The 144179-nt window shown below is 42.8% G+C and overlaps 3 protein-coding genes and 2 pseudogenes across 7 annotated transcripts; 1 reads left to right on the top strand and 4 right to left on the bottom strand.

The window, feature by feature from the left end:
* Nucleotides 1-19966: 19966 nt before the first annotated feature.
* Nucleotides 19967-35783, bottom strand: TXNDC15 (thioredoxin domain containing 15). 2 transcript variants are annotated; one of them, XM_066272504.1, is made up of 5 exons: nucleotides 35586-35783; nucleotides 26983-27467; nucleotides 24674-24837; nucleotides 22527-22657; nucleotides 19967-20376 (listed from the first exon to the last, which is right to left on the bottom strand). In XM_066272504.1, exons 1-5 carry the CDS (start codon nucleotides 35650-35652, stop codon nucleotides 20180-20182), a joined length of 1044 nt encoding a protein of 347 aa, XP_066128601.1. In that variant the 5' UTR covers nucleotides 35653-35783; the 3' UTR covers nucleotides 19967-20179. The 2 variants fall into 2 exon arrangements, with proteins under 2 accessions (XP_066128601.1, XP_066128602.1); XM_066272505.1 differs by having other exon boundaries at nucleotides 26983-27461.
* On the top strand, nucleotides 29158-29308 carry LOC136337110 (small nucleolar RNA SNORA5; annotated as a pseudogene).
* A 14522-nt stretch (nucleotides 35784-50305) lies between the features above and the next one.
* Nucleotides 50306-64709, bottom strand: C4H5orf24 (chromosome 4 C5orf24 homolog). 2 transcript variants are annotated; one of them, XM_066272503.1, is made up of 3 exons: nucleotides 64314-64709; nucleotides 54384-54813; nucleotides 50306-52710 (listed from the first exon to the last, which is right to left on the bottom strand). In XM_066272503.1, the coding sequence occupies exons 2-3, from the start codon at nucleotides 54808-54810 to the stop codon at nucleotides 52670-52672; spliced, it is 468 nt and encodes a 155-aa protein (XP_066128600.1). In that variant the 5' UTR covers nucleotides 54811-54813; nucleotides 64314-64709; the 3' UTR covers nucleotides 50306-52669. The 2 variants fall into 2 exon arrangements, with proteins under 2 accessions (XP_066128600.1, XP_066128599.1); XM_066272502.1 differs by having other exon boundaries at nucleotides 50306-54813; nucleotides 64314-64706.
* An 8957-nt stretch (nucleotides 64710-73666) lies between these two features.
* DDX46 (DEAD-box helicase 46) lies at nucleotides 73667-143319 on the bottom strand. 3 transcript variants are annotated; one of them, XM_066272499.1, is made up of 23 exons: nucleotides 143133-143319; nucleotides 142224-142412; nucleotides 136335-136478; nucleotides 124903-124999; nucleotides 123646-123811; nucleotides 118921-119072; nucleotides 117516-117626; nucleotides 115769-115934; nucleotides 114445-114565; nucleotides 113215-113390; nucleotides 112175-112296; nucleotides 107955-108033; nucleotides 104657-104739; nucleotides 101332-101496; nucleotides 100650-100812; nucleotides 95911-96104; nucleotides 93050-93187; nucleotides 92587-92736; nucleotides 87676-87852; nucleotides 86173-86391; nucleotides 85590-85734; nucleotides 76866-76939; nucleotides 73667-75644 (listed from the first exon to the last, which is right to left on the bottom strand). In XM_066272499.1, the coding sequence occupies exons 1-23, from the start codon at nucleotides 143147-143149 to the stop codon at nucleotides 75597-75599; spliced, it is 3096 nt and encodes a 1031-aa protein (XP_066128596.1). In that variant the 5' UTR covers nucleotides 143150-143319; the 3' UTR covers nucleotides 73667-75596. The 3 variants fall into 3 exon arrangements, with proteins under 3 accessions (XP_066128596.1, XP_066128595.1, XP_066128594.1); XM_066272498.1 differs by having other exon boundaries at nucleotides 73669-75644; nucleotides 87679-87852; nucleotides 117516-117629; XM_066272497.1 differs by having other exon boundaries at nucleotides 74482-75644; nucleotides 117516-117629.
* Nucleotides 136594-136713, bottom strand: LOC136337104 (small nucleolar RNA SNORA36 family; annotated as a pseudogene).
* Nucleotides 143320-144179: the final 860 nt, after the last annotated feature.

The raw sequence follows: 144179 nt of genomic DNA, 5'->3' as shown, positions 1-144179 counted from the left end.
CCCACTGATTCAGTCAGATCTCCTCCTCCTCTGGCTAAACAGGCCTGCCCTATAATAGCAAGTTTTAGAACCCATTGGTTGTCATCTGGGATGTGGGGGATTGTTACATTTGGACTAGCCTCAGGAGAACCAGTTCTTTGGCTTCCCACAGCCATCTGTCTCCTGGCAGAGTTCCCCACATACATAGCAAGAGGTGACATTTAGGGAATGGGCTATTCCCTCAGCCATCCTGAGAAACAAGTTCTTAGTTGTTGGTAGGAGTGGTGGTAGGGGTCTAATTGCTTCTTTATAAAAAGACATATATAATATTTGGAAGGCTCACACTGGGTGGTTCTGATTCTGGCCTTGGATGATGAGCTGAGTATAGGGGTCTAAGCCAGCTCCATTAATGCCCAAGGTTAATACCTCATTTTTTCTCCAGTGGGGGACTAGAGGATTGATTATAACTAGCTCTAAGGGATTGCACCTATGCCTAGTGCAATTTGACAGAGCTTTTTCTTTTCTTGGGTATATTTCCTTTTTTTGGAACTATTTATTTCCCAGGTTGCCCATAAGACACAGGACCAATATACACAGCTGGTTTTATAAGTGAAACTTTGTGAGCATATATACTTTTCTCCCACCCTGTAGCTTCTCTCCCAGCTGAGAGATCCACAGGCCTCTCCCTCATCCCATAGCACCTGGCTTATTGCACATGCATCAAACTTCAGTGTAACTTGTCTGTTTCCTTTAACTTTGGTCTGGGCTATTGTTGGTCCTTTCTATTCATTTCCCCTATCCTCCCGTTGCTATTTTTACTTCAAATATTGTTGTAGTAGGAGGATCTGTGGGATCATAACAGATATAGGGCTTGTTATTCCCTGGATCACACACTGAATATTGAGTCTGATTATAGATACAGGTCCCTTTCTGAGTTTCCCAGCGCTTATAGAAGCTATAGAAAAGTGAGGTGGTGGGGACCTTTTGGCCTTCCTTAGTGATATGAATACACAGTTCACAGTCCTCTACCCTAGTTCACGCCCCCACACCCAGTCTAATTATGAGGAGCCCCACAGCAAGGTTCCTCAGGCTTTGGAAAAACCTGGACCAGCCAGTTCCCGGTTTGTGGCTAGAACAGGGCATGTTGTCCTTCTCAGGGTCAACTTATAAGGGTTGGTGGGGTCAGTCTCCGCTGTCCACGAGGTGTCTCCATGGGGGCTGTAGGCTTCAACCAGCCGTGGTGAATTCAGGTGGGTATGCCTTCTGCCTTGGCAACAGTGGAAGTGGTCAGGATCATGGTGTGTGGATCCATCCACGTGGGAGTCGGTCCTTGGGTAATGTACTTCTTTACCCAGACTGAGTCCCCAAGCTGGAAGGGATGTACTGGATCTCCTGGCAGTGCTGGAAGTGCCTCTTAGACAGTCTTTTGGACAGCCTGCTGGACCCTGTAAGTACTTAAGGAAGGAGTGGTCGCTTAACTCAGCTTTTATTTCTTCTCTGAGTAAGGGCAGGGGTCTCCCAAACATTATACAAAGGGAGTAAATCCTTCCCTGTAGGGGGTGCACCTCGCCCTAAGGAGGGCTAAGGGGAGTAAGGTGGGCCAGTTTTCACCAGTTTCAAAGACAAATTTGGTTAAAGTTTCTTTTAATGTCCGATTCATTCACTCTACCTGCCCTGAACTTTGGGGCCTGTAGGCACAATGTAATTTCCACTTAATATTTAAGGCTTTGGTTAAGTCCTGGGATATCTTGGCAACGAATGCCAGCCCATTGTCAGAACCCATGGTAGTGGGGAGGCCATATTGTGGAATTATTTTGTGGAATCATTTTCTAAGTACTGTGGTAGCAGTCTCTGACCTAGTGGGGAAGGCTTCTACCCATCTGGAGAAAGTATCTACACAGACTAGGAGATACCTGTACCCTGTGTAGGGTGGCTTTATTCCAGTGAAATTTATTTCTCAGTGTTCTCCTGGCATGGCTTCCTTTTCTCTGATTCCTAAGGGTGCTCTCTTACTTTCCTTCACATTCACTCATGCGCAGGCCTGACAACGTCCTACAGTGCTACTTAGTATCTTGTCCAGGTGCCATATGAGATACCTGGATTGGAGCAATTTAGTCATTTTGGATGTTCTAAGGTGGGACGCTTGATGTATTTGGAAAGCTATTGTCCACCCCAATGTCTCTGGAATTAAGGTTCTTTCATTTGCTAGGACCCATCAGCCATCGGCATTTTTGGTAGCCTTTTCCTTTTCCACTAAGGTGGTTTCTTCCTGGGAGAAGTAAGGGGTGTTGGACAACTCAGACAGAGGCAAAGTCACTAAAACTTGGAGAGGCCCCACTGGTTTTATGGCTACTGCCCGGGCTTTCCTCTGAACTCTTGCTTTAGCTTTTCTGTTTGGAGCAATGAACAATCTCCATTTTGGTGCCCTTTACAGTGAATGATTGCTATGGCTGAGGGCAGTTGGATGGTTTTTAGTAATGCTAAGATTTCTTCTTTATTTTTTATGTCCTTCCTAGCCGAGGTAAGTAGCCCTCTCTCTTTATAAATGGCACTATGTACGTGTGCCGTGGCAAAAGCATACCTATTGTCTGTATAAATAGAAACTGCTTTTTCCTTTCCCCATCTGAAGGCCTGGATAAGGGTTATTAGTTCTGCCTTTTGTGATGAAGTTCCCCGTCTTAGTGCCTGTGACTAAATGACCCAATCCAGGGTCACTACTGCAGCCCTTGTATACCTGATGCCGTCCTGTATGTAGCTACTCCCGTCTGTGTACAGTACCTCATCGGGATCAGTCAGTTCAGAGTCCTTTAAGTCGGGTTGGGCAGTCTGTATGATGTTGATTACCTCCATGCAATCATGTAACAGGGTGGTTGGGTTGTCATCTGGGACTAGGCTCGCAGAGTTCATGGCAGCTGTTTTTTGGAACCTTATCCTGGGTTGGTCTAGGAGTAAAGCTTGGAACTGGGTTACTTGGATGTTTGACATGTATCTCTCTGGAATTCCCCTTAGGAGCTCTTCCACTGCATGTGGTGCTGTTAGGGTTAGCTCTTGACCTAATGTGAGCTTGTCAGCCTCCTTAACCAGGATCACAGTAGCTTCTATGGCTCTCAGGCAGGCAGGCCATCGGGCAGCTATGGGGTCTAGTTGTTTGGACAGGTATGCAACCAGATGTTTCCAAGGTCCTAAGGGCTGAGTTAAAACCCCTTTTGCATTTAATATATTGGAAACCTTGGAGCTAAATGACAGAGAATTTAAAATAGAAATCCTAAAAATACAAGAAAACACAGAAAGGCAATTTAGGGAGCTCAGAAAACAACTCAATGAACACAAAGAATATATTACCAAGGAAACTGAAACTATAAAAACAAATCAAACAGAGATAAAAACTCAATTCATGAACTGAAAAATGAGGTAACAAGCTTAGCTAATAGAACAGGCCAGATAGAAGAGACGATTAGTGAAATAGAAGACAAGCAACTTGAGGCACAACAGAGAGAAGAAGAAAGAGACTCAAAAATTAAAAAAAATGAGAAAGCCCTACAGGAATTGTCTGACTCCATCAAAAAGAATAACATAAGAATAATAGGTATATCAGAGGGAGAAGAGAGAGAAAATGGAATGAAGAATATATTCAAACAAATAATAGATGAGAACTTCCCAAGCCTGTGGAAAGAACTAAAGCCTCAAATTCAAGAAGCAAACAGAACACCGAGTTTCTTAACCACAACAAAACTACTCCAAGGCACATCATAATGAAGATGGCACAAACCAACGACAAAGAAAAAATTCTCAAGGCAGCCAGGGAAAAGAAGAATACAATATATAAAGGAAGGCCTATTAAATTATCATCAGATTTTTCAGCAGAAACTCTACAAGCTAGAAGAGAGTGGACCCCAATATTTAAAGCCCTGAAAGAGAGGAACTTTCAGCCAAGAATACTATACCCATCAAAGCTATCCTTCAAATACGAAGGAGAAATAAAAGCATTCACAAATACAGAAAAGATGAGGGAATTTATCACCAGAAAACCCCCACTCCAGGAAACACTAAAGGAGGTTTTCCAACCAGATTCAAAGAACAAAACAAAACAAAACCACAAGTAAAAGCTCCACCAAAAACACAATAAAACCAAATTTAAACTGTGACAACAAAAGCAAAAAAAAAAGGGGAGAGGACGGAGATTAACAGTAGCAAAGGACGATGAAGTGCAGAAACACTTATAAGATAGGGTACTACAATGAATATGGTAGGTACCCTTTTCATTACTTAATGGTAACCACACTTGAAAAAACCACCACAGAAGCACATGACTTAAAAAGGTAACAACAGCCTGACCAGGCGGTGGCGCAGTGGATAGAGCGTCGGACTGGGATGCGGAAGGACCCAGGTTCGAGACCCTGAGGTCGCCAGCTTGAGTGCGGGCTCATCTGGTTTGAGCAAAGCTCGCCAGCTTGGACCCAAGGTTGCTGGTTCAAGCAAGGGGTTACTCGGTCTGCTAAAGGCCTGCAGTCAAGGCACATATGAGAAAGCAATCAATGAACAACCAAGGTGTCGCAACAAAAAACTAATGATTGATGCTTCTCATCTCTCTCCATTCCTGTCTGTCTATCCCCCTCTCTGACTCTCTCTCTCTCTCTCTGTAAAAAAGGTAACAACAGAGGAAAGAAGTATGAAATATAAACAAATGATAGAAAAACAAAAGAGAAGAATCAAACAAGATACAAAACTAACAGAAAGTAATTTATAAAATGGCAATAGGGAACCCACAAGTGTCAATAATTACACTAAATATAAATGAATTAAACTCACCAATAAAAAGACACAGAGTAGCAGAATGGATTAAAAAAGAAAATCCAACTGTATGCTGCCTACAAGAAACACATCTAAGCAACAAGGATAAAACAAATTCAAAGTAAAAGGCTGGAAAACAATACTCCAAGCAAATAACATCCAAAAAAAAGCAGGTGTAGCAATACTCATATCTAATAATGCTGACTACAAGACAGAAAAAGTACTCAGATACAAAAATGGTCATTTCATAATGATTAAGGGGACACTGAATCAAGAAGACATAACAATCCTTAATATAGATGCACCAAACCAAGGAGTACCAAAATATATAAGACAGCTACTTATTGACCTTAAAACAAAAACTGACAAAAATACAATCATACTTGGAGACCTCAATACACTGCTGACGGCTCTAGCTCGGTCATCCAAACAGAGAATCAATTAAGATATATTGGCCTTAAACGAAACACTAGAGCACCTGGATATGATAGACATTTACAGGACACTTCATCCCAAAGCGACAGAGTATACATTTTCCTCTAGTGTACATGGAACATTCTCAAGAATTGACCATATGTTGGGCCACAAAAATAACATCAGCAAATTCAGAAAAATTGAAATTCTACCAAGCATACTTTCTGATCATTAAGCCTTGAAACTAGAATTCAACTGCAAAAAAGAGGGAAAAAACCCCACACAAATGTGGAAACTAAACAACATATTTTTAAAAAATGAATGGGTCAAAGAAGAAATAAGCTCAGAGATCAAAAGATATATACAGACAAATGAAAATGACAATACGACATATCAGAATCTCTGGGATGCAGCAAAAGCAGTAATAAGAGGGAAGTTCATATTACTTCAGGCCTATATGAACAAACAAGAGAGAGCCCAAGTGAACCACTTAACTTCACACCTTAAGGAACTAGAAAAAGAAGAACAAAGACAACCCAAAACCAGCCGAAGAAAGGAGATAATAAAAATCAGAGCAGAAATAAATGAAATAGAGAACAGAAAAACTATAGAAAAAATTAATAAAACAAGAAGCTGGTTCTTTGAAAAGATCAACAAAATTGACAAACACTTGGCGAGACTCACCAAGGAAAAAAGAGAAAGGACTCAAATAAACAAAATCCAAAATGAAAGAGGAGAAATCACCACAGACATCATAGATATACAAAGAATTATTGTAGAATACTACGAAAAACTATATGCCAACAAATTCAACAATCTAGAAGAAAGGGATAAATTCCTAGAACAATACAACCGTCCTAGACTGAGTCATGAAGAAGTAGAAAGCCTAAACAGACCAATTAGCAGGATAGAAAAAACTATTAAAAACCTCCCCAAGCCTGACCAGGTGGTGGTGCAGTGGATAGAGCATCGAACTGGGATGCAGAAGGACCCAGGTTCGAGACCCCGAGGTCGCCAGCTTGAGTGCGGGCTCATCTGGCTTGAGCAAAAATAAATAAATAAAGCTCACCAGCTTGGACCCAAGGTCGCTGGCTCCAGCAAGGGGTTACTCGGTCTGCTGAAGGCCCGCAGTCAAGGCACATATGAGAAAGCAATCAATGAACAACTAAGAAGTCACAACGCGCAACGAAAAACTGATGATTGATACTTCTCATCTCTCTCCATTCCTGTCTGTCTGTCCCTGTCTATCTCTGCCTCTGTAAAAAAAAAAAAAAAAAAAAAAAAAACCTCCCCAAAAATAAAAGTCCAGGCCCAGACGGTTATACTAGTGAATTCTATCAAACATTCAAAGAAGACTTGGTTCCTATTCTACTCAAAGTCTTCCAAAAAATTGAAGAAGAAGCAATACTGCCAAACACATTTTATGAGGCCAACATAACCCTCATACAGAAACCTGGCAAGGACGGCACAAAAAAAGAAAACTACAGACCAATATCTCTAATGAATACAGATGCTAAAATACTAAACAACATACTGGCAAATCGAATACAACAACATATTAAAAAAATAATACATCATGATCAAGTGGGATTCATCCCAGAATCTCAAGGATGGTTCAACATACGTAAAACAGTTAACATAATACACCATATTAACAAAACAAAGAACAAAAACCATATGATCTTATCAATAGATGCAGAAAAGGCATTCGATAAAATACAACACAACTTTATGTTTAAGACATTCAACAAAATGGGTATAGAAGGAAAATATCTCAACATGATAAAGGTCATATATGATAAACCATCAGCCAACATCATATTAAATGGCATAAAACTGAGGACTTTCCACCTTAAATCAGGAACAAGACAGGGTTGTCCACTCTCTCCACTCTTATTTAACATGGTGCTAGAAGTTCTGGCAAGAGCAATCAGACAAGAGAAAGAAATAAAAGGCATCCATATCGGAAAAGAAGAAGTAAAGGTATCACTTTTTGCAGATGATATGATCCCATACATCGAAAACCCCAAAGACTCCACAGAAAGATTACTAGAAACAATAAACCAATACAGTAAGGTCGCAGGATACAAAATTAACATACAAAAGTCCATAGCCTTTCTATATGCCAACAATGAAATATTAGAAAACGAACTCGCCTGACCCGTGGTGGCACAGTGGATAAAGCGTCGACCTGGAACGCTGAGGTTGCCGGTTCAAAACCCTGGGCTTGCCCAGTCAAGGCACATATGGGAATTGAAGCTTCCTGCTCCTCCCCCTTCTCTCTCTCTCTCTCTTCTCTAAAATGAATAAATAAATTAAAATAATTTAAAAAAAAAAGAAAACAAACTCAAAAATTAATCCCCTTCATGATTGCAAAAAAAAAAAAAAAAAAATACCTAGGAATAAACATAACAAAGAAAGTAAAGGACCTATATAATGAAAACTACAAAGCATTGTTAAGGGAAATCTAAAAAGATACAATGAGATGGGAAAATATTCCTTGTTCTTGGATAGGAAGAATAAATATAATCAAAATAGCCATATTACCCAAAGCAATTTATAAATTTAATGCAATTCCCATAAAAATTCCTATTAAATTCTTTAAAGAAATGGAACAAAAAATCATCAGATTTATATGGAACTATAAAAACCTCAAATAGCCAAAGCAATCCTAAGGAAAAAGAATGAAGCTGGGGGCATTACAATACCTGACTTCAAACTATATTATAGGGCCACGACAATCAAAACAGCATGGTATTGGCAGAAAAATAGACACTCAGACCAATGGAACAGAATAGAAAGTCCAGAAATAAAACCACATATATATGGTCAAATAATTTTTGATAAAGGGCCAACAACACACAATGGAGAAAAGAAAGCCTCTTCAACAAATGGTGCTGGGAAAACTGGAAAGCCACATGCAAAAGAATGAAACTCGACTACAACTTGTCCCCTTGTACTAAAATTAATTCAAAATGGATCAAAGACCTAAATATAAGACCTGAAACAATAAAGTACATAGAAGAAGACATAGGTACTAAACTCATGGACCTGGTTTTTAAAGGGCACTTTATGAATTTGACTCCAAAGGCAAGAGAAGTGAAGGCAAAGATAAATGAATGGGACTACATCAGACTAAAAAGTTTTTGCTCAGCAAGAGAAACTGACAACAAAATAAACAGACAGCCAACTAAATGGGAAATGATATTTTCAAACAACAGCTCAGATAAGGGCCTAATATCCAAAATTTACAAAGAACTCATAAAACTCAACAACAAACAAACAAACAATCCAATTAAAAAATGGGAAGAGGACATGAACAGACACTTCTCCCAGGAAGAAATACTAATGGCCAACAGATATATGAAAAGACGCTCATCTTCATTTGTTATTAGAGAAATGCAAATCAAAACTACAATGAGATACCACCTCACACCTGTTAGATTAGCTATTATCAACAAGACAGGTAATAGCAAATGCTGGAGAGGCTGTGGAGAAAAAGGAATCCTCATCCACTGTTGGTGGGACTGTAAAGTAGTACAACCATTATGGAGGAAAGTATGGTGGTTCCTCAAAAAACTGAAAATAGAACTACCTTATGACCCAGCAATCCCTCTACTGGGTATATACCCCCAAAACTCAGAAATATTGATACGTAAAGACATGTAGCCTCATGTTCATTGCAGCATTGTTCACAGTGCCCAAGACATGGAAACAACCAAAAAGACCTTCAATAGAAGACTGGAAAAAGAAGATGTGGCACATACACACTATGGAATACTACTCAGCCATAAGAAATGATGACATCGGATCATTTACAACAAAATGGTGGGATCTTGATAACATTATACGGAGTGAAATAAGTAAATCAGAAAAAACCAAGAACTACATGATTCCATACATTGGTGTTACATAAAAATGAGACTAAGAGACATGGACAAGAGTGTGGTGGTTACCGGGGGTGGGGGGGAGGGGGGCGTGGGAGGGAAGGAGGGAGAGGGGAAGGGGGAAGGGGGAAGGGGAGGGACACAAAGAAAACTAGATAGAGGGTGATGGAGGACAATCCGACTTTGGGTGATGGGTATGCAACATAATTGAATGATAAGATAACCTGGACATGTTTTCTTTGAATATATGTACCCTGATTTATTGATGTCACACCATTAACATTAATAAAAATTTATTTATTGAAAAAAACCCAAAAAACCCTTTTGCGATTCCCCGAGCCTCATGAATGAATAGCTGGAGGGGTTTAGAGACATCAGGTAGGGTAAGAGTGGGGGCTGATGCTAGAGCCCTCTTAAGGTCCTCAAAGGCTTTTTGCTCCATCTCAGTCCAGTTTAGGGGTTGCAACCCGCCCGTGCAGGCATAGAGAGGCTTTGCTAGTTCGGCAAAACCCAGAATCCATAGTCTGAATATCCCACAACCCCAAGGAATTCCCTTACTTGCTGTTTAATTGTTGGAGTGGGGACCCGGAGTATGGCCTCAATGCATTCATAGGACAGAGTTCTTTGTCCTTCTTTGACCCTGTACCTAAATAAGTAACCTCTGGAGTGCAGAGTTGAGCCTTTTTAGCTAACACTCAGTACCCTAATACTTGTAGTGAGGCTAGGAGATCTCGAGTGGCCTCGAGACAGCGCTCCTCCATAGATGCCGCCAGCTGTAGGTCGTCTACGTACTGGAGTAGGGTACAGTCTTGATGTTCCTGCCAGAAGGCTATCAGGTCTGCACTTAGGACTTCATCAAAGATAGTAGGAGAGTTTTTGAAGCCCTGAGGCAGTCTAGTCCATGTTAGTTGGCCAGAGACTTCCCTTGTTGGGTTATCCACTCAAAGGCAAAAACGGGCTCGCTTTTAGCAGCTAGCAGGATACTGAAAAGGCATTTTTAAGGTCTAAGACTGTATAGACCCAATGCTTGGGATGCAGGAGGCTGAGCAATGTGTACGGGTTAGGGACTGTAGGGTGTATGGTCTCTAACTGTTTGTTAACTTCCCGAAGGTCCTGAACCAGCCGGTAGTCTTTTGTTCCGGGCTTTAGGACCAGTAATAAGGGAGTGTTCCATGGGGATTGTCAGGGCACCAAGATTCCCACTTCCCAGAGACTCTGTATGTGGACAGCTATTCTCTCTTAGCTTCCCGACTCATTGGGTATTGTCTTACCGCCACTGAAGTTGCAGTGGATAGTAACTATATGACTACAGGCGCTGGTGGGCTGCTAGTCCTGGAGGGTTGGTTTCAGCCCATACTCCTGGAAAACTCTCCTGAAGCTGCCAGAGAAGAGGTGAGCTGTGAGTCTCCCAGCTTAGCTGATTCTTCTAAGAGCTATTCCTTGGAGAGAGGGCAGGTTAGGAGTAGCTGTAACCCAGCGTCTGGAGTTTCCTTATTGGCTCCTATAGTTAAGGTAGTATTTTCTTCCTTAAAGGAGATTGTGGCCTGGAGTTTTTGTAACAAGTCCCGCCCTATCAGGGGGTAGGGGCATTCTGACATGACCAAGAATGAATGGGTGACCATTTCTTTCCCTAGATTGACTGTCTGCTGGGTGGTCCATGGATAGTATGCAGTTTTTTGGGGGTTTTTTTTGCATTTTTCTGAAGCTGGAAACAGGGAGAGACAGTCAGACAGACTCCCGCATGCGCCTGACCGGGATCCACCTGGCACGCCCACCATGGGGGGACGCTCTGCCCACCAGGGGGCGATGCTCTGCCCATCCTGGGCGTCGCCATGCCGCGAACAGAGCCACTCTAGCACCTGAGGCAGAGGCCACAGAGCCATCCCCAGTGCCCGGGCCATCTTTGCTCCAATGAAGCCTTGGCTGCGGGAGGGGAAGAGAGAGACAGAGAGGAAGGCGCAGCAGAGGGGTGGAGAAGCAAATGGGCGCTTCTCCTGTGTGCCCTGGCCGGGAATCGAACCTGGGTCCTCCGCACGCTAGGCCGATGCTCTACCGCTGAGCCAACCGGCCAGGGCTAGTATGCAGTTTTTCCAGTGGCCCCTTGTATTGGAGTTTTGTGAGTGGTGATGGGTCCGAGAGGCTTAGTTAAGATGGAGTGTGGCCTGACCAGGTGGTGGCGCAGTGGATAGAGTGTCAGACTGGGATGCGGAGCAAGGACCCAGGTTCAAGACCCCGAGGTTGCCAGCTTGAGCATGGGCTCATCTGGTTTGAGCAAAGCTCACCAGTTTGGACCCAAGGTCACTGGCTTGAGCAAGGGGTTACTCGGTCTGCTTGTAGCCCCATGGTCAAGGCACATATGAGAAAGCAATCAATGAACTAAGGTGTCACAACGAAAAACTAATGATTGATGCTTCTCATCTCCGTTCCTGTTTGTCCCTATCTACTCCTCACTCTCTCTGTCTCTGTAAAAAAAAAAAAAGACAGAATGTGTTGCTCCAGTGTCTGTTAGAAAATCCACAGTTTCTCCCCCTATTACTACTGTTACCATAGGCTCCCAGGGGTTCAGTGAAAAGGAGCCTTGCCCTGGCCGGTTGGCTCAATGGTAGAGCATCGGCCTGGCATGCAGAAGTCCCGAGTTCGATTCCTGGCCAGGGCACACAGGAGAAGCGCCCATCTGCTTCTCCACCCCTCCCCCTCTCCTTCCTCTCTGTCTCTCTCTTCCCTTCCCGCAGCCAAGGCTCCATTGGAGCAAAGATGGCCCAGGCATTGGGATGGCGCCTTGGCCTCTGCCCCAGGCGCTAGAGTGGCTCTGGTAGCAACAGAGCAACACCCCGGAGGGGCAGAGCATCGCCCCCTGGTGGGCAGAGCGTTGCCCCCTGGTGGGCGTGCCGGGTGGACCCCCGTCGGGCGCATGCGGGAGTCTGTCTGACTGTCTCTCCCCGTTTCCAGCTTCAGAAAAATACAAAAGAAAACATAATAAGAAAAGGAGCCTTGGCCCCTTGTAATTTTGGATATTTACTTTTCCAATGCCCTTCCTCCTTACAGAATGCACAGATTCTCCCCTGGCTGAGTCCCCATCCTTCCTCTTGAGTTTCTTTTTTCCCTTCTTTCTTTATTTTGCTCCCCTGGGGGCCCTTTTTCCTTGAAAGAGTTTACAACTTGGAGTGCTGCTACTACTACTTTAGTTATCCTTTTGTCCTGTTTTCCCTCAATTGTGTCTCTATTATTAAAAACTTTTAGAGCTATTGCAGTTAACTGGGACTTGTTTATGCCTTTGAACCCTTCTAGTCTTTGGAGATTCTTTTTAATACCTGAGGCTGACTGCATCCCGAAAGCCAAATTAATAATTGTTTTCAGTGGCATCTGGGTCTATGGGGGTACACGCCTGGTATGCTTCACAAAGGCATTCAAAAAATGCTGCAGGGGATTCCTGTGGATCTTGAATAATTTCAGAAACTTTCGAAAGGTTTGTGGGCTTTCAGGCTGCAGCTTTTAGCCCTATAAGAGATACCCATGAAGAGCATCCAACGAGGCTTTCCCCTCCTGGGAGTTGTGACTCCACTGTGGTCTAAAGGAGGGGAAAGCTACCTCGATGCAGTCCCTATTTTCCTCCAGTGATCCCCTTCCTGGCCCCAGGACTGCCTTTTTACCTTCCTGCCTAATTCTGTCCTATCTTCCAAAGTGAAGAGGGTATTTAAAAGTTGCTGGCAGTCCTCCCAGGTAGGTCGGTGAGTTTGTAGGACAGTTTCTATGAGCCCTATTAGAGCCTGAGGCTTCTCCGAGAACGGAAGATTTTGGCCTTTCCAATTATACAGATCACTGGTGGAGAATGGGACATACACAAGGAAGGGCCATTCCTCAGGGTCGGGATCAGTTCCTGAAGGGGGTGCTTCTCTGAGTGGCAAGATAGGATCCCTTCTCTGCCCATACTCAGATCCACTCCAGGTGTGGGGGGGCATGTATAGTGGAAGTTATAGCCTCCTCTTGTAGCTGCTGTGTGGGCTCAGGGGCTCTAACTTGGGGGTTATAGGGGGTGGCAGCTCAGTTTCCTCAGGAGGCTCTGAGAGGAGAGGAGGTCTGGGGCTTTCCTTGTATTCCCTTTTTGTTTTAGACTTAAGTCTGGTCAGACTAGGAAGACGTCGCACTCTCTCTGTATTGAGCATGCTTTCAGCCACTGTGGTGGACACATTGTTAAATTTAGCCATTGATCAATGTAGGGGAACTGGTCAGGGTAGCCTGGATCCCCAGTCGTGATATTCCAGACTGCCCTGACTACTTGGGGATAAAAAGTCCTGGCCCGTGGCCATCCAACCCTAAATGTGGGCCATTCTGATTCACAGAGAGTGCAAAATCTTCTTTTTGACCATTTAATTCCTCGGTTGTCTCCTTAGGCTTCTTTAAAGAGCTTTAGGAGACAGCCTAAGGGGTCTTTTGTGTACTTGGCCCTCCTCCCCTATTTAATGTCTTGTGCACCAATCTGCAAAATTGAAACTATCCAGGAGAATGCAAGAATCAGCACAACAGTAAAAGGCAAGAAAGAGAAGACAGATAAGAACTAGCACCCAGAATAAAGGATGTTTAACTATAGAAGTGTCAATCATCACACAAGAGCAGAGGCAGGGGCCAACAGAAAAGGACAATTTCTTCTGAAGAAAAGTCAGAGTGCCCTGAAGCCAGAGGTCTTGGATCCAAGAAAAGAGATCTAGTGGGTCTGAGGAAGGAGGCCCATACCAAGAAATGTCACAATAAATTTCTCAGACAAACAGAATCTATAGTACAATTTACCATTTACATTCACTCTTGACTTTTAGGCACAGTTCAATAGACAAGGGAAGGGGCTGCCCTGTCAGGAGCCTCTCAGGTGCTCACCTGACCGGGTAAACTCAGGTGCAGGCACCAGAGATCCCTATTCACACATCAGTCACTCAGGGGTTTTCAGACAGAAGCAATAAGAGCAAAGAACAAGATCTCAACATGGACAGACAGCACAAGGGAGTCCCAGGAAGCCTGAGGCAGGACTTAATTCTCTGTCAATGTCTTGGCCCTGGAGAGCCCATTGCGTGAGTATGATCGTGTCCGATCCTCTGCCACAATAGTTTCAAATTGACTAGTCCAAAACAGAAAGTCAGAAGTAAAGTGAGCAAAAGCTTTACTTTACTCGCCTCCGGAGGTCAGAATCTGTACTCCTTGATTTTTGCCGAATCTTGGGGCTGGGGGACTCTGCCGAGAAGTTGTCTGAGACCCACAGGATAACTGGAGCCCTGGAACGTCTCAGGGGGCGCCTCTCCTAGAGATCCAGCGGGGTCAGGCAACCTCCTGGAGAGGCCACCCGGTCCGGTGTCTCAACCCGGTGACATAGAACACCGGTATCTCACTGGGGCCTCCAGATGTTATAAAGTAATCCTGCGAGTTACATAGAAACACCAAGATAGGTTATAGAAGAAATTTTTTTTGTGTGTGTATTTTTCTGAAACTGGAAACGGGGAGAGACAGTCAGACAGACTCCCGCATGCGCCCGACCGGGATCCACCCAGCACGCCCACCAGGGGCGACGCTCTGCCCACCAGGGGGCGATGCTCTGCCCCTCCAGGGCGTCGCTCTGCCGTGACCAGAGCCACTCTAGCGCCTGGGGCAGAGGCCACAGAGCCATCCCTAGTGCCCGGGCCATCTTTGCTCCAATGGAGCCTTAGCTGCGGGAGGGGAAGAGAGAGACAGAGAGGAAGGAGGGGGGGGTGGAGAAGCAAATGGGCGCTTCTCCTATGTGCCCTGGCTGGGAATCGAACCCAGGTCCCCCACACACCAGGCCGACGCTCTACCGCTGAGCCAACCGGCCAGGGCTAGAAGAAATTTTAGAAGGAGCTTTATTAATAAGCTGGCGACATGCACGGGGCATAATCCCAAATCATGCAGTCTGGTTCACAGTTCTGAGGCTGCCTTTATAGGAAAAATCACATACTAGTTGGGGAAAAGGGAGGGGGAGCATGGTACAAAAGTCATTTACTAACAAGCTGATTCTGTTTTTGCTGTCTTGTTACAATGTTTATTTATAGGATCGATCAAAAGGAAAAAAACAGCCTGACCAGGTGGTGGCGCAGTGGATAGAGCACCGGACTGGGATGCGGAAGGACCCAGGTTCGAGACCCCGAGGTCGCCAGCTTGAGCGCGGGCTCATCTGGCTTGAGCAAAGAGCTCACCAGCTTAGACCCAAGGTCGCTGGCTCCAGCAGGGGGTTACTTCTGCTGAAGGCCCGCGGTCAAGGCACATGTGAGAAATCAATGAACAACTAAGAAGTTGCAACGCGCAATGAGAAACTGATAATTGATGCTTCTCATTTCTCTCCATTCCTGTCTGTCTGTCCCTGTCTATCTCTGCCTCTGTAAAAAAGAAAAAAAAAAAAAGGAAAAAAAATTCCTACACACTAAGACCATAAGACAACACAGTAGTGATGAATGTTTTACATACCTGACAAAGACATTCCCAAACCCTCTAGGATTTACAACCTATTCCTGTCGCCACAATAGCGGGAAATGTTTAGTTTAGGATAAGGAGAGAAGCTAAATGAAGTTACTTTTGCTAAGAGTGTTGGGGTTAGCTTATTAGAAAGTTGAAAGCTAGTCCCCGCTTGCTTAGTTTACAAGTTTTGTACATACAAAGAATTTCAAAATGATTTAGAGAGCATATAAAAAGTTACAGAATACAGATTTTTCATACAAGGAAGGGGGTGGGGGCTCATGATCCCTTTGTCTAGATGTATACATCACTCATCACTCTTATGACTCCAGGATGGGAGGGTGATTCAGGATTAGGGTAGGAATTTTTAAATTAAGGTATGTAAACATTGTTTCCTAAAGGCTTTTTTTTTTTTTTTTTTTTTTAATACAGAAACAGAGAGTCAGAGAGAGGGATAGACAGGGACGGACAGACAGGAATGGAGAGATGAGAAGTATCAATCATTAGTTTTTTGTTGCACATTGCAACACCTTAATTGTTCATTGATTGCCTTCTCATATGTGCCTTGACTGCGCCTTCAGCAGACTGAGTAACCCTTGCTCGAGCCAGTGACCTTGGGCTCAAGCTGGTGAGCTTTTGCTCAAACCAGATGAGCCCTCGCTCAAGCTGGCGACCTCAGGGTCTCAAACCTGGGTCTTCCACATCCCAGTCCAACACTCTATCCACTGCGTCACTGCCCGGTCAGGCCCTAAAGGCTTTTAAGAAAAGAAAAGAAAGAGGAAGGGGCTTTTAGATAGGTTTGATCTTCCTTGCTCTGTCTAGCAAATAGTCAGTCCTTCCAGAGAACTATAGGAACTAGTTAAGCTATGACTAGTTGACTTTTGCCCCTGTAAGCTCTTCTTCTTTTTCTTTTTTTTTTTTTTTTTGTCTTCCTCAAAAAGGAGGGGTAAAGGGGCCTGACTCTTCCTTTAAAATATTAATTTAACAATTTTACAATTCCTTGGCATCTTATCACAGGGGCATTGGGCCTGGAACACTTCCTCACAAATAAAGAGCCCACAGTCTGTGCCAGGCTTATCACTGTGTATAGGAATATCCTTCCCTGGCATGTGTGTCAGTGGTCTGGGGCATGCTCCCAGCTTTCAGTATTTCAGACTCTGAGGGGAAGGAGTCCTGTTGGAGCACAAGAGGGTAGGCAGTTGGCTGCTGGGGACTCAGTTAGCCATGAGGGACTGACACATACTATTGGAACTTGTCTTGCTCTGTGTCTTTCTATATAAAAACTGTGCTCCATCCAGTCCTTTCCCTGAACACCAGTGCTCCCCGCATGACTCTCTACTCTTGAATCTCCCCTCAAAGGAACAGCCTAGTTCCACATGTAGCTTGTTGGTCATCCTGGGAGTCTTCCACAGCCCCAAACTAGATAGAGTAAGGACTCATAAAAGGCAGCATGACAATCCTTGTATCTTTAACGGAGTAACTCCCACTCTGAGAATCTGCCCCAAAGAAATGAGACTACATACAACCATAAATTCAGCAAAAGAAGACAGGTTAGGTAACCACTGCTTAATCTACTCAGAGGCCTATTATATAGCCATGGTTAAGATAACTTTTAGCAACAGTGAAATGCCATTTTTAAAGGAAAAATAAAAACCACAAAGTGTTCAATTATAGCTACATTATGACTACAGCTATGGGAAACAACAGAAAGACTAAAGGGAAACATACTATAATCACTGAGGCTGTGGCCTAGAGGTGGGGCATCACATATACCCATAGGTCTGAAGCTCAGTCCCAACACTAGAAGCTGCATGACCAAGAGCAATTTTTTTTTTTTTTTTGTATTTTTCTGAAGCTGGAAACGGGGAGAGACAGTCAGACAGACTCCCGCATGCGCCCCACCGGGATCCACCCGGCACACCCACCAGGGGGCCACGCTCTGCCCACCAGGGGGCAATGCTCTGCCCCTCCGGGGCCTCGCTCTGCCGCGACCAGGGCCACTCTAGCGCCTGGGGCAGAGGCCAAGGAGCCATCCCCAGCGCCCGGGCCATCTTTGCTCCAATGGAGCCTTGGCTGCGGGAGGGGAAGAGCGAGACAGAGAGGAAGGAGGGGAATGGGTGGAGAAGCAAATGGGCGCTTCTCCTATGTGCCCTGGCTGGGAATCGAACCCGGGTCCCCTGCACGCCAGGCCGACGCTCTACCGCTGAGCCAACTGTCCAGGGCCACCAAGAGCAATTTATCTGGGGCCTCGTTTTCTCTTCTGTAAAATGAGGATACTAAATAGTAATGCCACTCTTAGAGGGCTATTGTACAGATAAATGAAACTATATGTAAAACACTTAAAACAGTGCTTGGCGCGCGCACACAGTAACATTCAAGTGTTGGTTTTTATAAGAGTTGGAATTACTAGAGGTTATTTTTCCCCTATATTTTAAGTACAGATACATATGAAAGTTCAAACTCCAGCTTCATCAACTTACTATGTGTATGTCCTGGGCAAGTTGTTTAACCTTTTTGTGCTCATTTGTAAAGTAGATCTAATAAAAGTACTGTTCTGAGCCACCGTCCCCTCGGGCTGGTGACTACCCCAGCCATAGCTATCCACAACATCATACACTTAAATTCCCATTGAATATCACCCTGACAAAACTCATTGAAGGTTCTACTTCCATAAATTTTAAGGTGCCTTATGAAATGAACTACTTTCTAAAACAGAAACAATCAGTATAAAAGTAACTTATCATCATGTAATTTGCTGTCATTTGAATTTAGGAACACTTTTAGAAACAGCTTTTCAAAAAGTCTGTATAAATTATGCCTGTTTTCTACATGTGTCCTAAAACTAGACTGGAATCAAGTTGTGGGCAAGAAGAGTGTTTTATATTTCTTTTGGCTCTCACTATACCACAGTGCTTTTTTTTTTCATTATTATTTTAGCGAGAGAGAGATGGAGGAGAGTGAGAAGCATCAACTCCTAGCTGCTTCACTTTAGTTCATTGATTGCTTCTTGTACGTGCAAAGGGGCTCAAGCCAGAAACGTTGGGCTTCAAGCCAGTGACCTTTGGGCTCAAGCCAGCGACCTTGGGATCATGTCAGTGATCCTGCACTCAAGCCAGCAACTTCAGATTTCAAACCGGGGACCTCAGCGTTCAGGGTCTATACTCTATCCACTACACCATTACCAGTCAGGTACTAACATTTTAAGGTTCGAAAAATGCATGCTGATAACTATGACTAAAATTAGTTATGCTTTGGCACAACTGATAAGCTTCATTTATGATAACACTTCTTTCTAACATTTGCCTTACCCAGAAAAAAACTTTTTTTTTTTTTTTTCTGAAGTGAGAAGTAGGGGGCAGCAGACAGACAGACTCCTGCATGCACTGGACCAGGATCCACCCAGCATGCCCACCAGGGGGTGATGCTCTGCCCCTCTAGGGCACTGCTCTGTCGCCATGGAGTCATCCTCAGCGCCCAGGACTACTTTGCTCCAATGGAGCCTTGGCTCTGGGAGGGGAAGAGAGAGATAGAAAGGAGAGGGGGAAGGGTGGAGAAGCAGATGGGCGCTTCTCCTGTGTGCCCTGGCCAGGAATCGAACCCGGGACTTCCACACACCGGACTAACGCTCCACCCCTGAGCCAACTGGCCAGGGCTCAGAAAAAACTTCTTAAACCACTTCATGTTCTTTCAGTGAAATTTGAGGTCACAGCCTGACCAGGCAGTGGCATAATGAATGGATAGAGTGTCAAACTGGGACGCAGAGGATCCAGGTTCAAAACCCCAGGTCACCGGCTTGAGCATGGGCTTATCTGGTTTGAACAAGGCTCACCAGCTTGAGCCCAAGGTCGCTAGCTTGAGCAAGGGGTCCCTCCCTCTACTGTAGCCCTGCAGTCAAGGCATATATGAGAAAGTAATCAATGAACAACTAAGGTGACACAATGAAGAATTGATGCTTCTCATCTCTCTCCCTTCCTGTCTGTCTGTCCCTGCCTGTCCCTGTCTCTGTCACACACACACACACACACAAAAATTAAAGGTCACAAACAACAGGGTATTTGACTTATTTTCCCATCATTTGCTACTTGAAAGGTCACATTTATCAATTCTGGTTTATTCTTCCCATAACAATGCTTTACTGCTTAAAGTCTGAGAAACTACAAATAAACAAAAAAGTAACCTTCTTAGATATAAGGAAACAAGAGTTTTCTAGAACTAATCTGAAAGTCCTATTTCTGCCTTCTACCTAGTAAGCAGATTGTTATTGTCCTCATTATTCCACCAGAACACATCCCACTTCAAACTGGATTACTCCCTTAATCTACTGGATTCTGTTCAAGTAGTAAAAATAAGAATGGTGGATTCTATTGAATATTTTTGCATTTGCTTACTGCAATAAAAGTTAAAACACCAGTGTATGTTTTTTACACATTAAACCGTTCAACAAATACATGATTCTTCTTTTAATTTTATTTTTTTCATGAGTTTCTCCTTTTTTTTCGTTCAATCCCTCCACCCCTCCCTCACTCAGTACTCCCCCAAACGCATGATTCTTTGAAGCTGTAAGTCAACTCTTCACTGGAGAAAAGGTATGAAGCTGCAGTATTAATTTCTGAAATGAAGCATTGAGATTCCTCCTTCCAGCTTCCTTCAGTCCATCCCTACTCCACATGTTCCTGCTCTTGTCCTGGAATTAGCCACCGAATGTTCTCAGTTCGAATGGTAGCATACATAATAAAACTAATTAAAAAGAATAAGGAAAATACAAGCAACCAGTCCACATTTTTTATCAAAGTGCTGGGAAGAGGGCCAATTTGGTCGGCTTGAGTTACTACCACATTTTTCTTTGCTTCTATACCTGCAAGAGAAATCAATTGTTTCAGATCACATAGAAAACACAGCCTCAACCTGGAAACACTGAGGTTGCCGGTTCAAAACCCTGGGCTTGCCTGGTCAAGGCACATATGGGAGTTGATGCTTCCTGCTCCTCCCCTCTTCTCTCTCTCTCTCTCTCTAGTGAATAAAATCTTAAAAAAAAAAAGAAAGAAAGAAAACACAGCCACTACGTATCTTTTGGAAGTATTTTACAAGGTATGTAAAATGACATGCAGTCTTAAACGCCACTGCTGACATATCTGGGATGGGTTTCACTTGCCCAGGTGTACCCTGCACTTGCCTTTCTCCTCACCATATCAAGGGCACAGGACTACCTGCAGCTGCTCCAAGCTAAAACACTAGCATTTCTGTGAGCTCATCAGGGTATTGTGAGTTGTCTTTTGTTTTCTTTTTTAAGTTTTTAAAAATACTTATTGATTTTGAAAAAGAGAGAGAGTAATGGTGAGAGAGAAAAACATTGATTTGTTTTTCCACTTAATGCATTCATTAGTTGATTCTTGTATGTTCCCTCACCAGGGATTGAACCCTCAACCTGGTATATCGGGATGACACTCTTACCCAACTGAGCTACTTGACAGGAGTCTTCTGTTCTCTTTCGAGACCAAAGTTCAACAGGTAACTAGTAAAGCTACTCTCAGGAGTCTACAGGAAGTTTTCACAGGTTACGTAATAATAAATTCAAAATGCTTTTAAATAAATTTACTAAAAGAACTGTTAGCACAAATAACAATTGGGATCAGTGATTACAAATTTCATTTGTATCCTAGGTTTTCTTAGAGCATTGTGAAAAATAGAAACCTCTCCATATCAATCTGAATTACAAGACCCAAAATCACTAACCGCCTGGTAACAAGCCTTCTTCTCCTGTGAGGTCACACTTGGTTTTTTGTTCTTTAGTGTTAGAAATAAATACATGCGGCCCTGGCCAGTTGGTTCAGTCCGGTGTGGATGTTCCAGGATTTGATTCCCACTCAGGGCACACAGGAGAAGCGACCATCTGCTTCTCCACACTCCCCCCTTTCTTCTCCTCCCACAGCCAAGGCTCCACTGGAGCGAGTTGGCCCATGCGCTGAGGATGGCACCATAGCCTCACCCCAGGCACTAAAATGGCTCTGCTTGCAACAGAGGAATGCCCCAGATGGGCAGAGCATCACCCCCTTGTGGGCATGCCAGGTGGATCCCTGTTGGGCACGTGTGGGAGTCTGTCTCTCTACCTCCCCGCTTCTCACTTAAAAAAAAATACAAAAAGAAAAAGAAGTACATGCAACTTAATGTACATGGAAAGTATGTTATAATTTGTATTTATTATAATTTGTATTCTACTTCAGGAAGAAGGTGTGCTCATTATTGAGGTGTTAAAGCTTTTGAAGAATAGACTTTGCCAATGAAGGAAATTTCTTCAATATACAGTGCTCAAACTTTGTAAAAAAGAAGGCCGTCTGCTTTGGCAAATATTAAGGAATTAAAATAGCATCTACAAGTGAATTTGATAAATGGAACACTATACAGCAACAAAAAACAACCAGCACATGCAACAGTGTAGATGAATCCCACAGATACAATGGTGAGTGAAATAAGCCAGACACAAACAATCCATACTTCTTCCCCATTAATATAAAGTTCAGAAATAGGTTACACTAGTCCATGCTGTTAGGAGTCAAACTGGTGGGGCGGGGCAGGGCAGGGCAGGGCAGGAGCAGCGGTGCTGAGAGAGGCTGGTAGTGTTCTCCATCTGTTTCTGAACACTGGTTACCCAAGGTGTCACTTTGTGAAAATGCATCACTTATGCATATTTTTGTGTAAATATTACATTCAAATGAAAAAAATTATTTAAAAAGGTATCTACAGGTGTATGGTATGTGAATTCTATCTCAATAAAGCTGTCCTTTAAAAAAAAAGGTATTTTTAATCTATTAAAATTAGCCTGTTCATGTTATGCTTGCTACCGATTGGGAGACATTTAACAGGCGAATAACAGTTCATGAGAAGAGAAGTTTTACATCTCCAAGCAATCTTGAATCCTTCACGTAAGGATGACAGCAGATGGGAACCCACAGAAGGCACAAAACCCCAGCAACAAAATCTCTTCTACAGCGCATTATTTCTACATACCTGTCTGGTTGAAAATGAAGATTTTCAGGGTTTCCAGTGTTCGGTCTGTATGATTAAACCTAGCCATTGGTTTAGCTCCTTGAAATAACAAGATGTTCGGAACAGCTACAGTGCCAAATCTGGTAGAAAGGCTACAAGGAAAAGTAAAAAAACCTGAATTAGCGTGGGCTTTCTCACACAATTAGCATATGAGAATGGATGGCAACAAATAAAACGGTCTATTCTGGGTGGAAGTTTCTGATATTCAAACTCTATAGACTTGCAGTTGCTTCTGACCTTCTTCTTTATGGGTCCTGGCTGGAGGCATTTTGGTTCTGCTGAGATGTGTTCTATTACAATATGAACGACACATGACCCGGTTATTCCACTTTATAAGTTCCTAACTGCTATATCAGAACTTTCTAACCCATGGACAAAGCACACTGTCGTTTTACATTTCAAACTCTCCAGAATGCCCACATCCATCCCTCATAAAAAATTCAACTTATGCTAAACATTTTTTTTGGTAGGTTGGAACAAAGAAATTGATGATCTAACAAACACACCTGGAAGTTCACAATTAGGGCAGGATGACTGAGAAGTAATATGAACCAGAGCGATTTTGTTTCACCTTTACATAATGCAGAGTGGTGGTATGAGCTCCAAGTCAACACACCCTGGGTTCAAGCCTCAGGTCTGCCACTGAACCAAGTAGTCTGTGGAATCGGCAGATTACTTAACATCTTTTTTTTTTTTCAAGAGAGAGAGAGAGAGGCAGACAGACAGGAAGGGAGAGAGATGAGAAGTATCAGCTCATATTTGGGACCTCAGCATCTCAGGTCAACGCTCTATCTACTGCGCAACCACTGATCAGGCTAAATTACTTAAGCTCTGTAAGCCTCAATTTCCCCCATCAATTTTTTCTCTTAGGCCAGTCCTTCCTGAAGCCCCTGTGAGAATGACTGATTTGTTGGGAAATTTCTTTCTTCATAAACAGTCTCAAGTGAACACTTGCAGTTACCTTACCCACACCAAAATTCACTGGAGCACAAATTAATCAAGTGTTATTCAACTTCAGTTTTATCACCAACTTGACCATCATGCAGACTTCCCAAATTCACTCACACAACACTGTGTGGCCTGCTAAGGGGCGTCTGATTTAGAGAATGAGGGGCACATACAGTTTATAATCCAGGCACAGCTGTAGCACTTAGTGAACAAAGTTCACAGTAACATCTTATTGCACATTTAAAAAAGATAAAAGCCCACACAATATAAAAGAAATATAAAACAAGGGTAAATGTCATTTTAAAGAGCTAAGTTAATTCATTAATTTGTTGAATGTCCACTTAAGAATACTATGCAAAAATAAATGTAAGAAAGAGGGAAAGGCCTGACCAAGGCGGTGGTGCAGTGGATGGAGCATCAGACTGGGATGCGGAGGACCCAGGTTCGAGACCCCAAGGTCGCCAGCTTGAGCACGGACTCATCTGGTTTGAGCAAGGCTCACCAGCTTGGACCCAAGGTCGCTGGCTCCAGCAAGGGGTTACTCAGTTTGCTGAAGGCCCATGGTCAAGGCACATATGAGAAAGCAATCAATGAACAACTAAGAAACTGCACGAAGAATTGATGTTTCTCATCTCTCTCCCTTCCTGTCTGTCTGTCCCTGTCTGTCCCTCTCTCTGACTCTCCCTGTCTCTGCCACCAAAAAAAAAAAAAAGAAGGAACGGAAGAGTAAAAAACAAAGAAAGAAATTCGAAGTAGACACAGAACAGGGATCCAAGAGTTAGGCTGTCAGGCCTAAACTGCAGGTGAAAGTCACAAGGGAAGATCCTACTTGTGATCTGATTTTGCTAATTCTTTCTGGCCAGGATCCGAGAAAGTCCTCTGGCCCCTCCCCTGCCATGAGGCTGCCATCTTTAAATTCCACCACAGAGAAGAGTCCTCCTTCCTCAAAAGGGGCCTCCAGAAAAGGAGCCGTCAGCTTCGTCAGTCAGCTGACACTCTTCATGACCCTCCTCATTCGCACCTGCCTTTCCCTTCCTTCAAGCCCTAAAGCTCACACTACCTCCACTGCTTTCCACTTAACTAGTTACTGCCTCCAAATGACTGTCACCATCATCCCAAAGGATGAGAAGAAAACCCAAAACCCAATCAACGGAAAATACCTGCTATGCTGAGATGCATCCAGGGCCAAGAAATTAAGAGCTGGAAACGCCCGGGGCAGAGAATTAAAATGAGGGGCCAAACTGGCAGAAAATCGGCACCAAGGTGTGTAAAACAGGACTAGTGTGCAGTCACTCCCATTGGGGTTTAGAAAATCCATAAGGTCCTGCAGTAAAAGGAACAAGTGTTAAAGTCAGCGGTACGTTTTTCTGGACGGACACCGAATAGGAAACACTGCTGACTCCAGGGAAAGGAGGTGGGGCAGGGGTGGGAGGTAGACTGTAGTGTATCCCCTTAAACCCTTTTGGATGTTGAACCATAGGCATCCCTCAGTCAGCAGAAAAGTTACTATCAAATAACAAGTTATAAACTTTCCTCTAAGCTGTCTTAATATTACTATAAAGCAATTTTAATAGTTTTCATAATTTATTCATTCAAATACTAGGTATTCACAGGGTATAGGCCACTTCACAACCTTTGATTGTGTGTCTCTCACAACCTAATGGCATTATTAGAGAACTGTGACCTGAGGTCCAAACTATCATCTTAGTTGACCCAAGTCTGTACTAAGCAGATCAATATATTTTTCCAAAGGTTAGTCAAGTCAAAAGTGCATCATTCCTGCCACCACCCTAGCTCAGCCTACTTAAACTGCTCTCTCCTGGTCACGTGTATGACACTCATAAGACAAGTCCCACAGAGTTAAGGCATAGTTTTTACCAGACACTGAGGAGACAGTGTGAGGCGAGCACTGACCCTGTACTTTGAGGGGCTCAGCATACCATACGTGCCCTCATTTAGAAGCAGCAGCCTTGGCCAGTTGGCTCAGTGGTAGAGCGTCAGTTAAGCACGTGGATGTCCTGGGTTCAAAACCTAGTCAAGGCACACAGGAGAAGCAACCATCTGCTCCTCTACTCCTCCCTCTCCCCCTTCTCTCTCTCTCTCCCCCTCCCACAGCCATGGCTCAGTTAGTTCCAGCCTATCAGCCCCAGGCACAGAGGATGGCTCCGAGAAGCCTCCACCTCAGGCGCTAAAAATAGCTCAGTTGCAATCATGGCCCTAGATGGGCAGAGCATCAGCCCCAGATGGGGGTTGCAAGTGGATCCTGGTCAGGGCACATGCGAGAGTCTGTTTATCTCCTCTTCTTTCACTTGGAAAACAGAAAAAAAAGCAATTGCAGCTTTCAGAGCTCTGACTTCTCTGAATTCATGCTGCTATCTGACAACTATCCTACAGAAAGCTATCAGTCTGTATCCTACTATCCTCTTTGGAATCACTGCTTATCCAACTAGAAACATGGCTGGGTTTGGGACAATTGTCTCAGTAGTCATTCAAGAGTAAACACTCTTATGAAGAAAAAATTTTTCTTCAATATATCATACTTCCCAGGGGTATTACTAATCAAACAATGCTAAATTACAATTTTAGTAATTCAGATTTTTTAGAATTTATTGATTGATTTTAGAAAGAGAAAAGGGAAGGAAAAGACAGAAACATCGATCTGTTCCTGTATGTGCCCTGACCCCGGATCAAACTGGCAACCTTTGAATAGCGGGATGATGCTCTAACCAACCAAGCTATCCGGCCAGGGCAGATTATTTTTATAATTCAGATTTTTTAAGTGGCTTCTGTTATGATTCTGATGCCCACTAGAATTTTTACCTTGAGGCTTGGGGATGAGGCTCTCCCAAGAATGACTAGGACGAAGTTTCCCAAAAAGCACGGCCCTGGCCGGTTGGCTCAATGGTAGAGCGTTGGCCTGGCGTGCAAGGGGTCCTGGGTTCGATTCCCAGCCAGGGCACACAGGAGAAGCGCCCATCTGCTTCTCCACCCCTCCCCCTCTCCTTCCTCTCTGTCTCTCTCTTCCCCTCCCGCAGCCAAGGCTCCATTGGAGCAAAGATGGCCCGGGCACTGGGGATGGCTCCTCGGCCTCTGCCCCAGGCGCTGAAGTGGCTCTGGTCGCAACAGAGCTACGCCCCAGAGGGGCAGAGCATCGCCCCCTGGTGGGCAGAGCGTGGCCCCCTGGTGGGCGTGCCGGGTGGATCCCGGTGGGGCGCATGCGGGAGTCTGACTGTCTCTCCCCGTTTCCAGCTTCAGAAAAATACAATAAACAAACAAACAAACAAAAAGCACAATGGAACTAGTTATATCTCCTTTCCTACAAACATCACAGAGAGCCAAGTCCATTCTCATTCATGCAGCCACTATATTACTTACAATACGATCAAGATTACCACCCTCCATTTCAAAGTTGATAGAATCTTGAATCATAAAATCAATGTGCTGAAAAGCAAAAATCATTTTTTCTTACCTGTGACATATTTAAAATTTTCAGGGTGAAATTTTCTATTCCAGTGACGTTTCTTTCCTCGCAGCTGACCTTGGGAGACTTCTGGCTGTCAGTGTGATTGGAGTCCTCAGTGGGGGCCGGGTCAGCTTCCACCACTTCTGGCTCCATGTACTCCTCCTCTTCCCTATCCGGGAGGCTGACTCCAGCACCCTCCAGGGAAAAGAGGCTCTTCCGGAGGTCACACCGTGAGTCCTCATTCCCTCCAGCCTCGCAGGTGCCACCGCTGGGCTCTGAGTTCAGTTTGTCCTCGGCTTCCCCAGGAATCACAGATACCATCACCATGTGGTCGCCTTCGGTGTCCAGCCCCAGCACTGCATCGGCCTCTGCTGCTGACCCTGTGCCCATTGGGCCATGTGAAGGCTTCTCTTCACCCACGTGCATGGACCCCGCCTGGAGCCGAGGTGCAGACTGCTCCCCTGACCATAAGTGACCACTTCCCTCTGCAACTACAACATGCCAGCATGTTCACAGTCATACCTGACTTCCAAATAAATGACCCCCAAAGAATTATTACAGTTCTCCTTAAGTATGACATTTTTCCCTAAGGGAAAAAAGGCTGTCTTTCCCATTAAACTATCAGAGGGCTCTCCACCATTCTCCAGGTCACGGAGAAAGCTCAAGGAGGTAGTTGATTAATGAATGCCAAATAAATAAGTAAACAAATATGATACATAGCTTCAAGCAAAATCCACTGCTTGCCATGTGAATTATAAACAAAAAAATTCCAGTGCGGACATTCCATTGATAAAATATAATACAAACATTTTAACAGTTTCAGTCATTTGACGAAAATATCTAAGGAAGTAATGATGGCTTTATGGAAGAATCTACTATGGCAAAGCATCGTTGCACATGTAACAGTTCTGTGAGATGGGCAGGACAAAGGTTATCACCCCCACTTAACAGATGACCAACAGAGGCAGCAGACAGCTTCGGCATAATGCCCATTGGCACACTGAGCAGGCAATGAAGCCTGGCCTAGGAGCACCTGCAGTGCAGGAGCAACAGCAGGGAGAAAAGGAGAGCCTCTAGCTTGGGCTTCGGCAAAATGCTGCTAAGGGCAGAGTCCTGGGAAGTCTTGAATGTCCACTTAGCAATCTCCACTCACCTCTGTAACAAATCCTCCTGCTCTCCAGCTCTCATTAACCCAACAACAGCTGCCAGACTCTGTGCCAAGCAATGACTAGGGGAAACAAATGAGCCCAACTGCACTCACGCAAGCTCACCATGTGGCTAGGGAGCCACCAGCTGGGTAATGAACTCTGCCAACACCACCAGCATGTCATCAGATTATGAATGACCAACTAGCTTCAGAGCTGGGGGGGCCTGGGAGCAGGATTCCTAAGGTACACACATTCATATACGGTCGTGGTCTTAGAGAACATTCCCATAGAGATCGGTGGCCTCATTTGGCAATTCAAAAACATTCTGCTTCTGGCTAAGATGGAGTAACAGGGACCAGATTTACCCTCCCTCTTAAAGCAACCCAAAGACAGTCAAATACATGAAACAACTGTTTCAGAAGACTAGTTATCAGGCAATGAAGAACAGAGATGTCTGAGAAACAGGAAATGTGAGGAGAGCCCGGCAATAGATCTAGCTTACTGCCTGAGGAGTTCTTTCTCACTGTGGCCCGGGGCAGGGGAACAGTCAGAGCCCAGTGGACTCAGAGAGTTGAGGAAATGGAGCTGAGGGTCGGAGACCAAGGCAGCTAGAGTTAGCAGAAGAGAATACCGGAGATGGGAGAGCAGCAGAGCACAGACTCCAGAGATCTGCAGAGGGGCCCTTCCGGCACATGCATGTGACTAAACTACCCAAAGCCAGGGAAAGAACCACCCAAAAGTATCAGAGGCAACAGTACCCAACACTTGCACAGCTGGGAATTGTACCTGCACTCACCAGCTAGACTGGAAAACCTCATATTTCATGGCACACTGGGCAGAGTACACAAAAGGGACTTGCCCCAGTAATGGGGCACAATTAACCCTGGAGAAAGTACATACAGCTTTGCTCCCATCTAGCAAACCTTTTAAAAGCAAGGATCAAATTCTTTTCAGCAATTTAATTTTCAGAGGCTGACCTTAACTGTACCTCAGAACAAACTTCAGGAACATTTATAGGAATACTAAAATATCCAGCACTCAAGGTAAAATTCATGTCTGGCATCAGAGACCTCCAGGAGCAAAAAGAAGGAAAATATCCAGATGGCTGCTACAGCAAGCTCCACCGCTCATGGGCTCTGGGTTCCTGCCCTGGGACCTGGGGATAAGTTTAGCTGTGGACATGGAGAAAAAAAAAAGAAGGAAAATATGACCCATAATGAGAATAATGAACCAATTGAAACTGATCTAGAGCTTGCACAAGTGTCAGAATTATTAGACAAGGATATTAAAACAGTAATTGTTAAATGTATGACATGAGTTCAAAAAGTAAAAAAAAAAGTAGATATAAAGACATACAAAAATTTTTTGAAAAGATTTTATTTATTGATTCTAGAGAGAGGAGACACAGAGGGGAAGGAGTAGAAAACATCAACTCATAGTTGCTTCTCATATGTGCCTTGACTGGGCAAGCCTGGGGTTTTGAACTAGCAACCTCAACATTCCACATCGACACTTTATCCACTGCACTACTGAAGATCAGGCGATAAAATAATTTTTAGCTTGGCTGGTGGTGGTGCACTGAGGTCCCAGGTTCAAAACTCCAAGGTCACCAGCTTGAGTGTGGGCTCATTTGGCTTGAGCACAGGTTCACCAGCTTGAATGTAGATTTGCCGGCTTGAGTGTGAGATCACAGACATGATTCCCCATGGTTTCTGGCTTGAGCCCAAAGGTCACTGGCTTGAGCAAGGGGTCATTGGCTCGGCTGGAGCCCCCTAGTCAAGGAATATATGAGAAGCAATCAGTGAACAACTAAGGTGCCGCAACTATGAGTTGATGCTCTCCCTTCCCACCTGTCGTTCTCTCTCTTTCTGTCTCTCAAAATAAATAAATAAATCAGGGCACAAATTAGAATCTGGTTCTCTTTGATTCACCCGCGTGCAAAAAATGAATAGATGTCCCCCACAGAAAATCAAAAGGGAGTCTAAGTGATGCAGAAAGCTGGTATTTTAAGTTCAGGAGTGTAGTTTTTCCCTCCGATGAAGATATTGAAGTAGATAGTAGATTAGGAAAAAAAATTCATACTGCCTCAGGTACCACTGTTTTCATTTAGTTATTGAGGAGAAAGAAACCACTGAATTTGTTCCACATTAAGCTACATATGAATTACCATTAGAGAGCCACTGAATCATCCCATGGTAATGCATCTTCTAAAAGACATTGCTTCTTTACCTAAACAAGCTGATTGTAGCTTGACCTATATATAAAGTGAAAATTATTGCAATTATTGCATTACTGGCAGCAAGGAAGATGTCTGGAGAACAAAGGTGGGGGCACCACGCTGCCTCTGCCCGAAGCCCTAGCCTCACTCAGCTCCTTCACACTGTCCATTGTTTTTTCAGAAGGTTCTCTACCAGCAGCAGGTTTTTCCACACTGGCTTCTGTGGCAGGGGAGCCAAATGTGGGAGGACCGAAAACAGCCAGGATTTGGAGGGGCAGCAACCCATACTTTCCCCAGGAAATACTCAGTGTGTGCACCTAACAAGTGGAGAAAATACTATTGAAATGCAGAAATTCACAGGGCTACCATGCAGACTTTTTTTTTTTTTAAGATTTTATTTGTTGGCTTTTAGGGAAAGGAGAGGAGAGATAGACCAAGAGGGGGGCGAAGCTGGAAGCATCAACTCATAGTATTTGCTTCCTGTATGTGCCTTGACCAGGCAAGTCTGGGGTTTTGAACTGGTGACCTCAGTGTTCCAGGTTGATGCTTTATCCACTGCACCACCAAAGGCTACCTTGCAGATTAAATGAGAAAAGATGTGTATGGTCCCTGGCATATAGTAGGACTCCATAAATGGCTGCAGTGATGCTAGTAGTGATGATGATGATAATATGACCAATGTTTATAATTCAAAGAGATGGACAGCACCATCACTAAGTTCTATTAAGTCCTCTGCTAAATACATTCTGGACCAATCCACTTCTCCCATCCCCACCACACCCCTCAACCCAGGCCACAGCCACCTCTCACCTGGACAATTGCGATAGTCCCCTAACTGGTCTCTGTGGTTGGCCCTCTATCTGCCCTCTCCAGGCCCTGCTCCCCACAGCAACCCAAGTGGAACTGACAGTTAAAAATAAATCTAAGCCTGACCTGTGGCAGTGCAGTGGATAAAGTGTCAACCTGGAACACTGAGGTTGCTGGTTCAAAACCCTGGGTTTGCCTGGTCAAGGCACATATGGGAGTTGATGCTTCCTGCTCCTCCCTCCTCCTCTCTCTCTCTCTCTCTCTCTCTCGCTCTCGCTCTCGCTCTCCTCTCTCAAAAATGAATAAATAAATTAAAAAAATATATAAATCTAATGTTACAACCCTCCCTAAAATCCACTCAAAGGCTTCCCCCTGACCTGTGAATGAGTCTGTACTCTGTAGCATAAACACCAGGCCCCTCGTGATGTGGCTTCTGTCCACACTCCCAACTGGTGCCACCAGGCATTTCTGGTCCCTGATCATTCATGCTCTCCTCCACCTTCCTTGGAGCTGTCCTGGCTGTTTTTCTGTGGGGAAAGCCCTCTGCCCACTCTTCTTGTGGTTAATCCAACATATCCCTCAGATCTCACCCTAAACTTCACCAGTATGAGTTGAACTTCACCCTCTCTGACCCTCAGACCTGAAGGACTTCCCATTAATGGCCCTGGAACACCCTCGAAGTATTTTCCACTCTTGTAATTTACTTGTTTGTAGTCATTTAATGCCTGTCTTCCCCATCAGACAGGAGGACAGGCCTGTTTCTCTGTCTGGCTCTGTACCCTCAGTGTCCAACACAGTGTATGGCATATGACGTATGTATGCTCCGTAACAGTCTGCTGATTGTCTGGTGAGGATGGACATGGGTGTGCCGAAGCCAGGAGTTACTGCCAGTCCCTTGACAGCGGCACAGCACTGCCACCTCTGGTTGCTAATCTGTCAGTGGTGTCCTCCGAGGAAAAAAGCTTTGGAATTGGTTGGGGAGCTGTGTGAAAAATGTTGGGGGATTGGGAACTACAAATTGATAGTCAAAAAATGGTCCTGGAAATGTAAAGCACAGCATAGGAATATAGTCAATAATATTGTCAGAACTATGGACAGTGCCAGGTGAGCACGTGATATATCAGGGAACCACTTTGTAAAGTAACCACTAGGCTGTACACCTGAAACTAATATAAAATAATTGAATGTAAACTGTAATTGAAAAGTAAATTAGCCCTGGTAGGTGGCTCAGTGGATAAAGCATTGTCCCGGCATGCCGAGGTCACAGGTTTGATCCCTATCAGGGCATGTACGAGAAGCAATCAATGAGTGCACAACTAAATGGAACCACATAAAACAATGAATTGATACCTCTCTCTCTCCCCCTTCTTCTCTCTCTCTTTTTTTCTCTCTCAAATCAATGGAAAAATTTTCTAAAATAAATAATAAAATAAAATGTAAAATTCTTGTATTTTTCAGTCACCTTGAAAAGAAACCAGCTGGTAAAGGTCCCTGGGTCCTCACCCCAGTCATGGCCTGGCCATGATGACTCACCCTCTGGCTGTTGTTATCCTCAGGTCTACATGAATATGACCTGACTGCTAAGTAGACTCCCTGAACGAAACAATAAATCAACCACCTGAATCAGCCAAGAAACAGAAAGTACATTCAACCAGGGCAATTCCAGGAGAGCTTAATAAAGGGACCAGCAACCTGTAGGCTGGATGTGGAAAAAACAAAAACAATGGTAAAGAACTCCAGTGCCAGGCTTGACCAGGAGGTGGCGCAGTGGATAGAGTGTCGGTCTGGGACGCCGAGGACCCAGGTTCGAGGCACCAAGGTCGCCAGCTTGAGCGCAGGCTCATCTGGTTTGAGCAAAGCTCACCAGCTTCAGTCCAGGATTGTTGGCTTGAGCAAGGGGTCACTCAGTCTGCTGAAGCCCTCCCCTCCCTGCCCCCCCCACCCCCGCCAAGGCACATATGAGAAAGCAATCAGTGAATAACTAAGGTGCCGCAACGAAGAATTGATGCTTCTCATCTCTCTCCCTTCCTGTCTATCTGTCCCTCTCTCTGTCTCTGTCACAAAAAACAAACAAACAAAACAACAACAACAACGAAACTCCAGCGCCAGAAATAGAGGTTGGCAATCCAGTTACCACTCATAGGTCTTAAGAAGCCAGAGGCAGAGACCTGACCAGGTGGTGGTGCAGTGGATAGAGCGTTGGTCTGGGATGCGGTGGACCCAGGTTTGAGACCCAAGGTCACCAGCTTGAGTGCGGGCTCATCTGGCTTGAGCAAGGCTCACCTCAAGGAAGGGGTTACTTGGTCCGCTGAAGGCCCACGGTCAAGGCACATATGAGAGAGCAATCAATGAACAACTAATGTGTTGCAATGAAAAACTGATGATTGATGCTTCTCATCTCTCTCCATTCTTGTCTGTCCCTATCTGTCTCTCTAAAAAAAAATTTTTTTTTAAATTAAAAAAAAAAAGCCAGAGGCAGAAACAATCCCAGAACCTTGAAACAATGAGGACAGCCCTGCCTGGGTAGGACTAGTGAACCTTCCCATGGTAATGCTGTGTAACTCAGTTGGCTGGAACACTGTCACAATAGGCCAAAGTTGTGTGTTTGATCCCCAGTTAGGGCACATACAGGACCTAATGAATGCGTAAATCAGTGGAACAACAAATTGATGTTTCTCTCCCCTTTCCTCTCTAAAATCAATAAATAGAAAAAACTTTTAAATTATCTAATCCTTCAAAAAACAAAACAGCCTGACCAGGCGGTGGCGCAGAGGATAGAGCGTTGGACTGGGAAGCCAAGGACCCAGGTTCGAGACCCCAAGGTTGCCAGCTTGAGCACGGGCTCATCTGGCTCGAGCAAAAAGCTCACCAGCTTGGACCCAAGGTCACTGGCTGGAGCAAGGAGTTACTCAGTCTGCTGAAGGCCCGCGGTCATGGCACATATGAGAAAGCAATCAATGAAGAACTAAGGTGTCCCAACGAAAAACTGATAACTGATGCTTCTCATCTCTCTCTGTTCCTGTTTGTCTGTCCCTATCTATCCCTCTATCTGATTCTCTCTCTCTCTGTCCCTGAAAACAAAACAAAACAGTGAGGACAGACTTCCAGAAGCTGTGACTTTCAGTGGAAGGAAACAGCCAACCTGTGATAACCCCTGAAGAAGGGCGCTAAGAGAATCAATACCCGACCTCTCCCTTTCTTCATTCTGACCCAAAGGAAGCCAGAAGGCAGGAGAGACTGTTGTGTTATTCCACACAGGGCAGCCACTAAGGGTACAGAGCTTGATGCACAAGGCAGAAGATACCCAGCACACGCTTCCCTCTCTCTGAGGCTGGGAGTTAAGTGTAGTGACAGAAGGTAGATTAAAAATTAGAAATTTGACTGTGAAATCAGGCAGACCTGGGCTTGATTCTTGGTTCAACTGGCTATTTGATAGCAAATGTCTTACTGATGCTGAGTCTCACCTTACTTGTCTATAAAAAGGTAACAATAACAACATCTACTTCATAGCATTTAAAGATTAAATAAGATGTTTGTAGAGCACTAAGCACAGCACCAGGCACATCATGAGTGCTTTCATTAACTGTAATTACTGTACCGAACTATCCCTCAGTCTTCTCCCTGCTCAGTAACCCCGCTGCCCTGCCTCGACCAGGACAGCCAGGGAAAGAAAAGACCTGTTCTGAATGACAAGCAAGACCAAAGGGTGTGCACTGTACCAGGGCTGCGAGGAATGGGGTGGAGGAGCAATGGGAGGAAGGCTCCGCTCCTAGACCCAGCCAGGCCTCCAGGGCGGCTACCCTCTCCACCCGAGAGGCCCTGCAAGCACGCCCTCGCCCTGGCAAGCCACGGGTTACCCTGTGGGGGTCCCTTGTGTTTCTGATATCTGTCCTTCGCACAGGCACCAGAGCAAGAGCGGTCTTCTTAAGAAAGTGGTCGAGCAGGGTACAAAGTAAAGCGTGGCCTCTGTCATTTCCCAAAAGTGCCAACTCGGGCAGAGTACCTGGCCAGCCCGAGCCCAGCGTCCCCACCTGTTAACTGGAGATACAACGAAACCTGGCTCCCCGGGTCGGTGGGAGGGCTGAGAAAAGGAAGGAAAGCGCTACGCACAGTTCCTGGCTCCCGATAAGGGCAGCACAAATGCCGGCTACTCGTTATAACTGTCATTAACAAGAGCCTCGGGAAGCGCTACTGCACGGTCATTCCCTGCTGACAGTAGCCAGCCGAGGGGGCCTGCCTGAACGCGGCCCAGCCACAGCCCGTCCCCCGCTCCACCGCGGAGCCAGCGCGGGAAGAGCCGGCGACGGGCGAGGCGAGACGCGCGTTGCGGGCCTCCGCGCAGGTCAGACCGTCGCCCAGGCGGACCCCCACTTGGCCCCGGCATTTCGCACACCGCCGCCTGCCACCCCCCAGCCACCGTCCCAGCCGGTACTCACCCTCCTGGCCGCGGGCGGGAGGCCCCAGCACCCACAGCAGGACCTGCCACCAACCGAGGAGCCTCATTGCGCGGGGCGGCGGCCGGGACCACTACCCTGGCCGAAGAGCAACCGGCACACGGCGACGCGAGTCGAGCTCTCAACCGGAGGAAGCCCAGGGCCAGCCCAGAGCGAGAGCGCAGGCGCGGGCCCATACCGCCATCTTGGAAGCTGGCAACCGCTGCGTGCGCCATCTTGGTGCCGGGCGGCTTGTCTGAGGGTGGATCAGGGCCCTTGAGAAGTCAAGCACAGGACACTTCCGGTCATCTCGAACTTTCTGATCCCCAAATCCTGGGTGGCGGGGGCGGGGTTCCGGCAGAGATCCATGGCCCTCTTTCTTCACGGGCCGGTGAGGCGGGCCTGGCTGCCAGCTGCACACACTGCACCCACCAGTGTTTTATTCTTAGGCCAGGATGGCCCAAAGGCCTCCTTGCAGTGTCCCTTCCAGATGAAAGTCTTCGAAACTCCTGCCCTACCGTGCTACCCTAGCTTAGGTTGCAGGATTAAAGACAGGATACCCAGTAAATTTGAATTTCACAGAAATAACGATTAGGTTTTTACTGTAAGAGACATACCAAAATTCAGATGTAACTGAGTGTCCTGTAATTTATTTGCTGCATCTGGCAGTCTTAATGTACCTGCCTGCTCAGGGCGGAAGGTTTTAGTTGGTTGTTTTGTCCACGTGAGAAACGTCCAAATCTCTAGAGAATTTTTATGAGTTTATTTGAGCCAACTTGGCAACAATTGCCTGGCAGCAAAATCTCAACCATTTAAGAAAATGCTCTGGGAAATAGCAGTTTTGCAGCTTATTTTATACATAAAGATAAAAGGAGAAGTGAAGAGGGTTACATGTAATTCATTGGTGGTAGAGTAGGGAGGCAGGAGAAAGCAAAGCCTGGGAATCTGAGAGTGGATAGAGTAAAATGAATAGACACATTTTTTTTTTCCATTTTTTTACAGAGTCAGAGAGAGGGATAGACAGGGACAGACAGGAACGGAGAGATGAGAAGCATCAATCATTAGTTTTTCGTTGCGCATTGCGACACCTTAGTTGTTCATTGATTGCTTTCTTATATGTGCCTTGACCGTGGGCCTTCAGCAGACCGAGTAACCCCTTGCTGAAGCCAGCAACCTTGGGTCTAAGCTAGTGAACTTTTGCTCAAACCAGATGAGCCCGCACTCAAGCTGGCGACCTCGAAGTCTCGAACCTGGGTCCTTGGCATCCCAGTCTGACACTCTATCCTCTGCGCCACCACCTGGTCAGGCTAGACACATATGATATTTTTAGTTAACAATTAACGTTTACAGCAGTGGTCCCCAAACCCCAGGCCGCGGACCGATACCGCTCTGTGGGCCATTTGGTATCGGTCCACAGAGAAGGAATAAATAACTTACATTATTTCCGTTTTATTTATATTTAAGTCTGAATGATGTTTTATTTTTTAAAAATGACCAGATTCCCTCTGTTACATCTTTCTAAGACTCATTCTTCACGCTTGTCTTGTAAATTCAACAATTATATTTAAAAATACCAGTTTTTAGGCCGGTCGCATAATTTTATTTTGTGCATTTATCCATCCCACCCTAAAGGCCGGTCTGTGAAAATATTTTCTGACATTAAACCGGTCCGTGGCCCAAAAAAGGTTAGGGACCACTGGGTTACAGCACAGATAGCATATGGAAAACACGGTAACAGGAGGGGTTCTGCGGTCTCCCAGCTGCCATGCTGGCCTTCCCTGAGCTTGTCAGGTTTAGTATTTGGCCCCTTCTTTATCCAGTTTTAACTAACCTTCAGGGCAGTCTCTCCTCCCAAAAACACCCCTCAAGACTGGGTCCTGGAGCATGTGAAGCCATGGGGAGCATAAAGCTAGGAAAGAGCCTAGAATGAAGCAAGCTTGGATGGGGAGGGGAGGTGGGCAACTGAAAAACAGGGCTGTGCATTCCAGAGCAAAATCACAGAGGAGGGAATCTAAGAGAATGTTCTCTGAGGGGATAAAAAGGATGACCCTCCTTGTCAGCAGAGGGGAGGGTCTCCTAAAAACACAAAACAAGTTTTGAGCAGCCACTAGGGCTAAATCAATGTGGAGAGTGCAGCTTTCAAACTTAAGCAGCTAAAAAAATAGAAATAGATTTCAAAGATCTTTACATCAAGGCTTTGGTAAATATGGCAATGTTAAGAGGAACCTGGGCTTTTTGGCCATGTAGTGAATGCTGGCTCCAACAATTATAAGAGTAGATGGTCACTCAGGTATGTAACTTTTTTCTTTTCTTTGTGTGTGTGTGTGTGTGTGTGTGTGTGTGTGTGTGTTTCTTAAGTTGGAAACGCAGAGGCAGTCAGACAGACTCCCACATGCGCCCGATCAGGATCCACCCGGCATGCCCACCAGAGGGCGTCGCTCTGTTGCAACCAGAGCCATTCTAGCGCCTGAGGCAGAGGCCACAGAGCCATCCTCAGCACCTGGGCAAACTTTGCTCCAATGGAGCCTCGGCTGCAGGAGGGAAAGAGAGAGACAGAGAGGAAGGAGAGGGGGAGGAGTGGAGAAGCAGATGGGCACTTCTCCTGTGTGCCCTGGCCGGGAATCGAACCCAGGACTCCCGCATGCCAGGCCAATGCTCTACCACTGAGCCAACCGGCCAGGGCCGTAATTTTTTTCAAAGTTCAGTTTATTCATCTGTAAAATGGGGATGAAATTATCGAGTTATGTGGATTAGTGAGATGTAAAGTAATCAGCACTTCAAAGTGGTACTTATTATTTGGGTGATATGATTCTAGTGGAGTAACCATAATACCCATTGTGCCCATCAAAGATTGTTAGACCAGAGAGATTCATTAACTTGAACCTATGAAAGATTTTTTTTTTTAATTTCGGCAAGAAAGGAAGGGAGAGACAGGAACAATGAACTGCTCCTGCATGTGCCCTGACTGGGGATCGAACCTGCAACCTCTGCACTTCAGGATGATGCTCCAACCAACTGAGCCATTTGGCCAGAGCATCATGGATGAGTCTTATAGGCTGTCATGGTTTTGCTATAATAAATTCTCAAGTGGGTCCAGGAGTATCTGAGACAATGGACAAGATGGGCGAAAGAGCCCCACAGTTCTAGAGTTGATGACAACAGTCATCATTTGGCTAATTACCTCCCTCATCCCCAACAGTGTAATAACAAACTTTTCGTTCTTTAACTTATTCTTTCCCTGTACCCTCCATTCCCAATTTGAAGGTGCATGAAAAGCCAATAGAACAGAGGATTAAGGGGATTTAGGATTAATGAAAAGGAGGCTGGTTTGACTCATCTGGACACTCCAACATGGATGCCCTATAGTTACTACTTTTTCCTTTTTTTTTTTTTTTTTTTACAGAGAGAGAGAAAGTCAGAGTGAGGGATAGACAGGGACAGACAGACAGGAACAGAGAGATGAGAAGCATCAATCATTAGTTTTTCGTTGCGCATTGCGACACCTTAGTCGTTCATTGATTGCTTTCTCATATGTGCCTTGACCGTGGGCCTTCAGCAGACCGAGTAACCCCTTGCTTGAGCCAGCGACTTTGGGTCCAAGCTGGTGAATTTTTGCTCAAACCAGATGAGCCCATACTCAAGCTGGCGACCTCAGGGTCTCGAACCTGGGTCTTCTGCATCCCAGTCCAACGTTCTATCCACTGCGCCACCGCCTGGTCAGGCTACTTTTTCCTTTTTTTTTTTTTTTTTTTAATTTTTTATTTATTCATTTTAGAGAGGAAAGGGAAAGACAGAGAGAGAGAGAGGAGAGAGACAGAGAGAGAGAGAAGGGGGGAGGAGCTGGAAGCATCAACTCCCATATGTGCCTTGACCAGGCAAGCCCAGGGTTTCGAACCGGCAACCTCAGCATTTCCAGGTCGACGCTTTATCCACTGCGCCACCACAGGTCAGGCTACTTTTTCCTTTTTATCATGTCCTTTCCCTCCCTGTGTTTGTGCTTTGGAAGTTTGATTGAAGAGATACACTTATAGATGTTGGAATTGTTTAATGACTACTCAGTAAATGCAGGCAACAGGATAGAATGCACATTTGACTGTCTCACCACCACGTAGCACATGCACTTATTTTTGGTGAGAAAATTGCCTACAAGCTTATCTTGAAACTGATTTTATTTTCATGGGGTATTTTGTTTGTTTTTTGTTTTTGTTTTGTTTTAGGAGGCAGATTAGAGTTGACTTCATCCTTTCCCTTTGGCTGAAATGAATTCTGTGCACCAATATCATAGGACCTGGGATGTTCATACAAGAGACTGGAATTGTTAGTACAGCTACACAACTGCACTCCTGGTGTTTACTTTATCCCTCTTGATAGGTTTGCCTAGGTCATTTTAATGTGATGAGTCACAAGGACCTCTTCTCTTTTTTCTTCCTTCCTCTCTCAACAGATAGGCAAAGTGTATTTTGTAAAGATTGCCACAGTACTATGCCCCATCCCACATGCTGTTCTACAGGCAATTTTGCCACTGACCCATCATTAGGTGGGATCTAATCTCCCTCCTCTTTAAGCTGGAGGAGGCTATTATTCCCACATAACCAACAGAATATAGAAGTGTATGAAGTGATCCTGTATGTCTTCTGAGGCTACATGGCTTGATCCTTTTCTGCTGGAAGATTTGTACTGGAGCCCAGAGTCACAAAGTAGTTGAGCTGTCCAGAGGCTGCCATGATCTGAGGAAATTCAAACTAGCTTGCATAGATAAGCCCTGATACTACATGTAGAGAGATGCCCACCATCACCAGATGATCCCAGCCTTACTCTGGCCCAGCTTCAGCTACTACTGGGCAACTACTGCCTGAGGCCATAGCCAGAAATACCCAGCTTAAGCTCTTCCCAAATTCCTGGCCCACAAAAACAGAAATTAAAAATCTGTTGTTGGCCCTGGCCAGTGGCTCAGTAGATAGAGCATCAGCCTTGTGTAGGGACATCCTGAGTTCAATTCCTGGTCAGAGCACAGAGGAAAGCGACTACTTCTCCCCCATCCCTTCTCTTTCTCTTCTCCCGCAACCAGGGGCTCAACTGGTTTAAGTGTGGTCCCAGGCACTGAGGACAGCTACATTGGAGCACATCTGCTTCAGGTGCTAAAAATGGCCGAGCATTGGCCCCAGATGGGGTTGCTGGGTGGATCCTGGGTCAGGCCACATGAGGGATTCTGCCTATCTCCCCTTCTCTCACCTAAAAAAAAAAAAAATCTGTTGTTAAATCACTATGACATTTTCTAAAAATTATTTAGTGAGAGGACGGGGAGGCACAGACAGACTCCCACATATACCCCAACCGGGATCCACCTGGCAAGCCCATCTGGAGACCTTGCTCCATTGTAACCGGAACCATTTTTTGTTAGCACAGGAGGTGGAGGCCATGAAGCCATCCTCAGTGCCTGAGGCCAACTTGCTCCATTCCTGTCATGGCTGCAGGAGAGGAGGAGAAGAGAGAGAGAGAAACAAGAGGGAGAGGGGTGAAGAAACAGATGGACACTTCTCCTGTGTGCCCTGACTAGGAATCGAACCCAGGACATCCACATGCAAGGCCGACGCTCTACCACTGAGCCAACCAGCCAGAGCCTCGCTAATAGGTAACTTCATTTTATTCTTTTATTTGACTGCAATACTTTTTTTTATGATGGAAACAGAGAGAGGGACAGATAGAGACAGACAGACAAGAAGGGAGAGAGATAAGCATCAATTCTTCATTGCAGCACCTTAGTTATTGATTGCTTTCTCTTTTTTTTTTTTTTTTTTTTTTTGTATTTTTCTGAAGTTGGAAACGGGGAGGCAGTCAGACCGACTCCCACATGCGCCCGGCTGGGATCCACCCGGCATGCCCACCAGGGGGCGATACTCTGCCCATCTGGGGCGTCACTCTGCTGCAACCAGAGCCATTCTAGCACTTGAGGCAGAGGCCATAGAGCCATCCTCAGTGCCCGGGCCAACTTTGCTCCAATGGAGCCTTGGCTGCAGGAGGGGAAGAGGGAGACAGAGAGAAAGGAGAGGGGGAGGGGTGGAGAAGCAGATGGGCGCTTCTCTTGTGTGCCCTGGCCGGGAATCGAACCTGGGACTCCTGCACGCCAGGCTGATGCTCTACCACTGAGCCAACTGGCCAGGGCCTGGTTGCTTTCTCTTATGTGCCTTGACCAGGGGGCTACAGCAGAGCGAGTGACCCCTTGCTCAAGCCAGTGACTTTGGGCTTAAGCCAGTGATCATAGGGTCATGTCCATGATCCTACACTCAAGCCAGCAACCCTGCGCTCAAGCCGGTAAGCCCACACTCAAGCCTGTGACCTCAAGGTTTTGAACCTGGGTCCTCTGCATCCCAGTCCAACGCTCTATCTGCTGTGCCACTGCCTGGTCAGGCTGTATGCAATATCTTTAATCTGAAGAGAATATTTCAATTAATTGAATAAATCAGTACTTTGGACATCTTTTCCTACAGTTTTATTCCAAGGTCCTTTCCCATTCTTATCATTTTAATGTTGTATTTTGATGGACTTAAGTTGACCCAATGCACTCATTATTATTTCACCTATACTGGGTATTCTTTATAGTTATAACAAAAGGAGAGACTGACCTAAGCTCCTTCAATAATTTAGTATCCTCCCAAGACATTTAAGAGAACTGTGTCCTAAAACACAGGTAGATCACAAAGCAATGTATAGTATTTAAGAAAACTGATACCTGCCTGGGCCATAGCTCAGTTAGTGTCCACTGATATGCCAAGGAGGTGGGTTTGATTCCCAGTCAGAGCACATGCGGGAATAAACCACTGAGTGCATGGATGGGTGGAACAAGTCTATGTTTCTCTCTCTCAAGTCAGTGAATAAAATAAAGTACTACCTGCCTGAAACTAATACAAAACAATATTGAAAGTAAACTGTAACTGAAAAAATAATAAATAGTAACTCCAATTTAAAAAAAATAATATTGGTCTGACCAGATGGTGGCAGAGTTAATAAAGCAAAAGCTGGGACACTGAGGACCCAGGTTCGAAACTCCGAGGTCACCAGCTTGAGTGTAGGCTCATCTGGCTTGAGCATGGTCTCACCAGCTTGAGTGCAGGGTTGCCTCCTTGAGTGTGGGATCATAGACATGACCCCATGGTCACTGGCTTGAGCTCAAAGGTCGCTGGCTTGAGCAAGGGGTCACTGGCTCAGCTGGAGCCCCCCTCCCACCAGGTCAAGGCACGTATGAGAATCAATGAACAACTAAGGTGCTGCAACTATGACTTGATGCTTCTCATCTTGCCCTTCTTCTCTTTCTCTCTCAAAACAAACAAAAACCCTTTCCAAGCCATTACCTAATCAGTCAACTACCTATTTATCTAATGTGTTCTTCCTTCCCTTTTCAATTCATTGAATCTGATTTTTTTTTTTTGAGAAGCACTTGAGCTTACAATAGGGTTTGAGAAGGTGTTTAGGAAATGCAAAATCCTAAAGTAAAAAATAAATCCCTTAATTATTATTCAATTTACTGTTTGACACTGTATCCAAAGTAGCACTTGGAGATACTGATTCATTAATCCCACCTTCAAAATATTAAAACTGGTATTAAAATGGCAAACAAAAAGAAAAGGCAATAGGCCATATATCTTTTGTTCCAAAAACAGTACATGAAATTCTTAAGGAGAAAGATAAAATCATTTAAGTATTGGAAGTACTCTTACAGCCAAGCTTTCCAATTAAGAATACCTGTATCAATTCATGGCCCTCTTCTTACCCCACTTCATCTCCACTCCAGATAACCTTCAGGTAATTTGAAGGTTAAAGGAATATCTCATGATACTGCCTTGGTGTTCTGCTGATACCAATACCCAAATGCCCAGATCAATAAGCAAACTTCACAAATTAAAAAATTCAGCATGGCCTGACCTGTTGTGGCACAGTGGATAAAGCGTCAACCTGGAAATGCTGAGGTCGCTGGTTCGAAACCCTGGGCTTGCCTGGTCAAGGCACATATGGGAGTTGATGCTCCCAGCTCCTCTCCCCCCTTCTCTCTCTCTCTGTCTCTCCTCTCTCTCTTTCTCTCCCTCTCCTCTCTAAAACGAAAAAAAACAACAACAAAAAAAAACAAAAGAGCCTGACCTGTGGTGGCGCAGTGGGATAAAGCGTCGATCTGGAACACTGAGGTTGCCAGTTCAAAACCCTGGGCTCCTGGTCAAGGCACATATGGGAAGTTGATGCTTCCTGTTCCTCCTTCTCTCTCTCTCCCTCTCTCTCCTCTCTGAAAATTGAATAAAGTCTCTTTTTTTCCTTTTTTTTTTTTTTGTATTTTTCTGAAGCTGGAAACGGGGAGACAGTCAGACAGACTATCGCATGCGCCCAACCGGGATCCACCCAGCACGCCCACCAGGGGCTACGCTCTGCCCACCAGGGGGCTATGCTCTGCCCCTCCGGGGCGTTGCTCTGCCGCGACCAGAGCCACTCTAGCGCCTGGGCCATCTTTGCTCCAATGGAGCCTTGGCTGCGGGAGGGGAAGAGAGAGACAGAGAGGAAGGAGGGGGCGGGGTGGAGAAGCAAATGGGCGCTTCTCCTATGTGCCCTGGCCGGGAATCGAACCCGGGTCCCCCGCACGCCAGGCCGACGCTCTACCGCTGAGCCAACCGGCCAGGGCAATAAATAAAGTCTTTTAAAAAAAAAATTCAGCATGTTTTTGCCTGACCTGTGGTGGCACAGTGGATAAAGCATTGACCTGGAATGCTGAGGACTTTGGTTAGAAATCTTGGGACTTGCCCAGTCTAGGCACAAAAAAGAAGCAACTACTACAAGTTGATGCTTCCTGCTCCCCTTGTCTTTCTTTCTCCTTCCTCTCTCTAAAATCAATAAACAAAATATTTCTTTTTAAGTGAGAGGAGGGAAGATAGTGAGACAAACTCCTGCATGCACCCTTACCAGGATCCACCCAACAACCGCCATCTGGGGCCAATACTTGAATCAACCGAACTATCCTCAGCACCTGGGGTTGATGCACTGGAACCAATCAAGCCACTGGTTTCCAGAGAGAAAGAAGGGGGAAGAGGAAGGGGGAAGAGGAGCAAATGGTCGCTTCTCCTGTGTGCCCTGACTGGGGATCGAACCCAGGACATCGGTGCACTGGGCCAACACTATCCACTGAGCAAACCAGCCAGGGCCAATAAATAAAATCTTAAAAAATATATTCAGCATGTTTTCATTTTATTAAGATACTCTGTAAAAAAAGATACTTTGGGTTTTTCTTGTTTTTGTTTTACAGAGACAGAGTCAGAGAGAGGGATAGATAGGGACAGACAGAAAGGAACAGAGAGATGAGAAGCATCAATCATCAGTTTTTGATTGCGACATCTTAGTTGTTCATTGATCGCCTTCTCATATGTGCCTTGACTGTGGGCCTTCAGCAGACAGAGTAACCCCTTGCTCAAGCCAGTGACCTTGAGTCCAAGCTGGTGAGCTTTGCTCAAACCAGATGAGCCGGTGCTCAAGCTGGCAACCTCCGGGTCTCAAACCTGGGTCCTCAACATCCCAGTCAGACGCTCTATTCACTGCGCTACCACCCAGTCAGGCAAAAGATACTTTGTTAAAAGACCTTTTTAAACTAATTTTTTTTTTATTAATTCATTTTATTTTATTTATTTTTAGAGAGGAGAGAGAGAGAGGGAGAGAGAGAAGGGGGGAGGAGCTGGAAGCATCAACTCCCACATGTGCCTTGACCAGGCAAGCCCAGGGTTTCGAACCGGCAACCTCAGCATTTCCAGGTCGACGTTTTATCCACTGCGCCACCACAGGCCAGGCAAAAGACCTTTTTGAATGTATAACAAAAACTAAAATGATCATACTTACATATAAGTGCTGGGTTAAGTATTTTGATTTTGTATGTCCCATAAAATTCTTACAATATCTTTGGCATAAATATGCTGCACATTTTAAAAATAAATAAAATAGTAATTTGCCTAAGGTCCCACATTAAATGGCAAAACTTGAATTTGAACCCAAATCCAACCCGTCAGTATGCCAAATTACCCAAATGTGTTATTCTTATTTAATGCTCATTACAAACCCATTTCTGAAACTTAGAAAAATTAGGCAACAATTTGAAAAAGGTATAAGCTAGTGAGTAGCTGTGCAGGGACTCAAATCTAGGTCTACCTCTAAATCCAGTGTATTTTGCTATAAACATAGAAAAGTAACATATTATAAATATCAGATTAAGATGATTAACCAAAGAAGCCACTAAAATAGGCAGTGAGTATCCTGGAACAACACTTAACCAGTACTTGATCCGAAATCAAGGTTCAAACATTTGACAAAGGCTAGACCAATAACTAGCTTCATATGAGCAATTGCAACAAAATTATTACTTTATCAAATGCCATGAAAAGAACCTTTATCCAAATGCTTGTTCTCATTAGAAAGCTGCTGAGGGGTGCTGTGCAGGGGTTGAAGGGAGAGAGAAAAAAGCTTAGAGGATGCTTTATCAGAACAGGAGACTGGATGTGGTTAAGATGTCCGTGTGCAGGGAAGGACTATAATATGAAAACAAAAGAGTTATGCTTAGAGATATTTCACACTATTCTAATATCTGCTCAAAGGGATACCCTAGACACAGTTTACTAGCAACAGATCTCAGACTGGATATAGCACTTCCAACGAGTGCCTTTTTGTTTTGCTTTCTTTCCTTATCTCACCTTTCTTTAAGTATCCTTTGTCTACAAAAAAAAATTAATGTGTCCTTGTAAGGATTCTTTCAGTTTCTATAATTTGTCAAATAGTGATTTTAGAAAATGGAGGACATTCTTCTAAACCCCATACACCCTAATTCAAGACAGAGCACACTGCTTCCCTAAACAGCCTTGCTAAGTCAGACCTTTTTGTGAGTCTGAGACATCTTGTCATACCACTTTGTCATACTAGGTTATGTCTAAATGATTAAGGAGACAAACTGGCTCCTACCAGCCAAAGATGGAACAATTTGAGTACAAAAAATGAATAATTTCACTAGCCAGAGATTCATTACATATTAGAATCCATTAGTTTATACTGATACAAAAAATTTAATTCATCACTTTTGGAAGATGCTGGAGAACCAATTCATTATTCAAAAAACTAGTAGGTAAAAGGAAAGAATGAGGCATTTATGAGCCTGACAAGGATTATTTTAGGGTAATTAAATACTTGACGAGGGAAAGGTTTTTAGTATAGAAATATTTGACCTAATTAATAAACAGTAGCACTTAAAATTGCCATTTGCAGCCCCTACTGAAATAAGCGAGGCCAAAATCATCAAAGGCTATGATGATGGTTAATTTTATGAGTAAACTTGAATGGGCTAAGGGGATGCTCAGATAGCTGGTAAAACATGATTTCTGGATGTGTCTGACAGGTGTCTCAAAATTCAACACCTGTTCATAATTTAAAAACAAAACAAAACTCAAAAGACTAGGATCACCTGTTAAAGGGCATCTACCATAAACAGGTACCTAACATCTCACTTAATAAAAGCCTGTTTCAGGAAAAAGGCAATGATGTCTATTGATAGTTCTAGCCAATGCAATAAGCAATAAAGAGAAATGAAAGGTATATAGTACGGAAAGAAAGAATAACTTCTTTTTTTGACAGATAGCATGATTTTGTATCTAGAGAATTTTATGGCAACTATTCAAAGTACTAGAACAAGTGATTTTTTTTATTTTTTATTTTTTCATTTTTCTGAAGCTGGAAACCAGGAGGCAGTAAGACTCCTGCATGTGCCCGACCGGGATCCACCCGGCACGCCCACCAGGGGGCGATGCTCTGCCCATCTGGGGCGTTGCTCTGTCACGACCAGAGCCACTCTAGCGCCTGGGGCAGAGGCCAAGGAGCCATCCCCAGCGCCCAGGCCATCTTTCGCTCCAATGGAGCCTCAGCTGCGGGAGGGGAAGAGAGAGAGAGGAAGGAGAGGGAGAGGGGTGGAGAAGCAGATGGGCGCTTCTCCTATGTGCCCTGGCCAGGAATCGAACCCGGGACTCCCACACGCCCGGTTGACACTCTACCACTGAGCCAACCAGCCAGGGCTTTGTAGAACAAGTGATTTTAACAAGGTTGCCAGATATAAGATCGACAAAAATGGATTGTATTTCTATATACTTGCAACAAACTACACCAAAGTGAAATAAAACAATTCCAATCACAGCATCATCAAAAAAAAAACCACTTAGGAATAATTTCAACAAAAGAAGTGCAAGTTCTGTACACTGAAACCTATTAAAACATTGTTGAGCCTGACCTGTGGTGGCGCAGTGGATAACGCATCGACCTGGAAATGCTGAGGTCGCCGGTTCAAAACCCTGGGCTTGCCTGGTCAAGGCACATATGGGAGTTGATGCTTCCAGCTCCTCCCGCCTTCTCTCTCTCTCTCTCCCTCTCTCTCTCCTCTTTAAAAATGAATAAAGAAAAAAAGAAAAAAAAAAAAAAAAAACATTGTTGACTGAAATCAAGCAAGACTGGCCTGACCTGTGGTGGCACAGTGGATAAAGCATTGACCTGGAATGCTGACTGTGCCAGTTCAAAACCCTGGTCTTGTCTGGTCAAGGCACATATGGGAGTTGATGCTTCCTGCTCCTTCCCCTTCTTTCTCTCTCTCTCTCTCTCTCTCCTCTCTAAAATCAGTAAATAAAATCTAAAATAAATAAGTAAAAGTATAATGGTATCATGCTTACATTTTTTAGTCTTTAGTTTTAAATATATGTATTGAAATATTTTAAGATGACACAATTTGGAAATTTTTGCTTCAAAATAATTGAAGAGGAAGAAGGTAGAGATACAGACCAAAAAAAAAATAAAAATTAAGCCTGACTAGGTGGAGGTACAGTGGATAGACTGGGACGCAGAGGACCCAGGTTCAAAACCCCAAAGTTGCTGGCTTGAGCGCAGGCTCATCTGATTTGAGCACAGCTCACCAGCTTAAACCCAAGGTCGCTGGCTTGATCAAGGTGTCACTTTGTTGTAGACCCCCTGGTCAAGGCACATACAAGAAAGCAATCAATGAACAACTAAGATGCCGCAACAAAAAACTGATGCTTCATATCGCTTTCCCTTCCTGTCCCTTTTACAAAAAAAAAAAAAAAATTGAAGTTTTAATTACTAAACCCTGATGATGGTCACATGGAGGGTCATTACACTATGTATTTACTAAGCTTTGTATGTTTGAAGTTTCCAAAATAAATAGGATTTTTAGTTTTTTGGGGGGTAGGGTACCTTTTTGACAACCCAATTGTTACTCAAAAACATGATTAGTTTCAGTCATCAGCCATCCTGCACATGGCATACTGAGGACGCACAACACTATGGAATTTTTCTTTTTTCTTTTAAGTGAGAGGAGGGGAGATAGTGAGACAAACTTTCCATATGCACCCTGACCAGGATCCACCTGGCAACCCTCATCTAGGGCTGATGCTCCAATCAACCAAGCTATACTCACTGCCTGGGACTGACACTCAGACCAACTGAGCCACTGGCTGCAAGAGGGGAAGAGAGAAAGGGAAGAGGGAAGGGGTGGAGAAGCAGATGGTTAGTTCTCCTGTGTGCCCTGATTAGGGATCAAACCTGGGAAGTCTGCACACCTGGCCAACATTCTATCCACCAAGCAAACCAGACATGGCCATGTTTTTTTATGTGACAGAGGAAGCACAACAGCCATATAAGTAGCTCCCAACATGATTTAAAAGACAGTATTATCACAATTTATGAGTGATCTCTGACCTGATACTTCTGAGCTTATAGAAAATAAGCACAGTAACTAGTTTTCCTTGTGAAATTTATCTAAAACTAGCCTAAAGGTTAGGAGTAGGCAAATGGACTGTAGTTTCACTTGTTCTGTGCTAAAATTAGCTAGCTAATCTGAAAGATAGAGCATGTTAAAATGCCCATTTGGAATGAATAAAAATTGGCATTACATTGTCTAAGTTCTACATATTAATTTTTATTTATTTTTTACAGAGACAGAGTGAGTCAGAGAGGGATAGACAGGGACAGACAGACAGGAACGGAGATGAGAAGCATCAATCATTAGTTTTTCATTGTGCGTTGCAATACCTTAGTTGCTCATTGATTGCTCTCTCATGTGCCTTGACTGCGGGCCCTCAGCAGACCGAGTAACCCCTCGCTGGAGCCAGCGACCTTGGGTTCAAGCTGGTGGGCTTTTCCTCAAACCAGATGAGCCCGCACTCAAGCTGGCGACCTCGGGGTCTCGAACCCAGGTCCTTTGCATCCCAGTCCGATGCCACGGCCTGGTCAGGCTAAGTTCTACATATTAAGGCATTTGTTTCCCAGTATGAGCTCTCTGAAGATTAAAACTGTCTTATTCAGTATATGAGCTGCCACACTCTAGAGTAGGACTATCGCCCCTGAGACAAAGGAATTCCAAAAAGCTGAGAAGCGGCCCCAAGGAGGGGCTCCGGACATATCAGGACTTTTGCCTCAGTATCCCCTCAGGCTCTCCTAAACACTATATAACTCGCCCCTAGTCTGTAACCTAGTCTGTAACCAGCGCTCTTCTCCCTGGGAGAAGTGCCCCCCAGGGTTCCTTTCTTCCTTTCAATAAAGCCTGTTACTCTGGTCTTTCGGACTCCCATGGATTCCAGTAACTGTTTTGAGAAAAACATGAGAGTAGAGTAGAAAATTTCAGAAAGCACAATCCAAGAAAAATACAAGATCCTCGGTCATAAAAAGGATGTATCATTTATTATTCTCCTACTTAAATAAAGTAGGAAACAGTTGATTTTAAAGTAATGACTTTATTAATAAATATACATCCATATGATGATGTAGATACAAATCATGAACACTACTCCATTCCCATATACATAATTGCACATGAGTAGCTCAAGTTCATGGACATAAAAACATACACAGTATCTATTCAGACTTTTTACAGCAGAGGACAGCTTGCTTATATCAGTTAATTGGTAATTATTTTCTCCGTAATTATCTGTGCGAAAAGGAAACTGTGAAACTTAAATCAAAGTGGTCTGATTACTATAAATCACACACTTGATTTACTATAGCAATAAATTTTCCAAAACTTAAATATATTTTATGTGAGAGCACAGATTTATCTGCTTGGGGGTAAAGGGGGAAAAGCAAAGGAAAGATTTAGATACATCCTAGAGTTTAATAGGATATAGTTAAGCTATAATAAAAACAGAAACCTAATAGCATCAAAATATTTTATGTCCAAGGAAAAAATGTTTTCAACAACTGCTGTGAATCTTCTATTTTACTATAAAGGGATCATAAAATTTTACTGCACATAGAGACAATGACTGACAGAATAGCAGTTATTGTCAATATCCCCTGAATTATTCTTTTAAAGCTTCTTAGAATATAAAAGAGAAGGGTTTTTTTCTTTTTTAATTAACTCATACACTGGTTTTTCTTACACTGGATGGACTGCCTTTAACCTAATACATGGATTCAAATAACTTTTTTCCTCCTTAACTCAAACTCTGTTACTTCATGAAATATACATGTAGATTCACACTAACAATTTGGAATGAATATTCCTTTTAATACTTTAACAGATATTTCTTTTAAAAAGTAAATAAAAACTATAATTTTTAGTCTAATTGAAAGATTTTTTAAATGTCCCCAAATATATATTTAAAATTAAGCAGATATTTTTCTTCCAACATAATATGCCCGTATTTTTTTAATATCCAGTGCAAAACTCCAAAGATAGTATCAAAATCATCCCATACTAAAGATTAGTTATGCAAGGTTATATCTGTCAAAAGATGAAAATCTTATCTGCATTGATTAATATGATAATAATAATAAATAAGGCATGTTAAAATAGTTTTTAAAAGAGAAAGTAAAGCAAACTTACTTGAACAGATCATTTTCTGACCAAGAGTTTTAATATAGAATAGTGAAACCTATTTTGTGAAGAAGAGAATTACATAATATAAAATTAGCAATTTGCCTTTAAAGGAACAATCATACCGTGGGAAGAAAAGTCCAGTTTTCCCCAATTGATTATGTTAAAGTGTAGGCATTTAACATGCTATTTCAGTGTTTATCATGACAAGAGACAGTGTTACAAAAGATGCACAATGTAGTCTTTAAGTTATAGAGAAGTAAAAATATTTTATATTTTAAGACTTTGTGTTATCACTTAGATGTGTCTTTCTCTTCAGCATGGCACCAAGAAACTGTTCAGAAGGAGAAAAGGAAGTAGAATCAGGAGATGCTCATCAGCACACAGATCTAATGCTCCATGTAACTTCTCAAAGGAACAGAAAATTCAGCTTTCTAAACAATGTTATCCATTCACAACTGTAGCCATTTGCCCCCCATTCCCCATTTTTTTCCTGTGACATAGCTCCTGGTATTAATAAACACTGTTATGAAGATACTTCCTTTAGTTGATTTTACCATTTCATTAACATGTATAAAAAATTCAGTATACAATAATATACCTGCTTCACCTTCTGACACACATCACAGCACCACTGAGTAGATATGCTGGAGGATGGGGGAAAGGGGAGGGAAATGAATGTAGGAGAGCAGGGAGCAAGGATGATAATGTGTAATAAAACCAGGAATCAAACTGAAAGGGTAACGTCAAGTGGACATACTAAAAAATACAACATGCAACCAAATCCTTGACAGTGGTATGTATTATTTTACAGTAGAACATGTAATTAAAAAACTGTTTTTAGAAACTCTAAAGAGGATTTCTAAGCAACCAAGTGCTAAACATCATCTTGAGAAATAAATGAGATATATAACATCATACAAGTGGATAAACAAATGAATAAAGATGTGTTTGTGTGTGTCAGAAGTTATACTGTTCTGAGTAAATTATTAAAATCTTGTATTTTAAGCTTCTGCATGAATAGACTCTTGTTGCAATTTAGCTGCCACAATGTTGCAACTGATTATGTAGTCAACCAAGATTGTTGCTATGGTTTGTGCAAAGCTAAAATTGTTGAGGTCACTGTCTCAGATGCCAGTGCACACACAGTCCCCACTTACAATGCAACACCTCTTACTGTAAAGAGCAGCAAAAAGTCCAGCTCATTGTGTCAGGCATCACTGGAACACCTGAAGGCTTGCTGCTTTTTTCCTGATAAAAAAGGTACGAAACATGACATCCATTTGCAATCAGAGTTTGCATTAAGTGAGAGCAAGCCCAAACAACACAATATGCGCCTTTTAAAACTTTTAATTACTTTAAAAGTTTTTGTATCCTGCAAATCTACATTATAATCTCAAAGGTATTTAAAATCACAAATACATACATTATAACTTTAAAGTTCAGTGGAATTTTTTTTCAAATCCAAAGTTTATAATAGTTTATTTAGAACAAACTCAGAATAAAATGTATATTAACAAAGAATATTACTTTCAGAAAAGGGGCAAGAGAGATTTCCTTCTGTCCCTACTATACATAACTACCCAATACTTTTTTCCTTTTCCATCTACCTTGCTTCTAAAGCAAACACTGTTGGAAAAAATTGTCTTTTGGGTGAAGTGATCTCACTGGACCCACAAGTAGATTTTTAATTAAACGAACCAACATATTTTTTACATGTTGCATGCATAGATGGATTCCTATGTATTTAGTTTGTGTTTTTATATCAGTGTTACAGTCTACCACTCAGTCTGTGTCCTTTGGTAGATATAAACCTGAAACCACAGTAAGTGCTAATGCAGCGAGAGGCTTCTCAGAAAAAAAAACTAAAAACCATTCTGAATAAATGAACAATAATAATAAATGTTTTAAGCATAACAATTTAAAACTACGTATATGAAAGGCAAAATGTAGTGAATATAGCTCCATGCAAACCCTATGAATGTTTTTCTATTATATCACATAGGCTATTCTCACAATGCATTATTTTTCACCAAGAATGTAATATGTTTTTATTAAATAGTTTAATTTTTTTGTAACGATGAATTGTTTGTAGTGTTTGGTATATATGCTCTTAGGCAATTAAAAAGATACCACCTATCACTGCTGAAAAGCAAACACTAAATAATTCCTTTATAAAAAATGGTTAAATCAATTAATTCCATTTAGATTAATAAATAAAAAGCTGCCTTAAACCTAAAACATTAAAAATAAAATTCTAATACCTGAAGTCTATGTAAATGCCAAAAAATACAAATATCTCTGTCCTGTCTCATGAAAATAAATGTTACAAAAACTCACAGCAATACTTCAAATAATCCTGAATTAGTTTGCTTTGTTCTATCAGTTAAAAATACCTAGATATTATCTTTATTATATTGTAGGCTTACTTAACGAACTAATAGGTTAATGGTTTCAGTTTAGCACTAAAGCAACTATTCATAATGGCCCAAAAGTAATAATGAAATGAGACAGAACCATAACTCTAAAGGAAAGCAAAAATGATTTAGGTAGGTGTTACACATGAACTAATGTACAAATTTAATGCCACTGCTCATGCCCTGTACATCTCCCAACATCTGGTCGTTTCTGAGCAAAAGCAGGAGGAAAAAAACAAAAACAAAAAACAAGAAAATAAATGTGGAAAGCCCAGGCCATAAAATCATGTATGTCAAAATAAAACCAAGAAGCTTTGGGATTATTCACAATCTTCCTTGTACACCTGGCCCTCCTTTCCTGCCTTGTTCACTCATTGGGTGGCTTGACTTCGCTGCTGGCTTCCTCTACCCCGTGAACCGCTCTACCATGCATCATAGGGTAAGGAAAAGCAGCAGTGCCGCAGCCATAACCAAGATCGGCAAGACGGGATAGAGCTTTAATGCTACCTGGAGGTCTCCCTGGGCTGACTTTGTATCCCGCAGCTTTGGTTGTACCCAAAGGTCTGCCTGGACTTGTCTTAAATCCAGCCGCTTTGGTGGTTCCCAAGGGTCTGCCTGTGCTGGTTCGGTATCCTGCTGATTTGGTGGTTCCAGAAGGCCGGCCACGCTTACCAGATCGATTGAGATTTTTCTTTTTCTTTAGTTCATCTTTTATCTCTATGCTTCTGCCACTGGTAGTCTGCAAGTGCGTTTCATTTAATGGGTCTTGCCTCTGACAAACCATTGGTTTGTGGCTGACTGTGTGGCTATATTTGCTTTGCTGGGAGGAATATATGTCAAACTGATCAGCAGCTCTCATGGCATCTTCATTGAGGCAGGAAGGCTTACCAGGCCCACAGAAAGCTGGATTACTGCTGGCAACAGGATGCATCATTTTCTACCAAAATTAAAAGACAAACATGCATAAATATACATATACAAATATCTATCTGTATGACAGCATTCAGTGGGAAAATAGTCTGTCTTCCAACAGCTATGTAGGCTACCTAAAATTAGGCTAACCGGCAGGACTCCAGACTTCTTATAAAAAAAACACATCCACAGATTTGAAGATAGTTGTTTTTCTCAATTTAATCACACAAACTCAACTATAAGGTCTACCGGGAAGTTCTGTCCGTTTCTATCACAAGTTTCAATACGTAAGTACGTTTATTTGGTGCATGTGTGCCTCTCTATTTTTATCACTTAATGTATACATACTGACGTAGCAAATTAACTAAAACAAAGTTGATTCACGTTAGTCTTTTTTTTTTTAATATTTTATTTATTCATTATAGAGAGGGGAGAGAGAGAGAGAGAGAGAGAAAGAGAGAAGGGGGGAGGAGCAGAAAGCATCAACTCCCATATGTGCCTTGACCAGGCAAGCCCAGGGTTTTGAACCGGCAACCTCAGCGTTTCCAGGTTGACACTTTATCCACTGTGCCACCACAGGTCAGGCACGAGTCATGTTAGTCTTATGTGTGAAGCGATAGTGTACCCATGGCTACTGATAAAGTTCATTTACGCCACTGTAATTTTTACGAATTTCAACAAGGAAAAAATGCTACAGAAGCATGTCTGTTGCATCCACCATATTCCCCGGACTAAGCACCCTCCGACTATCACTTGTTTTTGTCCTTACAAAATTTTTTGAAGGGCAAAAAATTCAAAAATGAAGAAGATATCAAACAAGCACTGGTTCAATTTTTCACATCAAAAGATAAAACATTTTTCAAAAATGGGATATACAAATTGCCCTTGCGCTGGCAAGAAATCATTAATAATCATGGCAATTATATTATTTAATAAAGTTTACTGACGGTAAGAAAAATTTGTATTTTGTTTTATTCCCAAAACGGACAGAACTTTCCGGTAGACCTTATATAATACTGATTTAGTAGCTATAATATTCTCTGCTTAGGAATTGAAAAAGTGTACAGGTAGAAAATAAATCTGTCATATTCCATATAAATATATTTGACATTCCTGTATAATCTATATTATCTTTTCTTCCAGATCACTAAACCCTAAAAGGATAACAGTAAAGACAAGAACCCTTATTAACTTATTTTATTTCCAGTTTACCTAACATTCTTAAAATGTCTTCCTTTGGCCTTTTATATTCTGAAGGGCCATAGTTTATACAAAGTGGATACTTACTCATCATTATCATAATTATTTATACAGAATCTTGAGTGTATGTTATACTTTACAAAAGATGGAATGAATGTGTCAAAGACACAATCTCTTGGCCATACATGTTGACTCCCTTCAAACTATTCAAGCAAGAGGCAGTACCAATCTAATGAGTAAACAAAGGTTTCCATAGCTAAAATGAGTAAACATTTATACAAATAATTGAGACATATTACAAAAATATAACCACCATTAAAATATTTTCGATTTTGAAGGTATGGTTATCAAAACAAAAAGTTGAATGTACAACACTGCTTTCTCCATTTTTTTATTTATTGAAACTAGAGAGAGGAAATGAGGGAGGACAGAGAGAGGAGGAGAGAGAGAAACACTGATTGGTTGTTCCACTTATTTATGCTTTCACTGGTTGATTCTTACATGTGCCCTGACTGGGATGGAACCTGCAACTTTGATGTACTGTGACAATGCTCTAACCAACTGAGCTAACCCGCCAGGGTCCATTCCTTTCTCCCTTGATCATAAATATGTGTGAATCTTCTTCCCTTTTAAGAGTCCTGTAACTTATGAACAAACAGTCTAAAGTCTTGTTTTGTCTGTGAAGACATTCCTGTAATTTTTTTTCTCTTAATAAAGGCTGTATATAACCATCACTATAATAAGCCAGTCCTAAACAGCCATATTGTTTAGACACACAGAAAATGAGTTTATAAAAAAGGTAAGTGTATGGGTTTCAATTCAGATTCAGAAATCTCAAATGTATATGAAGGCTTACCCTTGTTAGTTCCCTACACCCTCAGTACATGCAAAACCTCACAAAAACAGTTACTCTCAGAGGCTAAGAACACATAATGAATGTGAGTCAAAACCACTATAAATTTATTTGTTTATAAAAGTTAAAGGAAGTGGGAGTCAAGTCATAAAATTGAATTCTGTTAAATTACTAAATATTTGGGCCCTGGCCGGTTGGCTCAGCGGTAGAGCGTCGGCCTGGCGTGCGGGGGACCCGGGTTCGATTCCCGGCCAGGGCACATAGGAGAAGCGCCCATTTGCTTCTCACCCCCCCCCTCCTTCCTCTGTCTCTCTCTTCCCCTCCCGCAGCCAAGGCTCCATTGGAGCAAAGATGGCTCGGGCGCTGGGGATGGCTCCTTGGCTTCTGCCCCAGGCGCTAGAGTGGCTCTGGTCGCGGCAGAGCGACGCCCCGGAGGGGCAGAGCATCGCCTCCTGGTGGGCAGAGCATCGCCCCTGGTAGGCGTGCTGGGTGGATCTCGGTGGGGCGCATGCGGGAGTCTGTCTGACTGTCTCTCCCCGTTTCCAGCTTCAGAAAAAAAAAAAAAATTACTAAATATTTGCTGAGAATCAACAGATGCAGAGCTGTTGGCCAGCTGGCTTAAAGCTCAACTATGAAGGAAAAAACACTGACAATGAGAGGCTACTTGTTTATGGCAGATGCCTTCTAGACTTGAGAACATAAAACAAGACTGAATGAAACACAAATATTAAAAAGATAATTCTTCACTTATTACCCAAGGATACAATGAGAACTAGGTTATTATCACTAGCTCAAATTCTAATTTCAGATGAGAAATAAGGAGACAGCATCAAAATGTGTTCAATATTGACAGATTTTGAGCATTTTCTATGTGTCAGGTAATAAACTTGACACTGCACATTGTCTGATTTAATCTCACTACAATTCTATGAGGAACATACTATTATTAACTGTTTTACAGAAACTGAGGCAGCCTTTAGCAACTTGCCAAGGTCACATACTAGGAAATGATAAAGCTAAATATGAATTTATATAACTTGCCTACAGAACCAACAAAATTAATATAATATAATATAATATAATATAAAATAAATCAATATAATATAAATCAATATAATATAAATACACCAGGGGCCTGACTTGAGGTTGCCGGTTTGAAGCCCTGGGCTTGCCTGGTCAAGGCACATAAGGGAGTTGATGTTTCCTGCTCCTCCTTCCCTTCTCTGTCTCCCCCTCTCTAAAATGAATAAAGTCTTAAAAAAAAAACTGTACCAGGGTTTTTCAATAGTAGCACTACTGAACACTATTATTTGGGTCAGATGATTCTTTGCTGTGGAGGGTTGTCCTGTTCCTTTTTTTTTTTTTTTTTTGTATTTTTCTGAAGCTGGAAACGGGGAGAGACAGTCAGACAGACTCCCGCATGCGCCCGACCGGGATCTACCCGGCATGCCCACCAAGGGCGATGCTCTGCCCACCAGGGGGCGTGGCTCTGCCGAGACCAGAGCCACTCTAGCGCCTGGGGCAGAGGCCAAGGAGCCATACCCAGCATCCGGGCCATCTTTGCTCCAATGGAGCCTCGGCTGCGGGAGGGGAAGAGAGAGACAGAGAGGAAGGAGGGGGGGGAGGGGTGGAGAAGCAGATGGGCGCTTCTCCTATGTGCCCTGGCCGGGAATCGAACCTGGGTCCCCCACACGCCAGGCCGACGCTCTACCGCTGAGCCAACCGGCCTGGGCCTGTCCTGTGCATTTTAAGATGCTTACCAGCATCCACCGCTTCTCTATTCATACACTATAAACGTTGGTAGCTACATCTTCCTCTTTAACTTCTCAATTTCTGACAACCAAAAATTTCCCAAGACACTGCCAAATATTCTCTGGGGAGCAAAATCCACCCCCTAAATGAGAATCACCCAGCTACACTAAAATGAATACACAGGACTCGATTTTAAATATTCTTGCTTAAGTTTTTATTTACTTCTTTAGCCCTCACCTCTTCAACCCTTCACAAAACCTTTCTGTTGATAACATCTATGAAGTGAAATAGATTTGTTTTCCAAATTGAAGAAAAGCCAATATTGGGACTAGTGAAGGGACCAACCACATTCCTCTCCCCTTCAAGTTAGGAACACATTGAAAAATACACACAGGCATTACGAGGAATCAAATCACTAGTCTGTTTCCAATATAGTTGGACTAGAGACCAACTGTGAACACAAAGAGAAACATACTCAGACTTTTGAGCAGAAGATGGTGAGAGAAAAAGTGGCTCCTTTTTCAATTTTATTATTCAGAAATAACCCTTCTGGAAAGTTCCACGGAAGAGATAAAAGAAAAAAAAAAAAGAGAGATGGACAGATCCAAATTCTCTTTTCTTCCTTTCCTTTTCTTTTCTTTCTTTCCTTTTTTTAAGTAACAGGAGAAGAAATAGTGAGACAGACTCCTGCATGCAACCTGACTGGGATCCACCCAGCAACCCCCATTTGGGGCCAATGCTCAAATCAACTGAGCTATCCTCTGCGCCCAGAGCAGCCACTTGAACCACTGGCTGCAGGAGGGGAAGAAAAAGGAAGGGGGAGAGAGAAGGGAGAAAAGCAGGTGGTCACTTCTCCTGTGTGCCCTGACTGGGAATTGAACCTGAGACGTCCAAACACTGGGTGGACGCTCTATTCACTGAGCCAGCTGGCCAGGGCCAAAATTCTCTTCCACAGGAAGCACAGCCAGTAAAGTGAGAGAATTTTTTTCCTACAATGCTTCACTGCTTTATAGGTTCATGTCTTTTAAGTTCTTTTCACTAACTTACCAACACCTTCCCTCTGGACCTTACTTCCCTTAACTTCATTTTCTCTTAATACAGCAGAACATTTACTATCTATTAGCACTCAGGATATATAGAATCTCAGCTTACATAAAGTTAGGCTTTTAGACCCTGGCCAGATAGCTCAGTTGGTTAAATCATCATCAAGAAGCACAGAAGTTAGGCTTTTATTTTACTATATTTTGAAAATTTTTGTATGAGTCTATTTGAGCCAAACATACTGTATTTGCTGGGAAGCAAGATCTCAAATGCTCCGACATTACATTAGGCTTTTAGAGGCAAGATGCTCTAAAAATACCAATCAGTGTTGGAAAAAATAATACACCATTAAATAAGTAGTCCTTAAGTAAAACACATTAACAAAAAACACCCTTCTCGCCTGACCAGGTGGTGGCGCAGTGGATGGAGCGTCGAACTGGGATGCTGAGGACCCAGGTTCAAGACCCTGAGGTCGCCAGTTTGAGCGCAGGCTCATCTGGTTTGAGAAAAAAAAAAAAAGCCCACCAGCTTGAACCCAAGGTCGCTGGCTCCAGCAAGGGGTTACTCGGTCTGCTGAAGGCCCACGGTCAAGGCACATATGAGAAAGCAATCAATGAACAACTAAGGTGTTGCAACGTGCAATGGAAAATTAATGATTGATGCTTCTCATCTCTCCATTCCTCTCTGTCTATCCCTCTCTCTGACTCACTCCTGTCTCTGTAAAAAATAAAAAAATAAAAATTAAAAAAAAAAATCCCACCCTTCTCCAATCTTTTAATTCTTTCCAACAATTTATGCATTTGATTTGTATTATGTTAATTTAACTTTTGACAAAACTCACATTTATTGAGGCCAACTCCATGCAAAACACCATTCTAAGCACTAAAACACAATGTAGACAGAAGAAAAGCTATTTACTCCAATGCAAAGACAATGACACACTGACTAAAGGGCAGTCTTCTATCTTCTATATTTTTCTTCTCTGCTACTGCCAAGAAATCAGTGCAGTATTCTTCTCACTCCACAACTGAGTACCAGGCTGGGCAAAAAATTTATTATGACAGTTACCCATGTAAATAGTTAACTTAAAAAGGAAACAGCTAAAATCAATCCATTCCTACTTTCAGATTTCAACCTGTTAAGATAGAAATCAGAACCATTAGATTCTTGTGTACATAAACTATTTATATATATTTGTCCCAGTAGAGCCCAAGCTCTACATGGATCAGGTGTCCCTGATTCAACTTCCCCGTGCACTGGCACACTCCTGATTATCAGCAGGGCGGGCAGACTCTTTGAGACTACTCTTGAGGTGGCTACGAGGATGCTACTGGTAAGTGTTGACACTAACTGTCATCGGAGTAAAAACACAACCGACACACAAATTAGTTGCAAGAATTACACAGACAGTTCATTACTCACAAATCCTTTTGGTGTGCCTGGGTACAGCTTAAGGGGGGGCGGGTTGGCATGCCCCTCTCGGCTGTCTTTAGTCAGAGCTCAGAGCATGTGGAGACAGTTCACATTCACATTGGAGTCTGGGTGACTACCACAGCAGGGGGCCTCTCAGCTTTAGTACCTTTTCTGGCCAACACCTTCTAACAGGTGTCAATCTAAGGATTATCACCTCAAACCACCTTTTTGGTAGTTCCTGGCAGGGAACCCCTTTTATGTTAATATACTGAAATGATTACATCAAACCTCTTTTTAAGATGTTTTTATTACGATACCTTACAACGTTATGACACCAAGCCACTTCTTAACTATGTATAACTTCACATACACACTAACTGGGCCCTGCTCAAAAGTCAGAGTCTATTTATCACATTACAGAGTTATGACACCAAGCCACTTCTTATCTATGTACAACTTCACACACATATTAACTGGGCCCTGCTTGAAAGAGTCTGTTTATCACATCTGCACCCACTATATTAATTCCTATCCAGACGGCATAATTTTATTTAATTTCCTTAATTTTTTTTTTTTTTTTTTTGTATTTTTCTGAAGCTGGAAACGGGGAGAGACAGACAGACAGACTCCTGCATGTGCCCGACGGGGATCCACCCAGCATGCCCACCAGGGGCGATGCTCTGCCCCTCCGAGGCGTTGCTCTTTTGCGACCAGAGCCACTCCAGCACCTGGGGCAGAGGCCAAGGAGCCATCCCCAGTGCCCGGGCCATCTTTGCTCCAATGGAGCTTCGGTGCGGGAGAGGAAGAGAGAGACAGAGAGGAAGGAGAGGGGGAGGGGTGGAGAAGCAGATGGGCGCTTCTCCTGTGTGCCCTTGCCGGAAATCGAACCCAGGACTTCTGCATGCCAGGCCGACGCTCTACCACTGAGCCAGCTGGCCAGGGCTAATTTCCTTAATTATTTTTAATATTATCTTTTAATTACTTTTATATATCTTCTATATTTTTGTTTATATTCTATATATTTAATTACTATAACATTATATTACAACATTATTTATAGACAGTATTTGTATATATAGCACTAATCCCACACTTAATAATCCTTCACTACTGCCACTTCAGGGCTTGCCACTTAACTGTCCTTTCTTTTTCTTTTCTTTTTTAAACTACGGTGGTTTTATTTTTTTAATTTTATTTTTTTAAGACTATTTATTTATTCATTTTAGAGAGGAGAGAGAGAGAGAGAGAGAGAGTAGGGAGGAGCAGGAAGCATCAACTTCCATATGTACCTTGACCAGGCAAGCCCAGGGTTTTGAACCAGTGACCTCAGCATTCTAGGTCCACGCTTTATCCACTGCGCCACCACAGGTCAGGCTAACTGTCCTTTCTTGAAACACTTTTATCAAACTATAGTACAGAGATCATTTAAAGTATGCAGAGCACATTTAAGTCAGAATAAACACTGTGTTTCTAGAAAGTTTGTACTTAAATAAAGCCCAGCCTTACAGAACAGACTGTGAAGATTACTAAAGGTTATCTTTTAAAATGGTTTGGAATGTAAGGGAGCCAACTAAGAGCTTCTACATATTTTTAACTGCGACTGAATTAGGACTTTTATTTTTAGATTTTATTTATTCATTTTAGAGAGAGGAGACAGAGAGAGAAGGGAGGGAGGAGCAGAAAGCATCAACTCCCATAGGTGCCTTGATCAGGGAAGCCCGGGGTTTTGAACTGGCGACCTCAGTGTTCCAGGTCTATGCTTTTACCCACTGTGCCACCACAGGTCAGGCTGAATTAGGACTTTCAAAGCATGCACTAAAACTTGCCAACTTTGAAGCTGTTTTCCTGTATGTTTAACCCCAGTCTTCTGGTGAGCTGTTCTTTTTATTTTTAAATTTTTTTTTTAGTATTTATTCATTTTAGAGAGGTGGTGGGGAGGGCTGAGAGAGAGAGAGAGAAATGGGGAGGAGCAGGAAGCATCAACTCCCATATGTGCCTTGACCGGGCAAGCCCAGGGTTTCAAACCAGCGATCTCAGCGTTCCAGGTCAATGCTTTAACCACTGCGCCACCTCAGGTCAGGCCGGTGAGTTGATCTTTATGAAATAATTCTCCTTCCTTCTCTTGAACCTGGAGGTCACTACTGTCAAAATAAAAGAACTATATTTTTAGTAACTTTCAAATCATTCATGAAGCGACCCTGGCTGGGCAGTTCAGTTGGTTAGCGTCCTCCCCATACCCCAAGGTTGTGGGTTTAATCCTGGGTTAGGACAGATAAGAAGAATCAACCAATGAAGTGCATAAATAAGTGAAACAAATTGATGTTTTCTCCCCCCCCCTCTAAATAAATAAGTAAAAAAAATAAATCAAAACACTCATGAAGCTTTCTAGACACGGAAAAAGTCTTCCTTTAAAGAACTCCAATTTCTGCCCTCTTGGAAGGACCCAGCATCACTTATGTCTCAGAGGTTTATTTCATTATTTCAGGCCATTTGGCTTCAAACAATTACATAGAATCATATACAATTTAATAGTTCTAAATGAAAGTCCACTTGTGGCTCACCCACCTCAATCACCCAGAAAATCTATTCAGCACAGACCAAACAAATAGCAGCAGCTACGCATCCTGCCCACCGCGGAAAGTTTTGACACTAGGACGGAACACGCAGAACGGCCTCCTTTGTCTTCTTTCTGCTGCTTAATTGCGCCCCGCGGCCAGAATCCTGAGTTTACACGAGGCGTTTAGAAATGTAGTACTTGTTGTGCCCGAGAGCGATTACTGTGTTTAGCAATAACAACTATGCGGCCCGCACACGCCCACACGAGAATGGGCTGCGTGCCCGCGGCAGCCACAGCCTTCGCCGGTCCGGTCCGGTCCGGCTCGGTCCGGCTCTCGGAGTTCTGCAGGCTCCAGAAGTCCGCAGGCCACAGCATCCACACGGCCCGCTCGACGCCAGCAGGCTTTCATTGAACCGGACGAGGGCGGGCTGCCGATTCCGACCTCTCAAAGAAAAGAAAGCACGACCCCTCCCGCCGCCGCGAGGAATTCCCCCCCAATAATGGCTCCAAGCCGAGGGAAGAGCCGGCTACGTCCGGGGCCCCTCCTCTCGCTCCGGGCTAGGCCGGAGCTCCCCTCAGGCGCGGGTCCGAGAGCTCTTCTCACCAGCTGGCAGGCCCCCGTTCTCGCTGCCTCCCGCCCTCTTCACGAGCGCCCACCACCCCGACTCCACTGCCAGCCGGGCTGACAACTCCCCGCGCGTCCACCTACCTTAGCCGCTAGTAGTCCGGCCCCTCAGCGCACGCAGGGGCTGCCCATCGGCTGGGAACCTCACGCTGGCGACGCTCTCTTCCCAGCCCGCCGCCTCTGCACGCACGAAGAGCTCAAGACACAGAAGCACGCAGCTGCGGCGGCGGCGACGAGGTGGAGGGTGGCTCCCGACTCCAGCTGCAGCCACCGCTCAGGATCCTGCCCGGGACGCAGGAAGAAGAGGCCGATACAGCCCGGTACTGCGAGGGGGCGAGAGTGGGACGTGCACGAACTCGCGAGGGCCTCGCACGCGCACGCACATCGCGAGATCCAATCTCCCGCCGACGACCAGCACGCAAGCTCCGCGTAGGTAACGGGGAAACCAGGATGCGCTTGCGCATTGTGGGGACCAGCAGGAGGCGGAGCTCGAAGTCATGCTTCTCAGGGTCTATTGTAGCTCTTTTGCTGCAGCTGGGAAGGGACCCGCCAAGAGGGAAACAACTTCATTATGTGGATTTTCACCCCAATTCTGTGATGCTGGAACTACTACTGACCCCACTTCTGAGGTTACAAGATTAATAAATGTCAGGATTTGAACCTAGCAGTCTTGTTCCAGGAACTGTGCTTTTAAACGCTACTGGCACAAAGGTTTATTGTCCTCTTGTGCTGGTGCTACTCCAAGCATTATTATAACTCTGCCTCAGCCTTTTATTTGCTTATGGATGGGTCGAGTGAGACCCTCCACCTCCAAACAGAATGGAAGTATTTAAATAATAGGTGCTGTTTGACCCCTTGGGACTAGGATTGTGATAATGAAAAGGCTCATTTTGTGAGACACCCTATTAATTTAGTTTTTACATCCATGTGAGATTTCTGGCTTATCAGAAAGCAGAGGGGTTAGTTTCACCAGTTCTTCAATGAATTCGAAGATGACAGAAAGGTCAGTATCCAGAATTAGGAAAGCTGCTGACAGGGAGACACTTTACTAGGAAGTGCTAAGAGAGGGGTAGGCACCAGTCCTTTTTGCCTAAGTTGTCAAGTATGTTTGAGGAACATACTTGTGGTGAACATACAATATGAAGATGTATTATAGAACTGTACACCTGAAACCTATATAATTTTACTAACCAATGTCACCCCAATAAACAATAAAAAAGAACCCCTGGCCGGTTGGCTCAGTAGATAGTGTCAGCCCCGCCTATGGACATCCCAGGTTCAATTCCAATCAGGGCACATAGACGACCATCCGCTTCTCTTCCCTTTCTCTCCCTCTTCCTCTCCAGCAGCCAGTGGCTCTATTGGCTCACATGTGCCCAGGCACTGATGATAGCTCAGTTGGTTTCATTTGTCTCAGTGGCAGCCTCAGATGCTAAAAATAGCTTGGTTTATCCAGCCCCAGCCCCATGGGAAGTGGATCCCAGTCAGGGCGCACACAGGAATCTATCTCCTCTACTCTCTTAAAGGGGCGGGGGGGGGGGGGAGTGTTAGAGGAGATAATTGTGAGCACGGTATTTGGCCAAGGGTGAACACACAAGCCAAGAGGAAAACCAAATTCAGTACATAAAACAGGAAAGCCCATTCATTTTCTAGCAGGCAGGGTTTCATAACTTGATTCTATTATAAAATGTCATTCTAACTACTATAAAATACTAGATTAGTCATACTAGTATTATTTATACATAAAAGGAAAATGCCAATATGTAAAACAGCTAAAATGTGTACATATATTTGAGGGCATATTAAGTATCCTTCCAAAAACGTTCTTTAAAACGTTTTTGCTAAGAATGGCTTCCTTATTTTTGAAATGGAATTTGAGAATGTAATGTAGTCTCATTATCATGACTATTCCAGATCCATAACTAAACTTTTATCTGAAATGGCATTTGTACATAAAATCACTTAACAAAAACTTTTGTACTAACAAAGTCAAATTATTTGCAAACCCCATGGAAAAGTAGCTAGAATAACAGGAAGTCAAAAGTTTGAATGCCTTTTTGCCATCTGCCTCCCATGGTACCTTGGGCAAATCACTGCTCTTTCAAAGTTTTTATGTATATGAACTGAAGACAATGCCCTCCTTGTAAAGCTGTGAAATTAAATGAGCTAATAGGTGAAGATAGATGTGAATTTAAGTCCTAGGTCTACCATTTACTAGCTATAATTGACAAGCAACAAGTCAATTCAACAGGTATTTATTTATTGAATGCGAGGTACTAGGAGGCAGGACAGACATGGTCCCTTACCTTAGGAAGTTTACATTTGGTGAAGTAGACAAAAACTCAGATAATCAGAAGTCTTACTGGGTTTTCTGATAATTATCTCAGATTGGTCTTAATAAGGTGCTATAGTACACACAATATAGATGAAACATAAGACTAGCTCTGAAAGTAGAGGTTTTTTCACGAGCATAGCCATTTATCATCACTTCAGTTGCAACAAAAGCACACTTTTTAATGTCACACTATTTGACTTACCTCCCATTTCTTCTTTTAAACTGTATATATACCCTTGTAATACAATGTGGACTCAATCCAACATTCTTCATTATTTCTCCAACAACTTCAGCTTGGCCCAGGGTAGGCCAGATCATATAGACAAATCAACAGTAAGATTTTTTATAAATGGTCATTGTATGTATATGTGCAAAAGGCAGGCCATAAAAAGAATTTGTCTAGAGCTGAGAGCCGGCTGCCTCTAAAGGCTTTTCAAATAAGGCAACAAGTGTTCTTAAATACTTTTATTTGAGGTCCTGGCCGGTTGGCTCAATGGTAGAGCATCAGCCAGGCCCAGTCAGGGTACACAAGAGAAGCACCTATCTGCTTCTCCACCCTTCCCCCTCTCCTTTCTCTCTCTCTCTTCCCCTCCTGCAGCCATGGCTCTATTAGAGCAAGTTGGCCCTGGGCACTGAGGATGGCCCCATGGCCTCTGCCTCGTACACTAAAATTACTCTGGTTGCAACAGAGCAGGGGCCCCATATGGGCAGAGCATCGCCCCCTAGTGAGCTTGCCAGGTGGATCCCGGTCAGGTTGCATGAGGGAATCTGTATCTGCCTACCCTCCTCTCACTACAAAAAAATTTAAAAACACAAAAAAAACTTTCATTTGAACTGAAAGATATACATAGAAAAAAAAATGAATCTCACTTTCTGGATTTTAGTTTATCGGTAGCCACTGATTGTTGTTGCTATGTATAAAGCTTACAACAATGTTGAAAGGTATAGGTAGCAATAATGAAAGACAACATAAGAAAATCCACTCCCAGCCTGACCAGGCAGTGGCACAGTGGATAAAACATCAACCTGGGACACTGAGGACCCAAGTTCAAAACCCTGAGGTCGCCGACTTGAGCATGGGCTCACCAGCTTGAGCCTAGGATCATAGGCATGACCCATGGGTCACTGGCTCAGCTGGAGCCCCACCCCCTCTGGTCAAGGCACATATGAGAAAGCAATCAATGAACAACTAAAGTGCTGCAACTATGAGTTGATGTTTCTCATCTTTCTCCCTTCCTATCTCTCACGAAAAAGAATAAAAGAGAAAACCCACTCCATTTACCCATTGTAATGACAATACTACCAATTATTCACTGAATGCTTTCTATATGCCAGGTACTGTCTATGTTATTTCATTTCATCTTCACAACAACCCTGAGAAATAGGTATTATATCCACATTTTATATATCAAAACAGACTTCCTTTTATTGATTTGAGAGAGAAAGGAAGAGAGAGAAACATCAATTTGTTGTTCCACTATTTACGCATTCACTGGTTGATTCTTGTAAGTGCCCTGACAAGGATCAAATCCGCAACCTTAGTGTATCAGGACAATGCTCTAACCAACTCAGCTACCCAACCAGGGCAAAACTGAGATGTTTTAAAGCATTTAAGCAACTTGTCCCATATGTCAATTTATTTTTATGTATATGAACAGTTATAGTTATACCAATACTCTAACAAAATACACTGCTCACAAAAATTGGGGGATCAAGTAACGTGCAGATACTCCAGTGCTTTCAGCCTTTTCTATAGTCATTTTCAACAATGAAATAAAAGTTGGGTGTGCATCTAATCTGCATAATCAATCTTTCTTTGACTTGCCATTTGCTTTTCTGATGTTCTTGTTTAATAAAAAAGAATTCAAACTTTTATTGCTTCGTATTCATTTTGAAGTATCACCTAATTTTTGTGAGCAGTATATTATACACAATATATTTTGTAACATATAAAATATACTAAAAAAATTTAAACGAGATTTAAAAATAAATACAAACAGATGCTCCAATATATTCTTCCTGCTTTCCAATGGCTTACTGTACATGTGCTCCACTTTGGAGATCACTGCTTTGTATCACAGGAAGTCAAAATCCAAGAGCAAAAGAAAGTGAAGATTATCATATCAGTGGTTCTCAAACTTGAATGTGTATCACAGAATCATTACCACCCCAGACACTTAGAATAACTAACAACACCAGACCATTAAATGTTACAGAGGAACTTGTGCTCTCCTTGAAGTTCCAAGGCATTCACTCTCATTCTTCCTACCAAGCTTTCCACATCTGAAATCTGGGTCCTGGGATGGCTTGGGGGATGGCAAGGACTCGTTCAAGTCCACAGTATAGTTCTGGGAATCTCAGCTCCCAGAAAGCTCCCTTAGGCAAAGACATGGCGAGGAAATAGTACCTTCAAGGATCTTTGTACTGGCTGGACCCAGGCACCTGAGAGACTCTTAAGAATTCAGAAATAGGGGCCAAGGACAGTTTAACATCCAAGGCTGCTAGAAGTGCCTGGAGTTGATAGGCTGCTAAAAATCCATCTACTACGAAGTGCCAAGTTCAAATGATGTGCTTTTTGTGTGAACTAAGAATACATTTCTCATACCGAATCGTACATGTTCTTTATTCCATTATAGGCAAAATCGTAAAAAAGGACTAATGTTCATAACACATAGTACCAGGTATTTCCAAATAGTAAAAATTAGGGGTTTTTATTTAATCCTGAAACTCTTTTACAATGCTAACAATGTCTGAATAACTCTGAGTTATAGTTCTAAAAAGGGGTTCAAACTTTTTTCATTTCTTTTTTTTTTTTATCTTTCTGAAGCTGGAAACAGGGAGGCAGTCAGACAGACTCCCACATGCACCTGACCAGGATCCACCTGGCACGCCCACCAGGGGGCGATGCTCTGCCCATCCGGGGCATCACTCTGTTGCGACCAGAGCCATTCTAGCGCCTAAGGCAAAGGCCATGGAGCCATCCCCAGCGCCCGGGCTATCTTTGCTCCAATGGAGCCTTGGCTGCGGGAGGGGAAGAGAGAGACAGAGAGGAAGGAGAGGGGGAGGGGTGGAGAAGCAGATGGGCGCTTCTCCTGTGTGCCCTGGCAGGAAATGGAACCCGGGACTTCTGCAAGCCAGGCCGACTTTCTACCACTGCATTTCCTTTTTATTTTAGGTAAGAGGAGGAGAGATAGGGAGGCAGACTCCCACATGCACCCCAACCTAGATCTAACCAGGAACACCATCTGGAGCTGATCCTTGAGTACAGAGCTAGTGCCTGAGGCTGATGCTCTCCAACCGAGCTCTCCTCAGTGGGAGAAGTAGAGAAGAGGGAGAGGAAATGGAAAAGAAAAGGACGGTTGCTTCTCCTGTGTGCCCTCACAGGGAAGTGAACCCTGGACGTCCATATGCTGGCTGCTCTATCCACTGAGCCATCGGCCAGGGCCTCATTCCATAGTTCTTTCCTCCACAACAGAACATGGTTACATGAACTCCTATAAGCTAATACCATACTTGGAAGAGAACAAGATCAAGAAAAAGAATCTGGCCCTGGCCGGTTGGCTCAGCGGTAGAGCGTCAGCCTGGCGTGCGGGGGACCCAGGTTCGATTCCCGACCAGGGCACATAGGAGAAGCGCCCATTTGCTTCTCCACCCCCCCCCCCCCCTTCTTACTCTCTGTCTCTCTCTTCCCCTCCCGCAGTCAAGGCTCCATTGGAGCAAAGATGGCCCGGGCGCTGGGCATGGCTCCTTGGCCTCTGCCCCAGGCGCTAGAGTGGCTCTGGTCATGGCAGAGCAACGCCCCGGAGGGGCAGAGCATCGCCCCCTGGTGGGCAGAGCGTTGCCCCCTGGTGGGCGTGCTGGGTGGATCCCGGTGGGGCGCATGCGGGAGTCTGTCTGTCTCTCCCCGTTTCCAGCTTCAGAAAAAATACAAAAAAAAAAAAAAAAAAAGAAAAAGAATCAAAAGCAAATTCTTCACCAGTCATGTGATTTAACAGTATGCACTTAACATATACATACACACTAGCTATGCCATAAGGCATTAAAAAGGTAAGACCACTGATATTGTGGGAATTTTGCAAATAATTCACTTATTTTACTTTTTCTTCACATTTCTACTTGGACTCCTACCTGAGGGAAATTATAAATTGATATGGAATTTATAATCTTCTATCAGATATCTGTACCTGATCGGTGGTGGCATAGTGAATAGATCATCAACCTGGAACACTGAGGTCCCAGGTTCAAAACCCCAAGGTCACTGGTTTGAATGCAGACTCACCAGCTCGAGCGTGGGATCATCAACATGACCCCATGGTCGCTGGCTTGAGCAAGGAGTCACTGGCTTAGCTAGAGCCCCGGGGTCAAGGCACATATGAAAAGCAATCAGTAAACAACTAAAGTGACACAGCTTTGAGTTGATAATTCTCATTTCTCTCCCTTCCTCTATCCTGCTTTCTAGCAAAAATAAAAATAAATCTGCAATTGGTAACATGTCAGCAAATCTTACTTAGTGAGGGAAATGTAGCCACAATTCGCCCCAGAGAAGAATGTATGTTTTATGGGTTTTTTCACTTTTTTTTTTTAAGAGAGAGACAGGAAGGGAAGGGGCAGATGAGAAGCATGAACTTGTTGTGGCACTTTAGTTGTTTACTGTGGCACTGATTGCTTCCATAGTGCCTTGATCAAGGCACAGAGGGCTCAAGCTGAGCCAGTGAACCCTTGCTCAAGCCAGTGACCTTGAGATCATATTGATGATCCTATGCTCAAGCTGGTGAGTCTGCATTCAAAGTAGTGACTTCGGGGTTTTGAATCGGGGCCCTCAACACCCTGGGCTAAGCTCAAATCACTGAGCCACCATTGGTCAGCCTGTATGTTTCATTTTTATTTTTAAGTTGTTGTTTTTTCTGAAATTAGAAGCAGGGAGGCAGACAGACTCCCGCATGCACCTGACCAGGATCCACCTGGCATGCCCACCAGGGGGCGATGCTCTGCCCATCTGGGCCATTGCTCTGTTGCAGCTGGAGCCATTCTAGCTCCTGGAGCCATTCTAGCTCCTGAGGCAGAGGCCATGGAGCCATCCTGAGCACCTGGGTCAACTTTACTCCAATGGAGCCTTGGCTGTGGGAGGGAAAGAGAGAGATAGAAAGTAGAGGGGGAGGGTGTAGAAGCAGATGGACGCTTCTCCTGTGTGCCCTGACCAGGAATTGAACCTGGGACTTCCACACGCCAGGCCAACGCTCTATCGCTGAACCAACAGTTCAGGGCCTTATTTTTAATTTTTATTTATTGATTTGAGAGAGAGAGAAGAGGGAAGAGAGAGAGAGAGAAATTATCAGCTTGCCAACTTACCCGTCTATGTACACATTGGCTGATTCCTGCATGCACCCTGATCGAAGATCAAACCTCAACCTTGGCACACAGGGACAACGCTCTAGCCAACTGAGCTACCCAGCCAGGGCAAGACTGTATGTTTTATTAATCAGTGTGCACAAAGATGTTGTTATACTAAGTTAAAGGCCCCATTCAACTGAGATTTCATTCAGATGTTCTGATTGTTACAGCACCTAAATGGAATAAAAAGTTGAGACAGGCCCTCTATCCCTCCAAACATATTCAATCTTTTTCTTTCTCCTTAAATTTGGAGGTTTGGCTTTCTAGCCTGTGATTCTTAAGATTCTAATATGCCACTTAGAAGAGGACTCTACGGTTGGCTTCATAGGATTTAAAAATCCCTGGTATTCAGGAGCTGGTTCTGCTCAAACATCTCTTCACATGGAGGGGCTGCCGGCCTCGAAAGAAGGATCACAGTCACATATGCACTGTGACTACCAGTTAAACACCAATGTACACTAACAGTTAAACTAATAAGAGAAGAAATACATCAAATAATAAAGTGTTTAAAAGGAGCTTGAGAGAACTTAGCATTATCCTCTAATTCTCTACTTCCATTGCCTGGTTAAGAGTAGCACTGTGGTAAAACACCATCTGGCACAGGAACCTATTTTCCCCTATAGCCTAGCTGTCTTTTTTTTTTTTAATGAATTTGATTCTAACATGGGTTTTTTTATTTTTTTGGATTTTATTTATTCACTTTTATTAGAGAGGGAGGAGAGAGAGAGAGGAAGAGATAGAACAGGAGGAGGAACAGGAAGCATCAACTCCCGTATGTGCCTTAACCAGGCAAGCCCAGGTTTCAAACTGGCAACCTCAGCATTCCAGGCCGATGCTTTATCCACTGCGCCACCACAGGTCAGGCTTAGCCTATCTGTCTTATGCCAAATAAAAATACCATCAAAGACTGAAAGGCTTCTTCAGAAACATATATTTTAACAGAATGGTATATTTTGGGTAATGCCAGAATTTTAAAATTGAGTGCAATACTTCATTTACAAGACAACCAATATAAAGAAATTAAGATAAACAGCTGAAAACATTTTAGCAAAGATGATTTTAGGAAAATGAAAACTGAATCAACTTTATTTTATAAGGCTATTAGAAAACATGAGCAAATATTGATATTGCATTAAAAAAACAATTAGTCTAGCCTGACCAGGCGGTGGCGCAGTGGATAGAGCGTTGGACTAGGATGCGGAGGACTCAGGTTCAAGACCTCGAGGTCGCCAGCTTGAGCGCGGGCTAATCTGGTTTGAGCAAAGCTCACCAGCTTAGACCCAAGGTCACTGGCTCGAGCAAGGGGTTACTCGGTCTGCTGTAGCTCCACGGTCAAGGCACATATGAGAAAGCAATCGATGAACAACTAAGATGCCGCAACGAAAAACTAATGATTGATGCTTCTCATCTCTCTCAGTTCCTGTCTGTCTGTCCCTATCTGTCCCTCTCTCTGACTCTGTAAAAAACAAACAAAAAAAACCCAATTAGTCTATACATCATTCAAATTTTAAAGATCAAAGAGTTGATATGACACTAAAAAAATGTAGTAACAGAATAACGTTTCATTTTAGAACAAAATACTATGGTTATAACTAGATATACAAACATAACGGTAGGAATGCTCAAATCATGTAAAATGCTGAATCTGAAAGTGATCCAGCAGGATGAAAGAGCACCAACTGTCACCAATGTGGGACTGTCACATATTCTATCAAAGAAAACAAACTATCACTAGGTAATAAAAATAAATAAATAACTTGTCGGTGGAAAAAGGAGCCCAAGATGCCTGGAATTTTGGAGTAAATGGTTTATTTGGTTCTGTTGTTACATATTTTTGTGTTTCTTCCTCTAAGAAAGAGAGTGACTAGGTGAGGCAGCTAAGAATATTTCCCAGTTATAGCATAGTTGTTCAGTAACAATACTATTAAATAAATAATGATCACTACTCCTTGTCACTTTAACCACTTAATGTACTATTAAAATGATTTTAAGAGCTATAGTATGCTTTCATATATCCCCCCTAAAAACCCTAGGTCAAGAATATTCAAAAGAATTGTCTTTTAAGAAATTTGTCTGTTTAATTTCTGAAATTTTTCTTTTTTTCAAGAAGTGATAATAATATGAAATATATAGCAGGAGCCTTAAAAAAAAGTAATCTCATCATAACAATTGAAGTCAGAATGTTCAGGAAATATATATATATGAGAGCTCAAACGTATAATTTGTAATTCCTTGTGAACTAAATTTCACCGGGAGATGCTTATGTCTAAGTCTAAAACATGGATATCATTATGTTTAAAAACTTTTTAAATTTTTATTTATTGATTTAGAGAAAGAGAGAGAGATCAATTTGTTCCACTCATTCATGCATTCACAGATTGACTCTCATTTGTACCCTGACCAGGGGTCAAACCCACAATCTTGCGTATAGAAATGACTCCAATCAACTGATCTACCTGGCCAGGGCTGTATTTGAATTTTTTTTTTTTTTTACATAGAGACAGAGAGAGAGAGAGAGTCAGAGAGAGGGATAGACAGAGAGGAACGGAAAGAGATGAGAAGCATCAATCATTAGTTTTTCGTTGCGACACCTTAGTTGTTCATTGATTGCTTTCTCATATGTGCCTTGACTGGGGGACTACAGCAGACGGAGTAACTCCTTGTTCAAGCCAGCGACCTTGGGTCCAAGCTGGTGAGCTTTGCTCAAACCAGATGAGCCTACACTCAAGCTGGCGACCTCGGGATCTCGAACCTGGGTCCTCTGCATCCTAGTCCAATGCTCTATCCACTGTGCCACTGCCTGGTCAGGCTGTATTTGAAAATTTTAAAGAAAATTAATTAACCTACACCATAATCCTAAAGAAAAAGCAGATTAAAATGAATAGGGTATTTATATGTACAGATGTATAAACAAATATTTTCAAGGGAAAAGGAATCATTAATATTTACAAGCTATAAATCACTATTTTAAATGAAGATTAGAAAAGAGTACGTAGCCAGGTATAGAGCCAGAGGCTGTGAAGGGAACCTAAAAGCAGTAAACACTAAAACTCTTTGCGGTGTAAAGAAATGCAAAAGACACTTATACTACAATTCTTTAATTTTACAAAACCAAAAAGCAACCCAACTATTGCCCATTTATGATAAAAATTGAAACAAAAAGTCTGAACCCATTTTGAAAAATTCTCTTACAACATTCTTAAATCCAGTTCATATTGTTCCACTGAGTCCAGTAAGACTTAAGCTCAAGGGAGACACAAAATTAGACAGAATTTTACCTTTTCTGAAGAGATGATGTGAATAGCCCTTAGCAACTTGTTTACTCTATTACCTTTAATAAAAAGTCCAAATATTTTCTTTTTTTTATATTCCTGAAATACTACACACACATTTAAATTTTTGATATTTAAGCTTTACATTAAAGGACATCATACTGTGAAAACAAACCTGCTTTAAATGTAGTTTGATCATTCTAGGGGTACTTACTGCAAGATGTCTTTAGCAAATACTTGTTTCTTGTATTTAAAAAATCAGCAAAGTAGAATTTTAAAAAATCTTAATTTATAACACATTGTAAACTGCATACAACAATTGCCACATGTACCAGGACCAGCACAGGTAGAAAGTGTTTTCCAGGTTTTTTATAGGACTTTGTATCTTCCTTTATTTGTTGGTTGGTATGAATTTTGCTATAATAGAAAATAAAAGATACATAGTAAGAAAGAGCAAAAAAGAAACATATATTAAGGAAATTTTCTTTACAAACTCATAAAACTCAAAATACTTAAAATAAAATTGTTAATATTATATGGAGACAGAAAAAACTGTCCAATAACTAGTCATTTCTTTGTGCTCACTCAGCTACTCCTTGATAATTGTTTTGAACCAATGTATTGGGGGTGGCATCAAGGTTCTTTTTCTATCACTCCTTAGTGAAATAGTCTTTTAAAAAGTCTTTTAAACTGATTTTAGAGAAAGAGATAGCTAGAGCCTGACCAGGCGGTGGCGCAGTGGATAGAGCGTCGGACTGGGGCGTGGCGGACCCAGGTTCGAGACCCCAAGGTCTCCAGCCTGAGCGCGGGCCTCATCTGGTTTGAGCAAGGCTCACCAGCTTGAGCCCAAGGTCGCTGGCTCAAGCAAGGGGTCACTCATTCTGCTGTATGACCCCCCAAGACACATATGAGAAAGCAATCAATAAACAACTAAGAGCGCAAGAAAGAACTGATGCTTCTCATATCTCTCCCTTCCTGTCTTCCTGCCCCTATCTGTCCCTCTCTCTGACTCTGTCACCAAAATAAAAGAAAAAAAAAAGAATCAACCAGTGAATGCATAAATGGGTGGGACAACAAATTGATGTTTCACTAGTTTTTTTTTGTTTGTTTGTTTTTTATGACAGAGATAGAGAGAGTCAGAGCATCTGATTCCACTTCACATGAAATTCAAAAATAGGTGAAACTAATCTATGATGGTAAAAGTCAGAATATGGGTACACTTGGGAGAGAGAAATGATGATGAGGGACACAAGAGGGGATTCTGAGATGCTGGTAAATGTTCTATATTTCTTAATCTAGATCAGGGGTTCCCCAGACTTTTTACACAGGGGGCCAGTTCACTTCCCTCAGACCATTGGAGGGCCGCCACATACAGTGCTCTTCTCACTGACCACGAATGAAAGAGGTGCCCCTTCCGGAACTGCAGCAGGGGCTGGATAAATGGCCTCAGGGGGCCGCATGCGGGCCATGGGCCGTAGTTTTGGGACACTTGATCTAGATACTGATCACATCAGTGTGCTTATTTCTTTGTGAAAATTCATCAAGCTCTATGTTTGTGATTTGTGTGCCTTTCTGTATTTATAATATAGTCTAATAAAACATTTATTAAAACAAGTAAGTCCTTTGGTTTTTACTCACCAGCCTGATCAGTTCTTCTTTTATGAGCCTGGTGATTTCTGCCTTTGCTTTCTGCACAGCCAGTTCATTAGCACCTGGTGAGCGAGTGGAAAACATTATTTGTATTACTAGAATTACACTGGCTATTTATCCATGTCATGGAGAGCCACCAGGAACACTGTATGTAACTTTCAGTAAGTGCGCTCCTGCCAGGACAGCCTTTCAATACCTGGTGGAACATCGTCCACATTATATAATGGCTGCTTACTGTCCTCACTACTTGTAGAGTTTCAAATGTAACGGATGAGGCCATAGGACATGTAGTATTAAGGAGTTCATGGTATGCTGATTAAAGAGAGTAAAGAAAAGAGAATATGAAGTTAAAGGGAAATATAACTTCCTTGGTTCATTTATTTAACAAGTATTCACTGGACATTTATTATGTTCTTTAAAGCAACAAATATTCCAAAAAAGTAAAGTCTTAAAGATGAATGGCAGACTAACCAAGTTAAAGGAGAAGACATGACATGGAGAGTGTCTGGCACGAAATCACATGTGCAATGGTACAGACCGAGAAAGGCATGTTTAAATATTAAAGAGAGAAAAAAGTATATCATGGTAAAAAAAAAAAGAAAATGTGGGGAAGAACATAGCAAGGTAGCCAAGTGGCTGAGGCAGGTGGAGACATTCATTCACATAATTATTAACAGTAAGTGCCATCACATATGATATTTTGTGAGAGATGTGTTATACAAAGAAGTCCATGCTATATAATCTTATAGGCTACTAGAAAACAAACTTGTAAAGATATTACAACAGGCCCTGGCCGGTTGGCTCAGCGGTAGAGCGTTGGCCTGGCGTGCGGGGGACCCGGGTTCGAATCCCGGCCAGGGCACATAGGAGAAGCGCCCATTTGCTTCTCCACCCCCCTCCCCCTCCTTCCTCTCTGTCTCTCTCTTCCCCTCCCACAGCTAAGGCTCCATTGGAGCAAAGATGGCCCAGGCGCTGGGGATGGCTCCTTGGCCTCTGCCCCAGGCGCTAGAGTGGCTCTGGTCACGGCAGAGCGATGCCCGGAGGGGCAGAGCATCGCCCCCTGGTGGGTGTGCCGGGTAGATCCCGGTCGGGCGCATGCGGAAGTCAGTCTGACTGTCTCTTCCCATTTCCAGCTTCAGAAAAAATAAAAAAATAAAAAAAAAAAGATATTACAACAGAAATAGCTAGGATATTATATCTACCAGAATAACTTTTAAATATCACTTCTAAGAAACTTTACCCAACTTCCAGGCAGTTAATGTTTTTTCCTCGGTGCTCACACAGGACTGTGTTCACAACATCATGAAAGCACATATTTTAGGTAGAACAAACAAAATGTTTTTTCTGACTAGATGTGAACAGTAAAGAGATACAAAGTAAGATGCTAAGAGTTGAGCAGCAAGTAAGAAGTAACAAAGACACTGAAGCCTGACCAGGCGGTGGTGTAGTGGATAGAGCATCGAACTGGGACGCAGAGGACCCAGGTTCGAGACCCCGAGGTCACCGGCTTGAGCGCGGGCTCATCTGATTTGAGCAAGGCTCACCAGCTTGAACCCAAGGTCACTGGCTTGAGCAAAGGGTTACCCATTCTGCTGTAGTCCTCTGGTCAAGGCACATGAGAAAGCAACCGATGAACAACTAAGGTGCCACAATGAAGAATTGATGTTTCTCATCTCTCTCCCTTCCTGTGTATCTGTCCCTGTCTGTCCCGGTGTCTGTCTGTCTGTCTGTCTGTGTCTCTCTCTCTCTCTCGCACACACAAACGCTGAGGCCCTGGCCTGTTGGCTCAGAGGACAGAGTGTCAGCCTGACATGAGGATGTCCTGGGTTTGATTCCTAGTCAGGGCACATGTGAGAATCGACCACCTGCTTCTCTCCCCCTTCTCCTTCCCCCTTCTCTACCTCTTCCTCTTCTGCAGTCAATGGCTCTACTGGTTCCACTGTGGCCCTGGGTGCTGAGTATGGCTCAGTTGGTTTGAGCATCGGCCTCAGATGGGGGTTGCTAGGTAGATCCCAGTTGGAGCACATGAGAGAGTCTGTCTCACTATGTCCCGTCCTCTCACTTAAAAAAAAAAAGATACTGAATCCAAGAGGAAGAACATATGTTACCAGCAGTGATGGTGGGTGAAATTCAATTCTGAGATCACTGTAGTTGAGGTGCTTATGGGATAGCAGTTGGAAACATCAGTAACACCAATGGAAACACAGGGATTAGGAGTGATGAAGATTAGAGAGCCACCACGGGGATAGAAACCAGGGGACAAGAACAGGGAACAGGTATGTCTAGATAAGTAGCACAGTGTACACTAAGAGGAAATGAGTTGGACCAAAGAAGTATACTAGAGATTAAGGACTAGGAGGGACATGTCAAAGAATAAAAGGAAAACTGGGGTTATAATGTAAGAGAATTACAATTTAATCATTCTACATAAGAAACCAAATGAGGATAATAATTCACAAGAAATGGGGAAAACCCCCCTCTTATTACACGTGAATAAATTTTTTGACCTCAGAGAGAAAAAGGAGGGGTGGAGAGGAGAATGGGGCAGTGGGGGATTAAAGGAGGGAGAAGGGATGGAGAAGTGGGTGGCGAGGGGGAGGGAGAGGGGAGAGACAGTTTAACACTAAGAAGGAAAGGGCCATGAGTACAACTGTGAAGTCAGGACAACATATCTAATCTAAGTCCTATAGCTCCACCAGCTACCAACCACATCTTTTTTTTTTTTTTTTTTTTTGTATTGTTCTGAAATTAGAAGCAGGCAGGCAGTCAGACAGATTCCCGCATGTACCCAACTGTGATCCACACGACATGCCCACCAGGGGGTGATGCTCTGTCCCTCTGGGGCGTTGCTTCGTTACAACCAGAGCCATTCTAGTGCCTGAGGCGGAGGTCATGGAGCCATCCTCAGCGCCTGGGCCAACGCTGCTCCAGTGGAGCCTTGGGGGAGAGGAAGAAAGAGAGAGATAGGAAGGAGATGGGAAGGGTGAAGCAGATAGGCGCTTCTATGTGCCCTGGCCAGGAATCGAACCCGGGACTTCCACACACTGGGCCAATGCTCTACTGCTGAGCCATCCAGCCAGGGCCCTAACCACATATTTTAAACTGTGGTGCTAGAAGGGAAGAAAGGTAGATGAGAGTAAACAGCCACGCCAGACTAGAAATTACAACCAAAATGAAATTCAGGAGGAAACTATGCTTCTTGGCATGAGTTGGTGTGGAGCTTGTTGAAATTGTGTGCTACTTTAAAAAGAAGGAAAATGACTCTCACTTAGACCCAAATGGCAGAGTGACTTTTCTATTTTAGTTAAAGCCTGACATTTCGACCAGTTTAAATTTTTTACTTACATAGCTTCTTTAGGTAATAGATTACATATGTTTATAAGCTGCCATGAAAAAGAGGCATTTCCTTTCACTGGTCCTAAAACAACTCTGGCTGCTTTTAAGGGATTCTCCACTAGTAAAAAGAGGGTCACAAAACAGGCTATAAATTATACAGGGTGGCTAGGCATGTAAGTCCTTCCTGTTCTCCTTCCCGCTACCTGGTGGGAGGCCTGGAGCTGCTAAGCCCACATAGCCTCCAAGGAGCCAGGCACTGGGGTCCCTCCAATTACAGAACTAGAAACAGATGACACTAGGCTCCTTCCAACACCTGTTTTCATCCTATTAGTGTTCAGTTGATTTGGTTGGGGTTTCAAAAACTAAAAGATCCTTTAAAATCTAATCATCTATGAAAATTTTCAAAGATTTAGACCATTTTAATTACCAATTTCCAGCTCTTACTCAGCATCTTACATCTCTAGAATTTTCCAGTTCATTTTTGACAAGTTTATCTTTTTACTGGGCCACAAGGGTGGAGGGTTACTTAGATTATAAAACTTAGACATTATTTCCTGAGTTCAAGCTAACAATGACGAGGCCGGACCACTCACTCTCAGTGGATGGGAAGAGTCAGCAGAGGCGCTGGACCTCTCACTGCACTTCACCTGGTAGGATGGGAGTTATATGTAAACTGAACTTTGATATCTTAATTATATTGTATTAAACAAGCTTAATTAACTTTAAATTAATAAATTACATGAAGGATCCTTTTTCAAAGCAATGGTGTCTCTGATTTACCTCTATATAAAAAGGCAGGCATCTAAAAAGTTGGTTTTGCTTAAATAATCCCCATGATATTCCCGCTGAGGCTAAAGGCTGATTCCATGTTCCTACCAAAGGTGTTACCACCAGGTTCCATTGGATGACAATGGCTCTGCATCCTGCATGGTGGCCTGATGAACACAGAAATAAGGACAACTTGTCCAATCCAAATGTGGAAAGATATCAGTGTAATTTTCTCTCCTTAAAGAGCTACATGATTTAGAAAAAGAGTCACTGGCAGACTGAAGGTCTTGTAGGATACATAAAAGGGTGCCATTTGAAAATGTGACTTGAAATAGACATGAGTCAGTTTATCAAAGTCACAATCACAAACAAAAAAACATGAAATTTGCCTAGTTTTCAACTCACTTCCTTTGCACACCATTTAAAAACATGTATGAACCTTATTATATAGCAACAGTAGAATAGCAATAAAATGAAACTTACAAAGACTGCATCTGGCTTTAGCTGTGGCACGGTTCATCATTATTCATTTAAAAACACCAGTCAGAGTGCCATTGGTGAAAACAGCAGAGTGGGGAACTCCAAAAGCCTGTTCCTTGACAAAAGCAGCAAATAAACTTGCAAAAACTATTAAAATAACCTTTATCAGAACTCTGGAAACTAATCAGAAGTTTACAGGAACCAGGCAAGGACTTATTAAAATAAAATAAGAAAACCCAGCTGAGTCTTGGTAACAGAACGCTTTAGTGTTTTAACTTACTCTGACCCCGTCAGGCATTTTTGTAAGGAAACAATTTCTGTTGAGAGGTAAATGGGATGCACACTGCACATGTGTTTCTCTTATTGTAGTCTTTATATTAAGAAGCCACATAAAAACAATTTGAGGCCAGCAATTAAAATTAAAATAACTAAATAGGCACAATACTTATTTACTTACTGTGAAACTCTGTTTTGGCCAGGAAAGAATCAAAATTTTAAAATAATTCCTAACATAGAACTAAGTAATTTTAGTTAATATTTATTTCACTAAGAAACTTACTAAAATTATAGTCTTCACAGAAATTTTAAAAAAAAAGTCAAAATATAACAAGAAAAATTTAACTAGTAACAAATCTCTTTAACAATATACTTTCAGTGGATCTAAAAACCTTCCATTGGCCTGACCAGGCAGTGGTGCAGTGGATAGAGCGTCAGACTGGGATGCAGAGGACCCAGGTTCAGGACCCCGAGGTCGCCAGCTTGAGCCCGGGCTCATCTGGTTTGAGCAAAGCTCACCAGCTTGGACCCAAGGTCACTGGCTCAAGCAAGGGGTCACTCGGTCTGCTGTAGCCCCACGGTCAAGGCACATATGAGAAAGCAATCAATGAACAACTAAGGTGTCGCAATGAAAAACTGATGATTGATGCTTCTCATCTCTCTCCGTTCTTGTCTGTCTGTCCATATCTATCCCTCTCTCTGACTCTGTCTCTGTAAAAACAAAACAAAAACCTTCCATTGATCTAAGAACAAACTTCAGAGCTGACCTATCCAGTATCATAGCCACTAGCCAAGTGGCTAATTTTTTTTGTTTGTTTTTTACAAGAGAGACAGAGAGCACGACAGAGTTACAGATAGGGACAGACAGACGGGAAGGGAGAGAGATGAGAAACATCAATTCTTCATTGCAGCACCTTAGTTGTTGATGGATTGCTTTCTCATATGTGCCTTGACCAGGGGGCTACAGCAGAGTGAGTGACTCCTTGCTCAAGCCGGTGAGCCTGCATTCAAGACAGATGAGCTCACAGTCAAGCCAGAGACCTTGGGCTCAAGCCAGTGACTTTGGGCTTCAAGCCCGCAACCTAGGGCTTCAAAGCCGTAACCTTTGGGCTCAAACCAGTGACCATGGGGTCATGTCTATGATCCCACGCTCGAGCCAGCGACCCTGTGCTCAAGCTGGCGAGCCCACGCTCAAGTCAGCAACCTAGGGTTTTGAACCTGGGTCTTCTGTGTCCTAGGCCAATGCTCTATACACTGTGCCACTGCCTGGTCAGGCTATTTAAATTTAATTTAAACCTGACCTGTGGTGGTGCTGTGGATAAAACATCAACCTGGAATGCTGAGGTTGCCAGTTCAAAGCCGTGGGCTTGCCTGGTCAAGGCACATATGGAGTTGATGCTTCCTGCTCCCCCCCCCTTCTGTCTGTATTTCTTTCTCTCTCTCTCCCTACTCTAAAATAAATAAGTAAAATCTCTTTAAAATTTTTTAATTTAATAAAAATAAAATAACACTTAAAATTTCTCAGTCACAATGGCCATATTTCAAGTGCTCCATAGCCATCACAGTGAATTCTATGGACAGTGCTGCTTTAGAGAGATCAAGTGGACATGCTTGTCAAAGAATATTTTGTATCCTGAAGACAAGTGCCTACAAGGCTTAAGCAGATTCATTATTCAGTCCACCATGTGCCAGGCACTGGGAATACAGAAGGTAACAGTCACTGCATTCAAAGTCACTGCATTCTAAAGACACAACAAGTAAAAATACACTATCATTTCATGTGATGAGTACTGTGAAGGAAAACAAAGCAGATAAAGAGCTACACACAGTGTGAAGAGAGATTATGTAAGTCCTCCTTGTTAGAAATGACGTGTACAACCCACAGTACTATACTGCAGTGGTCCCCAACCTTTTTTTGGGCCACAGACTGGTTTAATGTCAGAAAATATTTTCACGGACCAGCCCTTAGGGTGGGATGGATAAATGTGTCACATGACCAAGACAAGCATCAAGAATGAGTCTTAGACGGATATAACAGACGGAATCTGGTCATTTTTTAAAAATAAAACATCGTTCAGACTTAAATATAAATAAAACAGAAATAATGTAAGTTATTTATTCTTTCTTTGCGGACCGGTACCGGTCCGCAGCCCGGGGATTGAGGACCACTGCTATACTGGTGTCGGAGATTACACAAGGTGTAGGAGCAGCTTCCATGCAGCCATCAGAGCCATTTAAGCACTAGATATGCAGAGTCAGGCTTACACAACACGTGGAATAAACTTCACAGCTCCAACAACAGTGTTGGACAAATATTTAGTCCCCAAACTTTTTACACAAGGGGCCAGTTCACTGTCCCTCAGACCGTTGGAGGGACGGACTATAAAAAAAACTACGAACAAATCCCTATGCACACTGCACATATCTTATTTTAAAGTAAAAAAAACGGGAACAAATACAATATTTAAAATAAAGAACAAGTAAATTTAAATCAACAAACTGACCAGTATTTCAATGGGAACTATGCTCCTCTCACTGACCACCAATGAAAGAGGTGCCCCTTCCAGAAGTGCGGCGGGGGCCAGATAAATGGCCTCAGGGGGCCGCATGTGGCCCGCGGGCCGTAGTTTTGAGTTTGGGGACCCCTGATTCAGTTCAATGAAGAGATGAAATGACCTGGCTGGTCCACTTAAAAAATCTGTGACTGCGGAGGACCCGGGTTCGATTCCCGGCCAGGGCACACAGGAGAAGCGCCCATTTGCTTCTCCACCCCTCCCCCTCTCCTTCCTCTCTGTCTCTCTCTTCCCCTCCCGCAGCCAAGGCTCCATTGGAGCAGAGATGGCCCGGGCGCTGGGGATGGCTCCTTGGCCTCTGCCCCAGGCGCTAGAGTGGCTCTGGTCGCAATATGGCGATGCCCAGGATGGGCAGAGCATCGCCCCCTGGTGGGCAGAGCATCGCCCCTGGTGGGCGTACGGGGTGGATCCCGGTCGGGCGCATGCGGGAGTCTTTCTGACTGTCTCTCCCTGTTTCCAGCTTCAGAAAAATGAAAAAAAAAAAATCTGTGACAAAGATGTTCAGATTAAATAGAAATAAAGGGAGGCAGGCTATCCTACTATGCAGTGGATTAACATGTTAGGAAAATAAATCAAAATAGAAACTATTTTTTGAATTCATACATGAATGTATAAACAGGGTTAAAAAACAAACCAGATCACTCTTTGTTAGTGCATTACTTGTATCTTTTGAGTTACAGTATTAATTATCCTCATGTTATTTTTTTAAAGATTTGCATAAACGTTTATGGGAATAATTTCAGAAACAATATATGCTTAAATATTCATTTAATGGACTATTAATATAGTTGATTTACTTTCTAAACTTTGGCTAGAATGTTCTACTTAATAGAAATATAAACAGATTAATCCTTAAAAAAAAGTGATTTTCAAAGTTCACTTGTCAAAACTGAAAGCGCTCTAAACAGATCATTCGCCAAGACTTCAAATAATAGATGAAGCTACACTGCTCAAAAAAATTAGGGGATCAGGGAATGTGCAGATACTCCAGTACTTTCAGGCTTTTGTATAGTGCATTTTCACCAATGAAATAAAAGTTGGTTTTGCATCTCATTTGCATAATCAAACAACTTTCTTTGACTTGCCGTTTGCTTTTCTGATGTTCTTGTTTAATAAAAAAAAATCAAATGCTTCTTTTTTTATCGCTTCATATTCATTTTGAAATATCCCCTAGTTTTCGTAAGCAGTATATTTTTTATAGGTATTCCTTATTTTCTAGACCTGACTTCCCGTTCTATTATATCTCCATCAACCTTGAAACAGAACCAACAGTACATACTTTCAATGGCCAAGTAAATTTTCCGCTCTCCTTCCTTGGGTTCCTTGCCAGGCGGGAAGTATGTTCCTCTGATTGTAATTGCAGCTTCAGAGTACTCACTGATTCTCTGCAGAGCTTCCTTGGAGGTAACTTTCCATCTAGCAGTCTAGAAAAGAAAGAGTGGAGGGGAATCACTTCATAATAGGATTTAAAAATTTAGTGTACTGACAAAGACTACACTGTCTAAATCATATTACAGTCAATATTAAGTTTATAAATAACACCATCATAGATACATTTAAATCCTAATGTGCGTAGAACAGATTCATAAAAATAGAATTTCTATTGTTGTTTCCCCATCTAGATAAAAAGTAAAGTAGCTATTAAAATGTTCATGGCGCTTTGTAAAGTATATGATTTTCTAAACACAATGCTGTACACCTGAAACTAATATAAAATAATACTGAATGTAAAACTCTAATTTGAAATTCTTTTAAAAAAATAAACAAATAAAATAAAATGTTCATGGGTTTTAAAGAAGGGATTTTTTACTCCTAAGGAAAAGTTTCTACTCTACAGTAAAATATTTAAACCTGTTACTTACCTGTGGAAAGTCATTAATCTCTAACTCTTCCTCATATCTCTTAAAAGATTCATTCTGTCCACCATCCTGTCTCTCCTCTTCCTGCTTCTCCAAAGGCACGTAATTGAGCTTGGCATTGATCTTTTCAGCAAGTTGCTCTGCAATGGTTTTTGCAGACACTGTGGGAGCCAGGATGGTGCCACCTCTGAGAATGGCATTGGTGGCCTGCTGCATAACATCCTGTAAAGAAGACCTACAGTCAAATCTCAAAAGAGGGCAGAGACAAGATCAAGGACCCCCAACAATAATTCTCTGGAAGCCACTTAATTGAAATCTCTCTCTAATGTAGAGTCCTACCACATGTGCAATTTAGTAGCATATATTTGTAACTGATAGTCTGACATAGCTCTCTTACTTAGATGAGAAAACTAAAGAACATTCAACTCCATATTAAAATTTCTACTGAATCTTCGAGCACTGGCCCCAGACAGGGGTTGTGGGAGTCTGTCTATCTCCCTTCCTCTCACTTAAAAAAAAAAGTTCTACTGAATCATAGACAGTTAGGTAACTCTTGATAGTAAACATAGTATAACATTTCTAAAATCATTCACATGCCTTGGGGCTCCCAGGAATTTCCTCTGAATTAGAATCTTTGTTCACTACCACAAGGTTCTCCTCTCCCCATAGTCCAACCCAACATCCAATAAATTATAGTAAATGACTTACTCAAGACCTTTTCGGTTTTTAACTTGAACTTAATTTTACTATATGCGTAACATGGACAGAATTCTTTTGTGAGTAATATATATTTCAAGTTTTCCCAACAACAGTGAAAAGTTATAGCTTTCTGATTTCTCCAATAAAGAGTTGTTAGCCGTAATAACCCCCGAGAATTTAGGTGCTGCCATCCCTGTTCTCAGAGGTGGCTCAGGCTTGGTACAGTAAACACTTCATGATAGCTCACTGGTTAAAACAGATGCAGAGACCAGAGACTCTGAGCCTGGCTGTGTCTGCCTCCCACAGTTAGTCCACTAGCCTCTGGCTTGGTCATCCCAGCTTAGGTGCTACAGACCTAAACCTATATAGCCTACTGGACAGAGGACCCACCATATTTTTTTGTTTAAACCCATGTTAGTTTGAGTCATATAACTACCTGGGTGTCTGTACTTCCACAGAATTCTCTGTGTGCCCCAAAATCTACCCAATAAAAACAGACTGAGAGAAAAAGAGAATTATTTCTTTAAGATTTTGGCAAGAGCAATCAGAATAGTACTTCATAAAATTTTCCACAGCTAACATGTAACAGGTAGGCCTCCCAGAACAGGCATTAAGACCTCTCAGTTAACCATACACCAGAGAAATCATCCAAATTCAATAATCAAAGAATTCTGTATGCAGAATGTCAACTCTCATTAACTCAATGTCTAGTGGACTTGTTCACTTCTGCGAACATAGTTCCTAAAAACTATTTAAATCAAAGAACTTATAGAAAGTATTGACTAAATCTCGGAACAAATTACTTAATACCTGAGACTCAATGCCCAAATTCTTCTGAGCATTGATTCGAAGAGCCAATCTCTTGGCAATTTCTAACTTCTCAGCATTTCCTGCTGTTGGAGCAGGAACACTAGATGTTCCAGGTGCAGCCATATCTTTCACTCTCTTCTTTGAATTAAACATGCTTTCAATTTGCTCATCGATCTAAACAAGGAAAAAAAAGGTTAGCAAAAATTGGATTAAAATGACCAATTAAGGTATATCTACAGAAACTAACAAAAAATAGTTCTACTGAAAGTCTAAAATAAGACAGTTTACATTTATATTAATTCAACCACACAGATCAATAGGAAACTATACCAGCTATTGGTTAAGGGTAACACATTTTGTTTTAAAAAATCAGTTGTCTATGGTAAAAAAAAAAATAGAAAACAGATAATAATGCAGCATGAACCACTTATGCAGAATCCTGAGTGGTCCAGAAAATACATCCCAGTTCAGCAGATAAGGAATGTGTGCCTTTAAGACAGAGCAGCCAGCCTGACCAGGCAGTGGCGCAGTGGATAGTGTCACAGTGGGATGAAGAGGACCCAGGTTCGAAACCCCGAGATCGTCAACTTGAGCGCAGGCTCATTTGGTTTGAGCAAAGTTCACTAGCTTGAGCCCAAAGTCGCTGGGTTGAGCAGGGGGTCACTCGGTCTGCTGTAGCCCCCTGGTCAAGGTACATATGAGAAAGCAATCAATGAACAACTAAGGTGCTGCAACAAAGAATTGATGCTTCTCATCTTTCTCCCTTCCTGTCTAGTCTGTCCCTATCTGTGCCTCTCTCTCTATCTCTGTCAAAAAAGAAAAAAAAAAAGGAGCAACCAATATGATGCATCCAAGACAGAGCTTAGGCTTTGAAGCCAAATTATACCATAATGAAAGAGGCCAGAAGAAGGGCAGTAACTCAAGGCCAGTGGACAATTTACAAGAGTCATGTGATCTGTGGTGGTGCAGTGGATAAAGCCTCGACCTGGAACATGGAGATCGGCAGTTTGAAACCCTGGCTTGCTCAGTCAAGGCATATATGGGAAACAACAAGATGATGCTTCCCACCACCCCCTCCTTTCTTTCTCCTCTCTCTAAAATCAATAAAAAAAATCATTTAAAAAAAAGTAATTGATTCTCAGGAGGAATGGTTGGTACAACATGTTCCTAAGACAAGGCTCCCAAAAGTCTTCAAAACTCCTAAAATGTACCTGGATTTACCTTTTAAACTGGATAACAAAATCAATCAGAAAAGAATGCTTTACTGTTTTATTCCTTTGAATCAAGATGTAAAAATGTCACTGTCCCCATTAAAGCAATGGGGTAAAAAATCTCTGCTCTCCAGGAATCACACGATTTCTACTGCACCTGTGCAATTCTCACGTTGCCACAGCTACTTTGTAAACTATTTGCATTTCCTTTTAAAAATGCCTTTGCCTGTCTTGGCCGGCTGGCTCAGTGGTAGAGGGTCAGCCCAGCTTGTAAAAGTCCCAGGTTCGATTCCTGGCCAGGGCACACAGAAGAAGCGCCCATCTGCTTCTCCACCCCTCCCCCTCTCTTTCCTCTCTATCTCTCTCTTCCTCTCCCACAGTCAAGGCTCCACTGGAGCAAGGTTGGCCTGGGTGCTGGGGATGACTCCATGGCCTCCACCTCAGGTGCTGAAATGGCTCCGAGTGCAGTGAAGCAGTGCCCTAGAGGGACCCAGCATTGCCCCGTTGGGCATGGTGGGTAGATACCGGTCGGGCACAAGCGGGAGTCTGTCTGCCTCTCTCAACCCCACCCCTCCGCTTGTTGCTTCAAAAAATACAAAAAAAATCCTTTGCCCAACAATGATGACTGACACTGTCAAGTAAAGAGGTGTAAACACGGCCCTGGCTGGTTGGCTCAGCGGTAGAGCGTCGGCCTGGCGTGCGGGGGACCCGGGTTCGATTCCCGGCCAGGGCACATAGGAGAAGCGCCCATTTGCTTCTCCACCCCCACTCCCTCCTTCCTCTCTGTCTCTCTCTTCCCCTCCCGCAGGCTCCATTGGAGCAAAGATGGCCCGGGCACTGGGGATGGCTCCTTGGCCTCTGCCCCAGGCGCTAGAGTGGCTCTGGTCACGGCAGAGCGACACCCCGGAGGGACAGAGCATCACCCCCTGGTGGGCAGAGCGTCGCCCCTGGTGGGCGTGCCGGGTGGATCCCGGTCGGGCGCATGCGGGAGTCTGTCTGACTGTCTCTCCCCGTTTCCAGCTTCAGAAAAATAGAAAAGAAAGAAAAAAAAAAAAGAGGAGAGGTGTAAACACTTTCATATACTCAGATTTAACTCCTAAGGCCTTATTTTCTGTATCTCAAATGCAAACTCTGAAGAAAATTTTCTTCAGAGTTTAATTTGGTTAAGTTAGAAAGATCTTTCACTGAAATAGCTTCTATTAAAAAAACATTTGCTATCAAATAATGGATTTTAGTTATCAACTACCTTTAAACTTTATGTTTAAGTAAAACTGTTTAAATCAAGCAGCATATATAGCATTAAAATCCAAAACAAATGCATAAAATCAAGAAAAGAGAATATGTACAGTGCTAGCTGGTGGAGTAACTTCACTTTCGACTTTATCCACTTCAATATTATTCTAATTTTTTTTTACCAAAAGTATATGTTACTTAACTAGCAGAGAAACAATAAACATATATCATTTTGAGACCTAAAAAGAAGTGGAGCCTGTTCTTGAATGTGAGCTGACTGTAACTTGCTCCATGAAATGCTGGTGTGTGACTTTAGAGACCAGTCATAAAAGGCACTAAGCCTTCCTCTGTTCTCCCGCTAGAACCGCTTGCTCTGGGGACGGCCTCTGCCATGCTGTGAGTATAAGCAGGCAGAGCAGTAAAGCACAGAAGCACTCCGCCGACATCAAAGTAAGTGAGCCATCATGGAAGAAGATGGTCTGGCATCACTGCAGCCTGGGACACAGCTTGAGTGCAACTGCATGAGACCCTAAGCCAGAACCACCTGGCTAAACCACTCCTGATTTCCTGACCCTCAGGAACTGTGAGATAGTAAACGTGTTTTGGGGGTTTTTTTTTGTATTTTTCTGAAGCTGGAAATGGGGAGAGACAGTCAGACAGACTCCCGCATGCGCCCGACCGGGATCCACCGGCATGCCCACCAGAGGGCGACGCTCTGCCCACCAGGGGGTGATGCTGTGCCCCTCCAGGGCGTTGCTCTGTTGCGACCAGAGCCACTCTAGCGCCTGGGGCAGAGGCCACAGAGCCATCCTCAGCACCCGGACCATCTTTGCTCCAATGGAGCCTCGCTGCGGGAGGGGAAGAGAGAGCCAGAGAGGAAGGAGAGGGGGAGGGGTGGAGAAGCAGATGGGTGCTTCTCCTGTGTGCCCTGGCCAGGAATCGAACCCGGGACTTCTGCACGCCAGGCCGACGCTCTACCACTGAGAAAACCGGCCAGGGCCAGTAAATGTTGTTTTAAGCTACTAAGTTTTGAATTGATTTGTGACACCATTATAGATAACTAAAACACTGACTTAATTGAATTTTAAGCCAGTCTGGTATATACTAGAAAGAAATGGCCTGCGGTTGACAGGAGACCTGGGTTCTGGTCCTGGCTGTGCTTAACTGCCAGTGTGGTTATGGAATAAATACTTTTCTGGGTCTCAATTTCCTCATATGACAAGACCAGATTGAATTCCTGACTTCCAAAACTACGTTCTAAACTAAGGTTCAACAAGGTTAAGATCAAACATATTGGAAAATTTCAGGGTCAAGCAGAGTTAACCAAGCTTCTTTCACAAGGACTTCCACAGCCTTCACTATGCTAATATCACTGCTCATGGTATATGCTAGGCAGATTTGCCAAAGTTCTTTAAGAATGAAAACATCTCAGCTACCCCTTCAATCCTTTTATGAGTGAAACATAACAGTTTTATAAACCTATAAAAAAATAACCTTCTCTAAAGCTGAAGCTCCTGGGAGTCAGGGTTCCAGAGAAGACTCCATGAGAACTTCAACCAGCTGAGTCCTCAGGGTCCCTCTGTGCTGGGTCACAAGTCATTCCGTCAGCCAAGAGCATGGCCTTTAAAGTAGCATGAAATGGCAATTATGTGTTTAAGCCTCAGTCTCCTCTATTATAAAACAGGAATACTCGAGTATCTCTCTCACATGGCTAGTATCAGGAAGTATATATATAAAATGATACCTGTAAAGCACTTGAAACAGAGTATGGCACTTAGAAGCACTCCATAAATATTGACTATTATTATTAATAAGAATGTTCTATAACAATTAAATTTAAAAAGATAAATAACAGCCCAATGTTACTAAAGATACAGGAGCCAGATACCCTGACTCACCATTACAGTGAGTGAAAACTGGTACACTCACCTTTTGCTGGAGGACAATCTGACAACATTTTAAGACCAAATTGGATTTACCTTCTGGACTAGTAATTCCTTCTGTATACTCATCCTCAAAATGAATCTGATGAATACGCTAAATTAAATGTTCAAGCATGAGCAATGAAGTATAGGTTAAACACTAAAGTACAGTGTATTCCAAATAATAAATATATAGAAACCCATATATCCAAAAACTGGGGTTTGATTCATAAATGGTAGACCATCCATATAACAAAGTATTATGTAGCCATCAAGAATAATGTAAGAGTGAATGTACTCAAGGGAAGACTTCAACCTAAGACTTATTGTAAAAAACGTCAAAAAAGCAATATGATCTCATTTTTATGGAAATACATAAATACGAGCACATGTGAATACATGTACATACATAAACAAAGGTTGGGAAGAGTACAAACCAAGGTTTCCAGAAACTGGTTATCTCAACAAGCGTACGGCAAGACCTCCTATATAAAAGGAACCACCGTTTCAATGAGCAAGAATGAGGCTAGAACAGTACTCACATCGACTGCAGCATCCTCATCATCTGAGTCCTGCAGACCAAGAGCTGCTTTCTGTAACTTCTTCCTCTCATTAGCCAAAGCTTGTTCTGTTTCATCAAACTTGAATCCCTTACCAGAGAACCCACTACTCTTTTTAATTATTTTCCCTTCCTTACAAGAAAAAAAAAAAAAAAATGTTAATTTCATAGTAAAAAACTTTAATGTCCAGAAAAATACAATAATTAAGTATCTTTCAAGCTATAGCTTGCCAATTTAACAAAAACAGTTTTAGCATGTGAGGAAAAAGAAAATAATATTTTTTAGGTAAACTACTGAAAACACTAAGTTGAAGCAAAAGGATTCTGTTTTCACTTCTTCCCCCCCCACAAAGAGATAAAAATAATCCTTTCAAGATTTACAAGTTTTAAATATTCAAGGTTTAGAACACAATTATTTTCATAAAAATGACAGTTAAAAAACTCACAGCTTTCTGTTGATCTTTGAAATCACTCCAAAGTTTCTCTAGATCAGGAGGCACTGCAGTCCCCGACAATTCAAGAGCTTTAATGATGTCACCAGCATAGCGAGCTTGATCTTCAGTGATAAAAGTATACGCATAACCCTAATGAATGGTGGCAAAGCGAAACCATTAGACACTAACAAGATGAATCCTACTTAGATCACAAAAAAGATAAAATCTAAACCACCCAATAAATCCCTTTAAGACTGACTCCATTACACTAAAGAATTTTAAGGACTATAAAAAAGTCCTAATAAATAAATACTTTAATGGTTAAAAGGAAAATATCTAAGTTTTAATTATTTAAAAATAAAATAAGCAAAACCAGAACATTTCTAATGTCTTATGCAGAAATAGAAATATATGTGATTTTACATAAATGCACAATTGCATTGACATATATATCTTCTTGAATATACTATAGTATTTTCTTCCTTTTTTTTTGCTTATGTTCCCTTCCACCACTCCCGCACTCCTCTACCTGATAGCCTGTATCAATTTCCTAGAATGTAGCTACCCATATTTTCTAACGACCAATAAAAAATATAAAAGCAAATGTGTAGATATAATATTTCATATACAAAACTCTGTTCCAGGGGTTACCGGATGGATCCCGGTCAAAGTTCATGCAGGAATCTGTCTTTGTAACCCCCCTACTCTCATTAAAAAAAAAAAAATAGATACCTTCATTACTTAATAGTTGTGTAACCTTGGGAAAATAACTTCTGTGCCTCAATTTTTCTTATCTATTAAAAGGGATAGTACTATCTACCTCAGAGAAAAGCTATGAGGAAGAAATAATAAATGTAAAGCACTTCTGTGCCCAGTACTTAATCAGTACTCCATATATATAACCTATTACATTTAACATTATTATTGCTTTAGTATGCAGAAATGACATTGACTGGAATATCAACTATATCATCATTTCCGAGAGCAGAATATTCTCCTCCTTCAAAAAGAATGAATCAGCCTGACCAGGCGGTGGCACATTGGATAGAGCGTTGGACTGGGATGCGGAGGACCCAGGTTCAGGACCCCGAGGTCGCCAGCTTGAGCACAGGCTCACCTGGTTTGAGCAAAGCTCACCAGCTTGGACCCAAGGTCACTGGCTTGAGCAAGGGGTTACTCAGTCTGCTGTAGCCCCACAGTCAAGGCACATATGAGAAAGCAATCAATGAACAACTAAGGTATCACAATGAAAAACTAATTATTGATGCTTCTCATCTCTCTCTATTCCTATCTATCTGTCCGTATCAATCCCTCTGACTCTTTAAAAAAAAAGAATGCATCAGACCTATAAACGGTATTTCCCCATGTATAAGACGCACACTTTTTCAAAAAAAATTGGGTTTAAAAACTGGGTGCGTCTTATACAGTGGTTGTAGATTTTTACTTGCATTTCCCACTATTTCACACTTGTTTTTGTGCTCATTGTTGAAGACAGTGATTTGTCATCAGACACAGATAAGAACAAGCAATGGATGGGAACTGACAGTGATAAGGAATTGTATGAATTTTATGATGAATAAAACTTGAGTTCAATAACTTTAATACTTTTTTTTTTTCAAATTTCAGGCCCCAAAATTAAGGTGTGTCTCATACATGGGGAAATACGGTATATAGAAATGTTTAGGGAGGTTAAAAATCCTAAAAGGGAACACTAAATAGTTAACAACATCTAACTACAGAGAACTGGTAGGTATCAGTAATTTTCAAAATACTTAGACATGTATAATTTTTTTTTTTGTATTTTTCTGAAGCTGGAAACGGGGAGGCAGTCAGAAAGACTCCCGCATGCGCCCGACCAGGATCCACCCGGCATACCCACCAGGGGGCGATGCTCTGCCCATCCGGGGCATCGTTCTGTTGCAACCAGAGCCACTCTAGCGCCTGGGGCAGAGGCCAAGGAGCCATCCCCACCGCCCGGGCCATCTTTTGCTCCAATGGAGCCTTGGCTGTGGGAGGGGAAGAGAGAGACAGAGAGGAAGGAGAGGGGGAGGGGTGGAGAAGCAGATGGGCGCCTCTCCTGTGTGCCCTGGCCAGAATCGAAACTGGGACTTCCACACGCCAGGCCAACACTCTACCACTGAGCCAACCAGCCAGGGCCGACATGTATAATTTTAACAATACTTAAACACACAGCTGTGATCAGATAGCTTGGTTAGTCTCGAAGCAAAATGCTGGTTAGATTCTCAGTGGAGGGACATACAAGAACAGATCTATGTTTTTGTTTCTGTCTCTCCTCCACCTTTCCTCTGTCTCTAAAATCAGTCAATAAAAAAATAAAATACTTAGGTCCTGGCCGGTTGGCTCAGTGGTAGAACACTGGCCTGGCGTGTGGGAGTCCCAGGTTAGATTCCCAGCCAGGACACACAGGAGAAGCACCCATCTGCTTCTCCACCCTTGCCCCTCTCCTTTCTCTCTATCTCTCTCTTCCCTTCCCACAGCCAAGGCTCCACTGGAGCAAAGTTGGCCCAGGTGCTGAGGATGGCTCCATGGCCTCACCTCAGGCACTAGAATGGCTCCTGCAGCAGCGGAGCAACACCCAAGATGGGCAGAGCATCACCCTCTAGTGGGCATGCCAAGTAGATGGATCCTGGTCAGCATGCAGGAGTCTGTCTCTCTCCCCACTTCACTTCAGAAAAAGACAAAAAGAAAAAAATACTGAGACACATATATGTATATAAATGATGAACACCTCAACTATTCCTCATACTCTGAGGGTTTTCAAAATGTCTCCATAGCTCTGATTACTTCTTAAAATAGCAAAGAAACATTTATATTTTAATATAATAAAAATCAATTTAAACTTTTTTTTTTACTTTGTTGCCTGCTCTTCCAGTCCGTCCTGCTCTGTGCACATAATCTTCATAATGGTTGGGGCAGCTGTAATTCACTACAAGAATAAGGTGTTTCACATCTAGACCTCGGGCAGCAACAGAAGTGGCCACAAGAAGTTTGCAGGTCCCATTCTTAAAATCATTTATGATGCTATCTCTGTCATATTGGTCAATACCTGCAAGTAAATTACACATAAGAGTTGAAAAACTTTATGTTCAAATTAACTCCCCACTTCCTGACACTCAAGAGAAAGAAGTTAAACACAGAGTAAAGAACACATCCAACTTACACTGATCACACATTCAACAACTACAAAAGGAAAATAAAACACTAAGGAAATTGAATGGCAAGATCAAAGGCTGCTATTAACTCAATTATGAATCTTCTAGATCTACCCTTGATTGCCCCCTTTCTTGTATATAAAACAATTCCAGAAGCCAAATCTCAGAATCACTACCCTAAATTTATCTGGAAAGCAACAAAAGAAAAAGCAAGTATAGTCGGCCTATATTGACAGGATTCAGATCTTTCTCCTTCTGTTGGTTGTATAGAACCTTGCTATTCAGTTCTGTCCAAGGACCAGAAGCAGAATCGCATGGGAGCTTGTTAGAAATGCAGAATCTCAGATCCTACCCCAAATTAAATCAGAGCCTGCATTTTAAGAAGATATTTGAGTGATTACAAATGCATATTAATCTTTGAGGTGCACTGGTAAAATTTACCCAATGGGATATTTCTTAAACATGTTACCCAGAGAGACTCAGAATGAATGATAAAGCAGAGCATAAAATACCAAGATGTTCTATTACAAAATGCCCAGGCCATATATCTGATGATAGGATACCCAGGCACCTCTAGTAATCAGAGAAGTGAATAGGATAGAATCTCAAACTTGAAACTCATTTCTGTAGCAGGAAATACTCTAATAAAATTTTATACAAAATCTGGAGAGCAGAGAAAGCCCATGTGCAGGAGAGGAGAAGCAGCCAAGATGGTGGAATCCTGAAGGAGAAGCCAGTTTGTACAGAGTTTGTGCAGAGCAAAGGAGATGGGGAACAGAGGTGAATAAGGCTGGTGAGGCAGAAACCTTTGATTCTAGGAAACTTGGATAAGTCAGTGGCTTTGGGATCCCTGAATGGAAAGGGAAGTGTTTTCCCACTGTGTGTATTCTCTTGCCCGCCAGGTACAAAGCTAGGATTAAAGCTAATGTCCTACCAAAAAAAAAAAAAAAAAATACAAAATCTAATTTTAACATACACAGAATATTTAGCATGTATTTATTGTTAATTTATTACCTAAAATTTTAAATATATCTTCAAATATTAAATTAAAGAAAGTATTTGGTATTGATCAGTGTCACCCCATTAAATTTAATATTCTAAATTAAGGAAAAAAGTATTTGGAACTTATGTCAAAGAAACTAGACTCTAACACTGTACCCAAAAATCTCATAAGAAAAATGGAATTGATGTCAATGTAAATTTAACTTTATAATTTAAAGATATCAAATCTTTTACTTTAGCCTGAGGTATCCTGAATACAACCCAACTCTACATATTTGATTCCATTGAGTGAATATAAATACACTAAGTGAAGTATATGGGATGTCTGCCTAGCAACCATTAAGCATATTCTGTTTTTTTATTTTAGAGAGAGGAGGGAGAGGCAGAGGAAGAGAGGGAGGGGGAGGGGAAGGGGGAGAGGAGGAGAAGGGAAGAGGAAGAGAAGGGAAGGGGGAGGAGAGGAGAGGGGGGAGGGGGAGGGGGAAAGGGAGGGGAGGGGAGGGGGAGAGGGAGAGAGGGAAAGGAGGGGGAGAGAGAGAGAGGAGGAAAGAAGGGGGAGAGAGAGAGAGAGAGAGAGAAAGTAAGGGAAAAGAACAGAAAGCATCAATTCATAGTAGCTGCTTATTATATGTGCCTTGATCAGGCAAGCCCAGGGTTTCAAACCAGCGCCCTCAGCGTTCCAGGTAAACACTTTATCCACTGCGCCACCACAGGTCAGGAAGCATCTTCCTTTTTAACATAACTCCAGTTTTGTTCACGTATCCATCCAACACATGGTCACATGTATCAAACCAGCAATGAGCCTAATTCTCAGTATTCAGAGGTGAATTATGATTAGCTAAAAACCAGCCTGTCTTAAACTTTCTGTGCTCAGGCTGCCTCTGTACTCTGAAAATTAATGAGGATTAGACCCAGAGAGCTTTAGCTTATTACAGATCATCTCTATCAATCTTTATTTATTTATTTTCTACCAATTTTCAATGTATTAGGAACTAGAAAGAGGCCCTAGCCAGGTAGCTCAGTTGGCTCGAGTGTGTGTCATCCCGATACACCAGGGCTGCGGGTTCAATCCCCAGTCAGGGCACATACGAGAATCAACCAATGAATATATGAATAAGTGGAACAACAGACTGATCTCTCTCTGTCCCTCTCTCTCCCCCTTCCTCTCTAAAATTAATAAATAAAAATTAAGAAAAACAAGAAAACAGAACTGAGGAAATTTAAAAATACTTAACATTTTAAAATAATAAAGCAATTATATGTTAAAATAAAAATATTTTTATAAAAAATAACTTTCCCGAAGCAATAATTTATTAAGAGATGCATAGAATTGTTTTATAATTTTGCAAAATTTTTAAATGTCTGTCTTAAGAGAAAACAGGTGAAGTCTTACACCTTCTGTGTTCACTGTTTCATTATAACGTGCCATGCAGCCACTAGAAAACTACACACCCACGAGAGAATGAAAAAAGCAAGTAACGTGGTGGGGTTCTTATGGAAATACTCTTGACTTCACCAATACGCTGTCAGAAATCCTCAGGTAACCCAGGAAAACATTTTAAGAACTATTAATCAATCATTCATTCCCCTTGCCTATGAGTAGTTTGGGCGTAAGTGTGTGATATAATTCTGACCTATAAGATAAAAAAAAAAAATCTCCTCTGATATAAAAACCACATATTTCCAGCCCTGGCCGGTTGGCTCAGCGGTAGAGCGTCGGCCTAGCGTGCGGAGGACCCGGGTTCGATTCCCGGCCAGGGCACACAGGAGAAGCGCCCATTTGCTTCTCCACCCCTCCGCCGCGCTTTCCTCTCTGTCTCTCTCTTCCCCTCCCGCAGCCAAGGCTCCATTGGAGCAAAGATGGCCCGGGCGCTGGGGATGGCTCTGTGGCCTCTACCTCAGGCGCTAGAGTGGCTCTGGTCGCAACATGGCGACGCCCAGGATGGGCAGAGCATCGCCCCCTGCTGGGCAGAGCGTCGTCCCTGGTGGGCGTGCCGGGTGGATCCCGGTCGGGCGCATGCGGGAGTCTGTCTGACTGTCTCTCCCCGTTTCCAGCTTCAGAAAAATGAAAAAAAAAATAAATAAATAAAAATAAAAATAAAAAAAATAAAAACCACATATTTCCAAGTCTGCGGATAACAACTCCAAGTCCTGCACAATATACAGAAACCAACTACCGGAAGGCACCAGAGAGTGACTAAGAGCAGACAGAACCTGTAAAGGAGTTAACACGTGGAAGAATGTAGTAAAACTGATTGAGTTCACTAGATTTTATTTTATTTATTTATTTTAAACTTGGAGTGTGGGGGGAGCCTGGGCAGCCAGGTAGGGAAGTCAAAACCTGAAAAGAAATACATTCTTACTGACAAGAAGAAACAGATGAAAGAATTCAGGACAAACTCAGGACCAGAAAAGAGAGGGATAAACCCCAGAAGAACAGAGCAGCTACACTCAATTATGCATAAAAATGCTGCCCAAATATGACCTCTAAACTACATATTCATAAAACTGAATCCAAACAGCCCAGTTATGGCTAAAAAAAAAATTAATAGAGATTTCTGATGGAATATGGGTCCAACCAAGCTGATGCCCTGTTTAAAAAACAAAATTCCCACATATGTAAATTGTAATATATTTTACAATGATATTACAATGAAACTTTAAAATTTCAATTAAAGTTCTAACATGAACCATGAAAACCTCTAACTGACATAATACAATGAAAAAGAATATAATACGAATCAAACCCTGACCAGTTGGTTCAGCAGTAGAGCAACAGCCCCATGTGTGGAAGTCCCCAGTTCGATTCCCAGTTAGGGCACACAGGAGAAGCAACCATCTACTTCTCTATCCCACCCCTTTCCCTTCTCTCTTTCCCCCCCTCTCGCTCTCTCTCTTCCCCCCTCCCACAGCCATAACTGTGGGCACTGAGGATGGCTTCATGGCCTCTGTGCCTCAGGCACTAAAATAGCTTGATTGCTAAGCAATGGAACAACAGCCCCAATTGGGCAGAGCATTGTCCAGTAGGGGGCTTGCCAGGTAGAACCCAGTAGGGGTGTATGCAAGAGTCTGTCTCTCTGCCTACCACCTCTCACTTAATAAAATAAAAAGAATATACATGAATCAGAAAATTTTAATTTCACTTCCTCCTTAGTTGATGAATGGCTATGGAATTTGGTTAAACCAATGTACTGCCTTGTTTTATCTCAAAGATGGGAGTAATAATAATAGTGCTATTGTGAATAAAACTGTAACAGATGATATAAAATTTAGTTCTAAATTAAGTATACAAAATAAATATCATTCAGAACACACCAAAGTACTTGGCAAAGTATACTGCTCATAAAAATTAGGGGATATTTCAAAAATGAATATTAAGCAATAAAATATCCTCTAATTTTTGTGAACAGTAGATTTAACAGTTCATTAAACATTACCTCCATGAAGAGACATGCATGGATAAGATGCTCTCATTAAATCTTTCAGAAGACCATCAGCATGTTCCTGCTTATCCACAAATATGATGACAGATCCAGATTCTTGATAATGGCCCAGAAGCTCAAGTAACTTCAAGAATTTCTTTTCTTCTTCAATCACAATCTGAAAACACCAGATTGCATCAAGTTAATGGAATTAAAAACACAAATACATCTCTTGAACAAAAATACTCATTTTATTTGTGGCAGATGAATAAATCACAACACCTGGCTAAATCGTTAGGAAGAATTAGAAAAATCTTATCTGAATTAGAAACCAGTAAAACAAAAATAAAATTTGCAACTTTCAGAAAGTAAGAGGCTCACAAATGTGGGCAAAAGATTATCTGTTCTCTCTGCTTCTTAATTTCACATCCCATTAAGCAAAGAATAAGAGAGCTATGTAACACTTCTACCTACCAGCCTACCACTTCTGGTATGAGAAACTGCCAGAGCATCTTACAGTCAATTCCATGGAATAGCACATATTCAAGTATATCTAGTAAAGTATTAAAAGGATGCAGTTGCTGTGTACTATTTAATTTTAGAAGTGATCTGCCTATATCACACACAGTGATTCCAAAAGGATCACCCACTGCCTAATCATACAGGGAACTGGAGATTTCCTAAGGATTATACCCACCACTTGCTGCTCCACATCTGAGCAAACCACACTCCTGCCTCCAACCTGCACTTCAATGGGTTTACTCAGGATTCTGCGAGCCAAAGCCTCCATAGCTCTGGGGAAAGTAGCTGAAAACATAACTGTCTGTCGATCAGGACGGACATTATCCACAATGCGCATGACCTGGGAAAACATTATAAATTAATATAGTGAGTGTGGTCTCCAAAAATGATGATGTTAAAACCAATTAGAAGGAACTTTGACAGCATCCATTCAATGACTTCTAAACTTGTTACCTTAGAATACTACAACTGATTTTTCACCATAATTTTCTCCTCTCACTTTTGTCTCTCAAGAAATGACAATTCTTCAAGGTCGCTGGCTTGAGCAAAGGGTCACTCGCTCTGCTGTAACCTCTCACCCCCCTCATCAAAGCACATATGAGAAAACAATGAACTAAGGTGCTACAACAAAGAAATGATCCTTTTCATCTCTCTCCCTTCCTGTCTGTCTGTCCCTATCTGTCCCTCTCTCTGTCTCTGTCACACACACACAAAAAAAGAAAGAAAATTCTAGTCATCCACATGTTTAAGTAAAAAATCTAGGAGCTATTTTTCACGACCCCCTCTCTTACATATCACACATCAAATCCATCAACAAGTTCAGTATTCTCAATATTCAAAATAAATCTAGGATGCAACCATCTTCCATTTAATATCACTGGCTACCACCCCTGCTAGGTAGCTCAATTGTTAACAGAGTGTCATCCTGATATGCCAAGGTTCCATCCCTGGTCAAGGCAATAAAAGAATTAACCAATGAATGCATAAATAAGTAGAACAACAAATCAATGATTCTCTCTCTCTTCCTTCCTTTCTCTAAAATCAATCAATGATTTTTTTTTTTTTTAAATAACTGTTAACTGCCTGTGGTGGCACAATGAATAAAGCATTGACCTGGAACACTGAGGTAACTGGTTCAAAACCCCAGACTTGCCTGGTCAAGGCACACATGGGAGTTGATGCTTCCTGCTCCCCCCCCTTTTCTCTCTCTCTCTCTCTCTCTCTCTCTCCTCTCTAAAATGAATTTTAAAAAGAAAGAAAAGGGAGATTCCCACTTAAAAAAAAATCAGTTTATCACCTGACTGGTGGTGGCCCTGTGAATAGTGTGTCAACCTGAGACACTAAGGTCCCAGGTTCAAAACTCCAAGGTCACAGGCTTGAGCACAGGCTCATCCAACTTGAGCACAGGATCACAGACATGACCCCATGGTCGCTGGCTTGAAGCCCAAGGTTGCTGGTTTGAGCAAGGGATCACTCACTGGCTTGGCAGGAGTCCCCCCAACCCCCGGCAAGGAACATACGGAAAGCAATCAATTGCCCTGACCAGTTGGCTCTGTGGTAGAAAATTGGCCTGGCAAGTGTGAATGTCCAGGGTTCAATTCCAGGTCAGGGCACACAGGAGAAGTAACCACCTGCTTCTCCACCTTCCCTCTCCTCCCACTCCTGCAGCCATGGCTCCGTGGTTCCAGAGAATTGGCCCCAGTCACTGAGGATAGCTCCACAACCTCCGCCTCAGGTGCCAAAAATAGCTCTGAACAGAACAACAGCCTAGATGGGCAGAGCATTGACCTTAGGGGGCTTGCCAAGTGAATCCTGGTCCATGTGCATGTGGGGGTCCTGTCTCTATGCCTCCCCTCCTCTCACTAAATAAATTTTAAAAAAGAGAAAGCAACCAATGAACAACTAAGGTGCCACAATGATGAATTGGTGCTTTTCATCTCTCCCTTTGTCTGTCTGTCCCTTTCTGTCCCTCTGTCTCTCTCACTAAAAAAACAAAAATAAAAAATTACTACACAAACCACAAAAACACAGAAAATAAAACAGGAGATAATAGCAATGTTCTGATTAAGCAGTACCTGACTTAGCTGACCTAAGAAATCTAAATACCAAAATCAGAATGGACTAGATTTTCAAAAAGTGGTTTCCTCTTCTTCAGGAGGGTCCCTCTGTACCAGCTGATCATTGCATAAATCTGAATCAATTTAAGTCTTCTTTAATGCTTCCCAGTAAAGTTCCATTATATTCCCCAGATATATCTGAAATATCTTTTGTCAGGATTTTTTTATATGCCCTTGTAAAATACATTTTCTCTAACTTCCTAGGATGAGAAATGTAAGTAATTTTGCTTACTGACTTTGTATCCAGAAACTTGACTATTCTCTTATCAATTTTAATCATTTATCCATAGATTAGTTTGAGTCTTCTACAAAGGTAGTTGTAGCTCTACTTCTCAAAACACTTCTCATGTATTCATTGGTTGATTCTCGTATGTGCCCTGACTGGGGATTGAACCCGCAGCCCTGGTGTATCGGGATGACACACACTCGAGCCAACTGAGCTACCTAATCAGTTCTAGTATCAGTTCTAGTTTCTAATACATTGAAAATTGGTAGAAAATAAATAAATAAAGATTGATAGAGATGATCTGTAATAAGCTAAAGCTCTCTGGGTCTAATCCTCATTAATTTTCAGAGTACAGAGGCAGCCTGAGCACAGAAAGTTTAAGACAGGCTGGTTTTTTTTTTGTTTTTTTTTTCATTTTTTCATTTTTTCATTTTTCTGAAGCTGGAAACGGGGAGAGACAGTCAGACAGACTCCCGCATGCGCCCGACCGGGATCCCCCCGGCACGCCCACCAGGGGCGACGCTCTGCCCACCAGGGGGCGATGCTCTGCCCATCCTGGGCGTCGCCATATTGCGACCAGAGCCACTCTAGCGCCTGAGGCAGAGGCCACAGAGCCATCCCCAGCGCCCGGGCCATCTCTGCTCCAATGGAGCCTTGGCTGCGGGAGGGGAAGAGAGAGACAGAGAGGAAAGTGCGGCGGAGGGGTGGAGAAGCAAATGGGCGCTTCTCCTGTGTGCCCTGGCCGGGATTCGAACCCGGGTCCTCCGCACGCTAGGAAGACAGGCTGGTTTTTAGCTAATCATAATTCACCTCTGAATACTGAGAATTAGGCTCATTGCTGGTTTGATACATGTGACCATGTGTTGGATGGATACGTGAACAAAACTGGAGTTATGTTAAAAAGGAAGATGCTTCCTGACCTGTGGTGGCGCAGTGGATAAAGTGTTTACCTGGAACGCTGAGGGCGCTGGTTTGAAACCCTGGGCTTGCCTGATCAAGGCACATATAATAAGCAGCTACTATGAATTGATGCTTTCTGCTCCTTTCCCCTACTTTCTCTCTTTCTGCCTCTTTCCCTCTCTCTCCTCTCTGAAAATTGAATAAATAAAGTCTTTAAAAAATGATTTAAAAAAACCACTAAGGAATTTAATGATTACCTGTGGCTCAAAACCCATGTCAAACATTCTGTCTGCTTCATCTAAAACAACATATGTCACTCTTCGAAGATTTGTGACCCGACCTAAGATAAGGGGGGGAGAAAGACAAAAAAAAACAAACCTAAAAATCAGTCACAATTCATTTTATGGCTACCAAGAACATTAAAAAACTGTAAAGGGAACTAAAATGCCTGACTTAACCAGAGGGGTAAGTTAGGTATCTTTACACAGTGAAAAGAAATTTTGGTCTACAATGTCTTAATCTAATGGCAAATACTTTCTGACAATGGGTATATGAGGCCCTTTATTTTGTCAAACTCGTCTCTTGCATACCATCATAGGGCCTGAAGAACCTGTAAAATTCAGAAAACAGCCCTCTCCAAAACACATCATAAAACTAAGACTGAGATGAAGCATCGAGCCACATCAGCCATTATCTGACAGCATCACCTAGGAAAAAACATATTAGAGATTACAGCGTATGTGTGGAAAGCAAGTTCCAGAGCTAACTATTTCAGACGCAGAAAACCTCTCTTTATGTTACCTTATAACCTACTTCCATATAGTCAGAAACTCCTAATGGGCGTATCAAAACATTAATGAGAAGCTATGCAATACCATTAGGTAACTAACATATTATACAAAAAACAAATTCCAAATGTATTATTACATAGATACATTTTTAAATACAAAGATACAGACCCAATTTTATTAATTGCTCCCATTGATTTAAATAAATGTGACAGGCTTCTTAGCCAATGAAAATTAAATATATACAAGAGAAACCCTTTCAAAACAATTACCACAAGCACATCTATCAACTGTTGAATCAATCACCTAGCAAACAGTTATCAAATATAAACTATAAGGACAGGGAAAAAGGTCAAATTAATCAAGATGAATTTGAGGAGGAGACTTAATCAAAGCAACATCAAGAAAAAAACAAGGAATTATTTCATCAACAGTCAACCAAAAACACTTCATATGCTGGACAAGCACAATGACTTATCAAACAATTTTGATGTTATTTTGCTAACTTCATATAGAATCAGAATTAAACATATGCAGAAATTCAAACAGAATGCTATTAGAAACATGCACCGCTCGGCTTCTAATACTCTACTATATCTATAATAACTACTATAACCAAAACTCTGAAAGTATTTTCTTCAAAAAGTAGAAATGAGCCCAAATAAACCTTTTCTAATATTTAAGTATTCCACACTAACATTTGCAGCCCCAAGTAATTTTCCAAGGTTGGGAACAGCATTAAAGTACCTACCTTTGATGGGTTAAGTCTCGGAAGCCCAGTTCTATTAATCTTGAAGGGCCTTTCTCCACAGAAGTTAAATAATGTCAACAGTTTAGTAACAGTTTTGATAGGGAATAATTCAACAAAGCATAACGTTTGAGCTAAAAACATGCAATATTTACAAAAGATAAAAACTTCTTGAAGCTGCAATATCTTAATTTATCCAGTATTGTAAGAAAACACTAACACCTGTGAAGAGAATGTCTAAATATTACAATGAAAAAAAAAAAAAAGATATTCCCCACCCTTTTAAAAAGAAAGCCTAAACTTGGATTAAGAATCCATGCTGCCCTGGCCGGTTGGCTCAGTGGTAGAGCGTCGGCCCGGCGTGCAGAAGTCCCAGGTTCGATTCCCGGCCAGGGCACACAGGAGAAGCACCCATCTGCTTCTCCACCCCTCCCCCTCTCCTTCCTCTCTGTCTCTCTCTTCCCCTCCCACAGCCAAGGTTCCATTGGAGCAACGATGGCCCGGGCGCTGGGGATGGCTCCTTGGCCTCTGCCCCAGGCGCTGGAGTGGCTCTGGTTGCAACAGAGCGACGCCCTGGAGGGGCAGAGCATCGCCCCCTGGTGGGCAGAGCATCGCCCCCTGGTGGGTGTGACGGGTGGATCCCGGTCGGGCGCATGCGGAAGTCTGTCTGACTGTCTCTCCCCGTTTCCAGCTTCAGAAAAATACAAAAAAAAAAAAAGAAAAGAAAAAAGAATCCATGCTAAGGCCTGACCAGGCGGTAGCGCAGTGGATAGAGCGGCAGACTGGGATGCCAAGGGCCCAGGTTCGAGACCCCGAGGTGGCCAGCTTGAGCATGGGCTCATCTGGTTTGAGCAAAAGCTCACCAGCTTGGACCGAAGGTCACTGGCTCGAGCAAGGGGTTACTCGGTCTGCTGATAGGCCCGTGGTCAAGGCACATATGAGAAAGCAATCAATGAACAACTAAGGTGTTACAATGCGGAATGAAAAACTAATGATTGATGCTTCTCATCTCTCCATTCCTGTCTGTCTATCCCTCTCTCTGACTCTCTCTCTGTCTCTGTAAAAAAAAAAAAAAAAAAAAAAAGGATCCATGCTAAGATCCATGCTAAGGCCCTGGCCAGTTGGCTCGGTATGTGGCTATCCTGGGTTCAATTCCCAGTCAGAGCACACAGGGGAAGTGGCCATCTGCTTCTGCACTCCTCTCCTTTTCCCTTCTCCCTCCCCCACCTCTTCCTCTCCCACAGCCATGGCTCAGTTGGAGCAAGTTAACCCCCAGCTCCATGGCCTCCGCCTCAGCTAAAATAGCTCAGCTGCCGAGCAATAGAGCAATGGCCCCAGATGGGCAGAGCATCACCCCATAGGGAGCTTGCCTGGTGGATCCTGATTGGGGTGCATGTGGGAGTCTGTTTCTCTGCCTCCGTGCATCTCACTAAAAAAAGAAAAGGCCCTGGACAGTTGGCTCAGTGGTAGAGCATTGGCTCAGCATGTCAAAGTCCCAGGTTCGATTCTTGTCAGGGCACACAGAAGAAGCAACCATCTGCTTCTCCACCCCTCCCCTTCTCCTTTCTATGTCTCTCTCTTCCCCTCCTGCAACCAAGGTTCCATTGGAGCAGGGTTGGCCTGGGCGCTGAGGACACCTCCATGGTCTCCGCCTCACGTGCTAGAATGGCTCCGGTTGCAACAGAGCAACGCCCCCTCGTCGGCATGCCAGGTGGATCCTGGTTGGGTGCATGCGGAAGTCTGTCTACCTCCCCCCTTTTCACTTCAGGAAAAAAAAAAAAAGAATCCATACTAAATATACAGATCATATGGAGTTAGTCTTGAAAAGATATTTTCACTTAAATTGCAAAAATATTATGAATGCTTACAACAATAAGCTTGTTACAATACAAATTTTAAGATATTACAACTTTAAGAAGAAATGTAGAAACCCTTCAATGGTTTCTCGTGTCTGTTGTGGCTTAACAAAAATGTATAGAATTCAAAAAGAAGGAGAGAGAAAAAAAATACCCGACTTACCACTGTTAGCTGCTAACATGTCAATCATTCGACCAGGTGTACAAACAATAATTTCAGCACCTCTTTTCAGTTCAGCAATCTAATTTAAAAAAAAAAAAGAACTTTCATATTCTACCACTAATGCTTACTTAGAGACCTGAGAATACTTCCAGGGTCCTTGCACATCTCCATAAACAAAGTGAGATCTGATCAGGAGACTCTAAAGCTTCCTACTTACTGTATTTCCCCATGTGTAAGACGCACCTTTTCAAAAACTTTGGGGTCTAAAAACTGGGTGCGTCTTATACAGTGGTTGTAGGGTTTTTTACTTGCTTCTTTGTGCCTGCTTTGCGCTCACTGTTGAAGACAATGACTCGTCATCAGACACAAGATGAGGACAAGCTAATGGATGGGAGTTTTGACAGTGATGAGGAGTTGTATGAATTTTATGATGAATAAAACTTTTTTTTTAACAGAGACAGAGAGAGAGTCAGAGAGAGGGATAGACAGGGACAGACAGACAGAAACGGAGAGAGATGAGAAGCATCAATCATCAATTTTTCATTGCAACACCTTAGTTGTTCACTGATTGCTTTCTCATATGTGCATTGACTGTGGGCCTTCAGCAGACCAAGTAACCCCTTGCTCGAGCCAGTGACCTTGGGTCCACGCTGGTGAGCTTTGCTCGAATCAGAAGAGCCCACGCTCAAGCTGGCGACCTCGAGGTCTTGAACCTCCGCATCCCAGTCCGATGCTCTATCCACTGAGCCACCGCCTGGTCAGGCTGAATAAAACTTGAGTTCAGTAACTTTATGTAATATATTTTTTTCCCCAAATTTCGGGCCCCAAAATTAAGGTGTGTCTTCTACATGGGATCATCTTATACATGGGGAAATACAGTAACACACTGGACTGCCGAAGCACTACTAATGTGTAGTGGCAACACGACCACAGGACACTATAACTCTGAAATCATGTAAACCAGAGATTTTTACCAATTTTAATTTGACACAGTATCTCAAAACTAAGAAGGAACATGAGACAGCAGTAAATAAAGCAATAAGATCAAGATTTTTTTAAATGAAAGTTGTTTCCATTAAAGAATCGTGAAATCAATCAGCACAACCAACATTTGTTAAATGAAAATGAAAAATATTAGAATGTGTCAGACATCATAAAACCTTTCCTTGACTTCTATATAAATATGCTATGCACGCATGTACCAGGTTATTTTATTTTTTATATACAGTGGTACCTTGAGATACGAATAGACCAACATACGAATTTTTTAAGATACAAGCTGCGACTCGGTCTCTGTTTTTGTTCGAGATCCGTGCAAAATTCCAAGAGATGAGTCATGATTCGGGAAGCTGCCGCTAGTTGGCACGTTGGTGCACGAGTCCAGTATCAGCAGTTTGATATACGAGTTGACTGACTTATGAGCTCAGTTACAGAACGAATTAAATTCGTATCTCAAGGTACCACTGTATTTTTTAATTATTGATTTTATTTTTTAATGTTTATTTTATTGACTTTAAAGAGAGAAAGAGAGAGCAGGAGAGACACAGGAACCTCTGTTCCTGTATGCGCCCTGCCAGGGGATCAAACTGGCACCTTTGCACTGCAGGACAATGTTCCAAACAACTGAGCTATGGGGTCAGGTTATTTTGTAAATGAATTTCTTACTGTAGGCTATGATTAAAAAAAAAAAACAACTGGCAAAGATAAACTTAGAAAACCAAGATCAAATGTTTAAAATAGCATTGGGCCTGACCTGTGGTGGCACAGTGGATAAAATGTCAACCTGGAATGCTGAGGTTTGAAACCTTGGGCTTGCCTGGTCAAGGCACATATGAGAAGCAACTATTACAAGCTGATGCTTCCTGCTCTGCCCCCCCCCCACTTCTCTCTCTCTCTCTCTCTCTCTCTCCCCCCTCTCTTTAAAATCAATAATCCTTAAAAAATTAATTAAATTTAAATTGCACTGGGATAATAGAAGCAAATATTCCCTAAGTGTATTCTACAACCTGAAAATACAAGTCCTCAGAAAGGGTTTTGTGGTTAAATAAGTTCAGAAAAATAGTTTTAATTTAACCCATTTTTCTAGCTAGCATCACAATAATATCAGCGTATTAAAGACTGAGAAGTCTTTCGGGGAAAAAAACCTGTTTTAAGTTTGTATAACCCAACATTTCCAAAACTTTAAAATTTTTATTTTTATTAGCAAGAGAGAGAGAGAAAAAAAGAGAGTGTGATAGACAGGGAGAGAGATGAGAAGCATCAACTCATAGTTGTGGCACTTTAATTATTTATTGATTGCTTTCTTGTAGATGCCTTACTTGATTGGAGGGCTCCAGCTGAGGCAGTGACCTTGGACTCATCATGGGGTTATGTCTATGATACCACGCTCAAGCCAGTGACCCTGTGCTCAAGCCAGAGACCTCAGGGTTACGAACCTGGATCCTCCGCGTCCCAGGCCAAGGCTCTATCCACTATGCCAATGCTTGGCCAGGCCAAAACTTTTTTTTTTTTATTACTAAGTGAGAGGCAGGGAGGCAGAGACACAGACTTCCCAATGGACCCCGACTGGGATCTACCCAATTAGCCCCCCATGGGGCAATGCTCTGTCCATCTGGGGCCTCTTGCAACCGTGCTATTCCTGAGGCAAGGCCATGGTGCTCTAATGAGCCATGGCTGTGGAAGGGCTAGAGAGAGAGAGAGAGAGAGAGAGAGAGAAAGAGAGAGAGAGAGAGAGAGAGAGACAGGGGAAGGGTGGAGAAGAAGATGGTCACTTCTCCTACGTGCCCTGACTGGTAATTAAACCTGGGACATCCACACGCCAGGCTGATTCTCTATCACTGAGCAAAACGGCCAGGGCTACGCCAAAACATTTTTGACTATAGAAATACCCAGTTTTTTCCTTCTTCTAGTTAAAGCAAAATACCCAATGACTGTCATTTACTTATTATTTATTTACTGATTTGTGGGATGGAGGGGAGAAAGAGAAACACTGATTTGTTGTTCCACTACTTCACTTGGCAAACCACTAAGGTAGAAATCACCCTGAACATAAGCTAATTCAACTAAGATCACTGGGTCTATAATCTTCATAGATAAGGGTGCTTAACTCTTTCACAGACCAACATGAAATTCCTGGCTTGAAAAATACTGCCTTAGAGTTTAAAGAGGGAAAAAAAAAAATGCACCAGAGGGGGAGAGAGAGGGGAAGGGAGGGGGCGAATAGAAGGGAAAGGCACAGAGGTGCTCCCAGAGGGAGAGCACCTGTTCTATTTTATGCATTCCTTGCTTGTTTCTTTTATGTGCCCTTATCTGGTGTGAATCCCCAACCTTGCTATATCAGGAGGATGTTCTAACCAACTGAACTACCTGGCCAGGGCACGCATATCATTTTTAGAAAACACTTTGAGAAATGCCAAACTAAAGAGTGTTTAAATAATTCTTCCTGAAATCAATTAAGATTCAGTTGAAACTCTCATCATTAATGCATCCCACATATCGCTGCCTTTGACAGATGTCACATAAATTAGAGAAAATAAATGCTGTCCAGCAATCAGAAAGCTAGGTACTTGGACAAACTACATCTTTTAACCTAAAACTCTGATCAACTTACTAAACCTTTCCGAACATTTCCTTAAATACAAAATGGAAAAAATATCTGCCTTCCTTGAGTGAAGAAAGACAAGAAATGGAAAGGCTAAGATAAAAGGACTCAAAAGTCCAAAACATATACATAATTCATTCATGCTATTATTTTCACACCTCAATGCTTAAGATTTTTTTTAAGTAAGAAGAGGGAGACAGAGAGACAGACTCCTACATGCGTCCCAACAGGGATCCACCCAGCAACACATCTGGGGTGGATGCTCAAATCAACTGAGCTATCCTCAGCACCCAGGGCCAACACTCTATCCACTGAACCAACTGGCTAGGTCCTAATTTTGTTTTTTTAGTATTTATTTGTTTTAGAGTGAGAGGAAGGAAGAGGGGAGACAGGAACATCAATCTGTTCCTGTATGTGCCTTTACTGGGGATTGAACCAGCAATCTCCGTGTTTCAGGTCGATGCTTCAATCAACTGAGCTATCTGGCCAGGGCTCATTGCTTAAGATTTTAGAAGCAATCACTATACAACAAAACACCAACACAAAAAAATCACTTTTACATTATTAAATCATTCAATTTAAGGAAAAAAAATGAAAAAATTGTTCCTTTTGTAACTACCTGCTCACTGATTCCTGTTCCTCCATAAACACAGACCACTCGAAGTCCCAAGGTCTTCGAAAACTTCTTACATTCTTTAGTAATTTGTAAAGCCAGTTCCCGAGTCGGAGTCATGATGACAGCTGAAAAGATAAATATGTCAAAAGTCTAACCACGAAAATTCCTAAGAAGCTATACTTTAAAGTGTTAAAGGTAATAATCTCTACAATAAAGTTTAGGTCTCTTATTCTAATTTTTGTTTTGTTTTGTTTTATACACTTCTGAAAACCCTACTTCAAAAGCTTTATAACAGTAGAGATTGTAGTGAAAGATAATTTTAAGAAGATTTAAGAACATGCTATAGGAATAAATTAGATAAATGCCTCTTCAACCATCAAGAAAATACTTGGTTGAAAAGAATGCAAATCATTCTCAACTGCAAATCACAGAACAAAGATAATCAAGCAACTCACTGTGCTTCAGAGCCATTCCGCTGTTTCCAGAAACAACCTTGGTCTGAAGGGCACAGACAGGAGAAATACACTGTGCCCTAAATGTCTAAGAATGGAACTGCAAACACCCCTCAAAACCCTACGCAAATTTACAGAGAAGCTCTCGCCAAATGAATCAAGAAATCTGAATCTGAAGACCAAATGTTGAATGCAATGTTGGCACTATAGCCCTTCAAGGCCAAAAATATATATATATATTTCCCTACAATCCTTGATGTTGAGTTTATAAATCCGCTGATTCTGGGCTAAAAACAAACCTCAACATAAATAAACAGGTGTACGAGGAGTCTACCTGCCGAGTCAGAGTTTAAAAATTGATCTGTGCCAGGAGAGGCTGTTTTTGTACTTCTGAGATGTCACTCCAGAGCTCTGAAGATTCTCACTCCACCTGCTGGTAAGGCGAAATCAGCCCCAAAGTGCCAAATTTATAAAAGAAATGTACATAAAGATATCTTTATTGTTATAAGAACAATATATAAAGTATCAGGTCTTTCTGATTAACTGACAACAAAATTGTCTGAAAAAACACTTTAATGAAAAAAACTGTACCTATTGGCCCCTCTCCTTCTTCTAATGACCTCTGATCCATGATGTGTCTAAACATGGGCAACAGAAAAGCAATAGTCTTTCCGCTTCCGGTCTTAGCAATGCCAATCAAGTCTCGTCCAGACATGATAGCAGGAATCGCCTGAGTTTGTATTGGTGTGGGCTTTTCATAGCCATGCCTTAAAAAGCAAACCAAAGAAAGACAAAGTAAAAGTTGAGATCTCTGGCTCTTAGTATTCCAAAAGAATAAGGTTTTCCAAAATCTGGTATATCCATAGAATAAAATATTATTTGGTAAAAAGGAATAAAGTCCGGACACACTGTACATCATGCTTGAACTTTGAAAATATTATGCTAAATAGAAGAAGCCAGTCACAAAAGACAACACTGGTACATTGGCATTTATATGAAATGTCCAGAACAGACCAATCTATACAGACAATAAATTAGTTGTTGCCAAGGTGGAGGAGAAGGAAGAAAACTGACTACTAAGGATATAGATCTCTTTTGGGAATGATGAAAATGTTTAAAATTAGTAAATGGTACCAGACCTGTGGTGGCACAGTGAATAAAACATCAACCTGGAATGCTGATATCGCTGGTTTGAAATCCTGGGCTTGTTGTCTGGTCAAGGCACATACAACCCGCAATCAACGCACAACTGAAGTGAGGCAACTATGAATTAACACTTCTTGCTCCCCCCACCTCTGTAAAAATCAAAAAATAAAATCTTTATGAAAAAAATAAAATGAAATTAGTTAATGGTGAGGACGGTCCAACTTCATGAATACACTAAAGAATCACTAAATTGTACAATTTTAAGGGTAAAATTTTTATTATTTATAAATGTTAGAGAGGAGGAGAGAGAAAAAAGAGGAGAGTGAGACAGAGAGAGAGAGAGAGAGAGAGAGAGAGAAAGAGAGAGAGATAAGCATCAACTCATAGTTGCTTCACTTCAGTTGTTCACTGATTGCTTCTCTTATGTGCCCTGACCAGGCAAGCCCAGGGTTTCAAACCGAAGACCCCAGCATTCTGGGTCGATGTTCTATGCACTGTGCTTCCACAGGTCATGTAGTTAATTCTGTTATTATGTAAATTAGCTCAATGAAGTTGTTTAAGAAAAAACATGTTTCTCTATTAGAGTGAAAATACAACCAAGGGAGATATTTGTGTGAAAGGGCTCCTTTGGAGTAGCAAGATTTTGAAAAATGTGGACAACCACTAACCACTTACTTTTTAAGAGAATTTAAGATCTTCATGGAAATTCCACACTGGACCCAAGACTTAATTGGTTTGGGACAGCCTTTCCCCTTGACGGTAATGCCCTCCATTTCCAAACGAAAGACATTCACCTCTACAAAACAAAACCCAGATTTAAAACTCTTCATTATTGTTCTATTATTAGTTCCTTCACCTTTTCCATTAGACATGGTAAGATCAAGAAGCTTCAATTCTTTTTTTACTGTGAGCACAGATTATTCCACACACAAAAAAAAATACAGGACAAGCAATGAATAGCCCAGAGCAGAGGTCCCCAAACTTTTTACACAGGGGGCCAGTTCACTGTCCCTCACACCATTGGAGGGACAGACTACAAAAAAAAACTATAAACAAATCCCTATGCACACTGCACATATCTTATTTTAAAGTAAAAAACCAAAACGGGAACAAATACAGTATTTAAAATAAAGAACAAGTAAATTTAAATCAACAAACTGACCAGTATTCCAATGGGAACTATGGGCCTGCTTTTGGCTAACGAGATGGTCAATGTCTGGTTCCATATTTGTCACTGCTAGCCATAACAAGTGATATGACACGCGTTCAGAGCCATGACGTGTGCATCCCACGTCACCGGAAGTAGTACTGTATGTACGTGAGCGACGCTACAAACAGTACTCCAGGAGCAAAGGATGCATCCTCTCACTGACCACCAATGAAAGAGGTGCCCCTCCTGGAAGTGCGGCAGGGGCCAGATAAATGGCCTCAGGGGGCCGCAGTTTAGGGACCCCTGGCTCAGAGAGACAGGTAAAGCAATTACTGTTGCAATCAACTAAGGATGAAAAATAATCCATTTCTACAATTTGGCTTTTATTTTATTTTAAATTATAACAGCAATAAAAGAGCAATGGTTGACAAATAATATAATCATTCTCTTCTCCAATTAAAGAGTTGCTCAGATTATCCTTATTCTACCAATATTAGATTCACATTGGTTCCTGACTCCCTAATCCTAGAAGAAAAAGGCTAAACAATATATGTATTATTTTGCTAACTTCACATGAAGATTATTTTCAACACTCAAATTCTCAACTACATGAGCCAAAATACTTTTTGCTCATTTTTAAAAATATTTTCAAAACACACCGATTTCTCACAGCTTTAAATTTTTGCAAATGATTTCTCACCATCTGGTTTCCTCACTTCTCCAGGTAAATCAGGCAATTCCCCCTTCTCACATGTTCCCTCACAGGCCTATCCACATTCCTCCCGGACGAAGAGAAGTGTGTCCTCTCCTCTTCCCACAATAACCAATGTCTGAATAAAACAATTTTACCCTCTTGAGACATTTTTGCCAGTTCTGGAACTTCAACATAAAAGTTTTTTCTGAATGGTTCATATTCAATCTTCCCATGATCTACTGGTTCTAGAAGCTTCCTCTGTTTTGTCTGATAGCCTGTGAGGGCCGTCTGAAGATCAACTTCTTCCTCTTCTGAAGAATACTAAAGTTAAAAAAAAATTTAGGTCAAAAGTTAAACCCATTTCTATTTTTTCCTTATGGCTAACAATATTCCTAGCTTTAAAAATTCTCTTCTCCTAGCTCTGGCCAGTTAGCTCAGTTGGTTAGGGCGTTGTCCTGATTTTCAGAGGTTGCCAGTTCAATCCCTGGTCAAAGCACATACAGGAACAAATTGATGTTCCTGTCTCTCTCTCCCCCCCTCCTTTCCACTGTCTCTAAAATCAATCAATCAACCAATCAATTAATAAAAAATCCTCTTCTAGAAAATACTTTTATTTAATTTCTAAACTTTTCAATTTAATTTCTCTTTTCCCTTATAGAAAGTTGTATAACAATATAGAACTAAAATAATTGCTGGCTTCAATAAAATTTTACTAAAGTTTTCTTTTTCTTTTTTTGCAACAGAGACCGAGAGTCAGATGATAGGGACAGACAGGAAGAGAGAGAGATGAGAAGTATCAATTCTTCGTTGCGGCTCCTTAGTTGTTCATTGATTGCTTTCTCATACATGCCTCAATGGGGGGGGGGCTACAGCAGACTAAGTGACCCCTTGCTCGAGCCAGTGACCTTGGGCTCAAGCTGGTGAGCAAACCTGGGTCCTCTGCAAACCAGTCCAACTCTCTATCCACTGTGCAACCGCCTAGTCAGGCAAGTTTTGCTACAGTTTTCTAATAAATCTTTTTTTCCCCCCAAGTGAGAGGAAAAGAGATACAGAGACAGACTCCCACATGTGTCCTGACCAGGATCCACCTGGCAACTCCCATCTGGGGCTGATGCTTGGTCCATCTTAGGCCATGCTCACAACTGAACTATTATATGGGCACCTGAGGCGGAGGCCAGGGCCCATATAAATCTTAACAATGTACATTAATAGGAAGAAATTTCTTCCTCTCACTTTATTTCTTCTCTGTTCTACAGCAGAGGTGACTTGATAAAGTGCAAGACAATCAAAAAGTAAGGTGACAGCCCTGGCCGGTTGGCACAGTGGTAGAGCATCGGCCTGGTGTGCAGGAGTCCCGGGTTCAATTCCTGGCCAGGGCACACAGTAGAGGTGCCCATCTGCTTCTCTACCCCTCCCCCTCTCCTTCCTCTCTGTCTCCTTGTTCCCTTCCCGCAGCCAAGGCTCCACTGGAGCAAAGTTGGCCCAGGCACTGAGGATGGCTCCATGGCCTCTGCCTCAGGCGCTAGAATAGCTCTGGTTGCAACAGAGTGATGCCCCGGATGGGCGGAGCATCGCCCCCTGGTGGGCGTGTCGGGTGGATCTAGGTCGGGCGCATGCGGGAGTCTGTCTGACTGCCTCCCCGTTTCCAACTTCAGAAAAATGCAAAAAAAAAAAAAAAAGGACACACACACACACAAAAGACACACACAAAAAAAGTAAGGTGACAGCAAGAGGTAAAGGATGTCAGAATGTTCTACCAACTGGATTTTAGCTATAACACTTAAAAGTGGCAAGATCTCCTAGTAACAATTTACATAACTGAAAGGCACATTTCCATCAATGATTTTAGTAAATACTTCTAGGGCAGTATCAGGAACAGAGACAAAATTAATGAAGAATTACCTCCATGGCATCCTGGTCATTCTCCATCAGTTCCCCTTTCTTCTTATCAGAATCTATGACTGCTTTTTTGGTTGTCACAACAGTGACAACTTTTGTGACCGTTGGCCCAGACTTCTAAGTTAAAAAATATAAAATATTTTGCAAACTTGAAATAAAAATTACATGCCAACTGAAACACAATAACTGTCATAATTTACCATTCAAATTTACTTAGTTATTAGCAGCAACTTAATGTAAAGACAAAAAAGTAGTCTCCTTTTTTAAATTTTATAATGCAAAACATTATATTGTATTTTAGAATTCATTAATACAGGTGGGCAAAAGTAGGTTTATGGTTATCAGCACGCAAAACACAAGTTAATAAAGCTATTGTAATAATCATAACCCATGCCATTTCCATATGAACTGTAAACCTACTTTAGCCCACCTGTATATATGTACTTTACTGTATAATGTGTAATTTTATATAATATTATGCAATATAATTTATTTTAAAAGCACTGTTAAATGGTTCTTTTCACTCATTTGACAAGAAAGCAGTTATGGCACTCAGGATAATTCAATAAATAAAACAGGTAAAGGTCACTGTTCCTGAGGAGATTTTATTTTAGAAAAGGGACAAGTAATAAACATAAAAAAATAAATTTGTCGCCCTGGCCGGTTGGCTCAGCGGTAGAGCGTCGGCCTAGCGTGCGGAGGACCTGGGTTCGATTCCCGGCCAGGGCACATAGGAGAAGCGCCCATTTGCTTCTCCACCCCTCTGCCGCGCTTTCCCTCTCTGTCTCTCTCTTCCCCTCCCGCAGCCAAGGCTCCATTGGAGCAAAGATGGCCCGGGCGCTGGGGATGGCTCTGTGGCCTCTGCCCCAGGCGCTAGAGTGGCTCTGGTCGCAACATGGCGACGCCCAGGATGGGCAGAGCATCGCCCCCTGGTGGGCAGAGCGTCGCCCCTGGTGGGCGTGCCGGGTGGATCCCGGTCGGGCGCATGCGGGAGTCTGTCTGACTGTCTCTCCCTGTTTCCAGCTTCAGAAAAATGAAAAAAATAAAAAAATAAATAAATAAATAAATTTGTCAAAAGGTAATAAATGCTATTTAAGAACAAAAAACAGACTCAGGTAATGGGGACAGGAGAGTGCAAAGCAAACACGTTGGAGAGCCGCCTGCAAAAGCAGCAAGTGCGCAAAGGCACCAAGGGGAGGACGAAAGTGAGGATGGTCAGTGCTTCTGAAACAAACACAGATAAAATTCACTAGGATTCCTAGTACTTAGAAAAGTATTGGCATTTCTGATGGCAGAGGAAACAAAAACATTATAAAGTCATTCAAGTCAGCAGTAGATCAACGCAACAATGAAATCAAGTTATCCAACTAGAAATAAATATCTTTAAAAATAAAACAAAATTCCATACCTTTTCATTTCCCCCACCACCTTTTACACTTCTCATGTTAAACTTTTTTACTTCCTCTTTCACTTCTTCCATGTAAGCATCTAATGGATCTAACTCCTCACCCTCCACTTCACTTCCTTCCTTTTCTGCTTCCGCAGGATCTTCTTCATCATCTAAAATATGAGAATATGCTTTCTTCATCCATGTCTTTCAAAAGGAAATACGTCACAATCAGGCCACCCCCCCCACTCTGACCTTTACTCTCACCACCCAAATACATATATTAGTCTGAATAATGATAAAAGAAAATTATAATAAGCTACAAATTATGAAAGAGGAAAAAAATATTATGCCAAAAATTTCCACTACTAGGAACCAAACTAAAAACTCTGATAAATATGCTTAATTATCATATTTTGCTTTTAAATACCTTTCTTTAAAGCACTAAAAAAAAATAATAACATTCTCTCTCTTCTTTTTTTTTATGCACTGACCATGGATCGAAAATAATTACACATTCATTTTTTTTTCTTTTAGAGAGAGTGAGTGAGAGACAGACAGGAAGGGAGAAAGAGATGAGAAGCATCAACTGGTAGTTGCAGCACCTTAGTTGTTCATTGATTGCTTCTCATATGTGCCCTGACCAGGGGTCTCCAGCTGAGCAAATAACCTTGGGCTTTAAAGTAGTGACCTTTAAGCTCAAGCCAGCAACCTCGGGATCACATCTATGATTCCACGCTCAAGCCAGTGACCCTGTGCTCCAGCTGGTGAGCCCACACTCAAGCCATGACCTCAGGGTTTCGAACCTGGGTCTTCTGCATTCCAGACTGATACTCAATCCACTGTGCCACCACCTGCTCACGCTAACACATTCTTTATTGCTAAGGCTAATACATTCTTAACTCAAGATAATGTAATTGTTTGTAACATAATCTCCACTTTAAGATATGACCCATTTATTTAAACTATTCTACGGGCCCGAACAGGTGGTGGCGCAGTGGATAGAGCATCGGACTAGGATGCAGAAGGACCCAGGTTCGAGACCCCGAGGTCGCCGGCTTGAGCAAAAAAAAAAAGCTCACCAGCCTGGACCCAAGCTGGCTCCAGCAAGGGGTTACTCGGTCTGCTGAAAGCCTGCAGTCAAGGCACATATGAGAAAGCAATCAATGAACAACTAAGAAGTCGCAAGGCGCAATGAAAAACTAATGATTGATGCTTCTCATCTCTCTCCGTTCCTGTCTGTCTGTCTCTATCTCTGACTCTGTAAAAAAAAAAAAGAAAAAAAAAATCTCTCTGCACGCCTAGCCCAAATTAATAAAATGTTCTTTAAAAAAAAATAAGCCCTGGCCGGTTGGCTCAGTGGTAGAGCGTCAGCCTAGCGTGCGGAGGACCCGGGTTCGATTCCCCGGCCAGGGCAAACAGGAGAAGCACCCATTTGCTTCTCCACCCCTCCGCTGCACTTTCCTCTCTGTCTCTCTCTTCCCCTCCCGCAGCCAGGGCTCCATTGGAGCAAAGATGGCCCGGGCGCTGGGGATGGCTCTGTGGCCTCTGCCTCAGGCGCTATGGTGGCTCTGGTCGCAACAGGGCGACGCCCAGGATGGGCAGAGCATCGCCCCCTGGTGGGCAGAGCTTCGCCCCATGGTGGGCGTGCCGGGTGGATCCCGGTCGGGCGCATGCGGGAGTCTGTCTGACTGTCTCTCCCTGTTTCCAGCTTCAGAAAAATGAAAAAAATTAAAAAATAAAAAATAAATAAAAAAAATAAAAATAAAAATAAAAAAACTATTCTACGGAACTTTGAGAGAAAATGAAAAATTCATAAGGCAGGCCTGACCTGTGGTGGCACAGTGGATAAAGCCTCAACCTGGAAACACTTGAGGTTGCCGGTTCAAAACCCTGGCTTGGGGCCCTGGCCGGTTGGCTCAGCGGTAGAGCGTCGGCCTGGCGTGCGGGGGACCCGGGTTCAATTCCCGGCCAGGGCACATAGGAGAAACGCCCATTTGCTTCTCCACCCCCACCCCCTCCTTCCTCTCTGTCTCTCTCTTCCCCTCCCGCAGCCAAGGCTCCATTGGAGCAAAGATGGCCCGGACGCTGGGGATGGCTCCTTGGCCTCTGCCCCAGGCGCTAGAGTGGCTCTGGTCTCGGCAGAGCGACACCCCGGAGGGGCAGAGCGTCGCCCCTGGTGGGCATGCTGGGTGGATCCCGGTCAGGCACATGCGAGAGTCTGTCTGTCTCTCCCCATTTCCAGTTTCAGAAAAATACAAAAAAAAAACGAAAAAAAAAACAAAACTAAAAAGCTATTTTACTGCAATCAGTGATCCTTAATAAACACCACTTGACAGTTTTAAATTTAACTGAAATATTAAAAGGAGTAATTAAAACTTCCATAGGAATCTAGCAATTCCAGTTCTAGGTGTATACCCAAAAAAACTGAAAGCAGACACAGAGGTACTTGCAAGTCAAAAAATCACAGCAGCCTAACCAGGTGGTGGCGCAGTGGATAGATCATCAGACTGGGATGCAGAGGACTCAGGTTCAAAACCCCAGTTTTGACTGTGGGTTCATCTGGTCTGAGCAAGGCTCACCAGCTTGAGCCCAAGGTCGCTGGCTTGAGCAAGGGGTCACTTGCTCTGCTGTAGCCCCCCAGTCACGGCACATACGAGAAAGCAATCAATGAACAACTAAGGTGTTGCAATGAAGAACTGATGCTTCTCATCTCTCTCCTTTCTGTCTGTCTGTCCCTATCTGTCCCCCTTCTGTCTGTCTGTCACACACACAAAAAAAACCCACAGCAATATTATTCAAAATAGCCAAAAGGTGGGAACAGCCCACACATCTAACAACACAAAACAGGTAAACAAAATGTGGTGTACATATATAACAGAGTATTATTAATCCATAAAAAGGAATGGAATTCTGATACATGCTATAACATGTGTGACCCTTAAGGACCTTATGTTAAGTTAAATATGCCAGTCACACAAGGACAAATATTATATGATTCTACTGTTACAAGGTACCTAGAATAGGCGAATTCACAGAGGCACAAGGCAGAATAGAAGTTACCAGGGATGGCAGTGAGGGGAAGAAGGGAAATTATTGTTAATGGGTCCAGTTTGTTTGGGATGAAGAAAAAGTCCTGTAAATGGACAGTGGTGACAGTCCATTACATTATGTATAAGTACACTGCATTATGTACTTTTTCCACAATAAAAAAACGGACTTGGCCTGACCTGTGGTGGCGCAGTGGATAAAGCGTCGACCTGGAAATGCTGAGGTCGCCGGTTCGAAACCCTGGGCTTGCCTGGTCAAGGCACATATGGGAGTTGATGCTTCCAGCTCCTCCCCCCTTCTCTCTCTGTGTCTCTCCTCTCTCTCTCTCTCTCTCTCTCCCCCTCTCCTCTCTAAAATGAATAAATAAATAAAAATTAAAAAAAAACAAGCTATAAATAAATTCTTAAAAAAAAAAAAAAAAAAAAGCCTGACCTGTGGTGGCGCAGTGGATAAAGTGTCGACCTGGAAATGCTGAGGTCGCCGGTTCAAAACCCTGGGCTTGCCTGGTCAAGGCACATATGGGAGTTGATGCTTCCAGCTCCTCCCCCCTTCTCTCTCTCTGTCTCTCCTCTCTCTCTCTCTCTCTCTCCCCCCCTCTCCTCTCTAAAATGAATAAATAAATAAAAAAATTAAAAAAAAAATACAGCTGAAACAGTTCTTTTTAAATAAATAAATAAATAAATAAATAAAAAAACAAAAAAAAAACACGGACTTGCCTGACCGGGCGGTGGCACAGTGGACAGAGCATCGGACTGGGATGTGGAAGACCCAGGTTCGAGACCCTGAAGTTGCCAGCTTGAACCCACGGTCGCTGGCTCGAGCAAGGGGTTACTTGGTCTGCTGAAGGCCCACAGTCAAGGCACGTATGAGAAGGCAATCAATGAACAAAAAAGGTGTTGCAATGCGCAATGAAAAACTAATGATTGATGCTTCTCATCTCTCCGTCCCTGTCTATCCCTCTCTCTGACTCACTCTGTCTCTGTAAAAAAAAACAAACACAAAAACAAAACAAAACAAAACAAAAAAAAGGCCTTGCCTGACCAGGAGGTGGCGCAGTAGATGGAGCATCAGACTGGGATGCGGAGGATCCAGGTTCGAGACCCCGAGGTTGCTAGCTTGAGCGTGGGTTCATCTGGTTTGAGCAAAGCTCACCAGCTTGGACCCAAGGTTGCTGGCTCGAGCAAGGGGTTGCTCGGTCTGCTGTAGCCCTCTCCCCCACTCCGTCAAGGCACATATGAGAAAGCAATCAATGAACAACTAAGGTGTCGCAACGAAAAATTGATGATTGATGCTTCTCATCTCTCTCCGTTCCTGTCTGTCTGTCCCTATCTATCCCTCTCTCTGGCTCTGTATAAAAAATAGTAATAATAATTAAAAAAAATAATAAATGTAAAAAAAAAATGGCCTTAAAAATACCAGTAAGGCCTGACCTGTGGTGGTACAGTGGACAGAGCATTGACCTGGAATGCTGAGTTCCCCAGTTCAAAACCCTGGGCTTGCCTGGTCAAGGCACATACAAGTTGATACTTCTCTCTCTTCCCTCCTCCCGCCCCCCGTTTTATTCCCTCTCTAAAATCAATAAATGAAATCATTGAAAAAAATTGTTTTTAAATGCCCGTAAAGACTGTTACTTGTAAATCTAGAATATACTATGTGAATTGTTATACAAGCTATTAGCCTAAGAAGTGAATATACCATCATCATCTTCTAAACTCCATTTTTTCCCTTGTTTCATCTCTTCAATTTCCTTTTTCAGCTCCCCTATGTTTTCCATGGCCTTTTTGCGTTGTTCTTCTCGCCACTTTTCTACTCTTTCTTTTCGCTTTCTCATTTCTTCTTCCAGCTTATTTTGGTCAAAGTTCTAAGGGAGGAAAGAGAAATGAAAGCAAGGGTTAACATTTTTACTCTAAGCGATATTCAAATATTTTCTCCAAAGTCTAAAAAAAAACACTGACCTACAAACTCCTATATTTAGACCAGATTAAGATCACACATCTTTTGCTTAACCAGGCAATGGCGCAGTGTATAAAGCAGGGGTCAGGAACCTTTTTGGCTGAGAGCCATGAATGCCACATATTTTAAAATGTAATTCTGTGAGAGCCATACAACGACTCATGTACGTTACGCATTATCCAATAAAAATTTGTTGTTGTCCCGGAGGACAGCTGTGATTGGCTCCAGCCACCTGCAACCATGAACATGAGCGGTAGGAAATGAATGGAATGTAATACATGAGAATGTTTTATATTTTTAACGTTATTATTATTATTTTTTTAATTCATTTTAGAGAGGAGAGGGAGAGACAAAGGAGAGATTGAAGGGGGAGAGGAGCTGGAAGCATCAACTCCCATATGTGCCTTGACCAGGCAAGCCCAGGGTTTTGAAACAGTGACCTCAGCATTTCCAGATCGCTTTATCCACTGAGCCACCACAGGTCAGGCAACGTTATTATTTTTTTTATTAAAGATTTGTCTGCGAGCCAGATGCAGCCATCAAAAGAGCCACATCTGGCTCGTGAGCCACAGGTTCCCGACCCCTGGTCTAGAGCATCAGCTTGGGACGCCGAGGACCAGATTCGAAACCCAGAGGTTGCGGCTTCAGTACAGGCTCACCAGCTTGAGCGTGGGATCACAAACATGATCCCATGGTTGCTGGCTTGAACCCAAAGGTTACTGACTTGAAGCCCAATGTCACTGGCTTGAACAAGGGGTCACTGGCTTGGCTGGAGCCCCCCTCCCAGTCAAGGCACATATGAGAAACAATCAATGAAGAACTAAGGTGTCACAACTATGAGTTGATGCTTCTCATCTCTCTCCCTTCCTGTCTGTCTGGCCCTGTCTCTTTCTCCCTCTCTCTCTCTCAAAACATAAAGCATTAAAAAAAAACAAATAAAAGTTTATCACTGCAGAAACAACTTTGGTATTATGTGATTATTTATGTTAGTAAACATACACCAGCATCCTTTTCTTTTTCATCCTCCTTGTCATCTTTGTCTTTTTTCTTCTCTTTAGAACCTTCTCCACTCTCCGTTTTTTCTTTGGACCTAGACCTTCAAAAAAAGAGAAAGACATACCATTTTTTTTGTGCTTGGAACATTCATTTAAAAAAACTTTTATAAAAAAGAAAAGAAGAAATATGATAAAGTGAAAAGAGTAGTAAGATATAGTAAAAATTTTTTAAAAATTAAAAATAAAATACTCCTATAGACTTGTACTTTACTTTTTACATAAGAAATAAACTTCTAAAAGTCAACTCCATTTTTATATTCCTTTAATAAACACCTTGAAAGTATACTTAAGAAATTCACCCAAGAAAAACTGGACATATATCATATAAAAATTACAAAATTTAAATAGGAAGGGTAAAATTAAACAAATGGAGAAACAAACCAAGATATTAGTTTTTAAGACCATTTTTATATGTAATAATATTTAAAATCTCAATAGGCTTATATCTGACAATACTTAATTTTAAATGAATAAAATTTAATTTTACTGTAATCAAACTGATTGATCTTCTTTTCCCCTTTATAGCCAGTGCTTTTTTAAGTACAAGGCCATGACTGACTGGGTAGCTCAGTTGGTTAACCCTTTGAGTAGTACATATGTTCACATACATCCTCGTGCCTCCTGACCATCCAGAGTATGATTGACTTTATTTTAAAAATGTGCAAGGCAACAGGCCCTGGCTGGTTTGCTCAGTGGTAGAGCGTCGGCCTGGCGTGCGGAAGTCCCGGGTTCGATTCCTGGCCAGGGCACACAGGAGAAGCGCCCATCTGCTTCTCCACCCCTCCCCCTCTCCTTCCTCTCTGTCTCTCTCTTCCCCTCCCGCAGCCAAGGCTCCACTGGAGCAAAGTTGGCCCGGATGCTGAGAATGGCTCCATGGCCTCTGCCTCAGGCGCTAGAATGGCTCTGGTTGCAACAGAGCGATGCCCCAGATGGGCAGAGCATCGCCCCCTGGTGGGCATGCCAGGTGGATCCTGGTCAGCTGCATGCAGGAGTCTGTCTGACTGCCTCCCCGTTTCCAACTTCAGGAAAAAAAATGTGTAAGGCAACATTGAAAAAAGGCAAATCTATGTTTTGGGGTTTTTTTTTGTTTTTTTACAGAGACAGAGAGAGAGTCAGAGAGAGGGATAGATAGGGACAGACAGACAGGAACAGAGAGAGATGAGAAGCATCAATTATCAGTTTTTCATTGTGACACCTTAGTTGTTCATTGATTGCTTTCTCATATGTGCCTTGACCGTGGGCCTTCAGCAGACCGAGTAACACCTTGCTCTAGCCAGCGACCTTGGGTCCAAGCTGGTGAGCTTTGCTCAAACCAGATGAGCCCACACTCAAGCTGGCGACCTCGGGGTCTCGAATCTGGGTCCTCTACATCCCAGTCCGATGCTCTATCCACTGTGCCACTGCCTGGTCAGGCCAAATCTATGTTCTTGTTTCCATAAGTTGGTTATCAAACAAACATGATTTTAAGTTAATAAAACTGTAACTGAAACTAATTTCATTTTTTGAAAAAAAAAACAACTCACTCCTGGGGTCAGCGAGCATGAAAAAAACTCACTACTCAAAGGGTTAAAGCATTGTCCAGCTATGACAAGGCTGCAAGTTCCATCCTAGATCAGGGTTCATACAAGAATCAAACAATGAATGCATAAATAACAAATTGCTCTCTCTCTTTCTCTCTACCATTAATTTAAAAAATTTAAAAAGTAAAGTACCTAGAAATCCTTTCAGATTTGAGGTAAATAAAATATTCTCTAGTATAAACTTCTAAAAGTTTTACAGTTTTGCCATCTATTTAGTCTTTAATCCAAGTGGAAATGCTTTTTTGTGCACAGAATGAGGTAAGCTGTCCTCTTTCATTACAGAATACCAAATGTCTATAACACTATTTATTGAAGAAACTTTTTCTCATTTGATTATGTCACTACTGTATTGTATCAAATGACCATATATGAGTGGATCTGGGGTTTTTTCCCCTAAGAAAGAGGAGAGGAGATTCAGAGAGAGACAGACTCCCATATGCGCCTCAATCAGGATCCACCTGGCAACCACCATCTGGGGCCATGCTTGCAACCAAGCTATATTTTTTAGCACCTGAGGTGGAGGACCCCAGAGCCATCCTCAGCGCCCAGGGCCAATGCGCTCAAACCAATGAAGCTATGGCTGTAGGAGATGGGGAGAGGGAGAGACGAAGAGACGGAGAGGAAGAGAGAAAGACAGAGAGAGGGGAGGGGTGGAGACCAGACAGTTGCTTCTCCTGTGTACCCTGACCAGGAATCAAACCCGGGACCATCCACATGCCAGGCTGATGCTCTACCACTAAGCAAATTGGCCAGGGGCTGTTTCTGGGCTCTTATATGGTTTCACTAATCTATTTGTCTATCCTTACACTAAAACCACACTATCTTAATTTCCAAAGCTTTATGCCAAGTGTTGGCATCTTATTCGTCAAGAGTGTTTATGCCCTTTATATTTCCAATTTTGTAATCAATTTGTCAAATACTTTTCTATTCGTGTCTGCTAGTAACTTTTAAACAAGAATATATGTTAAAGTTAATAAAATGCTTTTTCTGAATCTATTTAAATACTATGACTTTTCTCCTTAATCTTAATAATATAGAGTAGTACACTGATCTTTTCTTTCCCTTTACTTTCTCTCTATAGTGAGAGAGAAAAACAGAAAGGGAGAGATGAGAAGCATCAACTCGTAGTTGCAGCACTTTAGTTGTTGACTGATTGCTTCTCATACGTGCCTTGAAGGGGGGTGGGAGGGTTCAAGATGAGCCAGTGATCCCTTCCTCAATCCAGCAACCTTGGGATCTTGTCAACAATGCCGTGCTCAAGTTGACAAGCTTACACTCAAGCCAGATGAGCCCATGTTCAAACTGGCAACCTTGGGGCCTTGAACTTAGGACCTCAGTGTCCTAGGTCAACACTCTATCCACTGCACCACCACCAGTCAGGCACACTAATTTTCTAATGTTAAATCCATTCTGGCCCTGGCCACTTGGCTCAGTGGATAGAGCATCGGCCTGGCATATGGAGTTCCAGGGATCGATTCCCAGTCACAGCACACAAGAGAATCGACCAACTTCTTCTCTACTCTGCCTCTCCCCCCCCCCCCCCGTCCCTTTCTCTCCTTCTCCTCCCATAGCCAGTGGTTCAAATGGTTCGAATGTCAGCCCTGGGTGCTGAGGATAGTTCAGTTGATTAGAGTACATCAGCCTCAGGCATTAAAAATAGTTCAGCTGATTCAAACATCAGCCCCAGACAGGGGTCACCAGGAAGATCCCAGTTGGGGCACATGTGGGAGTCTGTCTCATTATCTCCCGTCCTCTTACTTAACAACAAAACAAAACAGCAAACAAAAAATCCAATCCTCCATTCCTGGAATGAATCCAACTAGTTCATAATTGCGTTATCTTTTTTAAATGTTCAATTCAGTATGCTAATCTTTATCCTTAGATTGAACACAGGCTAATTTTCTTTTCTCATACTGCTCTTGTCAAGTTTTAACATTTATGTTTTTATCAGTTCATAAAATAAAATTTTCTTCAAGTCTCTGTTTGTCAAAACTATCATTACGGAGCGTAACAACAAACCAGAATAAGAAAACATATTTGCTACTCATATAACTGATAAAAAAAAAAACTGTCCAGGACATTTAAAACCAAAAACAAATCTTCTATAAATCTCTGTTTGTTTGCTTTTTGTTTTGGGGTTTTTTTTTTTTATTTTTCCTAAGCCAGAAACAGAGAGGCAGTCACTCTTGCATGCGCCCAACCAGGATCCACCCGGCATGCCCACCAGGGGGCGATGCTCTGCCCATCTGGGGCGTTGCTCCATTACAACCAGAGCCATTCTAGTGCCTGAAGCAGAGGTCATGGAGCCGTCCTCAGTGGTTGGGCCAACTTTGCTCCAATGGAGCCTTGGCTGCAGTAAAGATAGAGAGGAAGGAGAGGGGAAGGGTAGAAGGGCAGATGGGCGCTTCTACTATGTGCCCTGACGGGGAATCGAACTCAAGACTTCCATATGCCTGGCTGACGCTCTACCGCTGAGCCAACTGGCCAGGGCCCCTTCTATAAATCTATGTTTAAGGAAAGAAACTACCCAATAGGAAAGTGAGCAAAAAATGTGAACATGCACTTCAGAAAAAAAATCTGAATATAAATAAAAGTTCAACTTCATGCCTGACCAGGTGGTGGCGTAGTGAATAGTGTCGGATGGGGACACAGATGACCCAGGTTTGAAACCCCAAGGTCACCAGTTTGAGCACAGGCTCATCAGCTTGAGTGCAGGGTTGCTGGCTTGAGTGTGGGATCATAGACATGACCCCATGGTCACTGGCTTGAGCCCAAAGTCACTAGCTTGAGCCCAAGGTCACTGACTTGAGCAAGGGGTCACTCGGTCTGCTATAGCCCCTGGGTCAAAGCACATATGAGAAAGCAATCAACGAACAGCTATGGTGCCACAATGAAGAACTGATGCTTCTCATCTCTCTCCCTTCCTACCTGTCTGTCCGTATCTGTCCCTTTCAGACGTCTGTCTCGCTAAAAACAAACAAACAAAAAAAAACTATACATACAAAAAGTTACTAGCACAAAAATCAGAACTGGTTTTATCCAAGGAAGTAAAGAGCTGGGTTACAGAAGGCAGGTAGAAGAATACAGACAACGTGTTATTTCTTTTTTAAGATTTTTTTTTAGCCTGACCAGGAGGTGGCGCAGCGGATAGAGCGTCAGACTGGGATGCAGAGGACCCAGGTTCGAGACCCCAAGGTCACCAGCTTGAGCGCAGGCTCATCTGGTTTGAGCAAAAAGCCCACCAGCTTGAACCCAAGGTCGCTGGCCCCAGCAAGGGGTTACTTGGTCTGCTAAAGGCCCGCAGTCAAGGCACATGAGAAAGCAATCAATAAACAACTAAGGTGTTGCAACGCGCCATGAAAAATTAACTATTGATGCTTCTCATCTCTCTCCATTCCTGTCTGCTGTCTTGTCTGTCCCTGTCTATCCTTCTCTCTGACTCACTCTCTGTCTCTGTAAAAAAAAAAAAAAAAAAAGGCCCTGGCCGGTTGGCTCAGCGGTAGAGCATTGGCCTGGCGTGCAGGGGACCCGGGTTCGATTCCCAGCCAGGGTGCATAGGAGAAGCGCTCATCTGCTTCTCCACACCTCCCCCTCTCCTTCCTCTCTGTCTCTCTCTTCCCCTCCCGCAGCCAAGGCTCCATTGGAGCAAGGATGGCCCGGGCGCTGGGGATGGCTCCTTGGCCTCTGCCCCAGGCGCTGGAGTGGCTCTGGCCGCGGCAGAGCAACGCCTCAGAGGGGCAGAGCATCGCCCCCTGGTGGGCGTGCCAGGTGGATCCCGGTCGGGCGCATGCGGGAGTCTGTCTGACTGTCTCTCCCCGTTTCCAGCTTCAGAAAAATACAAAAAAAAACAAAACAAAAAAAAACCAATGCCAATGGGTTGTGTTACACTGACCTTGGCAAATAAAAAATTCACAAAGTAAAATAAATGACATGGAAAAAATACTCATGGCTAATACAAATATTATACAGAAAACAAATACCAGACCATGTATCAACTATCCTATGACACTTTAGAAACAGTAACAAAGAACTGACAAGTGAAATACAAAGAGTATACAAATGTATAACAGGCATAATACCTCAAACTGAAACATGTAAAGTGAAATTATACAAACTTCTCCCATCTTGAACAGCAATTCAGAGATGCATACAATCACTTCAAGTATTTGTCAAAGTCAGAAATACTGAGAGACTTCCAGGCAAGATGGCTGAAGGTAAACTCATTACTTGCCTCCTAAAACCCCATCAAAATTACAACTAAACTACAGAACCAACTGACACCTAGCTGAATGAAAGTCTTCTAACTAGAGAACTAAAAAAAGAAGCCACAGCCTGACTGGTGGCACAGTGAACAGTGTTGACTCCGGGTACTGAGCCCCCAGTGAGCACAGGATCACTGACAAAACCTCAAGTCAGTGGCTTAAGCACAAAAGTCACTGCCTTGAGCCAGGGGTCACTGGCTTGGCTTGACCCCCCAGTCAGGGCACATATGAGAAGCAATCAATGAACAACTAAAGTGAAGCAACTATGAATTGATGTTTCTCATCTCTCTCTTCCCCTTTTTCTTTCACACTCTCAAAAAAAAAAAAAGTGCCCTGGCCGGTTGGCTCAGTGGTAGAGCGTCAGCCTGGTGTGCAGAGGTCCCGGGTTCGATTCCCAGCCAGGGCACACAGGAGAAGCGCCATCTGCTTCTCCACCCCTCCCCCTCTCCTTCCTCTCTGTCTCTCTCTTCCCCTCCCGCATCGAGGCTCCATTGGAGCAAAGATGGCCCAGGCTCTGAGGATGGCTCCTTGGCCTCTGCCCCAGGCGCTGGAGTGGCTCTGGTTGCAACAGAGCGACCCCTCCCCCCCCCGCGGGGCAGAGCATCGCCCCCTGGTGGGCGTGCCGGGTGGATCCCGGTCGGGCGCATGTGGGAGTCTGTCTGACTGTATCTCCCCGTTTCCAGCTTCAGAAAAATACAAAAAAAAAAAAAAAAAAGTTAAAACATAGTTAAAAAAAAAAGCCACATCGAGATTGATAGGAGGGAACAGACGGCGATGACACTGGTCCCACACCCATGTGTAGCAGATAAAAATTAAGAGGAATATCTTGGTTGCAGAGGTCCCCTGAGGAGCAAGGGGTCCCAGCACCACAGCCCAGGGTTCCAGTGCCAGGAAGAGAAGTCCCCATAACTTCTGGTGAGGAAAACCAGCAGGGATTAAGACTGAGGGAAATGGAGGCTGGTGGAGTTCCAGATAATTCTTCTTAAAAGGTCCTGTTCAAGGACTTACTCAGACTCACCCCCTCTGAGCAACAGTGCTGGGACAGGAGCTGGAAAGGCACCACTTACTGGGAGGACAAGAGCTGAAGGGACAGCTTTCTCCTAAACAGAAGTGCTGGCAGAGGCCACTTTTCCTTTAATGAGCCCTCCCCCTACAGAAACTGCAAATGGAAGTCATATAAGACTCCATCAATCTGGCTCACACTGTTGCCACCCTGGTGGTTCCCTGAGTCCCCACCCCACCCAACTTTCAGGCCCACTCAAGCTGTCTCCAGTGGCTTTTTCATACAAATGGTCTTCTCGGCTCATGCTTCAGATTTTCTTAAAATTTCTCAAACAAGCATCATCTGGTTTCAGTGTTCTCCGTACATCTCCAAAGTGACACCAGGCCCAGCAACAGTGGCAGCCAGCCTTGGTTCACAACTTGGTATCTCCAAGCCCAGCAAAAGTATCAGCCATCTGCAGTTCACTCTGCAGCTCATGTCTGGTGGTCCCAGGCAAAACCCAGGCGGCAGCTGACCTCAGCCTGCACTGCACAGGAGACCCCAGAGCCGTGCAAGCAGTGGACAGCTTCAGACCACACTGAAGCATCACCAACCAAACACCTCCACAATGACACACTCAAGAGGTGGACTCATGGAGCAGCAGAGCCCTGCTGAAGTTAAGTCCTGACCTGTGGGGTGGGCCCCTGCACAACTGATCCTCCACAGTGGTCAGAGGTTGGTGGTCAGTGGTCACAGACAGTCCTTGCAGCTGATCAGCCTGGGGACAAATCTGTCCCACTGATGTGCCAACAGCAATCAAGGGTCAACTACAAAAGGAAGGTGTATACAACCAACACTGGCGGGGGGGGGGGGGGTACCTCAAGTACCCAGCCTGGGTGATCAAGGAGGCTGTGCCCCCGGACCCTACAGAATTCCTAGTACATTAGGACATGCTACCAAGCCCAGGAGACATAATAGCTTTACCTAATACACAGAAACAAACACAGGGAGGCTGCCAAAATGTGGAGACAAAGAAACATATCCCAAATGAAAGAACAGAACAAAACTCCAGAAAAAGAACTAAACAAAAAAATGAAAACAAGCAATCTACTAGATGCAGAGTTCAAGACACCGGTGACAAAAATGCTCAGTGAACATAGTGAGATCCTCAACAGCATAAAAAAGGTCCAGTCAGACATGAAGGATACACTAACTAAAATAAAGATTAATTTGCAAGGAGTCAATAGTAGAGTATATGAAGCTAAGAATCAAAACAGCAACTTGGAATATAAGGAAGCAAAAAGCACCCAATCAGAACAGCAAAAAGAATATAAAAATATGAAGACAGTGTAAGGAGCCTCTGGAACAAGTGCGAGCACACCAACATTCGCATCATGGGGGTTCTGGGAGAAGAGAAAGAAGTTGAAAAAATTATAGAAAACTTGCCTAACTTGGAGAAGGAAATACACATACAAGTCAGAAAATACAGAGTCCCAAACAAGATGAATGAACCCAAAGAGGCCCACAGCAAGACACATCATAATTAAAATGCAAAAGGTTAGAGACAAAGAGAGCACCATAACAGCATCAAGAGGAAAGCAGTTAGTTACCTACAAAGGAGCTCCCATAAGACTGTCAGCTGATTTCTCAACAGAAAGTTTGCAGGCCAGAAGGGACTGCCAAGAAATATTCAAAGTGATGAAAAGGAAGGACTCTACCCCACAAAGCTATAGAATTGAAGGACAGAAAAAGAGCTTCCCAGACAAAAAAAAAGCTAAAGGAATTCATCACCACCAAACCAGTATTATATGAAATGTTAAAGGGTCTTCTTTAAACGGAGGGAAAAAAGAAAAATATATGAACAAGAAAATATCAATAAGCCCTGGCAGGTTGGCTCAATGAATAGAGCATCAGCTTGGCGTATGGATTTCCCAGGTTCCATTACTGTGCAGAGCAGACAGAAGTTACCATCTCTTTCTCTCACCCTTTCTCTCCACCTTCCACAGCCAGAGGTTCACCTGGTTCCTGCATCAGCCCCAGACAGAGGTTGCTGAGTGGACCCTAGTCAGGGAGCACGTGGGAGTCTGTCTATCTCCCTTCCTGATCAGCTATTGACGGAGTGAATAGAGCATCAACCTGGGATGCTGAGGATCCAGGTTTGAAACCTCGAGGGCACCAGCTTGAACACAGGCTTATCCAGCTTGAGCACGGGGTCGCTGGCTGGGCATAGGATCATAGACATGAACACATGATCAATGGCTTGAGCCCGAAGGTCGCTAGCTTGAAGCCCAAGGTCACTGGCTTAAGCAAGGAGTCACTGCTCAGCTGCAGCCCCCAAGTCAATGAACATGAGAAAGTAATCAATGAACTAAGGTGCCACAACAAAGAACTAATGTTTCTCATCTCTCTCCCTTCCTGTCTGTCCCTATCTGTCATTCCTTTCTCTCACTTAAAAAAAAAAAAAGTATCAATACATACATATTGCCTGTCCTGTAGTGGTGCAGTAGATAGAACATCGACCTGGAACACTGAGGTCACCAGTCTGAAACCCTGGGCTTGCCCAGTCAAGGCACATATGACAAACAACCAATGAACAGCTAGAATGAAGCAACTACTTCTCATCACCCCCACCTCTGTAAAATCAGTAAATAAAATCTTTTTTTTTTTTCTTTTTAATTTTTTTACAGGGACAGAGAGAGAGTCAGATAGAGGGATAGATATAGACAGAAAAGATCAGAAATATTTTTCTGATATTCTATTCAGATAAAGTACAACAGGAACGGAGAGAGATGAGAAGCATCAATCATCAGTTTTTCGTTGCAACATCATAGTTGTTTATTGATAGCTTTCTCATGTGTCATGACCGCGGGCCTTCAGCAGACTGAGCAACCCCCCGCTCAAGCCAGTGACCTTGGGTCCATGCTAGTGAGCTTTTTGCTCAAGTCAGATGAGCCCACGCTCAAGCTGGCAACCCCGGGGTCTCAAACCTGGGTCCTTCCACATCCCAGTCAGACGCTCTATCCACTGCGCCACCACCTGGTCAGGCAGTAAATAAAATCTTTTAAGTAAATAATTAATACATACATATCTATCAACAACTGAATCTTAGGAACAAAATAAACTAAGCCCTGGCAGAATAGCTCTGGAGCGATGTCCCAGAGCATGGAGGTTGCCAGTTTGATTCCCCAGTCAGGGCACATACAGGAGTTCAATATTCCTGTCTCTCTCTCTCTCTCCCTTTCTCTCCCTGCCTCTCTCTCAAAAACAAACAAACAAACAAAATAAACTACCAAGATGGACAGAAACAGACTCACAGAGAACATTCTGACAATCACCAGACGGGAGGGCATTTGGGGATGGATGAAAAAGATGAAAAGATTGAGAAGTACAAATTGGTTATTACACTACAGTCATGGGATGTAAAGTACAACATGAGAAATACGGTCAATAATATTCGAATAGCTTTGTATGCTTTCAGATGGGTGCGAGAATTATCGAGATGATCACTTGGTAAGTTATATGTCTAATCACCGGGTGTACGCCTGAAACTAATATGTTTGTCAACTGTAATTGAAAAATAAAAATGAGCCTGACCAAGGTGGTAGCATAGTGGATAGAGCATCGGCCTAGAAAACTGAGGACCCAGGTTCAAACCCCGAGGCAACTGGCTTGAGCTCAGGCTTACCAACTTGAGCGCAAGACTATAGGTGTGACCCCAAGGTTGCTGGCTTGAAGCCTGAGGTCAATGGTTAAGCAAGGCATCACTGGCTTGGCTTGAGCCGCCCGATCAAGGCATGTATGAGAAAGCAATCAATGAACAAGTCAAGTGCCACAATTACGAGTTGATGCTTCTCATCTCTCTCCCTTCCTGTCTGTATCTCTCACAAAAAAACAACAAAAGATTTTAAAATAAAAGAAAAAGAAATACTAAAGAAAAAAGTTGTAACAGAAGATGTTTATAAAATATATTTCTGAACCATCAAGTTATTAAATAAGAAATAATGCATTATGAGTGTTCAAGTACAGTCATGTATTTTCCAATTGAATCATAAGCTTTAAAACCTATTAAAACAACCTGACCAGGCGGTGACAGGATAGAGTATCGGACTGGGATGCAGAGGACCCAGGTTCAAGACCCTGAGGTTGCCAGCTTGAGCGAGGGCTAATCTGGTTTGAGCAAAGCTCACCAGCTTGGACCCAAGGTCGCTGGCTCAAGAAAGGGGTTACTCAGTCTGCTATAGGCCCATAGTCAAGGCACATATGAGAAAGCAATCAATGAACAACTAAGGTGTCGCAATGAAAAACTGATGAGTGATGCTTCTCATCTCTCTCCGTTCCTGTCTGTCTGTCCCTATCTATCCCTCTCTCTGACTCTTTCTCTGTCTCTGTAAAAAAAAAAAAAAAAAAAAAAAAAATATTAAAACAAAATTCTGCCAACAGTTCAAGGTAGGAATCAAACTCAATAAATATGTTTATAAGGATTTTTTTTAAAACGAAAGGATTAAGGAGACAGTTCCTAACCCGCATGGCAGATAGCCCAATGATAACTTACCGATTTTCAGCTTTCTTGCTTTTATTGCCAGGACTGGAGGATCGGGATCGCCGGCCCCGGCTTCTACTACTTGAGCGTCTTCTGTCTCGACTCCGTGATCTTCTTCGTTCTCGACTTCTGTCTCTCTCTCTACTTCTGGAACGCCTGAAAGGGAGACATTTTTCATGTAGTCTATATTCAAACAGAACTATTTCAGATTATGATTCTGTCCCATGTTGAAAGAAGCTTCTTAATTTTTTCCTTTTTCTGTTGTTTTCATTTTTATACTGGGGAGGGGGCGTAAATAGAACAATAATTTCTAGCCAATCCTCTCCCCAAACCTGTGTTACAATATCCCAAAGTTTAACAGAACAGGGAAGCTGTCCTCAACACTTTAGAAAGTTATTACCATTATTAAAGGCAGAGATTTCAATTAACTATCAAACCAACTAAACAGAGAACAAGCAATGCCAATTTTAAGAAGTGGTCACTGAGCCTGACCAAGTGTGGATAGAGCGTGGGACTGGGACACGGAGGACCCAGGTTTGAAACCCTGAGGTCGCCAGCTTGAGTGTGGGCTCATCTGGTTTGAGCAAGGCTCACCAGCTTGAGCCCAAGGTCACTGGCTTTGCTATAGTCCCCCAGTCAAGGCACATATGAGAAAGCAATCAATGAACAACTAAGGTGCCACAACAAAGAACTGCTGCTTCTTATCTCTCTCCCTTCCTGTCTGTCCCTATCTGACCCTCTCTCTGTCTCTGTAACAAAAAAAGAAAAAGTAGTAGTCACTGAAAAAAATGAGGATACCAATTTCAAAATGAAGTTTACTAAAAAACATAGCAAATCTATAATAGAAATTTGAACTCTATGGCCTATAATACGGAAAACATAAATGTGAAAGACAGTCTAAACCTAAGTTCAAGGATGAACAAAACAGGGCTCTATAAAAAGATTACAATTATGAAGATAAGACAAGAATATCTACCCAGGCCTGATCTGTGGTGGCGCAGTGGATAAAGCGTCAACCTGGAAACGCTGAGGTTGCCAAAACCCTGGGCTTGCCTGGTCAAGGCACATATGGGAGTTGATGCTTCTTGCTCTTCCCCCTTCTCTCTCTCTCCCCTCTCTATAATGAATAAATAAAAATCTTTAAAAAAAAAAGTTATATATAAAAAAAAAGCAGCACCCTGGTGCTGCTATTAACTAGTGACATAACACAGAGCACATCAACTCTCTGGGTCTGTTTCCTCATATATAAAATATGGAGACTTCATGAAATAATCTCAAAATCCTTCTTGCTCTAAAATCTTGTAATTCTACATTCAAACCAAAAAAAAAGCCAAAGATCAACAAACAATTTCACAAAACAAGTTCTTGACTAAACTGTACAGAACTGTTCCTGGAACCACATAATATAAAACTGAGTAAGTTAGCCCTATCCACATTGTCAAGGGTTAATATATTTCAAATATTTGCAATCTCTCTATTGTTTGAAAAAGATAAAATCAAAATTCTTTCTGTTGTAAGTTCACAGCAACGGTACAACCTTGTCTTCTTTCCTATTTTAATAAGAATCTTTATTACCCTGATGAGGCAGTGGTGTAGTGGATAGAGTGTTGATTTGTGACACCAAGGACCCAAGTTCGAAACCCCAAGGTCACCGGCTTGAACGCAGGCTTATCTTGCTTGAGCACAGGCTCAGCAGCTTGAATGTGGGATCAGAAATGACCCCATGGTCACTGGCCTCAGCCCAAAGGTCACTGGCTTGAGAAAGAGGTCACTGGCTCAACTGGAGCCCCCCAGTCAAGGCACATATGAGAAAGCAATCAATGAACAATTAGGTGCCGCAACAGAGGTGTTGATGCTTCTCAAATCTCTCTTCCTGTCCGTCCCTGTCTGTCCTTGTCTCTCTCTCTCTCCTCTCTCACTCAATTAAAAAAAAAAAAAAAAGAAACTGTATTACAAAACTTATTTTTGGTGTCAAGAGGTTTTAATTTACAGTAAATATGGTTTTTTACACCCAAAAAAAGGTGAACAGTGGAAGGAACGGTTGCTTATGTAATTAAGTAAATGTCAAGTGTCTGATCGGTAGTGGTGCAATGGATAGAGCCTCAACCTCGGACATTGAGGTACCAGGTTCAAAACCCTAAGGACAACAGCTTGAGTACAAGTCACTGGCTTGAACATGAGATTACAGACATGACTCCATGGTTGCTGGCTTGAGCCCAAAGTTCGCTGGCTGAAGCCAAAGGTCACTGGCTTAAGCAAGCAGTCACTGGCTCAGCTGGAGCCCTCTCCAGTCAAGGCACATATTAGAAGCAATCAATGAACAACTAAAGCGCGCAAGTATGAGCTGATGCTTCTCATATCTCTCTCCCTTCTTGTCTATCTTTCTCTCCCACTAAAAAATAAATAAAAAAGGAAAAGTAAAAAGTAAAAAATTCAGATGGCCTGACCAGGCGGTGGCACAGTGAATAGTGTCAGACTGTGACGCAGAGCACCCAGGTTCAAAACCCCAAGGTCGCCAGCTTAAGCACAGACTCACTCAGCTTGAGCATGGGCTCACTTGAATATTGGATCATAGACATGACCCCATGGTCACCGGCTTGAGCCTAAGTTTGCTGGTTTGAGCAAAGGGTCATTTGCTCTGTTGTAGCCCACCAGTCAAGGCACATATGAGAAAGCAACCCAATCAATGAACAACTAAGGTGCTGTAACGAAGAACTGATGCTTCTTATCTCTCTCCCTTTCAGTCTGTCCCTATCTGTCCCTCTCTCTGTCTCTCTTTCTCTCTCTGTCAAAAAAAAAAAAATTCAGATGTTCTTTCATTTAAATTTAAAACATTTCACCCTGGGTAGGTATCTCAGGTGGTTAGAGCATCATTTCAATATGTCCATGTTGTGAGTTCAACCCCTGTCAGGGCACATACAACAATCAACCAATGGCCTGACTGGTCGGTCACAATAAAGCCTCAACCTGGGACACTGAGGTACCAGGTTTGAAACCCTGAGAACACCAGCCTGAGTGCAAGGTCGCTGGTTTAAGCAAGGTGTCATTGGCTCAGCTGGAGCAACAATCCCTACCCCATCAAGGCACATATGAGAAGCAATCAATGAACAACTAAAGTGTTGCAACTACAAGTTGATGCTTCTCATCTCTTTCTCCCTTTCTGTCTCTCTCCCTCCCTTAAAAAAAAAAAGAATCAACCAATGACTACATAAATAAATAGAACAACAAACTGATGTGTCTAAGTCAATAAATTTTTTTAAACTGAACACAGTTCTTTCAATAGTCTCAAACAGTAAGCAGGACCTGGAGATGGCTCTGTCCTGTTTCCTTTAGTCAGCTTTAGTGGAGTCTCAGAACACAGTGGTCGGCTCTCTCAGGACTGAGTTAGAATAGAAGCCCCTTGATAGCATATTACCTTACCTTTTGCTTCTTTTTTTAACTTTCTCAGAAGGGCTTCATGGTTTCTCTTTGGATAACAAAAAATATAACCTAAGTTTCTGAACTTAAAATATGTTTGAGAGTCTTTGTTCTAGGCCAGCAATTTTCAACAGGTATGCCAGGAGAATTTTTAAAACATGTAATATCTGACCATTTAGTTAGGAGCACTGACCTCTTTTACCTTAGACCAGTGGTTCTCAAACTTTTTGAAGTTAGGACATATTTAAAATCCTACAAATTGGCCCTTCCCAGTTGGCTCAGTGGTAGAGCGTCGGCCTGGCGTGCAGGAGTCCCAAGTTCAAGCCCCGGGTTCGATTCCCGGCCAGGGCACGCAGGAGAAGCGTCCATCTGCTTCTTCACTCCTCCCCCTCTCCTTCCTCTCTGTCTCTCTCTTCCCCTCCTGCAGCCGGGGCTCCATTGGAGCAAAGTTTGCCCGGGCACTGAGGATGGCTCTGTGGTCTCTGCCTCAGACACTGCAATGGCTCTGGTTGCAACAGAGCAATGCCCCAGATGGGCGGAGCAACGCCCCCTGGTGGGCATACTGGGTGGATCCCCATCAGGCACATGCGGGAGTCTGTCTGACTGCCTCCCTGTTTCCAACTTCAGAAAAATACAAAAAAAAAAAATAATAAATAAAAAATAAAATCCTACAAATAAGTGTAGGTGCACTATATACAAATTTCTGAGAAATATGTTATAATTATTAAGTCAAATATTAAAGAAAAAAAATAAAGTCCAAGCGTGCTTTTATGGTAATTAAACAAAATAAATACGACATACTTAAGTTTATTTTGACATTAAAAAACATTTTTATGTCACATTTTTGAATTATGCTTTTTAGAATTCATAAAAAAGGGGTTAAGATATATAAAAAAAAGTTCTTTTTATATATATAGATACATTCTTAGCAAGATTTAATAAATTCAGCAGGTCCGGTGCAAATGTGTTTTTTCATTCTTGTTTATGAGAAACACGAGCCTGATGTGTCCTAGCGATTTCTTCAATGTTTGGGCATATACTTGAAAGGCAAACTCTCATTTCCTTGTTAATACATTGAAGAATTCCTCTCTTTTTACTCTTAATTGTGTGAGTGCAGAAAACCCCCACCATACGTATCATCTTACCTTTACACCCAACAAAGGATAGAAGAAAATTGCCTCCAGTCTTTCTGGGGAACATGGAGGGTAGTGTAAACAATCCAGCACCACAGCTTAAAAGCCTTTTGAAACCTAATAAGGCAACTGAGGTGAGGAGTTGGGCAGACTGTCAGCTTACAGCCAATTCCCCACACCTCTGCCTCCCCCAAATTTAAACTCCATAAACCCTGTTGGTGTTTTGGTCCATATTTCTCTGGAATAACATAGGGCACACCTGGAAATCTTCTGGGGCGCACCAGTGAGCCCTGGGCCACAGCCTTAGATTGTCAAATAAAAAAATGACAACAGCCAAAACAATACCCATCCAATGTGAATGCCTGATTCTGAACCATAAATATATAGGTCATATAATAGAGAAACACCTCATTGGTCACATGGCATAATAAGGTTGTGTCTACTGATTAATTCTTGTTCCAAAAATTCTTATATACAAGTATAGGCACCTGAGTTTTAAAAAGTCACCTTGGAGCAAAACAGGTAGGTGATTACTATTATTTTTTTGTAACTCAATCAAAATTATAACCATTTGGCCTAACCTATGATGGCACAGTGGATAAAGCATCAACCTGGAATGCTGAAGTCCCTGGTTAGAAACCCTGGGCTAATGGTCAAGCCACATAGGGAAGCAACTACTACTGAGTTGATGCTTCCTGCTCCTTCCCCTCCGCTATCTCTTCCCCCTCCATAAAATGAATAAAATTTAAAAAATAAATTAAAAAAATTTATACCCATTTTTTGTAAGGCTGACAAAATATACATTTTTTGGTGTGCTGCAGAATTTAAGTAATTAGTTTATGTTTGTCATGAGATAAAAAGGGTTGAAAATCCCTGTTCTAGTCCGACCAGGTGGTGGCGCAGTGGATAGAGCAACAGACTGGGATGTGGAGGACCCAGGTTCAAGAACCCGAAGTCGCCAGCTTGAGCGTGGGTTCAAAGCTGGTGGCAAAGCTCACCAGCCACCCAAGGTCGCTGGCTTGAGCAAGGGGTTACTCGGTCTGCTGAAGGCCCGCGGTCAAGGCACATATGAGAAAGCAATCAATGAACAACTAAGGTGTCGCAACAAAAACTAATGATTGATGCTTCTCATCTCTCTCCGTTCCTGTCTGTCCCTATCTATCCCTCTCTGTCTCTGTAAAAAAAAAAAAAAAGAGAGAGAATCACTGTTCTAGGCAAATCACTTCTGGTCCTAATGAAACAAGCTAGAGTTAAAGCAAAAAGGCCTGCAAAGGGGCCGCTAAATTTTAGCCCAGGACACATTTTTGAAGCTGATTTAGCTGAGAAGGCTCAATTTATCATGGGTCCTTACCTCAGACGCTTCCTGTCTCTTGACCGAGATCTTCTCTTATCCCTGCTACGAGACCTCTCTCTCCTTCTATCTCTATCTCGGCTTCTAGACCTTCTGTCATCTCCACGTTTACTTCTTTTGTCTGAGGGTGAGCGACTTCTCGATCTACTTCCAGAGCGTCCCCGTGATGCTGATCTCTTCCGATAGTGGCTATAACATTGAGTTAAAGGTTAAGTTTAACAGATATAGTTAGCTTCTATTATATCTTATTACATTTTCCCCCAGAAAAATCTCAGCAGACAAATCATACACTGAAAGGATTCTTTACGCACTTTTAATTAGGGAGAAAGAACCCTTTTGCTATAAAACATGCAGAAGGGGGTAGACTATCTTGAAAGGGAAGCAAGGATAGTACACAAAAACCAAGCCTAATGCAGCTTTCATTCTATAAAGGAACACATGGTAGACAAGAAAAAAAATATATATATGTATATGTATATGTATATGTATATGTATACATACACACACACACACACACACACAAAATGCTATGTTATGCTACGTAGAAAAACAGAGGAGAGTAAAGGGAAAAGGGGAGGCAGTGGGAAGTAGGTTTTGCAGGGCAGCATGAGAAAAGAAAATTTAGCCTCAATCTAAACCTAAAGCTTAGCAAACCGAATTCAACAATACATAAAAAAGATGAAACAGTCCAGGGCCGCGAACCGGCCAAAGGCAATGCGAAAGAACCCTGGCCCGTCGCCGGTTCAAGCACAGCCACTCCCTCTGCCGAGGTCCCCCAGCCACTCGAGCAGCTCGGGCCGAACGGTCACACGTGGGTATGCGCCGGACCAGGCCTGGCCCCGCGGCCCTCGCGATTCCCGCCTCTTCGCCCCTGCAAGGAACCGCTCGCCCCTCGCAGCGCTCCCTCACCGTGACTCCCGGCCCATGCTGCCGGCCGCGGGACAGCGACGCCCTTCGGGAGGACGCGCAGAAGAACCCGACAAAGGAATTGTGCGAACTGCGCGCCGCTCGCCGGCGGAAAAACGGCACTAAGTCGTGGTCGCAGATTCAGCAGCAGAAACCATCCGACCGTGGCCAACGAAAACAGGACGTGCTGGCGCCGAGGACAGAAGGAAGGAAGAGGCGCAACGGAAGCTGCTGTCTTTTCACACCGCCATCTCTCGGTTGGAGTCCGCACAGCACTGGCTATGCCGAAAAAAGTCGCCTTGGCTGGAATTTTCTTGCACCATCGCGAAGGTCCCGCTACTGACCCTTTTCTGCAGAAGCCAGGGGGTGCCAAAAGCATCCACGAGCTGTCCCAGGACTGGTACTGACCTCCGCCTTAACCTGCGCTGAATGATACCACAAACATCTCCGTTCATTCTTATACATTTATTGATATAAGATGACATCTGTAAAAAAATAAATAAAAAAAATAGTATAAGGTGACCGCCTGACTAGGTGGTGGCACAGTGGATAGAGCGTTGGACTGGGATGCAGAAGACCCACATTCGAGATGCCGAGGTCGCCAGTTTGAGCGCAACCTCATCTGGTTTGAGCAAAGCTCACCAGCTTGGACCCAAGGTCAGTGGCTTGAACAAGTGGTTACTCGGTCTGCTGTAGTCCCATGGTCAAGACACATATGAGAAAGCAATCAATGAACAACTAAGGTGTCACAAGTAAAAGAAACATTTTATTCATTGCAACAATAATACATTATAACATGATAAATGCATAATAAAACATTTGTATGCCCTGGCCGGTTGGCTCAGTGGTAGAGCGTCGGCCTGGCGTGCAGAAGTCCCGGTTCGATTCCCTGTCAGGGCACACAGGACAGGTGCCCATCTGCTTCTCCACCCCTCCCCCTCTCCTTCCTCTCTGTCTCTCTCTTCCCCTCCCCCAGCGAGCCTCCATTGGAGCAAAGATGGCCTGGGCGCTGGGGATGGCTCCTTGGCCTCTGCCCCAGGCGCTAGAGTG

Source organism: Saccopteryx bilineata, chromosome 4 (genome assembly GCF_036850765.1).
Source record: "Saccopteryx bilineata isolate mSacBil1 chromosome 4, mSacBil1_pri_phased_curated, whole genome shotgun sequence".
NCBI classification, from domain to species: Eukaryota; Metazoa; Chordata; class Mammalia; order Chiroptera; family Emballonuridae; genus Saccopteryx; species Saccopteryx bilineata.
Note: the sequence above shows the minus strand (reverse complement) of the source record. Positions and strands in the feature narration are given on the sequence as shown.

What these genes read in the sequence shown, in the direction of transcription:
- TXNDC15 (XM_066272504.1), bottom strand. Translation starts at nt 35,652, where the DNA reads ATGAGGCTCCTCGGTTGGTGGCAGGTCCTGCTGTGGGTGCTGGGGCCT. An exon ending in GATGCATCTCAGCATAGCAG is followed by an intron (nt 22,658 to 24,673) that starts GTATTTTCCGTT and finishes TTTTCCTTGTAG; the next exon opens with CCTTTCTACCAGATTTGGCA. An exon ending in CTTCATTTTCAACCAGACAG is followed by an intron (nt 20,377 to 22,526) that starts GTATGTAGAAAT and finishes TTTCTCTTGCAG; the next exon opens with GTATAGAAGCAAAGAAAAAT.
- C4H5orf24 (XM_066272502.1), bottom strand. Translation starts at nt 54,810, where the DNA reads ATGATGCATCCTGTTGCCAGCAGTAATCCAGCTTTCTGTGGGCCTGGT.
- DDX46 (XM_066272497.1), bottom strand. An exon ending in AGAAGGAGAGGGGCCAATAG is followed by an intron (nt 112,297 to 113,214) that starts GTACAGTTTTTT and finishes TTATCTTTTCAG; the next exon opens with CTGTCATCATGACTCCGACT. An exon ending in AAGAAGAACTGATCAGGCTG is followed by an intron (nt 75,645 to 76,865) that starts GTGAGTAAAAAC and finishes TTTCTATTATAG; the next exon opens with CAAAATTCATACCAACCAAC.